General features: G+C 54.1%; 1 protein-coding gene across 1 annotated transcript; it reads left to right on the top strand.

Annotated features, from left to right (window-relative positions):
- The first annotated feature begins 42146 nt into the window (after window positions 1–42146).
- Window positions 42147–106952, top strand: WNT7A (Wnt family member 7A). The gene is made up of 4 exons (XM_055413304.2): window positions 42147–42436; window positions 46967–47193; window positions 63688–63959; window positions 104660–106952. Exons 1-4 carry the CDS (start codon window positions 42366–42368, stop codon window positions 105137–105139), a joined length of 1050 nt encoding a protein of 349 aa, XP_055269279.1. The 5' UTR covers window positions 42147–42365; the 3' UTR covers window positions 105140–106952.
- The last annotated feature ends 35291 nt before the right edge of the window (window positions 106953–142243 follow it).

Genomic DNA, 142243 nt, shown 5'->3' with positions numbered 1-142243 from the left:
AGAACATTTCCCCACTCCATTAAAGAGAAAACCATCCTCTGACCTGGGAGATGATTAGAGTAGAATGGCTCATCTGAAATAAACATCACTATTAGACCAAATTTGCCTCTTTCTCCAGCCTGCCTACAAGCCCATCCATGCACTGGTTCTAAGCGTGTGGAATAAAGAGGCACTTACCCAGATGCACGTGTGGGGTGATCTGTGTATGTGAGACGGACTGGAACAATTTCAAGGCAAGGACGTCATTAGCTCATCTCTCTGCAGGCCTGTAATTTTAGTGTCTAGAAAGGTGACAAGATCCAGCTGGGGACAAAAGAAGCATGCTGTCCCCAGTGGAACATTTTACTTGTCTATTAATTTTAATTCATTCTCTCCAGGAAAATAAACATCTGGGAAGATCTGTACTCAAAACTTCTGTAAATTCCCTTGCCACATCTGAGTGGAAGGATCAGAAGGGTAACAGTCATGGTAGAAAATACTCGTTCTCTCATTTTGATCCTGAGATCAAATTAAAAGAATCCCATTTCAACTCTGTAGCGTCCTTCTCTGGGGTGAGAGATTCCTGGCCCCTCCAGCGAGTTCCAGTGGCTCGACGTGTCCTCCACTAGAGTGTGTGGTGGACCCCCTCACCCTGAGGTCAGTCCTCAGGTGGAGATGTATTACCAGATTCGGAGTATTAGTACTCATGATTTCAAAACCTTCGTGTATGTCCCAAGCTGTGAGTCAATCTTAAAAGTGAACTGAAAGGAAATAAAAGAAAAAATAGAAAACAAGAGGCAGAGCTAGAGGTTGAGAGCTGAGGCGACGACAGGCATATTGAACACAATTAAAGCCGAGGCGTCGCCCACCTCAGCTCAGCTGCGTGAGGAGCCTGGGTGACCTGGCCCCCTCCTTCCAGAGGCAGCCGAGGCGTCGCCCACCTCAGCTCAGGCTGCGTGAGGAGCCTGGGTGACCTGGCCCCTCCTTCCAGAGGCAGCCGAGGCGTCGCCCACCTCAGCTCAGCTGCGTGAGGAGCCTGGGTGACCTGGCCCCTTCCTTCCAGAGGCAGCCGAGGCGTGGCCCACCTCAGCTCAGCTGTGTGAGGAGCCTGGGTGACCTGGCCCCTTCCTTCCAGAGGCAGCCGAGGCGTCGCCCACCTCAGCTCAGCCGTGTGAGGAGCCTGGGTGACCTGGCCCCTTCCTTCCAGAGGCAGCCGAGGCGTGGCCCACCTCAGCTCAGCTGCGTGAGGAGCCTGGATGACCTGGCCCCTCCTTCCAGAGGCAGCCGAGAGTCTGCACTTTCTCTGAAGGAAACAATCTCACATTATGCTTCAGTCTCAAATGTAGTTTACACAAAATTACGTAAACAACTATAAAACATGTGACAAAATGGGGCCCCATAACTTATAATCAAAAGAAAACATAGTCTCTGGAAGCAGACCCACCCTTGTTCCAGGTATTAGAATTAGGAGACAGTGCTTTAAAACAAGTGGGGCTTCCCAGGTGACGCAGTGGTAAAGAATTCGTCTGCCAGTGCAGGAGCCATAGGAGATGTGGGTTCAGTCCTTGGGTTGCGAAGATACCCTGGAGTAGGAAATGGCAACCCCCTCCAGTATTCTTGCCTGAAAAGTTCTGTGGACAGAGGAGCCTGGCAGGCTACAGTCCATGGGGTTGCAAAGAGTTGGATATGACCAAGCGACTGAGCACGAACACACACACACTTCAACACAACTACTATCAGTATTTTAAAGGTTAGAGCAGATATAACAGGTGAAAAGATTGTTTTTGTAGAGACATGAAAACCTAAAAGGAACTAAATAGAAATGTAAGAAATAAAATAGATAATGTCTACAATCTAGAATTTCTAATGGGAGGATTGGACACCACAGAGAAAAGCTTCAAGGAACTTCAGAACAAGTTAACAGACATCCAAACTCATTTAGGAAGGGAAAAGGTTTTTTTAATGAAATAAGCCTAAGCAGGGTAATGAGCATTTTATAATGTGTGTTATCAGGGTCTCTGAAAGAAAAGAAAATGAGAAGAAAACATTGGGAGAAAATTAAGGTCAAAGTTTTCCCAAATATGACATAGACCAAGAATCTGAACAAATGCTAAGAAAGACAGAAAGAAAACAAGACCTCACGGACTTCCCTGGTGGTCTAGAGGTTAAGAATCTGCCTTGCAATGCAGGGGGCATGGGTTTGACCCCTGCTTGGGGAGCCAGGATCCCACACGCTGCGGAGAAACAAAGCCCACGTGGGAAAACCACTGACTCCGAGCGCCCACAGCCTGCGCTGAGGATCCCGAACGCCGCGACCGAGACGCTGCACAGCCACGCAAACAGATAACGGACATTAAGGAAAGGAAGCAAGACCTCAGCACAGTGCAGTGAAACTTCAGAAACAAAGAGAAAAGAGGAGAATCTTAAAAGTAGCCAAAACGAGAGACGTTTAAAAACAGATGAAAAATGACAAAAATCAGAGACATCAGCCTATCAGAAATCATGCAATCAGAAGACGATGAAACATTATCTGAAAAGTTTAAATGTTTTCCTGCAGATTTCTATATCTAGTGACAATCACATCTGAAGACGAGAACAATATTGTTTAGAAATATAAATGTTGAGAGAGATAATCACTAGCATAAACAAATAAAATGACATATAAACACAAATAACAGAAGGTTCTTGAGGATGTATTAAGGAATAAATGATTGAAACATGGATCCACAGGAAGAAATAAAGAATAAAAGTGACAAATATGTAAAGAATACAAAAAGCTATGCCTTTTTTTCTCTTAATTTTTTAAAAAATCTAATGACTGTTTAAAGCAAAAGGAATAATACATTGTGGGATTGATAGCATTTGTAGAACTAAAATATAGGACAAAGGATAGAGAGGGTGTATAGATGCAAAAATCCTTAACAAAATATTAGCAAGTCAAATCCACCAACACATAAAAACACATAAACAGCAGGACTAAGTGAATTCATTCCCACCTAGGGTGGGTCAACATTTAAAATCAATGATCATAATCCATTATATCAACTGGGAAAAAGAAAACATCACATATAATAATTATATCAGTAGATGCAGAAGAAACATTTGACAAAATCCAACACCCACTCTTGATGAAAAAAAAAAAAAGAACAAACTAACATGAGAGGGTGACTTCCTTTTCCTGATAAAGAGCAACTACCGAACGTGTACCATTAACATCATACTTAAAGGTAAGATGTCTTCCCTCTAAGATCAGAAACAAGGTAAGATAATAATACTCTTGGACCCATTCAGTAGGATATATGAAATTATAGACCAAACACAAAAATGTGGCAAGGATGTTAATCAGCTAGAAGTCTCAGACATCGCTGGTGGGAATGTAAAATGATATGATGACTCTGAAAGGTTGCGGCAGTTTCTTATTGAGTCAAACATAAACCTACCCTTTTGCTCGGCAATTCCACATATTAATACTCATTTATCCCAGAAAAATGCAAACACATCCACACACACAAAAAAGGACTTGTACATTCACGGCAGCATTCACAGTAGACAACAGTTGGAAACAATCCAAGTGTCCTGGAAGAGCTGAGTTGTTATTTTACTTCAGCTGGATACTGCTCAACAATCCAAGTGACAGGACTACTTCCACAGGCATTGTTGTGCCAAACAAAAGAAGCCAGACTCACCGAGTAAACACTGCCTCATGTCGTATGTTCTAGTGAAGTCAGAGTTGACCTAAGGTGAAAAGAAAACCACCAGAGGATGTGGGATGTGGAGGGGCTGATTGTGCAGGCACCAGAGCAAGCCTTCTGGGAAAGTGGAAATACTCTATACTGTGATTGGCGTGGAGGTTTCACAAGTGCTTCCATTTGTCAGAATTGTATGGATAAGGTTTGCACATTTAAACAATAAATTGAAACCTCTAGTTCAGTTCAGTTCAGTCGCTCAGTTGTGTCCGACTCTCCGCGACCCCATGAATCCCAGCACGCCAGGCCTCCCTGTCCATCACCAACTCCCGGAGTTCACTCAAACTCATGTCCATCGAGTTGGCGATGCCATCCAGCCATCTCATTCTCTGTCGCCCCCGTCTCCTCCCGCCCCCAATCCCTCCCAGCATCAGAGTCTTTTCCAGTGATGAACCGTAAAGTGGTGATGAATGATGGGGCTGTGTGCAGTGGATGAAGGTGCAAATGACAGAGCGTAACTATCAAAGCTGTTAATAACCGTTCATTGAATTATTCCGCAGGTTTTACATTTTAAATCTTGTATAATAAACTGTTAAAATAACATCAACACTGGAATTCAAGAATAATACAGAAAAAACCAAGAATGACTTTTTTCATTTCTAGGTCAGATCTTTGGAATTGTCTTGGTCAATGTCAGAAAGTGAGACAAGTTTTTTTTTTTGCTCAAACTTTGGAAACTAAGCACAAAGGAGGCTTCTCATGATTTTAATTGCTCCCTTACAGACAGTGCACAAGGAACAGCCAAACGGAGCTGACTGACATGTCTGCTAGGCGGTGTCTGGCTGACACGGTTGGGGGAGAGTGTGCTCACCACTCCCGCCTCTCATGGCTTCCCCTTGTTGTCGGTGTGTCCTGATTAGCAACCACAGATAAAGCTTCCGCGCTTCTGAACAGAGACAGCAAGTGCAGACCTAAGGGTGGACCTCACATGTCATGGTCTGGGTTAGCCCACAGCACTGAAAGACGTGTGATGGTTTATGGTCCTTTTTTATGAAGACTCAGTTTATCAGTTATCAGTGGTATGTATTTAGTCTAGGTAAAGTGAAAGTGAAGTCACTCAGTCAAGTCCAACTCTTTGCAACCCCATGGACTGTAGCCTGCCAGGCTCCTCCATCCATGGGATTTTCCAGGCAAGGGTACTGGAGTGGGTTGCCATTTCCTTCTCCAGGGGATCTTCCCAACCCAGGGATAGAACCCGGGTATCCCACACTGCAGACTCTACTGTCTGTAGGTACATAGTAATTTTTCTCCTGAGCATTTTAATTTTCTTTTTTAATTGCTTTGAATGGGCAGAAACTGGTCTTTTTTTTTTTCCCTTCCTAATGAATTGAAAAAGAAAAGCTAAGAATCACTCAAAATCCAACTGTGTGGGATTTTTGCTTTTACAAACTATGTCACTGAATTCCGAGTTACTTCTACTGCCAGAATCTCTAGACAGCTCCACACTGGGCCATAACAATATAGTTCTCGCTTGTTGCCCCAGAAGAATCAGGAGCTGGGTTTCTCAGTGCCTCAGTCACAGAATACAGAAGGTTCCCGGATCTTTTCAGAATGTGTATTCCATCTCAGAAAGGGCCATTAACATACAGGGGATGGGTCTTTATATCACATTTTGGGGCTACTTTAGGAAATTGTGGAAAATGAAAAGAAATTGGTTCCAATGGGTTTCTGCTGTCTTCACCTATGGCCACAGGGATACTTTATTATCTTATTTAATCTGAAACTGGGCTTCCCTGGTGGCTCAGTTGGTAAAGAATTGCCTGCAATGCAGGAGACCCAAGTTTGATGCCTGGGTTGGGAAGATCCCCTGGAGAAGGAAAGAACTACCCACTCTATACTCTTGCCTGGAGAATTCTATGCACAGAGGACCTGGGGGACCAGAGTCCATGGGGTCACAAGAGTAGGACACAACTTAGCAACTAACTCAGTGTGAAACCGATAGGATAGGAATCACGGAATAAAAGGACAACGACACCCAGAAACCATGTGCTCTCCTGAGAATCACCCCAGGAAGAGGCTGCCCATCACACGCTGTGGGGACAGCACACACAGAGCCACCATGAACTCACGTGAGGCACCAGAAATCTCTCACCCCCGAGAGTGACGTGACAAAGTCCGGAGTAAGAGAACGCTAATTTGATCTCAGGATGAAAATGAGAGAACTTGGTACTGTGACCTTTGGCCCCTCCACACAGATGTGGCAAGGGAATGGGTGGAAAAGTTTTGCGCTCCAATCTTCCCAGCTTTTTATTTTCCAAGAGAAAATAAAGTCAAGGGACAAGTAAAACGTTCCACTGGGGACAGGATGGTTCTGTTGTCCCCAGCCAGATCCTGTCACATTTCTACAAACACTAAAATTACAGGCCTGCAGAGAGATGAGGTAATGACATCCTTGCTTAAAACTGTGTGGGTCCTTCTCACAGACACAGATCACCCCACACGTCCATCTGGGTAAGTGCCTCTTTATTCCAAATACTTAGAACCAGTGCATGGGTAGGATCTAGATAGGGCTTGGAAGGAGGAAATCAGGTCTACAGTGAGGCTTTTTGGTAGCCTCAGAATAGGCAATCAGCTAGGCATCTACCACAGCTCAGAGGACTGCTTTGTCCACAAGGCAATATGAACATTCTAAATATGCTTATCATTTAATTTCATGACTCATAAAAATTACTTGATTCTCAAATGAGTAGTCAATTAATTTTAGGTACCCATTCAATTTCTCTTAATGCAATGAGTTTCTTTTATTAACTGTATCAGTTCTCAAGCTACATATGATTCTATTATCTGCTCATTTTAGACTGAAAGTTTACTAATTCATATGTATACTCATCATGAAAGGGTAAATTTTAGCTCCGGTTTTTAATTAAATATACTCAATCTAATCCTCTCCACGAAGCAACTAAAACTATTATATTTATTATGTCTTCTGTAGTTGGTATAATTTTAAAAATTTAGATTCCTTATGAGGAAATTAGGTTCTTTGTTCAAAAAACTGTTTCATAAAGAGACTTTAACCTTGCATAACTATAAAATATCGACAGTATTTTTTCATGAAAACTTTTTTCTTGGTTTTAATACCACAGATTTTAATGGTGTCAGCACTTAAACCTACGTTTTAGCAGCTACAGAACCTCAAATCACAGAACAGTGAAAATGAGGCTGCAATTATATTAAAAATTAAGAAAATAAAGTGATGATGAGGATAGAGATTTCCTGTGCTTGTCTAAGGATGTTATCTCCCAGACATCTGTGAGGAGAAAGATTGTTTGGGTCCATTTGTTTGTCTTTAATCCACATATTATTTCACATTCATTAAACGATCTCCATTGGTATGGATGCCAGAACAAACTTCAGTAGGAAGAAGATGATAACCCTTATCTCTATGCTTGGGTTTGACATTTTCTTTTTCTCTTCTGAGTGATTTTTCAATTGAGGCATAATTGACACACATTATATTAGTAATTTCAGATGTACAACAGAATGACTTGGTATTTGTATATGTTGTAAAATGATCACCACAATAAGTCTAGTTAACATGCATCACAGTAAATATTTACAGAAAATTTTTTTTCCTGTGGTGAGAACCACATTTTACTTTTCAAACTGTATCTTATCATGCATTTATAATAATAAACAGATAAATGTGAACCAATCTCCCTTCTTGTTACTAAAATACCAAGACTGTGATGATAAATGAAAGTGAAAGCAGTTTAGCAAGAAAGCCTTTCTGCTCTTATTTTGCCATTGATTGATTAGGGAAACCAACTTTACACAGGACTCTTTGTATTCCTGAGGTTTGACAACTTAATCTTTGTGACATGTAGAGCCTCTGGGGTTTTCATGTTCCTTTAATTGGAGAAAATAATTACTCTTCTCATAATAGATAAATAATATTTACACTCTAAATACTGTGGTTCAAGTGAGCACCTGAGATTAGACTTCACAATGCTTTCACTCAGGAAAATCAATAGATCATTCTCACCCATGTTTTCTGGGAAGCAGCTGCCTTCCATCACCTCGCACACTCCCCAGGTTTTTCTTCCTCATTCTTCTGGGCTTTACACACGTCGCAGAGGCTCTGCACACCGCACTGACATCTAGCTGATGCTTGGGCTTTCCTGAGAGTGCTAGCTGGTTTTCTACAGTTCTCTGCGCAGTTTTCCAGCAACAGCTGTGCTTCAAGGTAGAGAATACACCCTCAAGGTAGAGAACATACCCAATATACCCGCAGCCCCAAACCCACTAGAGTGGTGCGCGATCAGCTGCATCTTATAAACGCCTCTGGGCCCTTTTAACTTGATTTGTGGATGACAAAGGTAACAACAAAGATGAAGCTGCCCTATGAGATGGTGACAAGCCAACACACGGGCTCTTTCCTATGTCTCAGGCCAATTCCCGGGTGCTGACATTAAACATATTATTTGCACATCACGTCCACCCTAACGAGTGTGCATTGTTGTGATCCTGTTACAGATGAAAAAGTGCACGTCCTTTCCCCTCTTCTTTTAGTGTCTATGAAAAAATGGCTACATAGCTTCATAATGCAGTCAGTTCTCTGTATGTGTGGGTTTCGTATCCACAGGTTCAACCAACCAGGGTGGAAAATATTTTTTGCAATTCTAGAAAATTCCAAAAAGCAACACTTGAATTTGCCACATGCTGGCAACTAGTTACACAGCATTTACATTGTTTTAAGTATTATAAGTAACCGAGAGATAATTTGGGGCTTCCCTGGTAGCTCTGCTGGTAAAGAATTTGCTTCCCATGCAGGAGACTCCAGTTCAATCCCTGAGTCAGGAAGATCCTCAGGGGAAGGGACAGGCTACCCACTCCAGTACTCATGGGCTTCCCTGGTGGCTCAGCTGGTGAAGAATCTGCCTGCAACATGGGATACCTGGGTTCGACCCCTGGGTCGGGAAGATCCCCTGGAGAAGGGAATGACAGCCCACTCCAGTACTCTTGCCTGGAGAATCCCACGGACAGTGGAGTCTAGTGGACTACAGTTCACGGGGTCGCAAAGAGTTGGACACGACTGAGCAACTAAACCCAGCACAGCATGTTCAGAGCAACTAAGCATAATAGAACTTCTTGCTAAGTACCTGTGAAAATATGATAGCCCTATACTCTTGATTTACAGATAACAGATCGTGAAAATGTCTAAAGCCATTTTGTGATGCTGTGTACCTCATATTTACAAGACTTGACTTAGAGTAAATATGTGCATCGCACAGATAAAATACCCCAGTAGGCTATCACCAAACTCTTGCGTATAAACTACATGCTTGGTCTTCCGGACTAGCGAGATAGCAGTGCTTGTTTGAAGGACACCTGCATGCTTGAACTCCTGTATTGAAGCCCTATGAAAGAAACCTCCTTCAGAGTGGGGTGAACACCAGATTTCTAACTAAAACCTGTAAAGAAAACAATCCAGAATCTTATTTAAACTGCTGTTATATTTACCACCCTTGTACCACATGTCAAAGGACGGAGAGAAAAGAAATCTGTTCCTGCTAACGACTGACAACTCAAAGAGTCGTAAAGTAGTGTTTTCGGGTTAGATAATGAAATATATGTAGGATGTGAAGTTACCTTGGAGGATTCCAAGAAAAGAGCAACACTCCATCAGAGCCCTATGAACAGAGATTTTTTTAAATGGTCCACAGTTTTGGTAGTGATTTCCGTTCTCCCCTGAGGCAGGAGCAGAGCTTAGGAATTATTAAGAGAACTCCACCAACTCTCCCAAGTCACATGTATGAGGAACTAGATAACATTAAAAACAGTATCTAACATTTCTACAGAGACTCTTACGCATCACACACTTTTCTTCATTTGGCACGCTTCATCTGTTTATTTTCATAATATCTTTAGCATAGAGGTAGGGGAAGACTCTTGACAGTCCTGTGGACTGCAAGGACATCCAACCAGTTCATTCTAAAGGAGATCAATCCTGGGTGTTCATTGGAAGGACTGATACTAAAGCTGAAACTCCAATACTTTGGCCACCTCATGCAAAGAGTTGACTCACTAGAAAAGACTCTGATGCTGGGAGGGATTGGGGGTGGGAGGAGAGGGGATGACAGAGAATGAGATGGCTGGATGGCATCACCAACTCGATGGACATGAGTTTGAGTGAACTCCAGGAATTGGTGATGGACAGGGAGGCCTGGCGTGCTGTGATTCATGGGGTCGCAAAGAGTCGGACACGACTGAGCGACTGAACTGAACTGAATGTGGTTTACCGTGTTCTACACAAGAGATAAATAATTGACGCTCTGACATAAAGTGGCTGCTTGGAGCCACACTGGTACTCAATGTCCAATCGCACATTTAATTTCAAGCTGCCTCTTTAGGGACCATGCCTCTCAACATTTAGTCTTTGTATATTTGGTCTGACCATCAATAAGCTAGAGGAAAGACAGAACCGAGATAAAACAACTCTGTGCATGGCGATCTAGTTGACACCCTTTGTTTAAGAGGACCTGAGGTCCACCTGTAGGCATTTCTCATTATAATTCAACAAAAATGATAGACCTCTTTTTATATGTGTAGCATTATATCACGTTTCTGCAGAGAAAAAGCAAACTGACTATTTTCTACTATAGAGGAAGTGTCAGGTACTATGCAAGTACAGCAATGAGATACACAAACCAGTGAAGCCGGGGAAGTAGTGAGACTAGAGAAACACTGGGGATGGCGTTCGGGCAGGGGGCTGGTAAAGCGGCCTCGTGCACTGAATAGTGGTAAAGTATCAGTTGGGATCAATCCACCCGTTTATTGTTAATATTCGTTCATTTATGTAGCTGTACCTGGTTTTAGTTGTGGCATGCAAACTCTTAATTGGGGCACGTGGGATCGAGTTCCCCGACCAGGGAGGGAACTCGGGCCCCCTGCATTGGGAGCTCAGAGTCTTAGCCAATGGACCACCAGGGGAGTCCAACCCACCTATTCAGATGGTGGCAATAGTGCCAGCTGAGCTTGTAGATATTGATCATATCTGTGATAAAGAGTTTTTCTTGAGTTTCTCCACAGGTATTTACTACATGCTTATTTTCCTCCACAAAGATGAATAAAAATAGACTTTCCAGTTTCATTGACATAAGAAATGCCTTTTTCTCCGAAGTTGCCATTGGAATCTTGGCCAACACCATCCTTCTCTTCCATGCCCACAGCTTCCTTCTTGAGCACAGACCCAAGTCCACTGACCTGACCATTGGTCACTTGGCCCTAATCCACACAGTCACACTACTAAGCATGGAATTTATGGCTCCAGACACCTTTGGGTCTCAGAAAACCTGGGATGACACCCAATGTAAATGGGCTGTCTGCCTGTACAGTCTGACGAGGGGCCTCTCCGTCTGCACCAGCTGCCTGCCGAGTGTCCCCCGGGCCATCGCCCTCAGCCCCAGAAACCCCTGTCTGGCAGAGCTCACACTTCGATCATCCCATCACAACCTGTATTGCGCTCTCTCCCTGTGGGTCTTCAGCGTGTTCAGCAGCGGTTACTTCTTAGTGTCCACTGTGGCCACCCCCAGTGTGACCTCAGCCCATCTTCTGCGTGTCACTGAGCCCTGCTCACTTTGCCCCATGGTTCACTTCCTTAGGTACGAACAGTCTGTACTGAGGACCTTCCAAGATGTCTGCTTGTTGGGGCTCATGGCCCTCCCAAGTGGACACACGGTGACTCTCTCATACAGGCGTAAGAGGCAGACCCAGCATCTTCACAGCATCAAGCTTTCTCCAAAAGCATCCCCAGAGGAAAGGGCCTCCCAGACCATTCTGTTGCTCATGAGTTTCTTTGTGGTCGTGTACTTTTTGGACATAACTGTCTCTTGGTTCTCAAGAAAGTTGTGGAATATCGATTCTGTGCATATGTGTGTCCAGAGGTTTGTGGGAAATGGCTATGCCAGCATCACTCCTTTGGTGCTAATCAGTCCTGAAAAACGAATAATCAAGGTCTTAAAATACATATGGGTGAAGTGGCATTAAATATGTAATTATTCTGCAACGGAAGTGAAAGTTGCTAAGTCATGTCCGACTCATTACGACCCCACGGACTGTAGCCCACCAGGCTCCTCTGTCCATGGGATTCTCCAGACAATAATACTGGAGTGGTACCCATTTCCATTGCCAGAGGATCTTCCTGACCGAGGGACTGAACATGGATCTCCTGCATTGAAGGCAGATTCTTTACCACTGGTGCCACCTGGGAAGCCCATTCTGCAATGAATGAGCCATTTTAAAGATGATTTAAGGTTCAGTTCAGTTCACTTGCTCACTCGTGTTCGACTCTTTGCGACCCCATGAATCACAGCATGCTAGGCCTCCCTGTCCATCACCAATTCCCGGAGTTCACTCAAACTCATGTCCATCAAGTCGGTGATGGCATCCAGCCATCTCATTCTCTGTCGTCCCCTTCTCCTCCTGCCCCCAATCCCTCCCAACATCAGGGTCTTTTCCAATGAGTCAACTTTTCACATGAGGTGGCCAAAGTATTGGAGTTTCAGCTTTAGCATCAGTCCTTCCAATGAACACCCAGGACTGATCTCCTTTAGGATGGACTGGTTGGACTTCCTTGCAGTCCAAGGGACTCTCAAGAGTCTTCTCCAACACCACACTTCAAAAGCATCAATTCTTCGGTAATCAGCTTTCTTCACAGTCCAACTCTCACATCCATACATGACCACTGGAAAAACCATAGCCTTGACTAGATGGACCTTTGTCAGCAAAGTAATATGTCTCTGCTTTTTAATATGCTATCTAGGTTAGTCATAACATTCCTTCCAAGGAGTAAGCATCTTTTGATTTCATGGCTGCAATCAGCATCTGCAGTGATTTTGGAGCCCAGAAAAATAAAGTCTGACACTGTTTCCACTGTTTCCGCATCTATTTCCTATGAAGTGATGGGACCAGATGCCATGATCTTAGTTTTCTGAATGATGAGCTTTAAGCCAACCTTTTCACCCTCCTGTTTCACTTTCATCAAGAGGCTTTTTAGTTCCTCTTCACTTTCTGCCATAAGGGTGGTGTCATCTGCATATCTGAGGTTATTGATATTTCTCCCGGCAATCTTGATTCCAGCTTGTGCTTCTTCCAGCCCAGCGTTCTCATGATGTACTCTGCATGTAAGTTAAACAAGCAGGGTGACAATATACAGCCTTGCATTTAGAACAGTCCTATTTGGAACCAGTCTGTTGTTCCATGTCCAGTAAGGTACTGACTTAATCATTATTACTTAATAATTAAAATTATTAGTCACAGTGTACAGCCTGTGTCTCTGGGTTAACTGAAATATGTGGACTCAGGCTTTCTCTGTTAAGTCTCTCCACTTTGGTCCGTGTAGCTCACAAATACATGGCAGGTCATTTAACAGCATATCTATTTGAGATAATTCATGAGTTTCACTCAAACCCCAGTGTTAAGAACTAAACCCCTCGCCCAGTAACGAACTGTGAAGGGACGGAGAGGATATCAGTGACTGTCTGGGAGTGCATGAGGGAAAGAGAAAAGCAGAGTGAGGTTTACAAACGGCATGAAGACAATTCGGGGGTCGCGACAGCTGTCTTACATGTCTGACGCGCATTGAGAAGAAGCCACTGGATGCTTCGAATTCGTACAGTTTACTACATATCAGACAAATCAAACAAGGTATTAAACAACAAGGTTAAAGAACAGAGACCAAAGACAGCGCAAGGAAAGAGGTCGTAAAGATCAGGCAGAGACAGAGAAAAAAGGAGAGAAAAGACCAACGAAACCAAAGCTTTTTTAAAAGATAAAATTGGTAAGCTTTTCAGTTCAGTTCAGTCTCTCAGTCATGTCTGACACTTTGCGACCCCATGGACTGCAGCACACCAGGCCTCCCTGTCCATCACCAGCTCCCGGAGCTTGCTCAAAATCAAGTCCATGGAGTCGGTGATGCCATCCAACCATCTCATCCTCTATCACCCGCTCCTCCTCCCGCCTTCAATCTTTCCCAGCATCAGGGTCTTTTCTAATGAATCAGTTCTTCACATCAGGTTGCCAAATATTGGAGTCTCAGCTTCAGCATCAGTCCTTCCAATGAATATTCAGGACTGATTTTCTTTAGGATGGACTGCTTGGATCTCCTTGTTGTCCAAGGGATTCTCGAGAGTCTTCTCCAACATCACAGCATCAATTCTTTGGCACTCAGCTTCCTTTATAGTCAAACTCTCACATCCATACATGACCACTGGAAAAACCACAGCCTTGACTAGATGGACTTTTGTTGGCAAAGTAACGCCTCTGCTTTTTAATATGTTGTCTAGGTTGGTCATAGCTCTTCTTACAAGGAGCAAAAGTCTTTAAATTTCATGGCTGCAGTCACAATCTGCAGTGATTTTGGAGCCCCCAAAATAAAGTCTGTCACTGTTTCCACTGTATCTCCATCTATTTGCCATGGAGTGATAGGACCGGATGCCATGATCTTTGTTTTTTGAATGTTGAGTTTTAAGGCAGCTTTTTCACTCCCCTCTTTCACTTTCATCAAGAGGCTCTTTAGTTCCTCTTCACTTTCTGCCATAAAGGTGGTGTCATCTGTGTATCTGAGGTTATTGGTATTTCTCCCGGGAACCTTGGTTCCAGCTTATGCTTCATCCAGCCCAGCGTTTCTCATGATGTACTCTGCATATAAGTTAAATAAGCAGGGTGACAACATACAGCCTTGATGTTCTCCTTTGCCGATTTGGAGCCAGTCTGTTGTTCCATGTCCAGTTCTAAGTGTTGCTTTCTGACCTGCATACAGATTTCTCAGGAGGCAGGTAAGGTGGGCTGGTACTACCATCTCTTTAAGAATTTTCCACAGTTTGTTGTGATCTACAGAGTCAAATGCTTTGGCATAATCAATAAAGCAAAAGCAGATGTTTTTCTGGAACTCTCTTGCTTTTTCGATGAAACAACAGATATTGGAAATTTTATCTCTGGTTCCTTTGCCTTTTCTAAATCAAGCTTAAACATCTGGAAGTCCATGGTTCACGTTTTGTTGAAGCCTGGCTTGGAAAATTTTGAGCATTACTTTACTAGCATGTGAGATGAGTGCAATTGTGCAGTAGTCTGAACATTCTTTGGCACTGCCGTTCTTTAGGATTGGTAAGTTTTTAGGCACCTTCATTTAAAAAAAAGAGGGAGGACCCAAATAAATGTAATAATACATGATAAAGGAAAAGTTACAACTAATATCACAGAAACACAAAGAGTCATAAAAGAACTCTATAAATAGTCACATGACAATAAGTTGGACAACCAAAAAGAAATAGATTCCTAGAAACAGATAATCTTCCAACACTGAATCAGGACAAATAGCAATCTGAAAAGACTGATTGCTATTATACAGTAATTATAGTAATAAAAAAACTAATAATGTCCCGAGACCAGGATGCTTCACACGGAACTTCCACCAAACTTTTAATGAGGAGCTACTACCTCTTCTTTTCAAATGATTTGAAACTATGTGGGAGGAGGGAACACTCCCAAATACATTCTATAAGGCCACGATTATTACCTTGTTACCAAAAGCAGACAAAAGGATTGCAAAAAAAGAAAATTATAGACCAATATCTCTGATAAATATAGATGTAGAAATCCTCAACAAAATATTAGCAAACCAAATTCAACATTACATTAAAAAAAAAAATCACGCACCATGATCAAGTAGGATTTTTTCCCCAGGGATGTAAGGATGGTTCGATATTCCAGAAATCAATTAATGTAGGACACCACATTAACAAAAGGACAGGAAAAAAAAATTACACAATCATCTGAATAGATGCAGAAAAATCATTAGACAAAATTCAACATCCATTCATAATAAACTCTCCTATCAAACTGGGTATAGAGGGAACAAACCTCAATAAAATAAAGGTTATGACAAACCCACACTTAACAGCGAACTCAATGGTGAAAAGCTGACATATTTTTCTCTAAAATTAGAAACAAGACAAGGATGCCCACACCTGCCACTTGTATTTAACATAGTATTAGAAGTCCTAGCCACAGCAATCAGACAAGAAATAAAAAGCAGTCGGATTAGAAGGGAAGAAGTAAAAAGCCACTATTTTCTGATGACATGGTACTATCTAGAGAACACTCGAGTTTCCATCAAAAAATTATTAGAACTAATGAATGAATTGGTAAAGTTGCAGGGTACAAGATTAACATACAGAAATCTGTTGTTTTTCTATACACAATAATGAACTAAAGGAAGAGAAAGCAAGAAAACAGTGCTGTTTAAAATTACATCAAAAGAAAACAACACCGAGGAATAAACTTAACCGAGCAGCTGAGACACCTCTGCTTTGGCAGCTGTGAAACTCTGGTGAAGGGGCCTGAAGATGGGACAAAGACGTGGAGAGACCTTCTGTCCCAACGAACTGGGAGAAAGGATATTGTCAAAATGCCCGTACCACCCGAAAGAGTCCACGGGTGTCATACTGGTCTTATCTAAACACTCATGATAGTCTTTGCAGAATTAAAACAAGTAAGCCTTCAGGATTTCAATGCATATTGAACCACAGAAGATGCTGCATACCAGACCAAACTTGGGGAAGAAAAGAACGCTGGAGGTATCACGCTCCCTGACTTCAGACTATACTACAAAGCTAGAGTCATCAAAACTGCCTGGTACAGCGACAAAAACAGACACACAGATCGTAGAGAGCTCAGAAATAAACCCACACACCTATAGTCAATTAGTCTAGACAAGGAGGCAAGAATACTCAATGGGGAAAAGACAGTCTCCTCAATAAATGGTGCTGGGGAAACTGGACAGCTACATGTAAAAGAATGAAATTGGAACATTTTCTCACAACATATATAAAAGTAAACTCAAAATGGATTATAGACTTAAATATAAGACCTGAAATCACAAAACTTCTGAAGAAAACACAAGCGGTATGCTCTTTGATATTGGTCTTAGCAAAAAAAAAAAACAAAACAAAAAAAAACAAATGTATATGTCTCCTCAGGTAAGGGAAACTGAAGCAAAAGTAAACAAACGGGACTATAAACTAAAAATATTCTGTGCAAAAAACCAAAAAGACCGCTTATTGAATAGGAGAAAATATTTGCCAGTGCCATATCAGATAAGAGGTTAATATCCAAAATATACAAATAACTCATACAACTCAACATCAAAAAATAAACAACCCAATTAAAAAATGGGCAGAGGAACTGAACAGAAATTTTCCCAAAGAAGACATACAGACGGCCAACAGGCACAATGAAAGATGCTCAACATCCTCATTTTCAAGCAAAGGCAAATCAAAACCATAAGATGCCATCTCACACCTGGCTATTGTCAAAAACACAAAAAATAACAAGTGTTGGTGATGATGTGCAGAAAAGAGAACCCTCATGGTGGGAATGTAAATTGCTGCAGCCACTGTGGAAAACAGTATAGAAGTTCCTCAAAAAAACTAAAGACAACTGCCATATGACCCAGCAATTCCACTCCGAGATATTCATCCAAAGAAGACACAAATACTAATTGGAAAAGATATATGCACTTTATGTTCATTGCAGCATTATTTTTATAATAACCAAGATATGGAAGTAACCTAAGTGTCCATGTGGTTTATATATGCACAATAGCGTTTTACTCAACCATAAAAAAAGAATGAAATCTTGCCGTTTATAAGGCATGGTTGTACCAAGACGGTATAGGTGAAATAAATCAGACAGAGAAAATCAAATACTGTATGATTTTAGTTATATGTGGAACCTAAAAAGCAAAACAGACGAACAAACGTAACAAAACAGAAGCAGAATCACAGATGCGAGGAACAAATGGGAGCTTGCCCGAGGGGAGGGGTGGGGAAGAGAGAGATAAGTGAGGGCAATAAGAGGCACAAGCCTGCAGTTACAAAACGAGCCAGTCGCAGCGCTGAAATGCACAGTGCGGAGATCATGGGCAATCATTACAGAGCATCTTGGTGTGTTGACAGATGGTGACTGGATTACTGTGGTGCTCATGTGGAGATGCATGGAAGCATCACGCCATTGAGCTGAGCATCTGGAACTAACAGTGCTGTCGGCCAGCTGTGCTTCAAAACTAAACAAACAGACTCATGGAACAAGAGACGAGATCTGTGGGTGCCAGAGGTGAGTGGGAGGGGAGGAAGTGTGGATGGGATGAAGGTGCTTAAAAGGCATAAAATTTCCATTGTAAGATAGGTAAGTACTTGAGACGTAATGCGCAACATGATAATATAATTAATGCTGCTGTGTGTTACATAGAAACGTTGTTCAGAGAATAAGAAGAGTTCCCATCACAAGGGAAATATTCTCTCCATTTATTTAACTTTGTACTGTATGAAATGATGGATGTTCACTAAACGTACTGTGGTCATCATTTCATGATGTATATCACTGAAATCATTTGCTGTATACCTTAAATTGTTACAGTGCTATGTGTCAATTATATCTCAAAACTGAAAGAAAAGATATTGGAAGACTTTCAAAATGTAAAGGGTAAATATAATAAATAACTTACTCTTCTGTTCTGTTCTGTTCAGTCGCTCAGTCGTGTCCGACTCTTTGCGAACCCGTGGACTGTAGCCTACCAGGCTTCTCCGTCCATGGGATTCTCCAGGCAGAAATACTGGAGTGGGTTACCATTTCCTTCTCCAGGGGATCTTCCTGACCCAGGGATCAAACCCGGGTCTCCTGCATTGGAGGCAGACGCTTTAACCTCTGAGCCACCAGGGAAGCCCTGTATTTTTAAAAATAAGTAGACAATCATCATAAAACCACCCAAATGAGAATACAAACATGGAATTTCAGCAGACTTCAAACAGGACAAATTAAAAGAAAACCATCCTTGGGCAGATCATGATTAAACTAAAGATAAAAATAATAGACACATATTGGGAAACAATGATTCAAATGACCATAGATTTCTCCTCAGCAATAACAGGCCTCAAAAGAATGGAGAAGATATTTTTAAGAGCCACAAGGGAAAAAAAGAAGACGAAAAACCCTCTTTTATACCCAGAAACAATGTATTGCAGGAAAAACAGTAAAATGAATTAATTCTCAAAGTACAGCTGAGAGGATTTGCCAACCAATCGGTTCCTGGAGGAATGCTGAAGAACTTCATGCCGAAGGGAAACATGGTACCTCAGAAATTAAAGGGGAGCACAGAAGTGGTAAACATCTGGGTGCCTAGGGAAAATTACTTTTATCTCTCCTCAGATTTTCATTCAAATACACAGAACAGTTTAAAGCAAAATGTGTAACACGGACTAGTGGGGGTTTCACTATATGTAATAAATGTAACAGCAATGGTGCTGTGATAAACCTATCGGGCACTGAGGTTCTGAGAAATTACATGGAGTGCCGCTATGTTAACTCTAAACTGACTGGAAACATTAAACATGCATATTGTAATACACTGGGCTACAGCAAATAAAAATGTTCCAAGACATATTGCCAAAAGGTCATTTGTTAACAGAATATTAATATTATTCAAATAGGGACTTCCCTGGCGATCCAGTGGTTAAGACTCTGTGCTTTCAATGCAGGGGGCAATGGTTTGGTTCCTGGTCAGGGAAATAAGATGCCACATGCACACGGTGCAGCCAAAAAAATTTTTTTAATTTTTAAAAAATTTAAAATTTTAAAAGCATATATTATTCAAATAATTCAAAAGAAAGCAAAGGGGAGAGAAAAATAAACAGGAGAAAAATAGAAAACACATGAACAATGATTAAAATGTTAAAATCATCTAAAGCATCCAAATAAATGCAAAGGTGGAGAATGATTTTTGGAAGTGCATTCTATCTGTGTCCTAAGATAGGAACCCTTTAACGCAGAGTGAGACAGACACCACATAAAGAGTGAGCAGAAGTGTCTTTTTAATGTCAGGTAAAATAAACATAGGGTCAGTGCATTTACTTTTTAAAACCTGGGATAAAATACACAAAACAAAAATGTAACATGTTCACCATGTGTAAATGTATAGAGCATTTAGGACAGACACACTGCAGAGGAAGCATACACACCACCCATCTCCAGAACTCTGCACTTCGAATAACTGAAGCTCTGTCCCCATTAAACACAACTTCCCACCCACTCCCCCACTCCTGGCACCCACCATCCTATCAGCACTTTCTGTCTCTATGACACCCACTCCTCCAGGTCCTCATGGAAGTGGAGTCCTTCAGTATTCGTCCTTTTGTGTCTGGCTTATGTCACTCAGCACAATGTCCTCAAGGCTCATCCTCACTGCAGCAGGAATCAGAATTTCCTTCCGACTCTCAGAGGCCCTCCTTCTGTTTGCTCTTTGTCAGAACAGCAAGGTTTCTGCTATCACTTCACGAGAGAAAAGAAACGGGGAACTCACCCTCACGCAGTGTGCACTCCAAAGCGCTCCTCCATAACTGGCCCACTTTCCTTTACTTCTCAGAGACCTTCAGAGTTGTCTTCTATATTTTGTCCAAAGATTTTTATCTGCAATTAGCAAGAGCAATGGGTTTCACCAAAGCACAACTGAAACTTCCACTGCATTTTCACTTCAGATTTTAACTTTTCATTTAATTTCTAGAATTATCATACGGATCTGGTAGTGATGAAAGTTTTCCTTCATGTTAGTTTTGACTTCCGATTAACAAACGTATGTGATAAAGAATATATATTCTCTAGTTGTTAGTCCTCCAGAGCAAGAAAGAAGCAAATTTCAATCACAAAACATTCTCCAAAGGAAGATGAGCTACATATGAGCAAAAAAACCTAAATTTTCAGTGCACTGAAAAATCAAGTGTCTCTTGAAATTAAAGAGGAAAGAACTATGTATCTCTAAAAGTACAGATCCTGTAACGATCACATATGTAACATAAGCACAAAAAACATTAAAAAAGTAAGTATGGGAATTAAAACATGAGCAGAGGTCAAGAGACTTTAAAAATACATAAAAATAAGTAAGGTTCCTATTTCTTCTCTCTCACAGATTTTTTTCAGCCATGAATCGGCCTGGCAGTAGTAACAGGAACCATATCCATCTGGCCAGAGGATACAGAAGAGATGCCTTTGAGGGCCAGAGAGTGTGGGAGGGGATCCCAGAGGGGAGAATCTACAGGGGAGTCCGGATTCCGTGTGTGTGCCTGCAGGCGTCTCAGCCCAGCCGCGAACACACACAGCTTACACCCACAACAAGAGTGAGTGCATCCAACACACAGAAGCTGAACTAGACACATAGGTGGAACCACAGCAGGCTAACTGCCTTCTACAGCACAACATCTCAAAAGGGAGAGAACAGGACTGAAACATAATACAACATTCAAAATGTCTAAATATAATTTAAAGTTATTCACTGTACAAATAATCAGGATAATGTGACCAATTTTAAGGGCTAAACGTGATCAGTGGATGCCAAACCTTCACCACACAGATGCTGAAAATGTCAGACATTTGTTACATCAGAAGATCAGACTTCAAAAGTGGATTTAATGGAAAGTACAACATTACAGAGAGTCCAATTCATATATCAGTACTATTTCAGATTTTTGGTAGAATGAAAGACTTCCTCTTGTGAATTAGGGCTCAGGTCCAGTGTTCTTTCTGTCTACATGTAAGGAAATATTACTGAATTGCCATGTAGATAAGCGGCTCTACAACTCACTTAACGACCCACATCTCAACATCTCTGATTCACGCTGGGTCTTATAATCATTGAACTGACACAGCTTGATGGGGAAATTAAAAAAAAAATCTTACTGATACATAAAATAATGTTACTTCTTAAAATATGTAGCAATTCTAGTTTGATAATATGTGGTACATGACCCTCATAAAAATACATCTTTTTAAATTTGTTCTTTAAAAGATACTGAAAGTTATAACTTCCAGTTATAACTGAAAAATATAACTGAAGTTATATCCTATTATATTCCTATTCCATTCGAATATATGGAATTTTTACTCTGTTACCTGAATTATTTAACATGGAAAAAATTATAAACTTTATCCTGAAGGCTCATGGTCTTATAAGTTTTTCTCTTTAGTTTGGTATCAAACAATATCAACTTTTTTTTTTTTTTCTAAAAAAGAATTTTATTAAAAAAGCACAAATGCAAAGAAATGAACAGAGGAAAATTTATGCGTCGAACCTGGACTGGTCACTTATGATAACATACCTGCCACAACTCCATTGTCTCCAATCATTCCACCTTCACCCTCTCCCACAGAGTCCCAAAGACTGTTCTAAATGCCTATGTCTCTTTTGCAGTCTCTTATACAGGGTTCAGGTTACCATCTTTCTAAATTCCATATATATGCGTTAATATACTGTATTGATGTTCTTCTTTCTGGCTTACTTCACTCTGTATAATTGGCTCCAATTTCATCCACCTCATTAAAACTGATTCAAATGCATTCTTTTTGATGGCTGAGAAATACTCCATTGTGTATATGTACCAAAGCTTTCTTATCCATTCATCTGCAGATGGACATCTAGGTTGCTTCCATGTCCTGGCTATTATAAACAGTGCTGCAATGAACATTGGAGTACATGTGTCTCTTTCAATTCTGGTTTCCTCGGTGTGTATGCCCAGGAGTGCGATCGCTGGATCATATGGCAGTTCTATTTCCAGTTTTCTGAGGAATCTCCACACTGTTCTCCATAGTGGCTGTACTAGTTTGCATTCCCACCAACAGTGCAAGAGGGTTCCCTTCTCTCCACACCCTCTCCAGCACTTATTGCATGTAGACTTTTGGATAGCAGCCATTCTGACTGGTGTGAAATGGTATCTCATTGTGGTTTTGATTTGCATTTCTCTGATGATGAGGGATGTTGAGCATTTTTTCATGTGTTTATTAGCCATCTTTATGTCTTCTTTGGAGAAATGTCTGTTTAGTTCTTTGGCCCATTTTTTGATTGGGTCACTTAGTTTTCTGGAATTAAGCTGCAGGAGCTGCTTGTATAATTTGGAGATTAATCCTTTATCAGTTGCTTCATTTGCTATTATTGTCTCCCATTCTGAAGGCTGTCTTCTCACCTTGCTTAGAGTTTCCTTTGCTGTGCAGAAGCTTTTGATTTTAATTAGGTCCCATTTGTTTATTTTTGCTTTTATTTCCAATATTCTGGGAGGTGGGTCTTGGAGGATCCTGCTGTGATTTATGTCGGAGAGTGTTTTGCCTACGTTCTCCTCTAGGAGTTTTATAGTTTCTGGTCTTACATTTAGATCTTTAATCCATTTTGAGTTTATTTTGGTGTGTGGTGTTAGGAAGTATTCTAGTTTCATTCTTTTACAAGTGGCTGACCAGTTTTCCCAGCACCACTTGTTAAAGAGACTGTCTTTTCTCCATTTTATATTCTTGCCTCCTTTGTCGAAGATAAGGTGTCCATAAGAGCGTGGGTTTATCTCTGGGCTTTCTATTTTGTTCCATTGATCTATATTTCTGTCTTTATGCCAGTACCATACTGTCTTGATGACTGTGGCTTTGTAATAGAGCCTGAAGTCCGGCAGGTTAATTCCCCCAGTTCCATTCTTCTTCCTCAAGATTGCTTTGGCTATTCGAGGTTTTTTGTATTTCCATACAAATTGTGAGATTATTTGTTCTAGTTCTGTGAAAAATATTGTTGGTAGCTTGATAGGGATTGCATTGAATGTATAAATTACTTTGGGTAGTATACTCATTTTTACAATATTTATTCTTCCAATCCACGAACACGGTATATTTCTCCATCTATTCATGTCCTCTTTGATTACTTTCACTAGTGTTTTATAGTTTTCTATGTACAAGTCTTTTGTTTCCTTAGGTAGATATATTCCTAAGTATTTAATTGTTTTCATTGCAACAGTGAATGGAATAGTTTCCTTAATTTCTCTTTCTATTTTCTCATTATTAGTGTATAGGAATGCAAGGGATTTCTGTGTGTTGATTTTATATCCTGCAACGTTGCTGTAATCATTGATTAGCTCTAGTAGTTTTCTGGTAGAGTCTTTAGGGTTTTCTGTGTAGAGGATCATGTCATCAGCGAACAGTGAAAGCTTTACTTCTTCTTTTCCAATTTGTATTCCTTTTATGTCTTTTTCTGCTCTGATTGCTGTGGCCAAAACTTCCAGAACTATGTTGAATAGTAGTGGTGAGAGTGGGCACCCTTGTCTTGTTCCTGACTTTAGGGGAAATGCTTTCAGTTTTTCACCATTGAGGATAATGTTTGCTGTGGGTTTCTCATATATAGCTTTTATTATGTTGAGGTATGTCCCTTCAATTCCCACTTTCTGGAGAGTTTTTATCAAAAATGGATGTTGAATTTTGTCGAAGGCTTTCTCTGCATCTATTGAGATAATCATATGATTTTTATTTTTCAGTTTGTTAATGTGGTGTATTACGTTGATTGATTTGCGTATATTGAAGAATCCTTGCATTCCTGGGATAAAGCCCACTTGGTCATGATGTATGATCTTCTTAATGTGTTGTTGGATTCTGATTGCTAGAATTTTGTTAAGGATTTTTGCATCTATGTTCATCAGTGATATTGGCCTGTAGTTTTCTTTTTTTGTGGGGTCTTTACCAGGTTTTGGGATTAGGGTGATGGTGGCCTCATAGAATGAGTTTGGAAGTTTCCCTTCCTCAGCTATTTTCTGGAAGAGTTTGAGTAGAATAGGTGTTAGCTCTTTTCTAAATTTTTGGTAGAATTCAGCTGTGAAGCCGTCTGGACCTGGGCTTTTGTTTGCTGGGAGATTTTTGATTACAGTTTCAATTTCCGTGCTTGTGATGGGTTTGTTCAGATTTTCTATTTCTTCCTGGTTCAGTTTTAGAAAGTTGTACTTTTCTAGGAATTTGTCCATTTCTTCCAGGTTATTCATTTTATTGCCATATAATTGCTGATTGTATTCTCTAATAATCCTTTGTATTTCTGTGTTGTCAGTTGTGATCTCTCCATTTTCATTTCTAATTTTATTGATTTGGTTCTTCTCCCTTTGTTTCTTGATGAGTCTGGCTAGTGGTTTGTCAATTTTATTCACCTTCTCAAAGAACCAGCTTTTGGCTTTGTTGATTTTTGCTATGGTCTCTTTTGTTTCTTTTGCATTTATCTCTGCCCTAATTTTTATGATTTCTTTCCTTCTACTGACCCTGGGGTTCTTCATTTCTTCCTTTTCTAGTTGCTTTAGATGTAGAGTTAGGTTATTTAGTTGACTTTTTTCTTGTTTCTTGAGGTGTGCCTGTATTGCTATGAACTTCCCCCTTAGCACTGCTTTTACAGTGTCCCAGAGGTTTTGGGTTGTTTTCATTTTCATTCATTTCTATGCATATTTTGATTTCTCTTTTGATTTCTTCTATGATTAGTTCATTATTCAGCAGCGTGTTGTTCAGTCTCCATATGTTGGCACTTTTAACAGTTATTCTCCTGTAATTGAGATCTAATCTTACTGCATTGTGGTCAGAAAAGATGCTTGGAATGATTTCAATTTTTTTGAATTTACCAAGGCTAGATTTATGTCCCAGGATGTGATCTATCCTGGAAAAGGTTCCGTGTGCGCTTGAGAAAAAGGTGAAATTCATTGTTTTGGGGTGAAATGTCCTATAGATATCTATTAGGTCTAACTCTTCTATTATATCATTTAAAGATTGTGTTTCCTTGTTAATTTTCTGTTTAGTTGATCTATCCATAGATGTAAGTGGGGTGTTAAAATCTCCCACTATTATTGTGTTATTGTTAATTTCCCCTTTCATACTTGTTAGTAATTGTCTTACATATTGCGGTGCTCCTATGTTAGGTGCATAAATATTTATAATTGTTATATCTTCTTCTTTGATTGATCCTTTGATCATTATGTAGTTTCCTTCTTTGTCTCGTTTCACAGCCTTTGTTTTAAAGTCTATTTTATCTGATATGAGTATTGCTACTCCTGCTTTCTTTTGGTCTCTATTTGCATGGACTATCTTTTTCCAGCCCTTCACTTTCAGTCTGTATGCGTCTCTCATTTTGAGGTGGGTCTCTTGTAGACAACATATATGGGGGTTTTGTTTTTGTATCCATTCAGCCAGCCTTTGTCTTTTGGTTGGGGCATTCAACCCATTTACATTTAAGGTAATTATTGAAAAGTAGGATCCCGTAGCCATTTTCTTTATTGCTTTGGGTTCAAGTTTATACACTCTTTCTGTGATTCCTGTCTATAGAAGATCCTTTAGCATTTGTTGGAGAGCTGGTTTGGTGATGCTGAATTCCCTCAGCTTTTGCTTGTCTGTAAAGCTTTTTGATTTCTCCTTCATATTTGAATGAGATCCTTGCTGGGTATAGTAATCTGGGCTGTAGGTTATTTTCTTTCATCACTTTAAGTATATCTTGCCACTCCCTTCTGGCCTGAAGAGTCTCTGTTGAAAGATCAGCTGTTATCCTTATGGGAATCCCCTTGAGTGTTATTTGCTGCTTTTCCCTTGCTGCTTTTAATATTTGTTCTTTGTGTTTGATCTTTGTTAATTTGATTAATATGTGTCTTGGAGTATTTCGCCTTGGGTTTATCCTGTTGGGGACTCTCTGGATTTCTTGGACTTGGGTGATTATTTCTTTCCCTATTTTAGGGAAGTTTTCAACTATTATCTCCTCAAGTATTCTCTCATGGTCTTTCTTTTTGTCTTCTTCTTCTGGGACTCCTATGATTCGAATGTTGGAGCGTTTAACATTGTCCCAGAGGTCTCTAATATTGTCCTCATTTCTTTTAATTAGTTTTTCTTTTTTCCTCTCTGTTTCATTTATTTCTACAATTCTATCTTCTAGTTCGCTTATCCTGTCTTCTGCCTCTGTTATTCTACTGTTTGTTCCCTCCAGAGTGTTTCTGATCTCATCTATTGCATTATTCATTGTATATTGACTCTTTTTTATTTCCTCTAAGTCCTTATTAAATCTTTCTTCCATCTTCTCAATCCTTTTCTCCAGGTTATTTATCTGTAACTCCATTTTACTTTCAAGATTTTGAATCATTTTCACCATCAAAATTCGAAATTCTTTATCAGGTAGATTCCCTATATCTTCTTCTTTTGTTTGTGTTGGTGGGCAATTATCTTGTTCCTTTACTTGCTGGGTATTTCTCTGCCTCTTCATCTTGCTTATATTGCTTTGCTTGGGGTGTCCTTTCCCTCTTCTTGCAGTTTGTGGAGTTCTCTTTATTATGTAGTTTCTTCGCTGTGTGTGGGGTTGGACAGGTGACTTGTCCGGGTTCCCTGGTTAGGGAAGCATGTGTCAGTGTTCTGGTGGGTGGAGCTGGATTTCTTCTCTTTCCTTTAGAAGACAATGGGCTACTTTTCTGGGAGCCTGATGTCCTCTGCCAGTATTCAGAAGTTGTTTTGTGGACTTTACTCCACGTTCAAATGTTCTTCTGATGAATTTGTAGGGAAGAAAGTGGTCTCGCCGTCTTGTTCCTTCCTCCCCAGAACACTGGATTCTTATATTCCACTTGGTCGTGGAGTATCTCTTCCCAGCTGCTCCAGCAAGGCGCAGCCGCTGCAGCTTACCTTGGACGAGGGGTATCTCCTCAAGGCCGCCCCTCCTGCTTTGAATGTGGATCAGCTCCTCTCGGCCCTCCGGGGCCCAAGCAGCCACCGCCTCCTGGACGTGGTACAGCTCCTCTCGGCCACCGCCCTAACCCTGGGCGCGGGGCAGCTCCTCTCAGCCACGATTCTGCACGTGGCCGGTTGCGCCGGGAGCCGGGCGTCTCTCGCGTCTGCGCCGCCGGGAGCCGGGCGTCTCTCGCGTCTGCGCCGCCGGGAGCCGGGCGTCTCTCGCGTCTGCGCCGCCGGGAGCCGGGCGTCTCTCGCGTCTGCGCCGCCGGGAGCCGGGCGTCTCTCGCGTCTGCGCCGCCGGGAGCCGGGCGTCTCTCGCGTCTGCGCCGCCGGGAGCCGGGCGTCTCTCGCGTCTGCGCCGCCGGGAGCCGGGCGTCTCTCGCGTCTGCGCCGCCGGGAGCCGGGCGTCTCTCGCGTCTGCGCCGCCGGGAGCCGGGCGTCTCTCGCGTCTGCGGCGCCGGGAGCCGGGCGTCTCTCGCCCAATATCAACTTTTGAATATGTTTATATGAGTTTTACATTTTCCAAATTAATAAAATAATCAGGTTTGTACACAACAGAAATTTAGCGATGCACAAAGAGGGCTCCTCTCCAGATGATCTTCCAAGACTGGCGTTTCCACCTACGTGTGTCTCAGCTACTTTGTCTTCACATGCGTGAGTTCTTGCATGGTAAGGAACTTAGGGGCTTGCACACATTCTGACGAATGCAGTACATTAGTAAGGGTAGTGTGGCTTCCCAGGTGGCTCAAGTGGTAAAAAAAATTCAGCCATTATGGAAAACAGTAAGGAGGTTCCTCAAAAATTTAAAAATAGAACTACCATATGATCCAGCAATTCCACTTCTGGGTATTCACTCAAAGAAAACAAAAACACTAATTTGAAAAGATATCTGTACCTCCATGTCCACTGCAGCATTATTTGCAATAACCAGGATATGCGGAAAAAACCTGTATCCATCTGTGGATGAACAGATTTTTAAAATGTGATATATATACGAAATATATATAATGAAATACTATCCAGTCATAATAAGGAATGAAATCTTGTCTTTGTGACATAGATGGACACTGATGACATTGTGCTAAGTAAAATAAGTCAGAGAAGGATGGTACAAATACTATGTAGTTTCACTTATATGTGGAATCTTAAAAAAAAAAAGAAAGAAAAAAACCCCAACACCTCAGCTCTCTACAGAGAACAGACGTGATTACTAGAAGTGAGGGTTGGGGGACAAAATGGGTCAAAGGGCATAAACTTCCAGCTATAAAATAAATAAGTGCTGGAGATATAATCTAGAGCATGGTGACTATAGTTAATAATGCTATATTGCAATTTGACTGCTGTTAAGAGAGTAAATCTTTTTTTTTTCTTTTTAATTGTTTTTGTTTTCTTTTTTTTTCAGTTTTATTTATTTACTTTACAATATTGTATTGGTTTTGCCATACATTGACATGAAGCCGCCCCGGGTGTACATGTGTTCCCCATCTTGAACCCCCCTCCTACCTCCCTCCCCATCCATCCCTCTGGTTCATCCCAGTACACCAGCCCCGAGCATCCTGTATCATGCATCGAACCTAGACTGGTGATTCATTTCACATGTGATAATATACACGTCTCAATGCCATTCTCCCAGATCATCTCACCCTCGCCCTCTCCCACAGAGTCCAAAATACTGTTCTATACATCTGTGTCTCTTTTGCTGTCTCGCATACAGGGTTATCGTTACCATCTTTTTAAATTCCATATATATGCACTAGTATACTGTACTGGTGTTTTCCTTTCTGGCTTACTTCACTCTGTATAATAGGGTCCAGTTTCATCCACCTCATTAGAACTCATTCAAATGTATTCTTTTTAATTGCTGAGTAATACTCCATTGTGTAAATGTACCACAGCTTTCTTATCCATTCGTCTGCAGATGGACATCTAGGTTGCTTCCATGTCCTGGCTATTATAAACAGTGCTGCGATGAACATTGGGGTACACGTGTCTCTTTCAACTCTGGTTTCCTCGGTGTGTATGCCCAGCAGTGGGATTTCTGGGTCGTATGGCAGTTCTATTTCCAGTTTTTTAAGGAATCTCCACACTGTTCTCCACGGTGGCTGTACTAGTTTGCATTCCCACCAACAGCGTAAGAGGGTTCCCTTTTCTCCACACCCTCTCCAGCATTTATTGCTTGTAGACTTTTGGATAGCAGCCATTCTGACTGGCGTGAAATGGTACCTCATTGTGGTTTTGATTTGCATTTAGAGAGTAAATCTTAAAAGTCCTTATAACACAAGAAAACAAAGCATTTGTAACTATGTATGGTAACAGATGTTACCTAAATGTATTTTGCAATATATACCGATAACAGATCATTATGTTGTACGCCTGAAAGGAATATAATGTTATTTGTCAATTTTACCTCAGTATAAACATAAAAATATATTAATAAGGATGAAATCTTTAGGGTAAATGAGCTCCACTTTCCAGCTGAAGTTTTGTTGACATTGTCCTCTTGGGATTTCTGTCCAGTGTGCAGTTTCTGTGGTTAACGAGGCATCTGAAAGCTTTCAAATATTGACTACATTCAGAAGATTTATATACATTATGAATTTTTCTTATTGAATAAGAGAGAAGTTATTTTGAAAAGTTTTCCCCCATTAATCTCAGTTATAGATGACTTCTCTCCAGGATGAATTCTCCAATTCCTAATGAGGATCATTTAGAGTTGAAGACTTTCCTACACTGTCTGCACCCAACAAGAGTGTTTACAACTGCTGAAAGAGTTGAGCTATAGCTGAAGGATTTCCCACATTTACTACATTCATAGAGTTTAATGGATTGAATGGTCTCCCCTTCAAATTTAGAAGTTTTATAATTGGTTAAACAGTAACCTCCAAAATTCACCCAGAACTTCAGAAGGTTATCCTATTTAGAAATGAAGTCTTTGAAGATATAATTATTTAAGACAAGGTCGTACTAGACCAGGGTGGGTCCTAACTCCACTGACTGGTTTCCTTCTAAGAAGCAAGAGGACACACAGACACATTAAGGAAGAACAGCACCAAGGAAGGACGCTGACGGTTATCGGTGATCCGGGGGCTGGGAAGGAGGCATGGGACAGACCCCGCAGAGCCTTCACGAGGAGCTAACTGCAACTACACCTGTTTTTCAGCTACAGGTTTATTTGCTGAACTGTGAGAGAATAAACTAATATGTGTTCAAGCCTGGGTGTGCATGAACGCTATGTCCACTCATTCGTGTCTGACTCTTTGTGACCTCATAGACTGTAGCCCTTCGGGCTCCTCTGTCCATGGGATTCTCCAAGTAAGAATACTGGAATGGGTTGCCATTTCCTCCTCCAGGGGACCTTCCTGACCCAGGAATCGAACCCTTATCGCTTAAGTCTTCTGCATTGGCAGGCAGGTTCTTGACCACTAGCGCCATCTGGGAAGTCCATTTATGTTCATATCTGGAAAATTAATTAGGTACATAAAATTCATTGAGAGGTGTGCTGAAAAGATACAAGCTGCTAATAAAACAAGTTTTAAGTGACTTTCTAAAAGGCCCAACAACCGAGCCAGTTCCCATGTTCAGCGGGTGCTGGAGAAAGCCTTGCGCACCGTTCTGGCGCCATCTCGTGTCAACACTGAGCCGAGCACCTCTAAATATTCTAAACAAGAGGGGTGGTGGGGGGGGGGGGCGGAAGCAAAGAGCAGAGGGATGTAGCCAAGCTGAAAATCCGGGGAGGGAAAGGAGATGCACCTGGAAAGGTAGGCTGGGGCCAGCTCTGAGGGAGCCCTTTACCTCACTGGCACTGAAGGGCTCTTAGCATCTAAGCGACACTATCAAATGTGTATTTTAGAACAAACCATCCTAGGAATACAGGCTGGGACTGTGCGAGGGGATCAGACGGCCATGGGGACAGCTGTCTAAGCTGAGCCTCTGCCCGAAATTGGGGCCAGATCACAGAACACAAGCAGGGAGTACTGGGTTATACGTTCATGTCTGTGCGCCTCCTCCCCACCCACCCCGGCTTAAACAGTGCCTGGCACATAACACTGTTTATCAGGAATTAAAAGGGGTGACATCTTGCCACAGGGAAATCCTGCAGAAGTCCTTACCCCGAGCATCCCCCAAGTCCCTTTCTGAACTTCGAGGGGCGGGCGTGTCCCCCCAGCTCACAAGCGACAGCCGGGCTCAGTGAGGTCGCCCCGCGCCCGGGCCAAGGCCGCCCGGAGCCCCGGGAGCGCCTCCGCCTCGGGCCCAAACGCCGGCGCAGCCGGGCCCGGCTGGGGTCGTCTGTCCGTCCCACCCCCGCCCCGGACCGGGGACACACCCACCAGACGGCGTGGCGGCGGCGCGCTTCTCCGCGCAACCTGGCGGGCAGCCTCAGCCCCGGGAGCGCTGGCCCCAGAAGCCCTCCCGGGTACCCGGACCCGAGGGCCCAACCCAGGGCGGGGACACCGGTCCCGGCAGACAGGGCACAAGGTCTCCACCACCCGCAGCCCGAGCTGTGCAAACGGGGAAACCGAAGCCGCCACGGGAACCACTCCTCTGACGCTGCCGCAAGGGCCCGGCGAACGAGGCGCCCCCGCTTCCCCTGGTTAGCCTGGGAAGGTGGGGTCTAAACGCGAAGGACCACAGGACTTCCAGAGCAGCTCCACCCCTACCAAGTCCCGCCACCGCCTCCACTAGGCGGGACCCGCTCAGTCCCGCTGCGGTCACCCGCTCCGCTGCCGGGGACTAGCTCGGCCCCGCTCGGCCCCGCTCGGCTCTCCTCGGCTCCGCTCGGCTCCGCTCGGCCCCGCTCGGCCCCGCTCGGCTCTACCCGATAGGCTCTGTCCACCTGCTCGGCTCCGCTCGGCTCTCCTTGGCTCCTCTCGGCTCAGCTCGGCCCCACTCGGCTCCGCTCGGCCCCGCTCGGCTCTACCCGACAGGCTCTGTCCACCTGCTCGGCTCCGCTCGGCTCTTCTCAGCCCCGCTCGGCTCCGCTCGGCCCCGCTCGGCTCTACCCGACAGGCTCTGTCCACCTGCTCGGCTCCGCTCGGCTCCGCTCGGCTCCGCTCGGCCCAGCTGCCCTGCAGCTATCGCCCCGTGGAGCAATCGCTATTCGCGCGCTTCCCTGGCTGGGCGCTACGGTCCTTGCAGGGTCCGGCTCGGCCCTATTCGGCCCCGCTTCGGCTTGTGTCCCGCACAGCCGTCTCCACCGGCAGCCTCGTCGCCTTCTCCGGTCACCCGAGGAGCCCCGTGCCCCTGCCCACCCGCCGGCGGCCGGGCCCTCCGAGGGAGCCGGTCGTACACCACCCCGCAGAGGCCACGCGGCTGAGGGGCAGCCCCTGGGTTTCGGGCCGTCGCGGCCTCGGCTCGCGTCCAGGCCCCCACATCGCGACCGGAGGACCTTGGCCCCGGCCCCTCCCCGCCGAGCCTCGGTCTCTGCATCTGCGGACTGGAGCTGCTGCAAACCCCGTGGTCCCGGGGCTCGCGGCGGGGCCGAGGAGCCGGGGAGCGTGTCGCTCTGTGAGCTAGACGGAGGGTGGACGCAGGGAGAGCCGGGGAAAGAACAGCCAGAGCCCGGGCCCTGAGTGCGGAGACATGCGCGGAGACCCGGCCCGCTGCCTGTGCGTCCAGAGCTGTGTGTCTTCCAGCAAGTCCAGCCCAGTTTCCTCAGTAAAGGACCAGTTCCTTTCCAAGCAAGAACTCTCTGTGGGCGCCCCTGCCCAGGACCTGGAAGAATGAGGTTGCACAGGTGTCAGTCCCATTCCGTGTCCAGAAGGTTGGGTTGAGGGAAGGATAGTCCATAGCCCCCACTGAGATTCATCCACAAACCTTTCCTAGCCTGGAACTCAAAGCTGGGGAGGCAGGGCAATGGGTGGGTACTTGAATTGCAAGCTGCAGAAACTGGATTTGGGAATTTAAATGAAAACAACTGTTTGAAGGGATATACTGAAAGGTTGGGGAATTAAGGGAGGCCTGAAGACAAAAAACTGTGGTGTTGGAGAAGACTCTTGAGAGTCCCTTGTACTGCAAGGAGATCCAACCAGTCCATTCTAAAGGAGATCAGTCCTGGGTGTTCATTGGAAGGACTGATGCTAAAGCTGAAACTGCAACACTTTGGCCACCTCATGCGACGAGTTGACTCACTGGAAAAGACCCTGATGCTAGGAAAGATTGGGGGCGGGAGGAGACGGGGACGGCAGAGAATGAGATGGCTGGATGGCATCACCAACTCTGTGGACATGAGTTTGAGTGAACTCCGGGAGTTGGTGATGGACAGGGAGGCCTGGCGTGCTGGGATTCATGGGGTCGCGGAGAGTCGGACACAACTGAGCAACTGAACTGAAGACAAAAAAACAATAGAAGTCAGTACCCAAGACTTCTGAACATTCACCCCAGGACGCTGAGCTGTCACTGCTTGGACTGTGTCCAGAAGAGAGGCTCTGATTAATGGGACGTCCGTGTCAGGCAATTCTTCACGTTAGAGTCGGCTTTGAAGGATGAATAGAAGTTTGCCAAAGGGAGAAGAATGGGGCTTCCGCGTAGGAGGAGCAGGGACAGGGCATGATATGACAGGGCAGGGATCTGGGGGCCACACTATGCCAGGTGCTTTCCTGGGCATCTTATTCAGTGCTCACAAACTCTACAAACTAAGTGCTGTTAATTTGGGGGGGAAATGATTTTATCTTCTTCATAAAATTGCTAAATGCGTTTCTAAAGAATTCAAGCTAGATAGCAAAATGCTGCAAAAACTGGGGGTGGGGGTAGGGGTAATCATAGCAAATTCTAGTACCCCAAATGTCCAAGATTAATATTAGCAACATCACCACAGATATCTTTGTAGGCCTATATATGGCAGGAGGCAAGAAGGAGAAAAAACTGGAGGGAGATTGGATGGAAGGGAGGGAGGGAGGGAGGGCAAAAGGAATCAAAGAATTCTGTGAAGGGAGATCACACTATTTGCTCAATGTTAATATATGAAGCTTATTATACTTGAATTTAACAAAATAAATTTAAATGAAATAAAAGCAGTTGCTAATTTGATTTATTGTTTGCTACCATGACAGATATTTCCTACAAGACTCCCCACCCAAGATTATGAAGAAAATTGAGAAGTTGGGGGTCATTGGTTCTAAGTTACACATTTTGCTCTTGGTTCAATTTTTCCCTACTATGAAAGTGAAGGTGCTCAGTTGTGTACGACTTTGTGATTCCATTGACTGTACTCTGCCAGGCTCCTCTGTCCATGGCATTCTCCAGGCAAAAGTACTAGAGTGGGTTGCCATTTCCTTCTCCAGGGGATCTTTCTGACCCAGGGATAGAACCCAGGTCTCCTGCATCGCAGGCAGACGCTTTCCCCTCTGAGCCACCAGGGAAGCCCTTTTCTCTACTATGAAGGATGAAAAAAGTAAGTTCCTCACACTTTCTTCATGCCCACACCCAACAGTCTGCTGTTGGGCTATTGTTTTCATAATGCCAAGGTCTTCAGTGTTACATTTACCCTGCCACCTCCCTTCCTTTGGATATTTGGTGCTAGTTCTGGGTTTATTTGGGAGCATTACTCACCTCTAGCCCTATTACCTTGGCTTTTCCCCCTCTGAGCTCCATGTTTAGTTTTATCTCTTGGTGGGCATAGTCTCAACTGATGAACGTGAACCTCGAGCTTTGTTCAAAGACACATTGCCCATGGCAGATCAGTGGAGAAGTCAAGATTCCGAGTTAGATTTTCCTGACTGCAGACTACCCAGTAGACAGGAGATTTTGGTACGGGGTTGGCATCTGGGGAAGGGGAGAGTAACTCTCTCTCCTTGAAGCTTCTGGGGAGGCCAGAGGAGGTTGGACAAGACAACGTGGCTGATTCTGCCCCAGGGCTCAGTTCAGAGCTGGGCATATTCCCTGTGGTGCCTCTAACCCAGCCCCGGAGCTCTGAGGAGGGAATGAATGACGCAGGCTGCTAGTCTTCTCCTAGACTTACCTGGAGGCTGAGAACTGTGCACAGAAAGTAGGACAGTGAGGAAAGCATCTCCTTTCCTGTTGTAGGAACAAAAATTTCCAACCAGGGTCTAAACCATAACAAGTTTCTTTCACTTGGGGGAAAATAATAAAGCCCAGCATTGGGCAGCCTGAGCTGCAATGGCAGCTCGACCGTATCCCCCGATTCTTCTTGTTTTCCAGTCTGCCATCCTTCTCAAGATGGTGGCCAGAGGTCAGCAAAGAAGGGGGAACCCAAGGGACCAGGAGCCCGGAGACTTGCACCTGAGTCTCTCTGGCCAGAACAGAGTTCTGCGGACGATGCTGGGAAGTGTGACTTTTTCAGTCAAAAGACAGAAGCTCCATCTTCAGTGGTAACTTGTGTCTCTCTGTCACCTTTTAATCTACAGTCACAACAGCCTCATCATCCACTCACAGATGTTTGAGGTGCCAGCTGAGGGTCAGGCACAGACTTGTTGGATGTTCACTGGTGACTGGATAAGGGTCCATCCTCACAGGGTCACTTGAGTGCTTCCTAAGTGCCAAGCAGCTGGTAGCAATCACTCCCTTTAATTCTCCTACCAGCACTGGGAAATGAGTACTGTTTTCCCTTCTGATGGACAAGTCAACGGAGGCTCTGAGAGGCTAATGATCTAGTCAAGGCGCCGTCATTATATAACAGAGCCAGAATTCAAACCCACATTGGTCTGCTTCAAAGCCCCAGCTAGTCACCATTTTTGCCATCCTTCACTGAGCTCAGTGTCTGGGACCTACCCCTCAGAAATGCTGATTTACTGCTTGGAGGTAGAACCTGGGCATCAGTGTACCTGTATCACCTTCTTTAGTCTCACAGCAACTGGAGATGGTATTTTCTATCTAAAATTGGGGAAGCTAAGATCCGGAGAGGTAGACTTGCTTGCCCAAAGTCACAGAGCAAGTTCTCCGTGGAGCTGGGACGTGTGGGCCCATCTCCTGACCTTCTCCAAAGAGCTGTCCTTGGCTCCAGAAAAAGATTGCTTCCACAAACTTGGGGGGAAGCTTCCACACTGGCCAATCCTCTGCCCCAGCCAGGCCGGAAGCCTCCCGGGAGATGTGTGTGCCCGAGGGGCAGGGCACCATGTGGCAGCCGGGTGATAAAGGGCCGGGCTGGGCCAGGATGTGCGGCGGAAGCCCAGCCCGCTGAAGGCAGAGGCGCGGCTGGACCAGGGTGGGGGCCGGTCATAGGAATGCACTTTTTCCCCAGCACAACAGGCTGTGGGTTTCCTCCAACCTGAGTCCTGCCTGATATGTCAGGCCCAAAGTGGGTCCGCAGCCAGGGACTGGAGGACTGGCTGGCGGGCAGGGGCCCACAGCCAGTCCCCGGAGGAAGTCACATGGGGGGGGGTCACAGGCCTGACCCAGGAATGGTGGAGGGAGGGAGATATTTCAGGCCTGAGAGGAAGGGCCCAGCCCACGAGATGAATCACCAGGGACAGATTATCCTGAGGAAGACCTTGGGGGTGGAATTGTGATAAGCACCTTCCTCCCAAGGTGACCAGAAGCCCACGTGAGCTGCCAGTAGTCCATGAGGCCTGCGCGGCTGGAGCACTCAGTTGTAAGAATAGCTCCAGGTGCTTTCCAGAAGGGGCTTCTCAGGGACCTTACGGCAGAAGGATGAGTGCCTGTGGCAGGAAGAGGAGAAAACAGAGCCTTGGGATGAGTCGCTCGTTCAAGGTCATGCGGGCAGAAATGGGCTCTGAAGGGGGCCTTGACCTCTTCATCTGTTGCCACCAGCTCCTCCTGTTCCTGGCACTCTGGCCTGGATGTGAAGTCTCACAGACAAAACCACTGGCTGCAGACTCCTCATGGCAAACCAGGTCTTATACGTGCCTCTGGAAGATGCTCTGGACTTGCCAAACTGCTCGGCGTACAGACAGGAAGGATGAGTCCAGGAGGGACAAACGGGATTCTGGTGCCACCGAGCTCCAAGCTCCCCATCCCCTCCCACACGCTATAGTTGTGTAAAATGGCCTTGTGATGACTTTAACCCCGAGGTCAGTGGAAAATCCCATCTGAGGATTCGCCTATGGGCTCCCAAACCATGCCAGTCCTCGGAGGCAAACATGGATGGTATGTCTTGAGCTGGAGAAGGCTGCCTGTGTGTTCCTCCCCTGCAGCGAATGTCCATTTGGCCACTTTTTCTACAGGCATACCTCGCTGTAGTGTGGTTCAAAGGTTTTTCTATTTTTATTTTTTTACAAATTGAAGGTTTGTGGCAACCCTGTGCTCAGTAGATCTGTCAACGCCCATTTTCCAATGGCATGTGCTCGCTTTGGGTGTCTGTGCCACATCCTGGTAATTCTTGAAATATTTCAACCTTTTCAACATTATTCTATTTGTTAAGGTGATCTCTGATGGGTGGGTGTTACCTTACTGTTGCAAAAAGGCCACAGCTCACTCAAGGGTCAGATGATGGTTAGCATTTTTTAGCAACAGAGTATTTTTAAAGTGTGTACTTTTTTTGGACATAATGCTGTTGTACACGTAACAGACTATCGTATAGTACAGTATAAACATAGCTTTATATGCACTGGGAAGCCAAAAAATTCTTGTGACTTGCTTTATTGAGATATTTGCATTACTGTCTGGATCATTGGTGGTCTGGAACCAAACCCACGATAACTCAGAGGTCTGCCTGTATTACATTGTTTAGTATATACTATCATAAAACTAAGCATAGGCTCTTCTAAAGTCAGCAAGTTACAGATTAAATATAGTCAATGGCAGTCAACACAGAGGTACACTCAAGCAGGGCAGTCAGCAGAGGGTGGCCTTCAGTCAGAAAGCTGTCATCCCCAATTGGCCAAGATCCGTGGATGTTTTATTCACGTTGCACTGAAATAAGACAATTTAAAAATTCTCACTCTTGGACCCTTGAGCTTGTCTCTGGAAAATTAAGGGTCTGAAGAAGTTCCTTTGGGGGAGATGCAGACATAGGGCAGCCGTGTCTGAGCTGGAGACATCAAGGCCCAGAGACGGTGGAGACCCGCTCTTCCTCTACCTGAATCGAAGTGAGCTGTCTCCTGGTGAGACCTCTGGGCACAGTGGCCACCACTCAGCCAGGACAGGTCCAAAGGGGGATGGGCTCTGCGTGAGGCCTGGGCTCCAATGAAGCCAGACTTGGCTGGTACCTTGGGTGCTGGTTATAAGCAGAGAAGCAATGGCCACCCCCACCAGGAAATCCAAGAGAGGACCTGGGAACTTTGTTTTTGTTTTTTTTTTTGTAACCAAGTCATTCTGTTGCACCTGGAAGTTTGAAAAACACTGATCTAGATGACCTTTAAGATTCCTGAAGGCCCTAAAGGGCTGGATCCCAATACACAATATTATCACCGAAATCATCTTCATCAGCATCAGATAGCTATCACATGCTGAGTGCATGATATCTACCAGGTGCTCTGCTAAATGCTCACATATATGACTGCATATAATTCGTGAGGGGCGTTATCATCCTCACCCCAGTTTACAGAGGAGGTGACAACATGCAGTGACTTCCTCGGAGCCACGCAGAGTAGTGACCAAGGAGAATGGCACTCTCCTGACTCCCACACAAGCGCTCTGCCCTATGCCCCACGGCTCTGTGCTCCTCGTGCTGGAAAGGCCCTGACTTTCCCCACAGGCTGCCCCAGGCAGCAGGTCACTGAGAGCCTGGCTCTTGGGAATCTCCACGCCCTCCAAATACTTTAGTGATGAAAGCTTCGCCTCTGGTTGGCGTTGCTGACATTTTTTCTCGTAAGCACAAATGCAGACAGAGACCGTCTTACACACAATATTCTTTCCTGATTAGTGGTGTCACCGAGTGGCATCTGTGGCCACCCCCATTGATTTAACATCCCAAATGCGTCCGCGGCCCTTACTGTGCTCCAGCCCGCTTTCTGAGCACTTTACGTGAGCGTCTCAAACCTCACGATGCTTGGAGGTAGAACCTGTTACCACCCCCAGTTTACAGGCGCGCCAAGGAGAGATGTGAGGACCTGCCCCAAGGTCACAGAGACAAACGTGGAGCCAGGCTTGTGCCCCTCTAAGAGCCCACACTTTAGAGTCGGTCTGGCAACCACCCACCAGTGTGTTAGGGCCCAGTGCTGCAAGCCTTGGGAACCAAGCAGCCCCTCTCTGACTCCAGCAGGGGGCGCCCCAGGCCCGCTGGAGGGGGCTCAAGAAGGGGTCTCTAAATGCCAAATGCCCTCACCTCCCTTGCAGGGTCTGACCCTGCAAGTTCTCTTCCCAGCTCTCTCAGTGACTTCCAAGCCGCTCCTGTTGCTCCCGCCCCCAGCTGGTTCTTTCCATCATACTCAGCCTCTCTCTGGGGGCTTCCCCTGTGGCTTAGACAGTAAGGAATCTGCCTGCAATGCAGGAGACCCGAGTTCAACCCCTGGGTTGGGACCCTGGAGCAGGGCATGGCAACCCACTCCAGTATTCTTGCCTGGAGAATCCCATGGACAGAGAATGCTGGCGGGCTGCAGTCCACCAGGTGGCAAAGAGTCAGACTAACACTTTCACTTTCACACTTTCGGCCTCTCTGCCTCCCAAGGCAGCTTCCCATCCCTGCCTTGGCTTCACCAACAGCTGGCTGCAGAGACCTCAGTCACCCTCGGAAGCTGCACCCTTTCTCCCGGCACACACGCTCACCTGTCCAATCAGTGACCTACAGGCACATCAAACTCGGTGCCTCCAAAACCAAGTTCATGGGCCTCAGACCACCTTCTCCTGCCCAGCTCCGTGCTGTCCTCAGCAACCACCCTGCCTCCCAGGGTAGAAGCCCGTCCTGGGGCCTCTCCACTCCGTCTCCCTGCCTTCAGACTGTCTGCATCCACTGGTCTCCTTGAGTCTTGTCCAACCTGAGCCCTCCGTCCCAATAACCTCCCACCACTGGTCCCATAATAGCCACCACGTGCCTTCTGAAGCACATACCAGAACCTGTCATACCCCCGCTTCTCTTTCGGAGAAGGCCCATACTTATTCACTTGGCTTGTTGTGCAATCGCTGAGCCGTTCTGACTCTTTCAAACCCCACGGACTGCAGCACCCCAGGCTTCCCTGTCCCTCTCCATCTCCCGGAGCTTGTACCCTGAATTTATCCCCAGACCTCCTCTTGGGCCTCACCTCCGCAGCCCTCCCCACCCCACTCCCTCCAGCACTCCGTTCATATTAGCGAGAAGAGGAACAGCAAACTCACAGTATCGTGAGAGGACTCAATGAGTTAATATGCTGACGTTCTTGATGACAGCACCTGGCACGCAACTGCTACCTGAGTGATGATTAAACTGGTCCTCAAACCACTCGCCTCTGGAGGGCAGACACTGAATTCGTTATTTGATCCACCGGCCCCAATGTGCTGGTTGTGAACCCGTCCCTGGCTCTGAATGTCCCCTAATATTTGTGACCTGAGTGTGTCTTTGGTCTAAGAATGACGGTGAGTGTAGAGAAGAAAGAGCACATTTGAGGGACCTTCTGGAGGCAGGCTGTTCAGGGCTGTGAGAAACACAGGAGGAGGATGGCTGCTCGCCTGCCCACGAGCTCCACGGGGTCCGCACGCCATCTCCCGGCTCCGGCCTCGCTGACCTTACTTCTCTCTGGAGCACGGCCCTCATCCCCTCCTGGGGCTCCTGCCCACCTGTGAGCCTCTGTCCTGTCTTCCTGCGTCCGGCACTGCTGGACCCTCTGTCCCTGCTCTTCAGGTCTCACGTCTAAAATCAACCCTGCAGCCCCAGTGCTGTCTCTGCCCATCACTGACTTATCATCTGCACCTGCCCCTCTGACCTCTCCAATTATTTATGCGTTTGTTTACTTCGGGTCTGCCTCCCCCAGCAGCTGGGAGAGATGGATGTTGTACTTATTCCATAAAATATCCGCGGCACCCACCCTGGGGCGTGGCACAGACATCCGGGCGACGGGAATGGACGCTAGAACAGTGGTTCTCACTGACCTTCTGTGATTTCGAAAAGCCTTTCCTAAGTGATAACCCTAGGGAGCCGCGAGGTGTTCGCTGGAGTCACGCACGCCTTGTTTGCAATCTGGCTCGGCCATTCCTCCAGCTGGTGTCTTTGGGAAAACACCTTCGCTGCCCTGAGCCTCGATTTCTTTCGTTGCAATCTGAGTCCCAAAGCTCACTGGACTGGGCTGTGTATCACGGGAAGGGGTCAGGCCCTCTGGTCAGCTCGGACGCCGGCCCCGCGAGCGAGCCAGGCCTACCTGCACCGCCCGCCAGGTGTCGCCGCGAGCGCGCGCTGAGCCGCCGGCTGCGCCCGGAGCCCTCGGGCGGCTCGGGCGCCCCGCGTCGGGGCTGCGAGCGGGAGTCCAGGCCTCCGCCCGGCTCCGCCTGTCCTCCAGGAGCGGGCTTCCAGCGGACGCTTCTCACCTGGGCCCCCACCTGCCGCCCCGCCTGGACCAGACGGGGGCGAGGAGGAGGTCGCGGAGCCAAGGCACCCGCCCCCGCCACTCGCCCTGCGAAAGGGGGCGCCCTTCCGCGAAGCTGGGGAGCGGGGCGCGCTCTCCCCGACGCCCGGCTCCGGCTCCCGGCACTCGGCGGGACCGCGAGGCAGGCCCGGGCGCGGGCCAGGGTTCTCGGCCGCGCCCCGATCCCCCCAGCCGGAGGGCCGTCCCTGCGCGTCCGTCCGCCCCGCCGTTGGCCAGTTGGCGCCGGAGGGGCGGCTCGTGCGCCCTCCCGTTGCCCCCCACCCGGCCGGGCGCCCAGGGGCCGGGAGGCGGCGCCGCGGGCGCGCGTGGGGCGAGCGAGAGCGCGCTAGGAGCCGGCGGCCCCGTCCCGCGGGCGCGGGGGCCGGGGCGGGCGCTCCGGGGAGGCGGGCGCGGAGGGGGCGGGGGCCGGTGGGAGGGGCGGGCGCGGGCGGCTGCAGCGCCCCCGCACGCCCCGCGCCTCGCACACTCGCCCCGGCCGCCCGCGCGCAGCCCGGCGTCGGCCCGCGCCGCGCTCGCTCCTCTCTCCTCCCCGGGGCTCGGTGGCTCCCGCGCTCCCGGCGAGGCTCCGGCGCCGAGCGCGCGGACGGGCGCACGACCGACGGCCTCGGGAAGCCTCGGCCCGCGCCTCCAGGGCGGGCTATGTGGATTGCCCCGCCAGGGCCGGCCCGCGGGATCAGCCCGGCCCGGCCCGCGGCCCCGGCGGCCAGCGGGGACTATGAACCGGAAAGCGCGGCGCTGCCTGGGCCACCTCTTTCTCAGCCTGGGCATGGTCTACCTCCGGATCGGGTAAGGGCCGCTCGCACCCCCTGCACGCGCGTCCAGGCAAAGTTGGCGTGTTTCGGGGAGGGGTTGAGCCACCCGCGAGCGGCCGCCGGCCGCCAACTTCCTTGGCTCCGCAGAAAGGCCGAGGGGGTGAGGTGCGGGAGCGGTGGGCGCACAAAGGGCCCCTGCAGGCGCGAGCCCCAGGGGCGCGCACAGCTCCAGAGACACCGCCGTCCTGGGAATGCCCAAGGAAGGAAGCCCCCCCACCCCAAGCCAAGGACAACCCGCAGGGACGCTCCAGCGTGGAGGACTCTGAAGAGGGTCCCCCACTGCAAAGGGTCAGCGCCTCCCAGGGACACTCGGACCGGGGCATGGGACCACCAGCCAGGACCACAGCCGCTCCCGGGGAGCTCAGCCCCCAGAGCCCGAGAGAAAGTGTCCACAGAGGGGCGGGCACAGCCGCTCCTAGTGCTGGGCAGTCCCCGGGTGGCAGGCGGGGCGGGTCTGCAAGCAGGGAACAGGTACCCGCAGGGAGGGACGTTCGCTGGACCAAAGCACAGAAGCCTGGGCACCACGCGTTTCCAGGGACCCTCAGACCCCCGGGCCGAGAGGACAGCGCCAGCCTCCCGAGCAGACGCACACAAGGGTAGAGCTGGAGATGGCCCGAGACACCCAGGGACGCAGGCTCGCGAGCCAGCGCCGGCGAGAGGCGGGACAGCCCGCCTCCTGAAGCTGGGCACCCGAGGCGGCCGGCGAGTCCGCCGAGCGGCCCTCCCCTCCTCACCCCGGCGTTTCTAGGAGGTGGGCCGGGGGCGGCGCTCCGACTGGAAGGTGGGAGGGGGCGGCCCGGGACGCGTCTTGGAGCTGCGTTTGCAGGGCCAGTCACTCTTTGTACTTCGGAGACAGTGCGCGTGAAGCGTGGGGGCGGGGGCTCCAGGGATGGATGGGGGGTTCCGACGCGCCGGGGCCACCTTGGCAGGTTTCACGCGAGCGGCGCCCCCAGCTCCGCCTGGGGAGGGGGCGGACTGCAGGGTCTGCGGCGGGGCGTGTGTGTGTGTGTGAGATGGGTCCTTTGTGTTTTGCCACTCGCTTCCCCCGCCTCCCCGCCCCGCGGCTCCGGCGATCTCGCAAGTTGACCGGCCGCGGCGGCCCGCAGGTGCGCGCCAAGCGGACCAGGCGGCTGCCAGCCGTGACCGCGGGCCGGGAGGCGGCTGCGGGGCTCGCGCGCTGCCTGCCTGCGGCTGCTTTAAGTGTTATTGATTCGCCCGCGTCTGGGTGGCTTTGCTTTGCTTTTTTTTTCTCCCCGGCTTTAATCTTCATCTTGGCCTGCGCCCCGCCGCCCCGCGCGCATCCAGGAAGCCGGTGGGGCTGATTGGCGTTGGCCGCGTGCGGCTTTATCTCCTTTTTAATTAGAAACGGGGCGGAGGGACCCGGGAGCGGAGAGAGAAAGGGAAAACAACAGAAAATAACCTCCCCTGGCCGCCCCGCCCGCCCGACCTCCCGCCGCCGGCGCCTAGATCTTACCGTCCCCGCAGGGATCCAGCTGCCCGGAGGGACAGAGGGAGGGAACACTGGAGCCACTGAGGGCGCCCGCCTTCCGTCCCGTGGCCGCCCTTTACGGTGGGGAGAGAGGGCCGGGTCAGGCGGGGAGTGGCAGGGTGCTTTGGGGCCAGACCCTGCTGCTCTCAGCACCTCGGCTTATCCATCTGTAAAATGGGCATGAAGGGTGAAGTTTCACGGCCCTCGCCAGAGGCCTTCCGATGGCAAGGCACCTGTGTATTCTTACTTGGATAGTTCCTGTGACTCAGGCCCAGGCCTTTTGGAAAAATCAGACCCAATAACAGTAACCACTACAGCAGCTCATTTATTGAGTGCTCGCTGTGTGCCTGACACCTTTGGAGCACTTCCCATGTTTAAATTTTCAGCCGCCCTATGAGATGAGGTCGAGTAAATACCCTCATTTTAGCGACTGGGAAACCGAAGCAGGGACAGATGTAACTTGCCCGAGGTCACGCGGCTTCCAGCTGAAGGAAGCTTTGGTGGCACCCTAGGCCTGAATGCTTAGCTTTGAGACTATTGGTGCCTACAGACTTTTTACCCAAATACGCGATTTCAGTCTGCAGTGGAGGCCTGTGGTCAGCCCGGGGTTCTCGGGGCCAGAGCGTCTCGCTTGACTTACTCGTCTTATGAAGCCTCTTCCTCAAATAGTGCAGGCCTTCCGGCTCCGCGTTTCAGTCTCTGAGACGAATGACCGAGAGCATTTGCCAGGCTCCTGTTTTGGGTCTGTCACCTGCCAGTCTCTGGGTCTCACCCTCTGTAAGCCTCGGCTTTCAGCTGTGCAGAGTGGACACGTGAAATGAAGCTGAAGGTCCCTGCCCAGGAGGGCTGTTCAGAGAGACCTCATGGTCCAGTGTGCATGGCGGCGCGGCCGCGCTGCCTTTGCGTATAGCAGACATCCTGCAAAGCTCACGGGTGCATCCAAGGCATAGCTGGGGGTGCCTGTGCGTGGCAGGCACGCTCGCAGCCTGAGAGATGTTTCTGAGGCTCAGGATTGGAATGGAAAGTTAGAGGGATGGAGTGGGGAGGCAGGTTCCCTGAGGCGGGATGGTCAGGGAGGGGACCCTCAAGGTCACATAGCTGATGGCAAGAGGCCAAACACATGAAGCTCAGGGTGTGAGAGCTTCCCGGGAGAGGGACCGGCGAGGATCAAGGACCCGAGGCAGGAGGAGGAGGGCTGGTGTGTGGCAGGGGTGGTCTGTTGCACGCTTGGAGAGCAGCGGGGGCCCCTCCCCTTGGCGAATCCCAATCCCAGATCGACTTCTCACAGCCGAGGCTGGGCGGGAAGGATGAGGCACTTGGGTTGGCGGGGGCACTGACCTTGGCCGTGTCAACAGGAGCTCATTACTACAACCCAGGTGAGGTCTTCTCGTTCAGAGGATGCTTGATGGCATTTCAAGGATTACACACAACGGGAGCTCCAGACAAGTGGGTCATCTTTGTGTAAGGAGAGGGCTGGCTCCATGGTTAGGGCTGCCATCGGAGCCTCTCTGGGCTTACCTTGATCTAGGAAGTGGCCCCATGCTCAGGCCAGATGCCCGCGACGCACACGCTCACCTCTCCCTGTGCCCTTGCCCGAGCCCTCCGGCAACGCTGGGTCACTCCATCCGCAGCCACCCCGTGCCACTGCCACCAAGGCCAAGCCACCGCCACCTCTGGCCTGCCCACGCTCCCTGCCTCGTCCTGGAGTCCCGCAGTGCCCCCTCGCCTGGGGCTGGAGCTGGGGGGGACCCTGCCGGTGACCGGCTTCCAGCCCTCCTGTGCCCCGTGACGCATGGAGAAAGTTCCCACCGCCAGCCGTCACCTCTCCACGCTCTCCCCTCCCTGAGCTCTGGTTCCCAGCTGGCTTCTGTGGCTTCTTTCTGTTCCTTGGCGATCCCAAGCTTGTCCCCCTCCTAGGACTTTGCATCTTCTGTTCCGGCCACTGCCCCCTGCCCGGCCCCGCCCAGAATACTCTGCCTCAGACCTTCCCGTGGCTGGTTCCCAACCCTTCAGGGCTCTGCTGCACTGTCACCTCCTCAGGGAGGCCCTCCTTGACCACTCCAGCTGCAGCGGCCCCTCCCCGCCCCTCCCCTACTTGCTGTCACAGCGTCTTCACTGTTTTCTCAGTAGCGGGCATCGCTGAATGGCCTGTTGTGTTTGTCTGGTGCGTGCGTTGTGGCCTTTGGTGGCCCCTTGGGGGCAGGGCCTCGCCTGTCCGAGCCTGTTGCCCTGACAGGTGTCTGGTATGGGCCCGTGCAGTGAGTGAGCGAGCAAGACAGGAACCTCGCTGCCCTGCTCGTGAGCAAGCTCTCGGCCACTCGTGTCTGGAGTGGGATCCATGTACTCCATGGGCCTGCAGGAAGGAAAGACTGCAGCTTTTATTCACAATTGCTTTTAAGTTTTGCTTTTTTTTTTAAATCTATTTGTTCCCATTAAAAAGATTTTTTTTCCTGTTTTTTTCTTGTTTGTTTTTCTGACTTTTTTGTTTTCTCTTTAGAGTTGCTTTTGAAAGACATGTTTATAACGAAATGCATACATCATAATACATATATAACACATCTAAATGTTTCTTTAACGAATATCTGTGCACCTGCTGCCCTATTAGAGGCAACTGCTCCGTGGAACTGAGGGGTTACCTTGGCAGTTTCATCACACCGAGGTGACCCCTCAGCAGTTATCAGTTCCATTTTGCATGGTTCTAAACTTCGTCCCGGTTGAATCCTCCCAAAGATGCAAAGGCAACTGGCTGAGTTCGTGTGGCAGTATGTTTGTGACCGGCGTCGTCTTTCTTTGTGTCTAAAAAGGAAATGACGCCTAATATTGAATATACACAAGTGCTGATGGGAATGACAAACCGCGAATGTGGGCTGGACGTGCAGTGTTAGGAGCTGAGAGGCCTGTGATGGGAGCGGTCCTGGGAGGCAGGGCTGGACACCCCGGCAGGGTCTGCAGGCTGTGCCCCGCCCCTCCACCTTGCTGGCCTAACGCTCTGTCTCTCTGTGTCCCCTGCTCCAGCGGCTTCTCCTCGGTGGTAGCTCTGGGCGCAAGCATCATCTGTAACAAGATCCCAGGCCTGGCTCCCAGACAGCGGGCGATCTGCCAAAGCCGGCCCGACGCCATCATCGTCATAGGAGAAGGCTCGCAAATGGGCCTGGACGAGTGTCAGTTTCAGTTCCGCAACGGCCGCTGGAACTGCTCGGCGCTGGGGGAGCGCACCGTCTTCGGCAAGGAGCTCAAAGTGGGTATGTGCTGCCCGGGCGCCCCGAGCGGGCCTGACAGGCCGGGGGGAGACCAGGAGGCCGCGGGACTGCTCCGGGACCCCCTTCCCCTGCCCCAGGGTGGAACGCCGCAGCTATGGGATCCCGCAGGTGCAGAATTCAGGTCCGGTGAGGGGGTCAGCTCTCTGGTTTGCATCCACGCGACCATCTGTTCACGGCGGAGCTGCAGACCAGGGGCCCAAAGGCGAACTGGCTGATACAGCACTGATACTGGTCTGCAACTTGTCACCCAAATTTTAACTTGTCGCCAAGTTATCCGTTTCAACTGAAAACATGCACTTCTGGCTGCTTTTGCAAAACTCGGAAGAGCTACTGATAGCTTATACGTGTGTCCGCTGAGCTACTGATGGGCTGCAGCCGAGAACGCAGTGCCCTGTCGATGGAGCCTGGGCAGCCCAGTCACTGCCACAGGGCCCGCCCCTAAGCAGGTCCACCCGCTGCCCTGATACAAGCTGCCTGGCCCTTGTGGGCATTTGGGTCTCCAGCCCGTCTTACGGGAATGGTGCCTTGTGCGGTTAAACACACACAGACACACACACAGTGCCGGGCTGCACATCTGGTCTCCAAGGCGATGGTGAGGGAAGCCTCGTGGAAAGGGCATCGGAGCTGTGTTGGTGGCGGGAGGCCCGCGCTGGGTGGGAAGGCCGTGTTGTGTGTGTCTGGAGCTGGCAGGGGGTGGGGGTGGGAACCCTGCAAGCCCACTGCTGAGCTGAGAAGCGCGGTGCTTCTCTGAAAGTGAGGTCAGCTGGGGGTCCCTGGGCCACAGTGGTTCACCGCAGCCTGCTTGACTCCTCCAGGGACACCCCGGGTTCTCTATCTCCTGCGGCCCTGACAGCAGCAAATCGAGTTCATGTTGGAAAGATCCAACCGGCTCTGCCCACTGCTCCGTGCCCTCACCCCAGCCTTCGGGAACACCTCAGGGCTCCCCGGGCACCCCCAGCCCCCTACCTGCCCCCAGCCGCTCTGAAGACCTCATGTGGGCAGGACCGTCCCTTGTAAATGGAAACTGGAATCTGTCGTCTCCCGCTTAACCTCCTTGGGAGGCTCTCCTGGCCTCAGGATGAACTCCCACTTGCTTATCCGTCTACCGCGGCCCCCGATCCTCGTCTGTCTCCACCTTCTCATCCTCCCGCCCACCCAGCCTCACCCTGCTCCCCGAGCATGCGACACTGAGGTATCGTGCATCCCTGTGCCTCGTCTCCCCTCCCACCGTATTCTGAGCCCCTGGTCACGGTCCCTCATGCTTTTCTCGCCTTGTTCTGCCCACGCCCCTACCCCCGTTTCTGGGACCCAGGCCTGGGCATTTTAGCTGGATCTTTGATAACAAGTGAGCCGTTACGTATGGGGAAACTGAGGCTTGGGGGGACTTGCCCAAGGTTAGCGACAGCAAGTGGCACGGCCTCCTGGGGCTGGGCTGACCCCAGCCTCACGGGCATCGTGGGATAGCTGGCCCGTTGGTGGCGTTGTGATAGCGCCAGGCGTGGTGCAATAGTGGGCTCCAGCGTAGGGAGCCCCAGGATGAAGGAGGCCTTGCCGGCCAGCGGCTCCCCAGCTGCCCAGAGCTGCGAAATCGAGGGGTCTGTTGCAGGCTGAGGCTGGGGGCGGGGCAGATACCGCCAGTCTTCACTTCCCGGTTATACTACCAGTATATTCCCAGCAGGAGCAGAGGCCTGGGGCAAGGAGCATTCTTGCAGAGGAGGCTCCAGTAGGAGAGATGGCCTCGGGGGTTTTAAACAAACAGAGGCTCCAAGAAACCCCTGGGATTGCAGTTTTAGAGCGACAGGCCTGCGAGCAACCTGGGGCTCACTCTGATCGAATCTGGGGCCAAACCATCAGAGGGGCCACGGGCAGCAGGGCTGATGTTGTGCGGGCCTGGGAGCCGCACTCCGACCATCTTCCGGGGAGGGGGCAGCTCGGGCGGCCGTGCAAGGGCTGCAGGCTGGGCAGCTCTGACGCACAGTCCTGGGGTGGGGTCTGTGATCAGGGCCCAGGCAGGCTCCGTTTCTTCTGAGGCCCTGAGCTTGGTGTGTAGATGGTCTCCTGTGTGCTCACGCGGTCTTGGCAGCTGCCCTGACGTCTCTGTCCTAATCTCCTCTCCTGAGGACACCGGTCAGGTTGGAAGACGGCTCAGCCTAGTGGCCTCGTTGTAACTTAACCCGCTCTTTATAGGCCATGCCTCCAAATACAGACACGTTCTGAGGTCCTGGAGGTTAGGGCTGAGTGTATGAAGTCTGGGGGACACAGCTGAGCCCTTAACAAGCACCCAGACAGCAGCATGGTCTGCACTTTAGGGAAAAGCACATGAGGAGTGCTGGGTGCTCAGAGGCGAGACGTCCAGGTGGAAAGAGCGGACTGGACAGTGGAGATGGCCTTGCTCTGGGTCTTGAAGGGTGGGAGGAATTTCACTGGCCAGTGAATGGGATCCCAGGCAGAGGGAACCGTGGGGAAAAGACATGGATGTGTGATTGCTAAGGGGAGGGGCAGCGGGGGTCTGCGGCCTCAGGAGGCAGGGGGTCCGGAGCCTCAGGTGAGACCACAGGCCAGCTGTCAGGGGCCTTACACGCCAGGCATTATGTGCCCCGGGGGACCCAGGAAAGCATTCAGCCCCAGCTCCAGGCTTTTCCTCTGCTTAAATAAAACGATGAACTCCCCCTCGAATCCACCTGACAAGGAGAGCAAGTTCGGTTTATACCCCTTGTGAGCATTTCTCAGGCGACTTCTGTCTCCGCCTCCCGTCACACTTTGTCTCTCCTGAATCTTGAAGTCTGATTTATCCTACTGATAGATTCCCCGGAAGCACATTGTTTTGAGTTGTGTTTAACTTTACAGAGGAAAGGCATCGCACAGTATGCAGTCTTTTAGAATTTACTTTTTTTTCCCGTTGCCACTAACAGAGCTCGTCTGTGTCGTTCCTTGTAACTGTTTTTTAAAAGCATATTTTTTATTTAGCTGCGTCGGGTCTCAGGTGCGGCATGTGGGGTTTTCGTGCGGCATCGGGATCTTTTGTTGCCATACGTGGCCTTCTACTTGTGGTGCTCGGGCTGCAGAGTGCTAGGGCCCAGTAGCTGTGGTGCGCAGCCTTAGCTGCTCCGTAGCATGTGGGATCTTAGTTCCTCCCACCAGGGTTCGAACCTGCGTCCCCTGCATTGCAAGGTGGATTCTTAACCACTGGGCCACCGGGGAAGTCCCCTTTGTGGCCGTGGTTGATTCATGTCAGCCATGGTGGATAGACCCCATCTGTGCACCCACACACTGGCTGAGGGGCGTCTGGGTGGTTACTAACAGGGCCCCCGCAGGCCTCCCTGTGCGCGTGTCCCGGGGCCCCCGTGTGTATCTCCGGCGTCTGTAGTGAGCCGCGGAATTGCTGGCGGCAGCGGGTGAGGACAGACCTGCTTGCCCCAGTGACTGCGCACGTGCCGCTCCCCCAGCCCGCAGCGTTGACCTGCGGCCTCTCCAGCACTAGCGACTGCCCAGAGGTCTTCCTTGCTGCCTGCGGGCGCGATGTGAAATGCTTTCTCACCGTCATCCTGGTTTGCATGTCCTTGAAGTCACGGGGTTGCAGTCTCTTCCTGTACTTGCTGGCCGAGCAGGTTTAGTCTTGGGTGAGTTGTCCATTCATTCTTGTCGCCCATTTTCCATTGGGTTGTATGCGGTCGTGTCGTGTCATGGGTAGGGGGTGAGGGCTGCATCCCCGTCCCTGGGATGGCAGGGCCCCAAGGAGGGTGGGTCACCTGGAGCTTCACCCCCGTCTTTCATCTTCTCATTGAGCCTTGATGGGGGAGTGGGGGCAGTGGGCAGAGTCAAGGCAGCACTTCCTCACCCATCACCTCGTTGGTTTCTTCCACCTGCGTCTCAGCTCGGCCCCAGGCGGAGGCTGACCCTGCCATGTGCGGTTTTGTAAGACTGAGATGGGTGGCGAGCTTCCTGTAGTTGCAGAGATTCTTGTCTGTGTGGTCCTAACAGACTGTACGACTCTTGAGGCCGCCATGTATCCAACATGCTGGTGGTGCCAGTGGGCCGTGGGGCGTCCAAGCGAGCGCTGGTGTCCACCTCCCGCAGCCCACCTTGCCAGGAGGCAGGCAGCAGCACCCCCGGACGTAAGGCCCTTGGCATCCGGAGGGTGTGGGCCATCGGGGGCGCCCCTTCACCCTCCCAGGGGGCCCCCGTGCCTCTCTGCTATGAAGACAGACTCAAGGAACTGGGGGTGCTCTGGAGTTTATTCCTGGTCATTCCAGGACAAGAAGATGTGGAATAGAAAGGGGAGAGGCTGTTGCTCCCGTTTCTACCTGAGCTCCTCATTTTGATTCTACGGAGCACATCGCCCAGTCTGTCCGCTTCTCCTCCCCTCCACCATCACCTCCATCTTCAGAGAACTGTTGCCCAACTCCGTAAGCCCCTGAGACACTGCCCCCAGCCCCGCCAGCCACACGGCCCCAGTAAAGCCTCTCCTCTCTGTTGCTTGGGCCACGGCGTCTCCCTTTGTAAAACCCTCCCTGTTGCTCTGAAAACAAGATGCTGACTGTCCCCCGGTCCTTTGCTGACGTCCGTAACCTGCATCCCGACCCCATCTCCCCCGCTACCCTCATGCGTGACAAGTCCTCCCGACCTTGGAGCCTTTGCCCCGGCTGGTCCCCAACCTGGACGCCCTCTGCTCCTTCCACCCGCGGCTGGTGTGCCCGCTGCTCACCAGGGCCTGCTGCGTAGTGCAGACTGCCCGTCCCTCGTTGCCCCTCCCCTCCTGTGGTTTTCTTCGTGTCACTTGCTACTCCAGGGCAACTCAGTGGACGTGGGGGCCCCCTGGGGTACTGGTGCAGACCCCCACCCCAGTTCCTCCTGGAGCAGGGGTCAGAGCGGAAGGGCGACAGGGCCAAGCTGCTGAGCAATGGCGGGGACCTCGCATAGCCCGGCGTTGTGCAGGCCTCCACCCAGATGCCACCTCCTCCAGGAGGCCTTCCTTGACCACCCGGCCGTGACAGCCTCCCCCGCAGGTCATTCCGTGCTGTTGTCTTTACAGCAGTTAGTGCTTTCAGAAGTGACTGTGTGCTCTGGGAAGGCTGGGTGTGTCTGCCCTCAGTCCCCGGCCATGGCGAAGTTCACGGAGCCTGACCCTGTCAGCTGTCTTCTCTGCGTGACCCCAGGGCCCGGCACCCAGTAGACGCTCAGGGGACACCGGAGACAGGCTTGCTCCCTGGGCAGGCCCGCTCCACGCCACCCTCCACGTCCAGCCGCTCTGCGCCCTCCAGAGTCTTGCTCGTCTTCCGGCCCCAGGTCTGAGTGCACTGCAAACGGGGGGGTGCTCCGTCCTCTCTGAGCGAATGCTTTCCGCTTCTGACCCGCAATGCAGCCCTCATCGTTCAGTCCTGCCTGTGGTCATTCTGACCTGTCTTAGCTTAGCTCTGTTAGCTCTCGTCCCACGTCTGCATTGCTTCAGGTAGAATGAGTGTTGTCTAGGTCACTGCCTCGGGGAGACCGACCCCCACCAGGGCTCAGGAGGACCTGTTACTCCTTCTGTTCTGGGGAACACAGGTCTCTAACCGCTCCCCCCCCACCCGCCGTTCTCGGGTGGAAAGGAGGGCTCCCCGGATGGCCAGTTTGGGGCCTCAGCCTGCTGCGCTCCCTGGATTAGCGGCTCTGAGACGCCCTGCAGACAGGACAGCACCTGGAGCGGGCGTCCCTGGGGTCCCGCCTCCCCAGACCTCGGGCCCACTGACAGTCTGCTAGGACTGCTCTTCCAAGGCACCCACCCCAAGAAACATTGCTCTGGGGACCCTCATAGATGGGCCATGCTCATCCCAGGGCTTTCGGACTAACCAGGAATCCACCGAAAGTGTGTGCATCCCCCTCCAAGTCCAGCATCCTTCCCCAAGGGCACAGCAGGGCCATGCTCCAGTGTCTGATGTGGATGTGGACTGTGAGATCCATTCCAGCCAGCGTCACTCTCCAAAGTCCCTTAAATCAGCCATAGCGTTCGGAATACCTGGCTCTCTATACAAGTGCAGGAAGACATTCCTGTGCGTGTAACATGTACAGCAGATAGAATAAAGATGCATTGTATGCAAAGTTGGAGTAGGCAATGGCAAGCCACTCTAGTACTCTTGCCTAGAAAATCCCATGGATGGAGGAGCCTGGAAAGCTGCAGTCCGTGGGGTCGCTGAGAGTCGGACATGACTGAGCGACTTCACTTTCACTTTTCACTTTCACGCATTGGAGAAGGAAATGGCAACCCACTCCAGTGTTCCTGCCCGAGAATCCCAGGGACGGGGGAGCCTGGTGGGCTTCCGTCTATGGGGTCGCACAGAGTCGGACACGACTGAAGTGACTTAGCAGCGTAGCAGTGTGCAAAATAGTCACACGGTATTTTTTTTCACATTTTTTTAAGGTTCCACATATAAGTGAGATCATATAGTATTTGTCTTTCTCTGCCCTCATGGTCCATCCAGAATGTTGCAGATGGCAGGAGTTCTTTCTTTCTTTGTGGCTGAATAATATTCTGTTGTATGTATACACGTGTGTGTGTGTATGTGTTTATATATGTATATGTATGGGCTTCCCTGGTGGCTCAGATAGTAAAGAATCTGCCTGCAGTGCAGGAGACTTGGGTTTGATCCCTGGGTTGGAAGATCCCATAGAGAAGAGATGGCAAACCACTGCAGTTTTCTTTCCTGAATTCCATGGAGAGGAGCCTGGTGGGCTAGGTCATAGGGTCGCAAAAGAGTCAGACACAACTGTGACTCACACCTTCCCTTCTTTTCGTGTACACATACGCCCCTAAATGTACGTGTGTATCACTTCCCTATCCGTTCGTCTGTCAGTAGATCCTCCGGACATTTGCGTGTCTTGGCTAGTGTAAATAATGCTGTGATGAACTTGAGGGTGCAAATATTTTTGAGTCAGCACTTTCCTTTTCTTTGGCTACATAGCCAGAAGTAGAATCGCTATATGCTGGTTCTATTTTTAATTTTTTAAAAACACATTTATCTGTTTGGCTATGCCGGGTCTTGGTTGCGGCCTGATGCAGGGTCTCTAGTTGTGGCGTGTGAACGCTTGGTTGCGTCCCGTGGATCTGCTTGCCAGACCGGGGATGGGACCCAGGCCCTCTGTCGCGGGAGCACCAGGAAGTCCCTACTTTTACTTTTCCGAGGCCTCTCCACTCTCTCCATAGTGGCTGCAGCAGGTTACAGCCCCGCCCGTACAGTGTGTGACCTTTACTTCTGCTTTAGGTGCATTTGGTTGAATTCACGTGACTTCAGTGCTCGTGGGGCTCCCCCGCCTCGTGTGTCCACCCACCCGTTCATTCATTGGCCCCACACATATTTACTGGAATCTTCCGTGTGATAAGCAGCTGATGAATCAGCCACCGGGCCTGCCCTCGGGGTGCCCACCATCTGCTCGGGACAGACTGCGAAGTTGGGGCTGAAGTGTGCTCTGGGAGTCTGCTAGAAGAGCTGGGCACTGGGCGGATGGCACTGGGCTGGAGCGTGGAAGGCTGCCCGCTGGGTCACCTAAAGTGGGAGAGGAAGGGCGTGGCGCGGAGGGGCAGTCACAGGAGGCCTGCAGGTGTGACCCCGGCCAGAGCGGAGGGCGGGGGGTGGGCAGAGTGACCTGGGCACCGGCTGGACGCTGGGGGACGGGGGTGGGGGCAGAAAGGGGCTGGAGACGGGTGGGGAGGGATCCTTCCCACAGGGTCTGCCAGGGGATGGGTGTGGGGAGAGCTTTCCAAAGACTCTCTCTCCCCTGTGTCCGGGGAAGAGACAGGATGTGGGAATGATCGGATTCTTAGCACATATAGAAATCTGCTAGGAGTCCAGCATTATCGTCAACAGAGAATCGGTGATTTCCTGACATGCGCTCCTGGGGATGGCTGCATTCTTTTTCAAATACTCACGACCTCCTGTTTGGTACGCCCCTGTGGAATTTTTCCAGGGAAGGGCACTGGTGACCTAGGACTCAGGCGCTGGGGGCCACCCTCCTCTGTCTACCAGCCAGGCAACATGGATCCGTTTCTGGGCTTCTCCTCCCGAGTGGTCTAGAGCAGCTTGCCCCTCTCCCCGGGGTGACCAGCTGGGCCCAGGATTCCAGGTCTGGGAATCCGCATGCCTTGCACAATGGCTCCGTCTTTCCCCCGTCTCGGGCTGGGCGGGTAGATGGAGCCCATGTCTGGTGAGCGGATGACCGCTTGGACGGGTGATTTGAAGACCTTTCCAGAGAGACACACAGAAGCAAGGGGCGGGCTAGCTCCACTTTCTCTCTGCCATTTCTTAACAATACGCCATCTTGCAGGAGCAAAAGACCTATTCTTTCCCTATTCTTGTTTAGAACGCAGCTAACAAAGGGCTTTTTGTCTCGTGTGCATTTTTTTTTTTTGCAAGCCTCAGTTCATCCTGGGTTTTAGCTCTCCTGACACTATTCTTTGAGATGACTCTTTTGTTAAAACGTTCTCTTGCCAGCTTTCCTCTGGTCGACGGATACACTCTCACACTCTTGCACGCCTTTACACGCACGTTCATTCATTCAGCTGCCGAGGCGTCGCAGATGAGTAATCTGGGTCCTCTGTGTTGAACTCATCTTTGAATTCAACACAGAATAAGGATGGTGAAGGCGCTGAGCCACAAACCACGGAGGGGACGTCAGGAAGGCCCTTGGAGGGGACCCCGAGCTGTGCCTTGAGGGAGACGGTAACCACAGACCCTCCTGGGAAGAGCCACTGCTTACCCACCCCTTCCGGGCGTGCTCTCGGCTTGGTGGCTGGTGCCTTGGCTAGTTCCTTCTTCCTAACACCCTTAGGAGGCAGGTGCTTTATTATTCCCATTTCACAGAGGAGGAAACTGGGGCCTTGAGAAGTCAGACAACTCACCCCAGGCCCCACCCCCGGGATGCCAACCCAGCTGGGTCGGCACTCCCCTGCCCCGGGCCTTGCTCTGAGACCACTGGGCAACATGGCCTGTCACCAGGTCGGTGGGAGAGGAAGGGTATTTGCAGACTGAAGGCAGAAAGGCTTGGAGGAAGGAAGGAATGCCATGAGCATTTCTTTTTTTTTTTTGTAAATGTATTTGTAATTAAACCATAGGAAGATACAGTACGCATGTGTGTGTTAACTGCTCTGTCATATCCGACTCTGTGTGACCCCGTGGACTATAGCCCGCCGGCTCCTCTGTCCGTGGGATTCTCCAGGCAAGAATACTGGAGTGGGTTGCCAATTCTTTCTCCAGATCTTCCCAACCCATGAATTCTTGGATTGCAGGCAGATTCTTTACCATCTGAGCCAGTATCAGTCAATCATATGGCTATTTTGAATTAGATTCTGATACACCTATGGGCCAACTTACTGCAGTATACGAGTATTTAAAAAAAACCCTCAGGTGTTTGAATAATCTTCTACAGGTTTGTTGTTGACCCTTGATGAGCGGCAGCAGTGCGCTCCAGCCTTGCTCACTGGGAGGAGATGCTTGGTTGCAGTGGAGGCAGGAGAGAAGGGCGGAGGCTGGGGACCAGAGATCAGCTCTGTGGGCCTGTCCCGTCAGCTGGGCTCAGCCAAGACGTGTGCCCCTGAAGCCCCCACTCTTCCGTTCATCCAGAGGCCCCCCAGTTCCTCGGCTCGGAGACAGCCAGGTGTGGCATTCTGAGCCCAGAGAGGGCTGTGAGCACCAAGCCACGGGGCTAGCAGAGGCCACCCTTTTCCATCTGTCTGTTTTCCAAATCATCATATATTTCGGCTGGTGTCACTGCAGATTGCTCACTCTCTGACCCGTCGGCTTTAAATAGCAAAAGAGAAAAAAAAATACAGTGCACTTTGTGGTTTCCAGTAAGATACCGTAAATACACCCAGATAATATTCCGGTGCAAACCATTTGCAGCGGCTGTACAGGGCGGTGGAATGGAATCTTTCGGGCAGGCTTGGACACCAGTTCATTTCCTCTGTCCCCGCCGGGATCATTACGGAGCTGGAATGCGGGGAGGGCGTCAGCTGGGCTCCCCGGGTTCATCTCTCTGATAACTCCAATCTTTACGAAGAACCTCCCAGGGAACTGGGCCTCTCTGAACAGAGGTTTCATTTCATCTTCAGGGCAGCTGGGTCGCGTCCTCCGGGTGGTTCCCACTTCCCAGGCGGGGAAGCTGAGGCTGGGGAGCTGGAGTCCTTGCTGAGGGTCACCCCGCTGAGTAGGGAGCAGGTAGGAGGGATGAAGAGGCTCCATCGTAGCCAAGTTTGGAGCTGAGGCCACCTGGGCTTCTGGCTGGAAAATTACCTGGAGATGCGGGTGGCCTAGTGGAGGAGCCAGAAGTGGAGGTGAGGGCAGGACTCCTGCTGGTAGCCAGGAGACCCTGGTCCTAACCCTCAGGTCTCGCTGAATTACTGGTGACCATGGGCACGTCTCCTGGCCTCTGTGAAGCTCTGGGTACAGGAGGAACCCTGGGCTTTATGTCTGTGGCGCTGGGTACTTTTCTCTGGTTCTGAAGACAGAGAGCCCTCTGCCCGGGCTGGGCAGTGGGGCTGGCAGGACCCCCTCCCATGCCTGCCCCCACCGCTGCCCACACCGGGGCAGAACTGCCTGACCCTGGTGGCCAGGAGCCCTCTCCCCTGTGCAGAAGCCCCGCCCCAGAGGTCCCTGCCCCTGTCACCTCCCTGCCCTTCACTCTGCAGGGTCCTGGGCTGCCTGAGTGGTGCGATCTTGCTGTCTGTCCCCCCAGAAGGCACGGCCACGCCTGGATCCCACCTCTCAAGTTCCTCAGCCCCCAGCATAGTAAACCCAGCCCCCCAGAAGGTGCTCAGAAAATAGCTGTGGAGTGAAGGAACAGGGCACTTGGCTTGGTCGGGGGACAAGGAGAGGTAGGGCGGATGGAGGCTCTTCCTCTGCTCAGGGACCAGAGGGAGAGGGGGGTGGTCAAGGCGAGAGGGGGCCGAGTCTGCCCCTGGAGGGGATGGTCAACGATGGCCAAGCCCACTGGCCCCACGAGGAAGAATCCGGAAAGAGCCTGGCTGGGGGTCGGTAGGACTGGAGTGGGTGTCCTGACATCAAGGCAGGAGAGAGGGTCAGACTCTGGGGCTAGGCTGACCGGGTTTGGGTTCTCACTAGAGCACACCACCTCTCCGGGCCTCAGTGTTCACATCTGTAAAATGGGGACAGCAACACTGCACACCTCACGGGGTTCCTGCCAGAATGAGGCGAGGCCATCTATACTGAGCGTTTAGGAAAGAGGCTGGCGGGTCGTGAGCACTTCATGACTTTGCTTTTCCTCTTACGAAGCAGGTGCCAGTGGGTCACCACCTCGGCCCGTCTCTGCAGCAGCAAAGCAGCCCCGAGGACACGTGTGGAGACACAGGCACACAGCTTCGGGGAGCCGCCCCACCGGAGGGCCTTCCCAGGCCACGGGAGGGCTGGCCCCGGGAGCACGCACGTGGGCGGGGGAGTCCTTCGAGGCAGCCCGTGACCTCCGGCTTGGCATCCTGCCTGACCCTGGGCAAGTCCGCTCCCCGAGCCCCCGTTTCCCCCAGACACAATCAGGCACTGCTCTTCACCTGGGGCGGGCGGCGTTTAAGGTGGCCTCTCACATGGAGAGTCTGAGAGTTTAAGATTTTGGGATCCTTGTCTACCTTCTTTCTGCTGTCAATCCTGTTCTCAGCAGCCCGTCCTGTCTGAATGGGTCTTCTAAGTGATTTATTGATGTTTTAACCAATAACCATTGAATGGCAGAAATTAAGTCATTTTGATCGGGGTCGATGCCAAAGGAACCTCTCTCAACTGTGGGCTTTCCCACGCGGTGAGGATCCCGGAAGGGAGGAGGGGGCCGGGGCTGATGAAGGACCCTGCCGGCCGACCAGGGCCCGGAACCCCAGTCCAGGCTGGTTTGCTTCTCAGGCCTCAGTCTCCTCCTCCTTGGTAACGCTGTGGAGAATGGTGGCCGCCTGCATAGCCATTGGGAAACAGACTCAAGTGTGGGTCTGGAACAGAGCAGGTGCTTCACCAAGGTCCCTTCTAGCCTCTCCCTGCATCCCCAAAAGCCTTGGGCAGACTCTGTGCCGACTCCCCGAGTTGGGGGATGGGGAGGTCGTGCCGAACAAGTGTGGCCCATCCCTGCCCTGCATGTGCCGGGTCAGAATCTCTCTGGACCCCGGTCAGCTGGGCTCCCCACCCACCGCTGAGCAGAGCTTTTCCCCAAAGCGCCGAGCTGGTAATAAGTACTCAGCGAAGCTCCCTTGGCTTTTGGCCACTGTTGGGAGCCTGCCTTCATTCGTTCACTAAACAGATGATGTACTGAGCATCTGCTCTGCGGCAGGCCCTCGGGACACGACATGGCGCTGCCTTGCATGGGGTGAAGCTCAGGCAGCGGGAGTGGTTGGTGTGGTGTGAGCAACAGCCAGCAGCCGAGTCTGACACGGCAGGAGGGTGATGGAGAACGCAGAGGCAGGGAAGTTTCTCTCCGTTCCCCCCAGGAGGCCTGGGATTCCATCTGTTACAATTATCATGATGCTCACTCCTGCTTGTTCATGCTCTGGCCATGGGCCAGGTGGGTGAGATTCACAGATAAGGAAATGGAGGTTCAGGAGCCTCAGCAAACGTGCCCAGGGTCACCCAGCTTTTGGCAGGTTGGAGTTGCTCCTTCCTTCAGCCCTCCCTCACATGCTGTCGTGGGGGCTGTCAACAGTGGGAGCCAAGCAGGCAGGGAACCCTGAGTCTGGCCGGGCAGCCGGACGCTGGGTCATTCCCACACACCGGCCTCCTCATGAGGCAGCCGTGTCCTTCAGCCCTGGTGGTCCAGCGGTTAAGACTCTGCCCTCCCAGTGCAGGAGGCCCAGGTTCGATCCCTGGTCAGAGAACTAAGATCCCACTGCAACTAAGAGTTCACATTGCCACAGCTAAAGTTTCCGCGTGCTTCAGCTGAAACCCAGCACAGCCAAATGCATATATTCTTTTAAGAAAGATCTTTAATAATAGTCACAGTGGCGGTATCAACTGTTTACAGAACAGTCAGTCAGCCTCCTGCCAGCCCGTGACTCACAGATGCTCTTACACCCATTGCACAGGTGAACAGGCTTGACAGGACTTACACAGCCAGCCCCTGTGCATGGCAGCTTCCCTGGTGGTCAGTGAGGAGGGGGAAGTAGGGGACTGGGCAGTCCTAGCCTCACACTGGTGGGCAAGGTCTAAGTCAAGGTCAATGGCAGGAGTCAGCAGCGGCCCTTCCGCATCCAGACCTGAGCAGCCGGGTCCTGGGTCCTGGGAGCTCGGAAGCTAAGAGTAATGGTCCCTTTGTTTCCTGGGGCCCGTGGGTGCAGAGGTGAGGGCCAGCTTGGGGCCGGTGGGGAGAGGGGAGGCCATGGCCCATGATAGACTTCACCCTGGTCAGGGTGTGACCTTGAACTCAGGGGAGCTGTGTGTGTGCAGGGGTAGCCGCCCTTCTCCCACCCATCCGGGATATGCCGGGGGGATCCCGGTGGGAACAGAAGCCGTCAGCATCGCTGTTGGGTTTGGGTAGGTGTCCTCCCTGAGCGTCTGGGTTGCCACGTGTTTCCCAGGTGCCTCAGAGGCCCGGGACCCTGAGTGGGAGAGCCCCGCCTCCTGTCCCAGCCCTGCACACTGTCCCCAGCCCTACCCCGCCCCAGGGATGAGCCTGCGGAGCAGGGCAAGTCTCAAGTGGCAGCCCAGGCCCCCACCCCTCCACAGTTTGCTGCTCTGCTCTGGGGCGGATAAAGGAGACACAGTGTCCGTTCACCTGCCGAGGCCACCAGCTGGGCCTCCGCACTTGGCGGTCATTTGATCACCGGGGACAGTACCTGGTCTGCACAGCTCAGCAAGCCGCCCTGCCAGTTGGGTGGCCTGAACGAGCCAGACTTTTCTCTCGGCCCGGTTTCTTCAACAAATGAAGACTCCTCCTCCTTCCCTCAGCGCCTTCTCCTAAGGGGCTGTTAACTACTCTCATCAGTAGGAATTGTAGTCAATCTGATAGCCCGGGGTCACTCTCACGCGGGGCTTCCCTGGTGGCTCAGACGGTAAAGGGTCTGCCAGCAATGCAGGAGAGCTGGGCTCAATCCCTGAGTTGGGAAGATCCCCTGGAGAAGGAAATGGCAACCCACTCCAGTATTCTCACCTGGAGAATCCCTTGGACAGAGGAGCCTGACAGGCTGCAGTCCATGGGGTCGCAAGGAGTCAAATGCAACTAACACACTCTTTCTCATGCCAGGCTCTTTGCTAAATTCTTTGTCAATTCTAACAAGTCCTCTCAACCTCCCTGACAAAGTGGGTGGCCATTCTCCTATTTTGTGTTGGAGGCACTGGAGCCCAGAGCAGTTGGGTGACCCGGCTGAGGTCGCACGGCCAGAAAGTGGCGGAGCGGGGCTTTCCTCCCCGTCTTACTGTGTTCCCTCCCCCTGGTGATTCTCTGCTGTCTGTGCGGCTCTGACCTCGCTGTCACCTGTCTGCTCCTGTGTGTCATTTCCTTGTGGGTCTGGTGCTCTGTAGTGTGAGCTGGAGCTTTAGGACAAGGAGGAACTTGCCTGCGTCACAGTCACTCCGTAGCTGGTTTGGACTCGGGCATTCGGGCTCCGGAGCCCCTGTGTGAGCAGGGCTGTTGTGGAATGCCAGGGTCCGGCCGTGGCATGGTGAAGAACTGGGTCCGACAGGTGGACAGGCCTGTGTGTCTGCAGGGTTGGAAAAGCAGGGCCAGTGGGGGAAGGCGGCTGGGGGGCAGGGTGCTCATGTCCTGGCAGCCTGGGTGGGGGGCTGTGCAGTGAAGGTGGGGTGGGTGAGAAAACATCTCCCTGAGTCAGGTGACAGTGACCCGGGGCTTGAAGCGTCTTGGGGGTCGCTGCCTCCTCTGCCTCCCTGGCCCCCGTTTCAGCCACTGTCACCACCACCCCCAGGGTTCCTGAAATGCTTCTCTGCCCCCAAGGCCCCCAAGCCTACTCCAGGGGGCTTCCCTGACCCCTACCCATCCTGGCTCTGAGCGCCCGTATCACACGTGGGGCCTGGGTTCCTCTCCTTCCCGGGCAGTTGGTGCTGTTCTCAGACCCAGAGGGGCCGGGAGGCTGAGTCACCAGACCAAGTGACTCCCCGCTGGGTTCTGTCTCCTGCCCCCCAGCTAGGCAGGACCCTTGCGCCCCACTGACCACCCCAGTGCCCTCCTGCTGAGCCCATGTACCTCCTTCCACGGGGCCTCCAGCTGCCCTCCTGGCCAGGCCCCGTCTCCACGTAGCTGGGAAAGCATGTGGGAAAGGGACCCCTCAGCGTTGGGTCTTGGCCTCCCCCCTTAAGGTGGGGACCCTGCCACAGTGCCTTTCTCGTGGGGACCCCAGGGCATAAGAGGTCAGAGTTTAGACCAGTGTCTGATCGTGGAGCTCACCTGCTGCACGATTGATTCCAGCCTGTGAAAGTGAACGGAGAGTGAGGACTCGATGTCACTCCGTGTGGGGTCCCCAGGACCCTGCTTCCCGACGCTGGCCTGTCCTCCCGTCCCTGCGGGCCGTCCCTCTCCTCTCCCCCAGCCCTGAAGTCCGTGTCAGACGGAGGCTGAAGGCGCAGGTCCCAGCCTTGTCTGCACATGCTCACAGTCTTGTGGGCTGGACCTCTGGGCCGCAGGTGACCCGGGCGCAGCAGGAGCAAGACCCCGTGCACAGGAGCTGCTGTTCAGGCAGGCGCCGGGGCCAGGTGGGCACCCAGAGCTGCGGACAGGCTCTAATCTCTCGCTGTCTCTTTTTAATCCTTACTTATTTATTGACTGAACATTTTTCTTTTATTATATTTGGTAGAGTTATTAAGTAGTTCTATTTAAACTTGTTCAAAAAATAACAATAAAATATATATTAAAGCGTAAGTATAAATTTGCACACCACATTTTGCAAAAGGCCCTTTTGTCAGTTGCCTGCGGGCTCAAAGTGGCATCGAGTCGTCATTCTCAGTACGCGTTTGCAGGCTTGAATCAGTTTCATAGTAGGTGTTCTCCACCATCAAACACTGAAAATAAACTCTGATCTCTTATTCCCTGGGGTCCCCATGAGAAAGGCACTGTGGCGGGGTCCCCACTTTATCGGGGGGGAGGCCGAGACCCAGGGAAGGGGTGGCGGTGGCTGAAAGTGACAGAGCAGAGACGGATGTTCTGGGGTTTCGGCCAAGGCCTGTGGCTCCAGAGCCTTTGAACACTGTGGGTGTTCACAGTGCTGCTTGATGGTCACCAGGTCCTGTGTGTGTGTGTGCACGCGTGCCACATCAGCGTGGAGAGTGGGTGGTCATCGGTATGGTGGGGGCCCCTCCTCTGACGTCACAGGGGCCAGGCAGCTAGGTGCCACCCTCCGCTGCCCCTGTCCACTCCCCAGGGTGTTCAGGGACTGGGGGTGCATATGATGGGGGCCCCCGGGGCCAGGGACGGGCGCTGGGTCGGTCTTGGTGGCCCCCAGCAGAGCTCAGCCTCCCTCCTCACCCCGGTCGCCTGGACCTGAGCCCAGTGTTTCCGCTCTTGTCCCCACAGGGAGCCGGGAGGCCGCCTTCACCTACGCCATCATCGCCGCGGGCGTGGCCCATGCCATCACGGCGGCCTGCACCCAGGGCAACCTGAGCGACTGCGGCTGCGACAAGGAGAAGCAGGGCCAGTACCACCGGGACGAGGGCTGGAAGTGGGGTGGCTGCTCTGCCGACATCCGCTACGGCATCGGCTTCGCCAAGGTCTTTGTGGATGCCCGGGAGATCAAGCAGAATGCCCGGACTCTCATGAACTTACACAATAACGAGGCAGGCCGAAAGGTAGGCAGCCAGGGAGGGGAGCCGGGCGGCTCTGGCGCAGACGCTGCGAAACGGCTTCTTCATTAACGGCTGGCGTTGGGGGTCTCGTGGTGGGGCACGGGGCTCTGCCCTTAGCCTGGTTCAGCTGGAGTCTGTGGTTGATTTGCTGCCGGTCGGGGGGTCCTGTGTGGTGTGATGCTTGTCAGTTACTGGCAAGGCTGAGTAATTGTGTCCCTGTTCGAACATTGTAACTCTGAAAATGGGACAAGGGGTGGATATGAACGCTCGCCCTGGGATCCACAAAATCAACTGTAAAAACTCAGACTGTGGGGTGGGGGGACTCGGGAGTTGAGGTGAGTTCAGTAGAAGTCATCCCCATGGGGTACATGCCAGGGCTGGTAACATCCTTGGTCCACTTAACCAAGATCTGGAGCTCAAAATGATGGAGGTGTCCACTGCCTCCTCACGTCCTCCGAGAGTCTAGGCTCAGCTTGGAGGATGGTCCGGGGTGGCCGTCTCTGGTCTTAGACCCAGATTTTCATGCACAAGCACTTCATTTTTTCGCTGTTGGTTTTTAAAACTGGTCGTCACCAGTGACTCTTGAAAAGTGTTCAAGAGGGAAAGGAGAAAAGGTTACTCCAGGGGCTCGAACACATGTCCTGGCGAGGGGGCCTGGCGCTGCCCGTTTGGCTGCCAGGGCGCCTTGCTTTGCTCGAGCGTGTCTGGGGGTCAGGGGTCTTCTCCCTTCGTCCTCGTGGCGTCCCTGTGAACGGCAGCGCTGTTACCCCATTTTGCAGGTGAAGAGATTGAGGCACAGACGGGTTGACTGACGTGCTAGTCGGGGTCGAAGGCGCAATGTGAAGCCCGGAGCCCGGCTGGTGGGCTGGCGTCCTCTGCACAGCGTGCGCTCTGATCGTGGCTCTTGCCGCTCTCTTCCTCCCAGGAAGAAAGCAGGGCTGGCGGGAGTGTCCTTGGTCCAGGGCGAGGAAGGACAGGAGGGGGCAGGGGAGCCCTTCCCGGGGCCTGGCCACACGGCTGGCCCTCAGCTCGGGGTGGGTGTGACCGCAGATGGTGCGTATGTGTGGCGTAGGAGGGAGCCGTCTGGTACCGACGTTGGGGCTGGCCCGCCCATCTCAGAGGGGAACCAGGCTCCCTGCAGGCGGACAAGGAAGAGGTACCAGCGGCCCTCCGTCCCTCCCGTTGTGTCAGAGGCTCCCGGCTGGCCATGGTGAGTCACCGGGCAGGCGCTCAGCTGGCCTGTCCCTGGTGATGATGGTAGGGTAGGAGGTTGGACTGAAGGCCCTGCCAGTCTAGCCCTGTGCCGGGAGCACCTGCCCAGGGCAGTCTGTCCCTCCCACTTGCTACGGTCGGAGCACTTCTTAGCTGGGGTCACAGGTCACGGGCTCCCTCCTAACCTTGAAGCTCCCACCCCTGGGGGTGGACAGGAGAAGGCAAAGTGGGCTTCCCTCCACCGCCGTTTCCTCCTGTGGGGCTCCCTGGTCCGGCCATGGTGAGGGCGAAAGGAGAGAGTGCCTTGCCTGGTGGAAGGCCGGGGGAGACGGTTCCCTGAGCCGCCAGCTCCAGCAGGCGAGATGGCCATGCGTGCTCTCCAGAGCGGCTCTGGGGTGAGGCAGCGGACGGGAGCTGTCCGACATTGTGAGATCAACCTCAGGGGGCTTCCTGGAGTAGGACCCCAGGAAGCGAGTGAGGTTGGGCTCAGCAGAGAAGAGAGATGGAGGCAAGCCAGGCCTCCTGTGGAGAGGTCACGGTCAAAGGCCCAGAGGAGGGGGCTTGGGGTCAGCTCAGGGGCCAGTCTGGCTGGTTGGGGGGTCCCTGAGGGGGTAGCAGCGGCCGGGAGGGTGCGTGGTCGCCTTGCAGGCCGGGGAGGTGAGATTGGTGGGTTTCCTCCCGGAGCTGCTCCGCCCTTCCTGGACAGCTCCGCTGTGCCCCCTTTCAGCGCCTTCCTAGCTGTCTCCCGCACGGTGCCTTGTTCTGGGGCCTTCTCCCCTCCCAGACCCCAGGCTTGATGAGGGCAGAGACCTCGTGTGTCACGTTCGCAGCTGCACCCCAGGTGGACAGAGGCGCTCTGTGTCCATGTGGCATGAAGGGGTGGGTCCCCGATGGCCCCTGGGGAGCCCCTGGTGGTTCTGGAGCAGGGGAGGGCAGAATCACAGACTAGGGCTGGCTAGGGTCAGGAGTGGGATCTGCGCGTCTTGGCAGAGTGCTTTTTGGGCCTGACTTGATGCTTCTGAGCAGGAATGGTTGTCCCAGCTCAGGGGTGTCCCCTGCACCCCTCCATCCCCCCCGACTCTGCCGCCACCCAGCTCCACTCTGGTTTGAGAGGACACTTGAGAGTGGCTTCCTGGGTGGCCGTTCAGCCAGAAGCTGTATTTTTCAGAGCCAAGAGGTAGAATCTGGGATCCCCCCAGCGTACCCTGATTAACCACCAGTGCAGCCGCTTTGTGGCTCGGGGGGTGCAAGCAGAGGCCCGGAGCGGGTCCTGACTAGCCTTCAGCTACCCGGGGCAATGGCCACGCCACTCGGTCAGAGCACAGCAGGAAGGGTGTCTCCCTGCCCGGCACCTCACCCCCAGAACTGAGGCACCCCCAGTGCCCGGACCCAGATCCCAGTGGCCAGGAGCAGGGCCTAGCCCCGGGCAGCCGAGGCTCAGCCTGGAGTCCACCCCTCTGGGGGCCTCGGTTTCCTCATCTGTCACACAGCACAATGAGCCTCCGTTTGTTCCGGGGCCTGGCGGGGGCGCAGTTGGGGGACCCCCAGGACCCTGCAGCCTGCAGGCATGGGACTGCGCACCAGAAACTGCCCACCCCAGGCTTCCGTGGGCCCCAGGTGCAGTGGAGCTGGAGGTCCTGGTGAGCTGGAAGTCCTGCTGAGCGTCTTGGAAGGAGGCACAGATGTGTTTATCACCGGCTCCCTCCCCCTGCTGAGAGGAGACAAGACTCAACCTGACCACGGGGCTCTGGGCTTGCTGGCAGCCGGTGAGAGAAAAGGGGGAAGGGGCTGGGGCGGCGGCAGACCCCGCTGACTGATGACGAAGAATAACATGTGGGAGCACCCTGTCTCCCGTTTGCTCTGGGGGCGCTGAGCCAGGCTTTCACCTGCAGGTGTGTCCAGGGGGCTGCTCCGGGGTGGGCGGGCACCCCTGCAGCCCGTGGCCCGCTGTCTCGAGCAATCGTGCGGTCAGCAGTGTTGAGTCAGAGGAGGCAGGTGAGAAGACCAAGCCAGCAGGCCCTCTGGGGATGTGATGTTCCGATCAGAGTCACTATTGGAATTTTGTTGTTGTTTTTTAGTCGCCAAGCCGTGTCCAAATCTCTGTGACCCCATGGACTGCGCGCCAGGCCTCCCTGTCCATCACCATCTCCCGGAGTTCACTCAAACTCCTGTCCATTGAGTCGGTGATGCCATCCAGCCATCTCATCCTCTGTCATCCCCTTCTCCTCTTGCCTTAAGTTTTTCCCAGTACCAGGACACGTATTTTGGAATTTTAGGGTCACCGTGTTTTGGGGTTGAAATCACAGACACTTTGGGTTTGAAATCAAGGTCTTTGGGAGGCAGAGAGGCATCCGAGGTGGTGGGATGGAATCTCTGGGTGGTGTTGGGGTCTGTGTGGCTTTGCGCCATCTCTCTCCCACCTTTCGGGTGGTGAGGGGATAAGCTCACCACTGTTTTGCCCTCAAGGTGGTCAGTCTGGTGAGAGGTGGGTAGAGGAGCAGAAATGATGATTCGGGACTGAACGTGCAGGAGACACGCAGCTGCTCAGGAGGCTCATAAGGGCTCAGAGGCGGGAGCACCTTCTTCTCAGAGAAGTCCGGACACCTCAGGGGCAAAAAGGAGGGACCCCTGAGCAGGACTTTGAAAGATACGTAGGAGTCCTCCACGTGGACAAGCGGGCGGGAGGGCGGGAGTTCAGGGAGAAGTCACGGCCGCCGTAAAAGCATGGTGTTGGTAACTCAGTCGTGTCCAACCGTTGCGACCCCGTGGACTATAGCCTCCCAGGCTCTTCTGTCCGTGGGATTCTCCAGGCAAGGATACTGGAGTGGGTTGCCATGCCCTCCTCCAGGGGATCTTCCTGATCCAGGGATTGAACCCAGGTCTGCTGAGTTGCAGGCAGATTCTTTACCGTCCGAGCTGCCAGGAAAGCTCTACAGGGGCATGAAGTCCTACAAAAGCATGGGCCCATGGGGGCAGACTGCGTACGCGTGGGGAGAGGGGCCCGTGGGTGACGGGGCTGCAGAGAGGGCCTGGGGTCAAGTGCAGGCCCAGGAGAAAGCGTCCCCCTTGGGCTGGCGGTTCTTGCAGAGGCTTTGCAGGAGGGGTGCTGGGGGCAGGTCTCTGGGACCAGGTGGGGAACGGAGTGCGGGGGGTGGGGTGGCGGCGGGTGTCCCAGCCCCGCAGGGCCCGTGGATGGGCGGGAGGAGTTGCCGCTTAGGGGGCCAGAATGGGCGGGAACCCACCTCCCGGCAGTCAGGCACTGGGGCGGGGGGAGACTGGACACGAGGGGTGATGGTTATGAGGGTGCTCTTGGGCTTGGGAGTGGGCGGCCCCACGAGCAGCAGGTGGGGAAGCCCAGGGACCACGCGTGCCTGGAGGGGGGGGTCTTGGTTGGAGCCACTTCTGGGAGCCACCAACGGAAGGTGAGAGCTGATGCCCTGGGGTTTCAGCAGGACAGGCTGATGTGAAGCTTGTACTGGGGAGGCCCAGAGCCGGGCTCGGCCTGGAGAAGCGGGCACTGGGGCAGGAACGTATGGGCTGCAGAAGACGGGGAGGGTGGGCCTGTGGATGGTCCCTGATCGCTGTGCTTGGAGCCGGCTTTCTGCTGGGGGGCTAGGGGTCAGTTTGTGCCTCCGTTATGTTCCTGCACCAGGCTGGGCATGCCTTCGAGGCCTCGCTGGACACTAAGGGCCACGCGTGCAGAGGAGCTCTGGGGGCCCTTCCTGGGCACGCGGTGCCTGAGCCCCGCGGAGGCAGCCCTGGGGATGGGGGCCCAGCTGGGACGGGGCTGGCCCCACTGGAATGTGCTGCTTGCTCCAAGGGAGGTGAGCTCAGGGAGATGGAATTCCACCCGAACGGGAGTCACCTCCCAGTCCCTGCCCAGCCCTTGCCCGCCGAGGGTGCTGGTCTTGTCCCTTCCTGCCCTGCCCGTCTGGTCTGGGTGCTCCCGGGAGCGGGCTTCCCACCCTGTCCTGAGGCCCGGGAGTCCGGGGACGGCAGGGTGCTGGCCTCGGGTGGCTGGGGCGGGGCCCAGATAAGGCTGCTCAGCTATGCTCCCCTCTGCTATCCTGAGGGCCACTTGCATATTTGGTCAGATGGAGTGCTTAGGTGGCACGCTGAGGGCCTGAGCCCAGCCTGGTCCTGCCTGCCCCAGAGCCGGCCGCCCGCCCGCCCAGGCTGGGCTCCGGGGAGGCCTCCGAGGGCCTCCGTGCCCTTCCCGGCTCCCGGCCTGGTGCCCATGTGTGTGCTTCCCTTTCCAGATGCGATGGCTTCCAGCTGGAACTTGAGGGAGGTGGACCGAGGGTGGCTGTGGGCAAACCCCGACCCTCCAGGGCTTCCGTGTCCTCCATGGCAGAACCTTGAGTGTCAGAAGGGTCTTCTAGTTGTGACGTGAGGGGGTAGGGGGAGTACCCGGTGCTTAGGACGGACTGGACACTGGCCATGTACCCGGCCGTATGCTCTGGGAGTCCACCAAGCTTGTGTTCCTGCCACAGGGTCTTTGCACGTGCTGTTTCCCCGATCTGGAATGCCCTTCCCTCAAACGTCTGCGTAGCTAATTCCTGCTGGTCTCTGCTCAGAGGTCCCCTTCCCAGGGAATCCCTCCCTGACTTTCTACCCATCTGTCCACCTCGGCTCTGTACACTGTCCTGCTTTATTTTCTTTGTCACACTTACTGCCGTGTGAAGTCATCGTATTCACACAGCTCTTTACGTCTCTGTTCGGGGCTTCCCTGAATGGCTCAGTGTGTAAAGAATCTGCCTGCAACGCAGGAGACACAGCAGACGTGGGTTTGATCCCCTGGGTCAGGAAGACCCCCTGGAGGAGGAAATGGCAACCCACGCCAGTATTCTGGCCTGAAAAATCCTGTGGACAGAGGAGCCTGGCGGGCTATGGTCCAGAGGCGGGCAAAGAGTCGGACACGACTGAGTGCCTAAGCACACACTGCGTGTCTCTGTTCCCCGTCTCCTCCCACTACAGCATCAGCACTGCGAGGGCCGGGGTGGCTGCGTTGGCAGCTGTGTCCTCCGTGCCTAGAACGGGGCCTGGCACTTAGTAAATGCTCAAGCAGGACGTGTGGACCGCTGAGTGACGCGCCAGGCGTCTCCTCTTACCTGGGGGATTTCCCAGGCGTAGGGTTGCCAGATAAAGAACAGGCCTCCCGGTCCAATTCGAGATAACGAATTTTTTTTTAGTACAAATGTTGTGTGGGGCATACTCAGAGCAAACATGTATTCACTGCGTGTCTCACATTAAAACTTCAATGGCTTTCTCGCGTTTTTACATTAAAATGTTTATGTTGAGATGTCACCCATGTGCGGTTGTAAGAATTCAGAAGGCTCCTGCGTGCCCTGTGCTCGGTGTTCCCCGGCAGCTTGTAAAATTACCTAACACGGCACGCCAGCCGGGCGAGGGTCAGCACGGTTGGGACCCGGGGCGCTCCGTGGCGAGGACTCCTGCGCGCCCCTTGGGCAGCGGGGCTGCTCCCCTTCCTCCTTATGCCCGCCTCAGCCCTTGTGGTTCTGGTTCAGTCACTCAGCCGTGTCCCTGTCTTTGCCATGGACCAGGAGTGGACGGCACACACCAGCCTTCCCTGTCCTCCTCTGTCTCCCAGAGTTGGCCCAAGCTCGTGTCCGTGGAGTCGGTGACGCCACCCGACCATCTCATCCTCTGCTGCCCCCTTCTCCTCCCCTCAGTCTTTCCCAGCATCAGGGTCTTCTCCGGTGAGTCAGCTCTTCGCATCAGGTGGCCAAAGTATTGGAGTTTCAGCTTCAGCATCAGTCCCTCCAGTGAATATTCAGGACTGATCTCCTTCAGGATGGACTGGTTGGATCTCCTTGCAGTCCAAGGGATTCCCAAGACTCTTCTCCAGCACCGCAGTTTGAAAGCATCAATTCTTTGGTGCTCAGCCTTCTTTTATGGCCTTCCTAGAAGGAAATGGCAAACCACTCCAGTGTTCTTGCCTGGAGAATCCCAGAGACGGCGGAGCCTGGTGGGCTACCATCTATGGGGTCGCACAGAGTTGGACACGACTGAAGTGACTTAGCAGCAGCAGCAGGCCCTGGCAGCCACTGATCTCTTGTCCATTTCCACATTCTATCATTTCAAGGTTGTTATATAAATGGAATTGCACAGTAGGTAACCAGTTGGGATCGGCTTTTTTCGCTCAGCATAATCACCTCATGATTCATTCACCTCGTTGCGTCGATGGGGAGTTTGTTCCTTTTTATGACGGCGTGTGGTTTCACGGTGTGGAACCCTTCCCCTGGTTAAAGGCTGTCTGGGTGGTTTCCGGGTGGGGGCTGTGACACACGGGCAGCTGTGAACGTTGGTGGACAGGTTTTGGTGTGAGCGCAAGGTTCCAGGTCTCTGGGGTCAGCGCCGTAGTTGTGTGTTGAGCTGTGTGAGGAAGGGCAGAACTTGGGCAGAACGGCTGCGTCTTAGGTGACGGCCAGCGGTGTAGCAGGGACCCTGCTTGGCTGCAGCCTCTCCAGCGTCGGGAGTTGTCACTGTCTTTGGCTTTGCCATCCTGGGAGGTGTGTGCAGTTCCTCACCGTGGTTTTAGCGACTGTTTCCCTCGTAGCTCGTGACGTGGACCAAAAAACGAAGCTCCTACTCTGGTCCTCAGCTTCTACTGCTCTGCTCTCCAGACGGCGCTGGGAATTGTGCCCATTTAATAGATGGGAGACGGCTCCCATCACAGAGACGGTGCCGAGGCCACAGGCAGCGGGGGTGGGGGCAGGATGTGCGCCCAGGCCCAGCTCCCAGCTCAGCGCCCCCTTGCTGTGCCGACCCTCCCCACCCTGTGACTGGCCGAAGCAGGGGCTGGGAGGTCCCCGGGGACAGCCCGCTGGGATGGCCAGGCCGGGATGTGCCGGCCCAGAGGAAGGAGTCAGGCAGGTCTGGAGCGGAAGCGCGAGGAGGGGCTGGAGCGGAGACTGCGGGGGCCCGGGGGGAGGATGCCTGGGAGGCCTGAGGGCTTTTTCCAGCTCTCCGTGGTGACACAGCGCGGGCAGGGCAGGTCCGGTGGGTGACGCTGCCCAGTAATAGCAGTGGGAGGGGCAGGGAGGCGACGGGGCGGGGGGCAGCCCCAGCCCTACCCCGGAGGAGGGAGACGTGGGGCCTGGTCCTCAGCACCCCGCTTAGCTCCGGGTTGCAGAGAGCCCCTCCCAGCCCAGTCCGGGTGGGCACAGGGAGGCCCAGAGGCCCCTGCTTGGGGGGAGCTTAGGACCTCAGCCTCAGGCGGGTGACCTGGGGGAGGCTGTCACTGTCCCCTGGCCAGCGAGGGGCCCAGGGTGGGGGCGTGGGGAGCCAGGGGGCAGGCCCACCGGGCAGAGGAGGCTGCTGGTCGCCGCTCTGACAATGGGACGAGCCGGAGGGCAGGTGCCAGGTTGCTGGGAGAAGGTGGGGGCCGGGTTCCACGTTCTCGCTGACTTCATCCCCATGGGTCCCAGGAGGCTGCCATTCTCCGTTGCCATCTCTGTCTTCCAAATGGGGAAACAGGGGCCCAGAGAGGGCAAGACACGACCCAGGCCACATGGCAGGCAGGCGCTGCCTTGGCTCTGGACTCGGCTCTTAACCTCTGACAGCTTCTCCCTCCCCAGGACCTCCTGGACCCAGACATGTTTCTCCCCAGTTCTTCCATCCTGTGGTTCCAAGACGTTGTCCTGAGATTCTCCAGTCCCCTGTTTGGGGCGCCTCGGATGCTCTGGGGTCCCCTGCCCCCCGAAGGCCCCAGTGTCTGTGGTTTGGGGATCGTAGGTTATCCGGGCACCCCCTGTCCTCTCCTGTCCTGGCCACTGCAGCGCTGGGGCAGCCCTGCCTTCATCCTGGAAGAAGACTCTCCTGGGTCAGGAGGGAGCAGGGCCATGTGGAGAGGAAGCTGCGCCCACTGTCCATCGCCAGCAGGAGAGGGGTCTGGGCCATCCCGGGGGTGCAGGAGCTCAACGAGGAGGTGCCAGGGGTACCCAGGCCCATGCCGGGACTCGGCACACCTTCTGCCGTCGTGGGACCTCTGGGCTGGCTCAGCCTAGGGAAGGTGGCCGGGGATCCCCATTCTGTCCCCCTGCCAACTCCTCTCGTCCCTCTGGGTGGGCGTGAGAACCACCTCAGCACCTCCCGGGGCCCACCCTGGAGGCTGGCACCCAGTGGGTGCGCTCAGCGAGGTGGGGCAACCTCAGTGAGAGGCCCGCTGTCCAAAAGGGGTGATCCTGGGGGCCTCGGGAGTTGCAAGGGCCTGTCCCCTGCCTTCCTGTGCACAGCCATGTAGCGGAGGGGCTGGGCTGAGGCCGGCTGGGCCTGGCGTGGGGGTGGGCTCTGGAGACGGTGCCCAGCTTTCCTGTTTCTGGGCTGTGTGGCCTCTCTGTGCCACAGCGTCTCCCTCTGCAAAATGGTGACGATGGTCGCTTCATATTGTGAGGGCTGGAAGAACTAAGGCATTGAAAGTGCTCCTAGCCCTGCTGTCATGTGTGGTCACCATGGGCTCCGTGAGGCTGTTGAAGTTTGAATTCATTGCCAGTGAGTAAGACAAAGCATGCCCCTCAGTCTGCGTTTCCAGGGCTAGGCGGCCACGTGGCTTGTGACTCGGGCAGGAAGGCCCCGTGGACAGGCTGGCTTAGGGCGGCGGGCGCTGAGCTCACATCTCCGTGTCACTTCTCGGGGGACCTGGAAAGGTCTGGCAGTGAAGGGTGCAATCCTGCCTCCTCTCTGGGCCCTGGCCAGCCCAGGACAGGGCCTCGCAGAGGGGCCGTGGGTGGTGGTTCCCTTGGAAGGCGTCCCCAGCGTGGTTGCTGGCCCTCTGGGGGCAGGATGGGGGGGCCACACATTTGAAACCGGCCAAGGTGGGAGGGGGCGGCCTGGCGAGGCCCCGTGAGGCCTCCCAGGTGGAGCGCAGCAGAGGGGGCTTGGTTTCAGTGCGGCGAGACCAAGTCAAAAGGCGCCCACCGGGGACAATTGCCACCTTTGTGCTCTGTGGGGGGAGTGGGACTCCAGGTGTTATCAAATCTGCCCAGACCGGGGAGGGGAACGGAGTAGGGGGGCGGTGGAAGACTTGGCACCCGGGAGGCAGTGTCGCTTGCCCTGATCCTGACACTTGTGTGTCCCTTGAGGAGCAATCAAGGTGCTGTCGTGTCCCCCAAAAAGGCTCCCTGGCCTGACAAAGGGCTTCTTCGAGTCCTCACCCTGCAGCCTTTGAGACGTGAGTTCTGTGCTCTGTTGACGTGAGGGTGTCCGTTTCACCAGCCCGACCAGCTCTGGGGGGTCCTCGTGAGCTCCATTCCACACATGGGCAGCCGAGGCCCTGCCTCGAGGGCTGCCACAGGTCGGGGGCTCACCTGACCTCAGGGCCGCCCTGGGACGTTGTGGGGAGGGGGCGGGCCAGGCAGGGCCCGCTGGGGTGGACAGGGCCAGCCCAGCCTCCGCTGCTCAGCGCGCCCCTTGCGAGGTCTGTCGCACCGTGTGTTGCCCTGGTGCCACTGGTCTCCATAAGTGAGCCCCTGGCCCCCCGTGGAGGTGGTGCTGGTCCCATTTTACAGATGGGGAGAGTGGAGGCACAGGTGGTTAAGGGGTGGACTGCGCTTGCCCAGGCAGAAAACATGGAAGCAAGCCTCCCTCTCAGCCACCTGCCTCTGCAGCCCACACTCTGCCTGTCTTCTCTGGGTCTCTTAGTGTGTCTGTGTATTTTAGACCTGGAAGGATTGGTGGTATTTTGAAATAATAATGATTCTAACAATGTTTGTAAAACACTTTATCATTTGCACAGCCACCTGGTGACTCAGGCAGTAAAGAATCCCCCTGCAGTGCAGGAGACCCTGGTTGGATCTCTGGGTCGGGTAGATCCCCTGGAGAAGGAAATGGCAACCCACTCCAGTGTTCTTGCCTGGAGAATCCCAGGGACGGTGGAGCCTGGTGGGCTGCTGTCTATGGGGTTGCAGAGTTGGACATGACTGAAGCAACTTAGCAGCAGCAGCTCTGAAGCTTCATGTTTCCCATGGACCATTTGCGTGGCCCGCTGGGGACTTGGGGAGGAGGTGTGCAGGAAGTCACGGAGATTGGTCACTTCACTGGACAGAGGAGAGGGGGTCGCTAGGGGCAGAGCCCGCTGCACGGGTCCTCCCTGCTCTGTGACAGGTGAAGTCCCGCTGGGTCTCGGGGGTGTCAGAGCAGCGCCCCCAGGAGAGAGCTCTGCCCCGGCCCTCCCCAGCTCACCCAGAGGTACCCAGGCACCCGCCGCAATCCGGGACCAGCAGAGTTATCTGTGGAATCGGGTCTCCTGCCCAGACATCGGTCCAGACTCGAGCCTCCGCTGCCCCCTCCCTGCTCCAGGGGGTCTGCTGGCCCGGAGCTCACCCGCCCCAACCCTCACTGCTGCTCCCCCTCCCACAGACACGCCCCTGCCTCCATCCGCCCGCCCACTCGGGGAGGTGGGGGAACAGCCCTTCCTCCCCACCGTCCAGGCCCCAGGCCTGGGCTTGGTCCCGATCCCTGTCACTCCCTACATCCGGCACGTCGGGTTCTGCCTTCGTGTGTGGCAGTCACTGTCCACACCCCATCACCTCCTCCCTGGCGTAGTAGCCTCCTAACGCGTTTCCCTGCTGCCAGCATGCCCCGGCAGCCTTTTCAAATGGAAGGTTGTCTTTTAACATTTATTGATTTAATTGGGGCTGTGCTGGGTCTCTAGGTGCAGCGAGCGGGGGCCACTCTCAGTTGGGACCCGCAGGCTTCCACTGTGGTGGCTTCTCTTGCTGCCGAGCGTGGGCTCAGGCGCATGAGGGCCCCGTCCTCGGGGCTCGCGGGCTCCGGTGGGAGCGCTCAGCAGTTGGGGCAGGGGTTCGGTTGCCCCCTGGCATGTGCAGTCTTCTCGGACGAGGCATTGAACCAGTGTCCTTGGCACTGCGAGGTGTCCTCTTAAACCACCAGACCACCAGGGGAGCCCTTCAAATGTAAGTTACCGTATCCACTCTCCACTCCCAGCCTCACATCAGCCCCCAACTCGCTCAGAGCAGAAGCTGAAGTCTTCACAAACGCCAGTGAGGCTGTTCGCGACCCGGACCCCGGGGACCCTCTGACCCCATCTCCCCCTTCCCTTTGCTAACTCTGTTCCACCTGTGTGAGTGCCTGTGCCTGCTAAGTCGCTTCAGTCGTGTCCGACTCTCTGCGACCCTGTGGACTGTAGCCGCCAGGCTCCTCTGTCCATGGGAATCTCCAGGCAAGAATCCTGGAGCGGGTTGCCATGCCCTCCTCCAGGGGATCTTCCCGGCCCAGGGATCAAACTCTTGTCTCCTGCATCTCTGCCTCGGCAGGCGGGTTCTTTACCACTAGCGCCACCTGGGAAGCCCACCCTTATCTCACTCCAGGCTCTGTTCTAAGTATTTGATGTATATTAAGCCATAAAACGGAGAATGAAATGGCAGCCCTCTCCAGTGTTCTTGCCTGGAGAATCCCAGGGATGGGGGAGCCTGGTGGGCTGCCATCTATGGGGTTGCACAGAGTCGGACACGACTGAAGTGACTTAGCAGTAGCAGCAAGCCATAAAAATCTCATAAGAGCCTAGTGAAGCAGTCTTTTAAAAATACTGGAGTTGATTTACAACGCTGTGTTCATTTCTGCTGCAGAGCAGAGTCATTCGCTTGCATATACACGCAGTCTTTTTCGTATTCTTTCCACTGTGGTTTATCACAGGACATTGACATAGTTCCCTGGGCTACACAGTAGGGCCTTTTTGCCTCTCCAGCCCGTGTGTAACAGTCTGTGTCTGCTAATCCCAAGCTCCCAATCCTTCCCTCCCCGACGCTTGGCAGCCTCGGCCGCTCCCTGTCTGTGAGTCCGTCTCCGTTCCGTGGACCGGTCCGCGTGTGTCCTGTTTTAGGTCGCATGTGCAGGTGATGTCACGCGCTGTGCGTCTCTCGTCTGACTCAGGAGGGAAGTGCCGTGATCTCCCTTTTACAAATGAGGACACTGAGACACAGAGAGGCTCGTTACCGCACCCAAGGTCATAGCGCTTAGAGCGCGCCGGGGTCTGCCTCCAGGCGGCGGCTCCGGGGTCGCTGCGCTCGCCAGAGTTCTTCTCTCGTGTGCACTGACTGACTGGCTCACTCCGTGCGGATCACACACCTCCTCTGCGTCAGGCGCGAGAGTTTAGGAGCAGATGGCTAGAAAACGGTCTTGGCCATCAGGGAGCGCGTGGTCGAGTAGGAAGTGCAAAACAAATAAATATGGGGAAAAGAAAAATACGCTCACTCAGCAAATGTCCACTGGCATCTCCTACATGCCAGCCCTCTGTTAGTCACTGGAGACAGAAGACACAGCCTGTGCTTCCGAGGCGCTGGCGTTCTAACAGCAGAGGGAAAGCGCGAATTACCACGTGGGGTCACGGCAGCATGAGCTGAACTCGGTGAAGGAGGGTGGGAGACTGTGGGACCTGGCAGTAGGAGGGCCCAGCATCTGGGGGCTGGTTTGGGTGGGTGGGAGACTGAGTGGTAGGGCAGGTGGATATGTGGATCAGTTCAGTTCAGTTGCTCAGTCGTGTCTGACTCTTTGCCACCCCATGGACTGCAGCACGCCAGGCCTCCCTGTCCATGAGCAACTCCCAGAGCTCAAACTCAAGCTCACCAACTCAAACTCGTCCGTTGAGTCGGTGATGCCATCCAACCATCTCATCCTCTGTCGTCCCCGTCTCCTCCTGCCCTCAGTCTTTCCCAGCATCAGGGTCTTTTCCAGTGAGTCAGCTCTTTGCATCAGGTGGCCAAAGTGTTGGAGTTTCAGCTTCAGCATCAGTCCTTCCAGTGAACACCCAGGACTGATCTCCTTTAGGGTGGACTAGTTGGATCTCCTTGCGGTACAAGGGACTCTCAAGAGTCTTCTCCAACAGCACAGTTGAGAAGCATCCATTCTGTATGTGGAGAGTTGGATGGATAAATGGATGATCGGTTGTATTTGGAAGGATGGTCGGATGCATGGTCATACGGATGGACCGATGTGTGATTACATGGACAGACATTGAAAGATGGTTAGGTGGATGGCTGAACGGTTGGCTGGCTGGATGAATGATATAGGAACGGCATGGATGTAGACATGGATGAATAATAACCACGGTACCTCAGAGTGGTTCCCTTTCTCCCCAGTTCTACATTTATGACTGGATGGATAGGTGTTAGGAACTGCTTAGGTGAATGGATATGTGGATGGGTGGATAGGTGTCTGGAAGGGTAGGTGGTGATGGTTGCTTAGTCAGTCATGTCTGACTCTGCCACCCCATGTAGCCCGCCAGGCCCCTCTGTCCATGGGATTCTCCAGGCAAGAATACTGGAGTGGGTTGCCATTTCCTTCTCCAGGGGATCTTCCCGACCCAGGGATCGAACCGGGGTCTCCTGCACTGCAGGCGGATTCTTTACCACTGAGCCACCAGGGAAGGAAATATAGATAGGAAGTATTTGGAAGGATCTTTGGATGAACAGTTATATGGATAGACAGTTGGATAGATGGATAGATATTCAGAAGGAGACTGTGTTGAATGGACACATGAAAAGCTGAGCTCACCGCTGGCAAGTTGGACATTATCCCAGTGAGATCATGAGACCAGCTGAAAGAAAGGGATGGAAATCCATGCATTCACTCTTTCAACAAAGGTTTATCAAGCACCTATTTCTGTGTCTGGTACTGTGCTAAGCTCTGGGATTAAATGGTACTTGCCTTTATGGAGCTGACATTCCAGAGGGAAAGCAGGGGACAAACAAATAATCACATATTTATAGACTCTACTGTCAGAGTGTAATCAGTGCTGTGATGAGAAGGGAGAGCAGGGTCAGAGGGCAGAGATGACCGGAGGTGGGCGGGAGTGTTTTCTATTAGGGAGTCAGGGGAGGCCTCTGCTGAACGAGAGGTCAGGAAGCAAGCTGCGTGGGGAACAGCATCCCAGACAGAGGGAACGGCAAGTGTAAGAGCTTGAGGCCAAGAGGCCAGTGTCGCTTACTGACTGAGGGAGATAGGAGGTGAGGTCCTAGACGGTGTGTTTGGGGTCTGGGGTGGGGGCGACGGGCAGATCACCTCCTGGACCCTGGAAGGAGAGTGTGGGGCCCGGCTTATGCTTCGGAAAACCAAGGGCAGACTCTGAACCTGGGCTGCTTTGCGTGTAGAGCGGCCCCGCCCTGCCCACTCCCCCAGCAGGTCCCAGCCCTGCTCCCCCCGGCCTGCTCACTGTCGGAGGCCTGTCGGCATTTTGATTCCAGCGCCCAGCTTTCTGTGGTTTACAGCTCAACCGTGAAACAGCCCTGGGCCCCGGCACCTCCAGTGATTCACTTGCTCACCAGTTCTATATTTAGTGCCGCTGAACACCTCAGGGCCAAGTTTTCAGAGAGAAAAAGGAGGAGGAATTTAGGGAGAGTTGGTTACATGTTTGTTTTTTTTTAAACATGCGGATCCGTTTTTTCAGTTGTTTTCTGAGATTATTTCCTAGCCTTTACCAAGTTATAGGGCTTCCCTGGTAGCTCAGCTGGTAAAGAATCCGCCTGCAATGCAGGAGACCCCGGTTTGATTCCTGGGTCAGGAAGATCCGCTGGAGAAGGGAAAGGCTACCCACTCCAGTATTCCTGGGCTTCTCTTGTGATTCAGCTGGTAAAGAATCCTCCTGCAATGCAGGAGACCTGAGTTCGATCCCCGGGTTGGGAAGATCCCCTGGAGAAGGGAAAGGCTACCCACTCCAGTATTCCTGGGCTTCTCTTGTGATTCAGCTGGTAAAGAATCCTCCTGCAGTGCAGGAGACCTGAGTTCGATCCCCGGGTTGGGAAGGTCCCCTGGAGAAGGGAAAGGCTACCCACTTCAGTATTCCTGGGCTTCTCTTGTGATTCAGCTGGTAAAGAATCCTCCTGCAATGCAGGAGACCTGAGTTCGATCCCCGGGTTGGGAAGATCCCCTGGAGAAGGGAAAGGCTACCCACTCCAGTATTCCTGGGCTTCTCTTGTGATTCAGCTGGTAAAGAATCCTCCTGCAGTGCAGGAGACCTGAGTTCGATCCCCGGGTTGGGAAGGTCCCCTGGAGAAGGAAAAGGCTACCCACTCCAGTATCCTGACCTGGAGAACTGCATGGACTGTATACTCCATGGGCTCACAAAGAGTCGGACGTGACTGAGCGACTTTTTCACCAAGTTACTGGACGCCAGCGGATGGTGGGTTTGGGACGTGGCTCGTTTTTCACCAAGTTACTGGACGCCAGCGGATGGTGGGTTTGGGACATGGCTCGTTTCAAGGAGGGCCCAGTCCCCGCTAAACTACCCTTTCCTCTTGGAAGTTTGCGTTTGTTCTTGGTGAGAGCCGGTTGGTAGAAAGGACACTGCAGACCAAGCACGTGACTCAGGGGCTGAGGTGTCGATTATTTAGTATTCGACGGAACACGGCTGGACTTCAGGCTGTTCTCTCTGCCTCTAAGCCAAGTCCGCCAGACCCTGTGTCAAGGCATCTACAGGGCATCTCAGATTTTCATTCACACACACATCACCTGAGGGGTTTTCAATTTCAATTTTCTAGTAGCCCCATCAAAAAAGTAAGAGGGAATGACGTTAAACTTAATAATATCTTGAATATGTCCAAAATACTGTCATTTATTTAATATGCAATCAATATGAAAGTGGGCTTCCCAGGTGGCGCTAGGGGTAAAGAGCTCGCCTGCCAACGAATGCAGGAGACAGAAGAGATGACGCAGGTTCGATCCCTGGGTCGGGAAGATCCCCTGGAGGAGGAAATGGCAACCCACTCCAGTATTCTTGCCTGGAGAATGCCACGGACAGAGGAGCCTGGTGGGCTACAGTTCAGAGGGTCGCACAGAGTCGGACACGACTGAATTGACTGAGCACGCGTGCAATATGAAAACACTGGGAAGGTTTACTCATCTTTTCTTCTCGCCCCCCACCCGTAATGAGTCTTGGAAATCTGGCCATCACTTTACACTTAGAGCACATCTGTTCAGACACCGGTTCAGATGCGCATGTGGCAGGTGGCTCCCTCTTGGATGGCGCAGATCTCAGTCTGGCTTGAATACCTCTGGTGACAGGGTGCTCACTTCCTCCTGGACGTTCACTCCATCCCCACAGACTCTTAGTTGGGAGTTGCCCCCAGGCCAACCAGGAAGAACCCAGCATCACTGCCTGCATTCCCGGGCTGGTTGGCATCCTCTGCAGGGAGTAAACAGTCCTACAAACGTGCGGAGGTCCCCTCCTCCAGCTCCCCGCTGCGGGCGGGCCTCTTGGTGACCTACCCCAGCTGTGACCTCTGCTGTTGTTCCTTCTCACTGAACCAGGCTTGGGGATTTTACGTGTTGTCCCCCGATCACCCGGCCGGGACGCGGCAGAGCTGGGGCTCCAAATCGGGATGCTGACGCCGCTCCTCTCTGCCGTGAGAGCTCCGGGTCCTTGTGAGATGGTTTCAGTGGAGCTCCTGGTCCTCCGAGCTCCTGCAGGCACACGGGGCCACCCACCTGTGCTGACAGCCCTCCTGCACACGGGCACAAAGGGAGCTTCTGCTCTGGGGCGGGGGCGTTCGGGGGGCTTCCGTCGTGCCTGGTCACCCGGTGCCACAGAGCAGTAAGGAGCCAGCTCTCTCCGCACCACGCCCGACCCCTGCCCAGGGGGAGAGTCCCCCACTGCTGCTGGAAACTGCCCTGGGACAGAGATAACCTGGGGTGTTTTTCCCTCTTGTCAGCCTGGAAAAACCTGCCTCCAGCGGGGACAGGAAAGAGATGATCTCAGGGGAGGTGTCCCCGCACCGTGTCCCCTGGGCAGGCTGCCGGGCAGCAAGGGCTGCGGGCCGGACCCGCCCGCCTGCCTGGATGCCAACGCAGAGGGTGCTTCCGCTGTGGGATGGGGGCCTTCACAGGGCTTCAGCCGTGCCTGGTCACCTGCGCAGGACCTCGCAGGGGTCCAGGCACTTCATCTGGGGGTGACCAAGGGCACAGAGGGTGTCCAAGGGCACAGAGGGTGTCCAGGCAGTGCGGCCTGGGCCCTGTGTCAGTACTCTGCGGAGTCCGCTCCTCTGTCCTCTGCCCGAAAGCCGCTCCCCGGGGTTCAGCGTGGTCTTCTGTGGACTAAGTCAGGGGCCTGTCCCTCCCCGCCAGGAAGGAGAAGGCCATCCGCCCCCGAGCCAGGGCGCCGTCAGCCATTCATCACTCACTCATTAATTCATTAATTCACTCATGCATTCACTCACTCGGGCACTCATTCATCACTCACGCATTAATTCATTAATTCACTCATGCATTCACTCACTCAGGCACTCATTCATCACTCACGCATTAATTCATTAATTCACTCATGCATTAATTCACTCAGGCACTCATTCACTCACTCACGCATTAATTCACTCACCCATTTATTCATTTACTCTGAACACCTCAGCCCCTCTGGATGCCTCCTGAACAGGACACACGAGGAGCCGAGGAAGGGTGCCGCAGGCAGAGGGGACCTCAGGTGCTGAAGCCCCGAGGGTCGGAGCGGTTCAGAGCGGCCTGGCACGACGTGTGCACAGAGGGCTTCCCGGAGCCGCACAGCCATCATCACAGTCCATTCTGGAACGTTTTACTGCCGCGAAAGGAACCCCTGTGCCTGTCCACGGTGACTCCTGCTCCCCGTCCCCCAGCCCCAGGCAGCCAGCAATCTGCTTCCTGTCCCTTTGGATTCACCTATTCAGGACCTTTTGTGCAGATGCAATCGTTACAGTATATGATCTTAGGGGTCTGGCTTCTGTCACCGAGCATCACGTTGTCAAGGTCCATCCGTGCTGTAGCTGGTGCCGGCACTTCACCCCTTTAAAAACATTGTTCTTAAATTCTTTAGGCCGCGCTGGGTTTTAGGGGTGGCACGTGGATCTTCGATCTTCACTGTGGCGTGCGGGATCCTTTCAGTTGCAGCATGTGGAGTCTAGTTCCCTGACCAGGGATCGAAACCAGGCCCCCTGCATTGGGAGTACAGTCTCAGCCACTGGACCACCAGGGAGGTCTCCAGTCCATCCCTTTTTAGGGCTGCATAATACTCCCCTGCAGTCCAGACTGCGTCTTGTTTATCTGTTCATCCGATGGTGGCCGTGTGGGCTGTTTTACCTTCTACTGCTGGAATACTGCTGCTGTGAGCACGCGTGGACAGGTTTCGTGAGGATGCGTGTTTCTGGTTTGAGTGTTGCCCCATCCTTGTGGCCAGGTACCACATGTCCTTGAAGTCCATCCTCTTTGGAGCCATCCCTGAAAGAGCCCAGGTCTCTGGGCCAAGACAGAAGGAGGGTCTGGACGGATGCAGGCTGGACCTGTGCCCTTGGTGCGCCAGCCCTGCCTCTTTGCAGGGCTGGCCGGGGCCACGCAGCCCAGCAGGTGCCATGGGCGCAGGCTCGGTCTGTGGGGGCCGCCCCTGGGAGGGAGGCGAGCGGTTCTCCAGCACTTCTGCTCCCTGGCTTCCCTCTGCAGTTGCCCCTGGCTGAGCCGCGTCCTCCTCCTCCCCGCATCTGCTCGGGTCTGTCCTCCACGCGGTGGCCGCAGGAGCCACTGCAACGCCAAGGCCCCGTCCCACGGGAGGCGGGTGGCCGCGCAGCTAGACCACCGGCGTCCTCCCCACTCCGGGGCTCCCCGGCTGCCTCCCCGTGGGCCTTCGCCCGGCCTGGGCCTCCTCGTCCCACGTCAGCTCTGGGGCCGTTTCCTCACCCCCCACTCCAGCCGGACCTGCTCTGGACACCAGTCTGGGTGCCGGGGCCGTGGCAGGAGCGGACAGACTGAGCCCCTGCCCTCGGGCAGGTGGCGTTCCCGTGGTAAACAAGAGAAGCCAAGAACAGCAATGCGTGCTGTGTCAGATACCGATGTCCGCGGTGAGCAAGATGGACCAGGGCAGGGGTCAGGGAGAGTCCTGGCAAAGGTGAGATCTAAGCCGTGGAGAGAGCGGGCGTGCAAAGGCCCTGAGGCAGGAGCATGCCTGGGGTGCAGGAGGAGCTGCAAGGAACCTAGGGCGACTGGGGTGAGCAGAGGAGGTGCAGCTGAGGCCAAAGAGGCGGCGGCGACCGCGGGGGTGGATGGGGACGGGGAACCCACGGGGCCAGCGCTTGCCCAGCAGCCGTCGTCACTGTTCCAGGGTCCTCCCCAAGCACCCCCAAACCTGGAGCAGCCGGAAAAGCCCCTGCATACCGCGTGACACCCCACCTGACTCAGCTGCTCCCGCTGTCTTAGAAGCACTTTCCGGTTGGGCTGTGGGGAGGCTGGGGCCGCTGCTGGGGGTCCGTGAGCACAGGAGGGGCCAGCAAGCACTCTTCTTCAGAGCTGCCAGCGGGGGAGGGCAGCGTCAGCCTCGTGCCTGTGTGACAGTCGGGTGCACGGCCACCTCCCCACCCAGGACATCAGCTTCTGCTGAGAGGGGCCTGGCCTCTTTCTGCCACCCGGTCACCGACCTCAGGCCTGCCTCGGGCAATGATTCAATGAACATGTGCTAGAAAGTTGAAATTAGCGAGTGAGTGAACGGATGGGCCTCCCTGGTGGCTCAGCGGTAAAGAGTCTGCCTGCAATGCAGGAGACGCGGGTTCCATCCCTGGGTCAGGAAGATCCCCTGGAGGAGGGCACGGCAACACATTCCAGCCTTCTTGCCTGGAAAATCCCATGGACAGAGGAGCCTGGCGGGGTGCAGTCCATGGGGTCGCAGAGTTGGACAACGACTCAGCAACTAAACAGTGGGTGAGTGAATGAATGCCAAGGCCGATCCAGTGATGTCAGAAGTCGGGAGGGACGTGTTTCTCTGGCTCCACTCGCTCCCATCAGCCTCCTTGCCCCTCACCCTGTAGTTGCGGGTACCTGACTGCCTCACTTGGGGCCACAGTCCACGCCCCAGGGCACTGAGCTTGTGTGGGAGGTGGTGACACGTGTGTTTTGAGTGTCCGAGAGTCAAGTCAAGAAGAGACGAGTCTGGGGTGAGGGCCATCTGTCCCCGAGAAGCAGTTCCTCCCAGACCCCTCTGTGGGCAGAGGCTGGCAGGCCCCAGACCCCAGGCTTCAGCCCCAGGATGACAGGGAGCCAGGAATGGCATCTGAGTGGCTGTCACTTGGCCAACACTCACTTCGGCAGGTCCCAGTCCAGACCCAGGAGCGTCTCCCTCGGGGACAGGGCTGACGCTGCTCGTTCCGGAGGCCCCGGCCGGAGTCCGCGCCCCTCCCGGGGCCAACCCGGCCGCATTCCAGCAGCCCTGCTCTGTGGAACGCGGCCTCCCGGGCCATCCCCACCAGAGGCAGGCAGGAATCCTTGCTTGGAGTCAGTGCCTCCAGAGTGACTCAAAGAATGTGAGCAAGGAGAAAATACTCCACATGTTTACCAAAAAAAAAAGCTGTCTTTCCCCCCCTTTCATCTGAGTCGCCCAGAGGAACACAGCTGCAGCTGAGAGAAGTGAAGCTTTGCTGCTCATGATGGATCGACATGCAGGAGGAGGGCAGGGCAGACAGGAGTGGGAGTTGGGGGCGGGGGCCGGGGGGCCGGCAGCCCCCTGCTTGGGCGGCACTCACACCTGTGGCTCCGCCTGTGTCTGCCCACGGGTTCCACGGTGCCCTGGATCGGGGTCCTCGGAAAGGGCCCCCGATGTGGACACTCACCTGTCGGGCATTTCCCGGGAAGCGGGAGAGAAGCCAGGCGAGGATGCCGCGGCTGCAGAGGTGCTGGGAGCGGCTCTGGGCTCCAAACACCCCTTTAGTGTCATCCCCGGGGGAGGCAGGGGACCCAGTGTCAACCAGGCAGTGGCCACAGCTGCCCTGACGAGGGGCCATGAGTGCGGGTGCGGGGGCTCCTACGCGTGCTGAGTCCCGTTAGTCATGTTGGACCCTTCGCGACCGCGTGGACCGTAGCCCACCAGGCTTGTCTGTCCAGGGGATTCTCCAGGCACGAATACTGGAGTGGGTGGCCATGCCCTCCTCCAGGGGATTTCCCGGAGGATGATTCCAGGTGGCTGTGGGCCGCAGCCTGGGTGGGCGCCGTGGCATCCACTGCACCGTCCAGCCCTGTGACCGTGGCCTGGAGGGACAAGGCCGAGCTGGCAGGCGTGCCTTCCTTCCTTCTGCTCAGCTGTGTCCTACAGCCCGACTGTCCGGGTTCACACCAGCCCAGCGCTGCCCTATGACGGCCCTGGTGCCTCCGCTCCCCACCCCGGAAGGTGGGGGTAATGAGGACGAAGGTGCCTGGCGGGGTCGCCGGGCGGCTTCAGTGAGTTGCTGTCTGTAGAGCGCTCGGGACGCTGGCCAATGCTGTCAGCGGCCTGGACTGGAGTCGGGCATGGTGGTGCCTGCCCTCAAGGGGGGCGCTCACAGTCTGGCGGGAGGGAGGGGTGTGCAGGCAGGAAGTTGTGACCCCAGACAGCTTGGCGTGAAGTGGGCATGGGGCCTGGATGTGGGCAGTTGTCCCTATGCTCACCATCGGGCAACGCAGGGACTTCGTGTCTAAGTGCCCGGCAACACGGCTGCCCTTCTGAGGGCTCCTTGGACCCGGCATCTCACCGTGGGTCACTGGACCTGATGCGGCCACCACGGGCCGTGTCCCCTCGAACACGGAGACAGAACCGAAGCCTGTGGCGGGGGCGGCTCACCCCAGGTCCCAGGCGGGACCTGGTGGACGGCACAGTTGGGGTCACACAGGGGAGTTGAACAAAGGGGTGACTTACAGGCGTGGGTGGCATCAAGGCGATTTGGCACCCAGGCTGGTGACTGGGGGCAGCTCGTGCTGGTGACTGGGGCTCCCCTGACTGGGCCTGGCCGGAGGCTGGGCACAGGGTATCTGTGAGTGCAGCATACACAGGTCAGCCTCGGGGGACAGAGAAGGGGGCACGGAGGTGCCCGGCACACCCAGGCCCTTGGCCTCGACTCCAGCGGGGCCCCCACCTTGTCAGGCTCCTTAGGAAGTAGGAATGGGGTGCCCGGCACAGGGCATGGCCCTAGCAGGCACAGTGAGGGACATGTTGGATCACACGCAGAGGCAGAGGGGCCCGTGCTGGCTTCCCTGCAGCAGGCCGTATGGGTCAAATGCTGCCTGGAGACGGGCAGCCGGGGTCCAGGAACCATCCCCCTGCCCACGCCCCCTCCCTTGGTCCAGCCCGGCCCTGGGAGAGGCGGCCTCTGCGCCCAGCAGCTCTGCCCCCTGCTCTCTGCTTCCCCCGACCGGTGTGGCCTCTCCCAGGTGGTCAGCCGCCTGGTGGGAGCTTGGAGAAGGTTCTGGAGCCAGGTCTCCTGCTGGGAGGGAGTGGCTGGGATCTGAGCATGGGAGGAGGCAGTGTCCACACAGACGAGCAAGGATGTGGCAGAGGCCAGACGGCGCGCGGGGAGCAGGTGGCGATCGTGGGGGTGCACCCAGGCCGGCGGCAGGAGCTGGGCGTGGGGTTCCGACAGGAGAGGTGTCCGGGCATGGGAGGAGGCTGGAGGGAGGGGACCAGGCCGCAGTGGGCTCTCACAGTGCCCCCCATCCTGGGGGGAATGGTCACTCCCCCACTTCTGTCTCTGCTCCTGCACCAGCCAGAGCTTGCCTCCTGCCCCAGCGACACCTGGGAGAACGTGCCCATCTCGTCCCTCTGGGTCCCTGTCTTCTCTCTTGGGAAGTCACCTCTGGGGCCCAGAGAAGAAAAGGGACTTGCCAGCAGCCACAGCAACGTAGGGGCAGAACCAGGACTTGGGCCTGCCTGCTCCCTCCGCCCCACGACCCTGCCCCCCACCTCTCCTGCCCTGTGCCGGCTCACCCCAGCATTCATTGTGCGGAACGAGGAAAACTCAAAGAGATCTTTTAAAACACATATTTATTTGGCTGCACTCGGGATCTCTGACCTTCCCTGTGCTGTGAGGGGTCTGTAGTGTGGCATGTGAACTCTTGGTTGCCGCCTGTGGGATCTACTCCCCCACCAGGGATTGAACCCGGGGCCCCTGCACTGGGAGCTTGGCGTCTTAGCCAGCGGGCCACCAGGGAAGCCCCGCCCTTCTCTCCTTAATCTCCACCTTTTCCTCTGAGGAAAGACTCACTCCTGCTTGACGACAAGGAGACCTCTGAAGCTGTAAGGTGCCAAGTACCAGAATACCTTATTGGGTGTGGCTTCAGTGATAGGAGTTGGCTTCTTCCTGCAAAATGAAAGTCTGGATACAGTTTCTTCAGAGGCTCTGCAGACTCTGTGAGGCTCAAGCTGTTTCCATCCTTCTGTCTGCCCTTGTCACCTTGTTGGCCTTTGGGTCACAAGGCGGCTGCCTAAGCTCCCGCAATCACGCTTTCACACCACGGCATCCAAAGATAGAAAACGGAAGTTGCGTTCTCGGGTTTCTCTTTATTGGGTAGGGTCCAGTGTTTTCCCTTCTGTGGTCAGAGGCAGCCAGCTGTGGTCAGGTTGTGGAGGGCTGGACAGGCAGGCAGTGTGCGCTGTTTCCTTTGGCCATTTCACCACCACCAGCATGTGGTGATTGAGTCTCATTGCCTGGACCGAAGCTGGAGATGCCCAGCAAGCCAGAGGCTCTCAGCTCTGCTTCCTGCTGTGACTTCAAACCCACCAACTAGGGACTGGCTTTAGGGTTTACATGAAGCATCGCGTTGCGCCGGCAAAAGGACCTCTCGGCCAGGTACAGCATTTTAATACACAAGGACAGAAACCCAACTCAAGCCAGCTTAAAAACAAAAAGGGAATTCATTAGTTCACGGAAGCAACTGGTCCCAGGGTAGCAGATTCAGGGCCAGCTTGATCCAGGGCATGAATGATACTCCCAGGAACCACGTCCACACACCCCTCCTCCTCTCTCTGTTTCTTGTATCTGCCTTACCGGTTTGACCACGTGGCTGCGAGATGCCCGTCTGTGGCTCTGCCCTCTGTAGCCCCTACTGCTCCTCTGGTGGGAAATTACAGTTCTTGTTCTGAAAGTCACACGGCCAAGCCGTCTCCTCCTGTATTACAGACGTTAGACCACTGTTACTATGGCTTCAGATGGTTGCCTTTGTAGCAGCCTCTTAATTCACAGTGAGCTGGTGGTCGTCTGAAGCGGTCGATCTTTCTCAGTCTCTCGTCGAACCCCGAGGACTCCCTCTGATTGGTCCCTTCTTGCCTGAGTCACCAGCCCAGACTTAGCGGTGGCCAGTGGGAACTAGAGAGATGACTGGTGGCCAGTGGCAGTGAAGACTGGCTGGGGCCCCTTTAGTCTCCGCGGCTGGAGAAAGCCTCACCAAGGAGTTCCCGTTTGCAGAGCTTGGAGGCCATGCAGGCTGGCGGTAAACAGGGGCACGAAGAGAAGGGCGTCGGGTGGGGGAGAGGGCCACGCGGAGGAGTCCTCCTGGGCTGGGTGGGGCAGGGGCAGGGCGCTCCAGGAGGAGGAGGAGGAGGCATTTGCAGAGGCCCCAGGAGGGCCGGGCTGGGCCGGCCCATGTGGGTATGAATGGAGGTGCATTCCTGGGGAAGGGCTGGTCACCGTGAGGTAGGGAAACGTCCTGGGCTGCGTATTTCCCCGGGGGGGGGGGACTGCAATGTGGAGGGGGGCAGTGGAGCGCAACACTGGCCAGGAGCTTTTGGTTTCACTACTCAGCTGCCTCTCACAACGCTCTGGAGGGGAACAGAGGCCCTCGGTCACTGCCTGCCCTCCCTCCCCAGAGGACCCCTTCCTCCTCCAGGAAGTCCACCCCCAGATCATCCAGGCGGCCCCAAAGTCTGCGGCGGCCCAGGAGGCCAACCTCGATAGTATCTGTTGGGTGTCATGAATCAGGAATTTTTTCTGGAGCCGAGTTTCTCCCGAGGCCCCTCCCAGGCCTGGGAGCCCCGCCCTGGTAACTCCGGGCTCTGGGCAGCACCTGGCACATTGTTGGCACTTCCCGGGGGACCTGTCAGGGAGAGATTGATTTTTCTCCCTCCAGCGGTGCAGAAAATCCTTCCTACTCCTCCAGACAGGTTTGGTTGCCAGGCTGGGGGACAGAGGAGCAGGTTGAGAGCGGCCCCACCCCACCTGGTTCAGGAATGCCCCCTGCAGACCCCAGCTGCTGCCCCCCACACCTCCTAGGACAAGAGGTCCCCACCTCTCGCGATCCCTCCAGTGATGGCCAGCATGGTGGGGTTGCCTGGCTTCGCATGGAGCTGGGATCTGCTGCCCGTGACTCCCCTGCAGCTGGGGTCCTGGTTCTGACCCCTGGACACACAGCTTCTCCCATTCACCCCGCCCCAGGACAGCCCAGCAGAGTGTAGGGGGTGGTGCCCAGGACCCCAAAATCTGCCTTCTCTGGGGGGGGGGCAGTTCCGGCTTTGTCAGCCTGGGCTCTCCAGTCCTCCTGTGTCCATGTGCTCTCTGGATCTGTCCATCGGTGGGGGCGTCGCCCAGTTCTGAAAGCCACACAGCCAGACTGTCTCCTCCTATGCTATACATTAGACCTCTGTTCACATGGCCTCAGATGGTTGCCTTAGCAGCCTCTTGAGTCATAGTTAGCTGGCAGTCATGTTTCTCAGCCTCTTGTTTCTTGTGTGTTTGTAATCTGCTTTTAATGCCCAAATGACAGAGGTGGGTGTCCTACATCTGGCTGGCTTCATCCACGTTTCATCGAGTCTTTGGAAGTGACTGGATCCTGACCAGGATCATCCCCTGCGGTCACTCAGGCTGACCAGGGCCAGATTTCAGATTTCTGCTCCCCCAGAGGCCCCGCTTCCCGACCACTCACTGAGCCTGAAGCGTCCTCATCACGCCCTCGACACGTGCCCTTCCCCGAGCCTGGCTTCTGACCTGGTCCCAGGCCTCCGTGTCCATCAGAGGCCTGTGAGTCACCCCGGGGCCCCGCGCTCCTCTCCACCAGCTGTCACCTCCCCTTCCCCTGACGGCCACCACCTCCATCACGGCCTCCAGCGTCTCCGGCCTGGGGGATGGGGACGGCCTCCCCACCCTCCACTCTGCCTCTCTGACCTCATTTCCACCCTCTCTGGAGTCGTCTCTCAGGGGGGTCAGCCAGACCTCATCCCTTCCTGCAGGAAGGCCCCTTTCCGGAACCCCTGGGCCCACAGGTCATCGGGAGCGCCCCTGCACTGAGTGTCCAGCCCCGCCGGCCCCGCATGCAGCCCAGCCCTGTCTCCTCCCGCTCCTCCTGGGGGGCTGTCCACATGCCGCCCACCTCCGGGCCTTGGCACGTGCTGTTCCCTGGCTTTAACTGCCGTTCCTCCATCTCCCCTAAGTTCAACTTTTTAAACTTTTTATTGAAGAATTGTTGCTTCACAGTGTTGTATTACTTTCAGGTACACAGCAGAATGACCCACCTAAACATACACGTGTTTCTATTTTTCAAATTCTTTTCCCATTTATTACAGAATACTGAGCAGAGTTCCCTGCTCTGTACAGGAGGTCCTTGATAATTTTATTTTTTTAATGTCAGGGCTTCTCTTATGGCTCTGGTGGTAAGAATCCACCTGCAGTGGGGGGCGTCCTGGGTTTGTTCCCTGGGTCGGGAAGATCCCTTGGAGGAGGGCATGGCAACCCGCTCCAGTAGTCTTGCCTGGAGAGTCCCGTGGACAGAGGAGCCTGGCGGGCTACAGTCCATGGGGTCGCAGAGAGTCGGTATGTCTGCGCGACTGACACACACTTATTTAGAGACGATTTTAGTTTCTTTTCCTTTACATTTTTGCATTTCTTCGCTTCTCTCAGGTTCCACAGAAACTTTATAATATTATTCCAAGCTTGAATTTTCTGTAAACATTTTTAAGTTTATATCGGAGTACAGCTGATCAACGGTGTTGCTGTCAGTTTCACATGTACAGCAGAGTGAGTCAGTTACATAGACATTCACTCTTTTTCAGATTCTTTCCCCGTTTGGGTTATTACAGAATATCGAGCAGAGTTCCCTGTGCTATACAGTAGGTCCTTGCTGGTTACCGGTTTTAAATACAGCAGTGTGTCCGTGGCCATCCCAGACTCCCCGTCTGCCCCTCCCCGACCCTTCCTCATTGGCCGTCCATCAGTTTCTCGTTTCTGTTTTGTAAATAAGTTCATTTGTGTCATATTTTAGATGCCACATATAAGCAGTATCATTATGTATCTTTCTCTGTCTTCACTAAGTATGATAATCTCCAGGTCCATCCATGTTTCTGCAAATAGCATTATTTCATTTTTTATGGCTGAGTAGTATTCCTAAAGGAGATCAGTCCTGAATATTCACTGGAAGGACTGATGGTGAAGCTGAAACTCCAATACTTTGGCCACCTGATGCAAAGATCTGACTCACTGGAAAAGACCCTTTTGCTGGGAAAGATTGAGGGCAGGAGGAGAAGGGGACGACAGAGGATGAGCTGGTTGGGTGGAGTCACCGACTCAATGGACAGAGTTTGAGTAGACTCAGACTGTTGGTGATGGACAGGTAGGCCTGGCGTGCTGCGGTTCATGGGGTTGCAGAGTCGGGCGTGACTGAGCGCCTGAGCTGCAGTACCCCACTGTGTGTGCACCGCGTCTTTCTATCCGTTCACCGGTCGGTGGGCATCTAGGCTGCTTCCGTGTCCTGGCTTTGCTAAGGAGTGCTGCAGTGAACGTGGGGTGCGTGTGTGTTTTGGAATTACGGTTTGCTCCACATATACCCCCAGTCATGGATGCTGTGTCACAGGGTAGTTCTGTTTTTCATTTCTCAAGGAACCCCTGTGTTTTTTCCACAGCGGATGCACCAGTTTACACGCCCACCGGCAGTGTGGGAGGCTTCCCCTCACTCCATACCCTCTCCAGCATTTACTGTCTGCAGACTTTCTGATGATGGTCACTCTGACTGGTGTGAGTGACGTCACACTGTGGTTTTGATCGGCGCTTCTCCTAATAACCATCTGTGCTGAGCATCTTTTCATGTGCCTCTTGGCCACCTATGTGTTTTCCTCGGAGAAATGTCTTTGTTTAGGTTTCTCTGCCCAATTTTGGATGGGACCGTTGGCTGTTTAACATTGAACCCCATGAGCTGTTAGTGAATTCTGGAAATAGATCCCTTGTCAGTTGCATCGTTTGCAAGTATTTTCTCCCATTATTTTCTTGGAGTATAGTTGCTTTCCAGTGTTGTGTTAATTTCTACCGTACACCAAGGTGAATCAGTTGCACGGATACACAGATCCTTTCTGCTATGGACTTCTTCCCGTTCAGGTCACCACAGAGCAGAGATCCCTGTGCTGCTCGGCGGGTTCTTATTAGTCATCTACGGTGGTGTCTGTTGTCAGCTCCAGCCTCCCAGTTCATCCTGCCCATCTTACCCGCCTGGTGTCCGTTCATCTGTCCTGCATCCGTGTCTTTATCTCTGCTTTGCAGACAAGTTCACAGGAGCCATTTTTCTACCTTCCACCTGTAGATGATACTATAGGATGTCTTTCTTCACTCTGTACCACGGTCCCTGGGTCCATCCATGTCTTTGCAGACGGCACGATTCTGTTCGTTTTTGTGGCTGAGGAGTATTCCATTGTCGATACGGCCGCATCTTCTCTATGCGTCCCTTTCTCGATGGATGTCTAGGTTGCTCCCGTGTCCTGCCTGCGGTCAGCAGTGCTGCAGTGAGTGCTGGGGTGCGTGTGTCTCTTGGGTTGATGGCTCTCTCTGGGCGTGTGCCCCGTGGTGGGATTGCTGGGTCATATGGTGAGTTCTATTAGTAGTTTGTCGAGGAACCCCCATCCTGCTCTCCACGGCGGACGTGCCCGTTTACACTCCCACCAACACTGTGGGAGGGCGCTCTGCCCCACACCCTCTCCAGCAGTTCCTGTGGGTTTTTGCTGATGGCCTTTCTGACCATGTGAGGCAACACTTCCTTGTAGTTTTACTTTGCGTTTCTCTGTGTCTTTTCACTTTGTTCATGATTTCCTTTGCTGTGCAGGAGCTTTCGAGTTTAACTTGGTCCATTTGTTTTATTTCTGTTACTCTAGGAGATGAAGCCATGACTGCAATTTATGTCAAAGCGTGTTCTACTTATGTTTTCCTCTGAGGCTTTTATGGTATCCCTCCTGCCATTTAGAGCTTTGCTCCATTTCGGGTTACTTTTGTGCATGGTGTTGCGGAGTGTTCCGCACGCGTCTTTCCCATGTTGCTGCCCCCAGGCCCTTTCGCCGAGGGCACTGTCTTCCCTGCTCTGTGTGGCCTTGAGTTTGGCGGATTGTCGCATGCCCCGCGTACTTTCTGGTCCTGGCTGCACACAGAGCAGCTCCTCCTGGGGCGAGCTTGGTTTGCTCTCCGTCCTGCTTCTTCACAGCACTCTCTGACTTCGATCTGGGGGCGGTATTCATTCCAGGGCTGCTCCGGCTGGGTCCGCAGGCTCAGGGAAGGCAGGACGGCCCGTGTCTGTCTCACGGTCCCCCCCGGGGCCTCCGCAGCAGAGGTGAGCAGGTGCCCGGTGCACGACGAGTGAGGCCTGAGGAATGCACACGGGAGCAGACGCGCAGCGAGTCCTCCTCTCCCCTCGTGGCTGGCCGACCCCGACCCCGCGCCAGGCTCCCTGCCCGAGGCTGGGGGTGGAGGGGAGCATCCTGGCCCCAGCCCTCCAGGAGTGTCACAGCTGGGGGGGAGGGGGTGGTGGTCTCATTCTCTCAGCCCCAGGAGCAGAGGCTGAGACGGAGTTCAGCCCAAGCTGTTCATGAGCAATCAGTGAAGGGGGTTCCCAGGTGGCTCAGTGGTAAAGAATCTGCCTGTCAATGCAGGAGACGCGGGTTTGATCCCTGGGAAGATCCCCTGGAGGAGGGCATGGCAACCCACTCCAGTATCCTTGCCTGGAGAATCCCATGGACAGAGGAGCCTGGCGGGCTACAGTCCATGGAGTCATGAAAAGTTGGACACAACTGAGCATGCACACGGCGGGTGGTGGAGAGGAACAGGGTGGGGCAGAAGTGTACCTGCAGCGCTGGCCCAGCAGAGCCTCAGTGGGCGCGCCAGAGTGGGTACTGCCCGTCAGAGCAGCCGGACCTTGGGACCCCTGACTTCCTCTGTGCCCGGTGGCAGGGAAGGCGGCATGTGTGTGGGCCTGGGACGGACCCTGCAGGATCTCACAGCTGGAGGCTGCCCGATCCCGTGGTGTGCTGGAGCTGGCTCCTAGCACTCACAAGACCCCATATTAAATACTGGAGATGTGCAAGCTGCTTGCTAAACCCCTGGTAGCTTCCAACTGGCCGTGGTGGGAGCATTTATCCCACACAGGGCTTTTTCTTCTCTTGGGAGCCAGTTTACCAGCACACCACTACAGGCAGGGGGTCTGGGTGGCACGGCTCCATATCCACCGCAGGGAGCTGCTGGCCTGATGCCAGAGGCGATTAAAACTGGCACAGAGTCACCAGAGGGACAAAGTGAGAATTACCCAACAGCCCAGGACAGGGACGGAAACCATGGGGGAGTCCGCGACTGCCCTGGCAATCAGGGCAGGCTCTGTGGAGGAGGTGACTTTTTCCGGCCTGGTAGAATGTTCAGATGGCGCCAAGAACAATCCCATGACAAGGGAGGCACCAGGTGTCCTCCCCAGAGGCAGCGACTCCCCCCAGTGTCTCCCTGCTCCTCAGGGCATGTGCTGTGCCCGCAAGCGCACACACGCGCGCGCGCACACACACACAGGTCTTTCTCGCACAAGCAGCTCGTGCTCCGTGTACTTTGTGCGCCTCTGTTGTCTCCACCGTTGCATCTCACCGGAAAGCACCGGGCCGCCCCGTCCTCTCTGGCAGCTCAGGACATTCCAGTTCATCGGTGCCCCGTGATTTGCAGAACCGGTCCCATTGGTGGATCCCGAGAGCCTTTCGGCCTTTTGATATTGCAGATAACGCCTCTCCGAGGCTGTCATTTTACACATGCATGCGCCGACCCCGGAGGGTGTATATTCTGTGGTGGAATTGTTGGTCGAGCCTCCGTAATGGCAGTAAAGATTGGCCTCCCAGATAAGGGCCAGCAGGTGCAGGGCCCAGAGGTGGAGGGAGGGGAGAGTGCGCGGGCTGGGAGTCGAGGGCAGCTCGTGCCCGGGCCTGCCACGAGGAACCAGGGTGTAGTGCCGGGCGGCCGACGCGCTCCGACTAGGAAATCCAGGACAGTTTTAACCAGAGAGCCTGCAGGTCACGGACTGGTGACTGGGCGGATAGAGTGCCGCATGGCCCTACAGTGGAATATTATTCAGCCATGAAAAGGAACAGGGTGCTGACAGCTGCTGCACTGTGGGTGAACTTTGAAAGCATGGTGCTGAGTGCAGGGGACTGGACACGCAAAAGGCCACACGCTGTATGAGTCCGTTTATCCGAAATGTCCGGAACAGGCGAAAAACATCTATATAGAGAGTGGATGAGCAGCTGCCAGGGCCCGAGAGGAGGGAGAAACTGGAGTGACTCCTGCTGGGCCGCGTGGGCTCTGTCTCGGGTGATGGAGGGCTCTGCACTTAGCAGTGACGGCTGAAGCTGGTGACGGGCACACACTCAGGAGGGTGGCTTGTGTGGCTTGTGCATCACACTGCAGGAGGACTGTTTTATAAAAGAGAGAGGCTAACAGAACAGAGGACGCAGGTAAGGGAACCCAGAGGGAGGATGCAGCCCCCTGGGGCTGGCGGCAGGGGTCCGTGACTCCTCAGGCCGGATGGGCCAGGGGCTCGGGCTGCTGGAACCCAGTGGGCACACAGAGCATGTGGGAGCAGGAGCTGTGACCTTGCCAAGGGGGACATGGCCACCCTGTGGGGCCGGCGGGGAGAAGCGGGAGGGATGAGAAGCAGGACTGAGCTCCGCCCCCGGGGCTCCTTCCGGGCCAGTCTCCTGGGGCGGGGGGAAGGAGGTGGGGAGTGCCCCAGACAGACGTGTGGAGGAGGCGCAGCCTGCGCTGTGGTCCTGAGTCCCCTTCCTTCTCCGAGCCTCAGTTTCCTCACCTGTGAAATGGGGTGGAAGTGCCCACCCCTCAGCAGGTGTCAGACCCCCGAAAACACTTCAGGTTGAAGAGCAGTGTTGGTGTGAGGTCAGGATTCTTAGAGTCAGAAGCTGCCTTTGGAATCATTTAGTTCAAACCCTTGACTCTGAAATGGGAAGACCCAGGTCCAGGGAGGCCCCCCAGCCCATCAGCAGCAGAATCAACCAAGTCGGACTCCAGGGACTCGCCTGGGATTTTTTAAACACTGTTCCAGACAAGTTTTCGGTTCACGGTGAAATTGAGCAGAAGGTGCAGAACTTTCCCAAATAGCCCTGGACTCTGTCTCACACACACACAGTCTCCCGGCACCGGAGTGAGTGGTGTCTTTGTTACAGCCAATGAGAGGACTTTTAAAAACCATAAATCCTGCTCCTGGCCGCCACTGGCTGTCCTGTCCTCACACAATAAAACCCCATCTCCCAGCCCAGGGAGACAGGCGGACTGAATATCATGGGGTGGCCTGGATGGGCTCCTGGAACAGGAAGGGGACAGAAGGTACAAACCCAGGGGATCCGAATGAAGTGTGGACTTCACTTAATAAGCGAACATTATAAGAAGAAAGTGGTTCAGTCGTGTCCGACTCTGCGACCCCATGGACTAATATAGTCCATGGGATTCTCCAGGCCAGAATACTGGAGAGGGTAACCTTTCCCTTCTCCAGGGGACCTTCCCAACCCGGGGATGGAACCCAGGGCTCCCTCACTGCAGGTGGACTCTGTACCAGCTGAGCCCCCAGGGGAGCCCTTAGCTCACTCATTAGTTTACGTGCTGATAAGTTTACATTGTACCCAGGTGGGATGTTAGCCGCAGGCCAGACGGGGTAAAGGCGGCACTGGGGCCCTCTGTACTATTCCCGCGCTTCCCCAGTTAACACGGAGCTGTCTGAGCTTCTCTCCCTCCCTCCCATCCACCCTGCCTCCCAGGGCGCTGAGCTGAGCCCCCGTGCTGGCGGCCGTTCCCCGCTGGGCGCCTGCTCTGCACGTGGCTGTGTGTCCACGTTGGTGCTGCATCCCACCCCGCCTCTGCCCCACCGTGTGTGCGAGTCTGTCCCCTCCAGCTGCGCCTCTATTCCTGCCCTGCCGTGGGGTTCATCGGCACCGTTTTTCTAGATTCCATGTGTGTGCGTAAACATGCGTGTGTGTTTCGGACTGACTTCACCCTGTGCGACAGGCTCCAGGTTCACCCCCATCACTTGGTATGCAAGGCTGACGGACGATGCTGTGCACCAGGAACACACATCTTATTCCACTAAAAACAGAAAAGCCAAGCCACAGCCCCTGATCGTGGTCAGCAGAGGCTGTGGATGCCCTGCTCCTGGGCTCCACACGGCCCTGGCCCTGTTCAGGAAGCCTCAGGCCCTCTGCTCTCCGGCCACTGGCCCCAGCGTCCATCCTTCAAGCGAGAACGAAACGAGGGAGCGGGCCTGTGCTGCCCCGCCCCGGCCTGCCCTGGGCCTCAGCTTCTGCTAGAGCGTCCCTCCTCCAGAGAGGATGTCCCTGCCCGGTGGTGTCACATGGCTGCCTGCATCCACCCCCACGCTCCGCACCCCTGACCCAAGCGCCACCATCTTCATCTCGCTTATTCTCTTATTTGAGGCCGGTGCCTGCGCCCTGCTTCCCCAACGTGCTCTTTGCAAGGGCGCAGCTTCTGCGGCTCAACGTCACTCACCAGGTGAGTCCCCGGTCCTCACCCGGAGCCACTTCCATGAAGGCCAGTCCCTGCCCTGCCTGACCGGCGGTGACAGGTGCAGTGAGGGGCAGGAGGAGAAATCGGAGGGCTTCGTGATCTGCTTTCTCGGTGGCCCTTCCTTCGGTCCTGAGAGGTCTCTGCATCAAGGATGCTAACGTGGCATCGCCCAGGCAGCCTCAGGGGCCCGGTTATTAAGCCAGCAAGAACCCAGAAGTGCGGCCAGGGGCAGAAATACAGAAAGCGGTGCACTCGGGCAGCTCTAGGCCCCCCGCTGCCCCCCGGGGCCCCCGACTTCCCCTCCATCTGGCAATGCGGGGCCACCAGGACCCCGGACTTTCGGGCTGGGTGCTTGAGCCCGGGGTACCAGCTGTGCCAGGGTGTGAAGGCACCTGTTGTTGACTTCTCTTTGGCCATCTGAGAGCACCGGCCGTGGGCCAGGCCACGGGGAAGGTGTGCGGAGCCCTGTCCTCCCAGAACCTGCGGACCCGTGACTGCCTGACCCAGAACTGCAGCCCAGGCCCCAAGTGGGAGGGGCCCCGGAAGGCCCCCCCAGCCTCCGGCCCCAGCGACTCGGACGCTGGCAGCCCGCCTGGCCTGGCCTCGGGGGTGGGAGCCGAGCGTGGCTTTGTCCCGGATGCACTTCCTCTGCTCGCACCCCCTTGCCTGGGGGAGAGGGCTCGGTGCCCATCCGAGTGACCAGTCCTGGCCAGCGCGGCTGTGATTCCGCCCAGCTTAATGCGGCCTTAATGCGATCACCGAGCTCTCAAAATGCAGACTCTGCAGGGTTAATTAAGGGGCTGCGTGTCATGCGGTCGGGGCCCATACAAGCGCTGCCAGGGCCGCAGGCCACAGTGGCCCCAGAGGAGGAGGGAGGCGGCGAGCTGGAGGCGGTCGCCCAGGCGCCTGGCGCTGGGGCTCACCTCCCGGGGGGCCACCACCAGGCACACACTCGGTGTCACCCAGTGCTTCCTCACAACCGCCCAAGAACTTTTTGTGGTTTTAAAGCCAACTTACTTACGGTCTACTGTGCGCACCACGGCGTGGCCCTCACTCACAGGGCACAGTTCAACACCGTTTGATATAGTCACATGGGTGCACAGCCATCCCCAGTCAGCTTACCTCCAGAAGAGCCCTGCACCCTTGGGCGCTCACACCCCACTTCCCTGGCCTGCCTTCTGTCTGCACAGCGCTGCCTCTCCTGGACGCCGCCGGTGAACGCGATCAGGCCCGACCTGGTCCTGTGGGTCTGGCTTCGGTCACTGAACACCGCGGTGTCAGGGTCCATCGTGGAGCGGCAGGGGTCGGCACCTCGTCCCTTTTTATGGATGTTATTCTGCTGCACGGATGGCCCACATTTTCTCTCTTCACCCATCAGTGGTCATTTGGGCTGCTTCCACTTTGGGGCTACTGTAAAGGATGCTGCTGTAAACATTGTTTTAATCAGTTTCTCTTTATGTGGGTGTATGTGTGGGCTTCCCTTCTGTTGAGTATATTGACTCGCCGGGGTCAGCTCCTCCTGGAGGCTGAGTATCTGCAGTCAAGAGGACCCTGGACCCGGGCCCATCCCTGGAGATGGGGATCTATCTGGTCACCTCTCTGGCCCCAGCACCCACAGAGGCCCAGCCCAGAGACAGAACTAATGGCGACTTTGGGAGTATCTGATTCTCTCCCAGCCCCCTCGAGTTCTGCCACAAAAGATCGAATTTCCGTCCCTCCATGTTTACGGAAGGCACCTGAGGTCCAGAGATGGGAGTGACCGCCCCAGGGTCACACAGCAACTAGGCAGCCACCAACCACTCGACTCGCACCCTCGGCAATAGGACCCCGGCCTCCGAACACCGCCCAGACCCGCTCTGGGAGTCAGCTGGCCCTTAGACTTTGCCTCGTTAAGTGCAATCGTGGAGTCGAGGAAGACGCCACCTATAAAAGCATGGCCCAGTGTGCATGGGTGACGGATGTCTCGTCATCCTTCCCTAACAGCTTACGGGAAGCTGCAATGAAGTCTGTGGCCAACCCAGCACCCAGGGGAGGAGTTCCTGGTGTCTCAGGGTGCCCGGGCAGCTCCAGCAGAGTGCCCCAGGCGGGGTGGCACGTGAGCGAAACAACACCGGTGTGCTTCTCCCAGTTCTGGGAGCGGGGAGCCCGAGGTGCGGCTTGTGCCCTGGTGAGGCCCCACTTCCCGGCTCACGGCCGGGACCTTCTCTCTGTCCTCCTGGCATGGAAGGGGCTTGCTGGAGCTTCCTTCACGAGGCACCAATAGCATTCATGAGGGCTTCACTTGTGACTGAAGACCCTCCCAAAGGACCCGCACTACCCTCCCTTTGGGGGCTAGGATTTCAGCCTGTGAGATGAGGGGTGGGGAGGGGGGACGCAGATGCCGGGAGCACGGTCCTGGGTCATTCGGTAGGCGTGTGTTTAACACGGAGGAGCTTCCAGGCTGCCTCCAGGGGCTCGCCCGCTCACACCCCCCAGCAGCACACGAGGGCTCCACTTCTCCACACCCCACTACAACAGCAGCCTTCTCTGTCCTCTTGCGGCTGGCACGTGCTGTCTCACCGCGGTGCCAATCCGTGTTTTCCCGAAGCTACTGACGTGCATTCTCCCTCCAGGTGCTTACGGGCTCCTGCGCCCGTTGCGTTTTTATAAACTGCAGGCACAGCTCACGTACAAACAAAGCTCTCAGATCGTCCACGAGGACTTAAAGGAATAAAGAGAAAGCACCCATATCAAGGAACAGAAAGCCACCAGGACCCCAGGAGCCCCCTGGGTGACCCTAGCCAGCCCCAGTCCCTCGCCTCCTACCCCAGGGACAACCAGTGTGTTTGTATTTCTGTGACCCTCCTTTTTCTCCAGTCCAGCTCTGCCGCCTTTGGACCTGATACATACACAGTCATTCCGTGCAGAGCTCCCATGACTGCCCCTTTTCCTCCCCACTGTGTTCCGAGGTTGACCTCTGCCGCTGTGGCTGTTCAAGGTCCCTGCCCTCGAGGGCTCTGTTGAGCCCACCCTCCTCCGTTTATCCATCTTACGGTAGACAGACATCAGATTGTGCCCACAAAGCCGTCATGAACGCTGCTGGCAGGAACATCCCTGAACCTGTTTGCGAGCATGTGATTTCCAGGGCAAACACCTCGGAAGGGACCACTTCCAAGCCAGGCGCTCCGCGTCCTCACCCCTGCTCAGTGTCAGAACCTGTTCTGAATGCCCCTCACCCCAGGCATCCGTGTGGGAGGCTCTGATGCTCTAAGATCCTCAGGCCAGGGTATCAGGCCCCAGAAACACCTGCTGAACTCTGCCCCCAACACACACAACACCTCTGCTTTTTAGGGCAACACGGAAAGGTGACATCTGGGGGCTGTCTGCTCACTGATGACCTCAAGGGACATCTGTGTGACGTGGGGGCTGCTCCCCCGCCACCAGCTGCCCCACGTGGAGGTCACACGACAGTACGTGCTCTGTCTGTCGCACCAGGTGTCCTGGAAGCAGGCCAGCTGAACAGCTGAGTCCCAGAACACTCTGGTGCCCCGGCCTCGCTGGCATGTTTGAGTGCAGACACTGTGGGCTTCCCTTCTGTTGAGTATCATGACCAATCACCTCTTGGACTCGGAGCGTCTGGGGCCAGAAGACCCTGGACACAGGCCTGTCCTTAGAGACAGGGATCTGACCTGGTCACCTCTGTGTCCCCAGCACCCACACAGGCCCAGCCCAGAGGCAGAACTAATGTCTACTTTTGGAACATCAGATTCTATCCCAGCCCCCTTAACTTTTGTCAGAGAAGATGGTCCCGTCACTCAATGTTCAGTGAAGGCAGCTGAGGCTCAGAGAGGGACAGTGACAACCCTAAGGTCACACAGCAGGTGCGCAGACACCAAGCACGTGACTCACCCCTCGACAACAAGACCCCGGCCTCCGAATACCTCACAGACCCACTCTGGGAGTCAGCCGGGCCTTGGTTTTTGCCTTCTTAAATGGAATCCTACTACTCCCACAGAGTTAGATAAGACGCCAGTGCACGGGCTCCCCTGATGGCTCAGTGGTAAAGAATCTGCCTGCCAGTGCAGGAGACATAGGTTTGACCCCTGGGCCGGGAAGATCCCCTGGAGAAGGGAATGGCAACCCACTCCAGTCTTCTGGAGAATCGCATGGACAGAGGAGCCTGGTGGGCTGCAGTCTGTGGGGTTGCAAAGAGTCAGATACAACTTAGCAACGAAACAACAACATAAACGCGTGGACACAGAGCGTGCCCAGGTCATTTACTCCCTCATTCACTTAGTCTGTCACTGGAACAGGCAAAGGCAACATGACAGGGTGGATGAAGGACCACGCACATGCTCACACACGGTGACCCAGAAGCGACGCTCGCGAGCACTGCCCATCCCAGTGCCTGGCACACGGCAACAAGGGTCCGTTAGGAGGACATCAGGCTGAAGATGACCTGGCAGTAGGAGACACTTCACCTCCAAAGATGCCTCTTCACACACAGAGTTTAAACCAATGAACAGGAAGAAAGGAGGGAGGGAAGGAGACAAAATCTGGGGGGGAAAAACCCAACCTAGAGAGCAATATAAATATCCTGTCCTGTGGGGGGGTTGGTAAATATTGTCTTTAATTGTTGGGCTATTCCAAGAGCTGCCTCATTGGAAGAGGCCCTGATGCTGGGAAAGATTGAGAGCAGGAGGGGAAGGAGGCAGCGGAGGATGAGATGGTGGGATGGCATCACCAACTCAATGGACGTGAGTTTGAACAAACTCCGGGAGATAGGGAAGGACAGGGAGGCCTGGTGTTCTGCAGTCCACGGGGTCACAGAGTCCCTCAGTCATGTCCGCAGCAGGGGCCAGCACAATCCAGGCCATGGGCCCCCTCAGCCTGTATCTGAAAATAAAGACGGCGTGGAACCCCGTCGTTAGCTTTGCCTTTCCTAGAGCTCCTGTCACTGCCATCACATAGTAGGTTCCCTTTTGCACCCAGCTTCTTCCGTGTCACATTGTATCTTAGATAGCTGAGCTTCCTGTGTGTCTCACAAGTCCACCCTCTCTCCTTTCTGACCAGCATCTCACAGGAGGGTTATAATGAAGTACAGCCATCACCCTGGTTCTGCATATGGGGAAACAAGTAAGCTGCCTGAGGGCGCTCACCAGGTTCATGTTAGATCTGGGACTTAAACCAGTCCTTATGGCTCCAGGGGACAGTAAGGACTGGGGTGAGCTGAGGGCTGCCGGCCCGGGAGGGAGGCGGAGGCTGGCACAGCTCCGGGTGTCACTGCCCGGGTGGCCAAGCTGGCCGAGGTGAGCCAGATGCCGCTGGACCGCCGTGCTGGCCTCTGTGGCCAGCTCCCACGCCAGCAGGCCAGCAGCTACGCTGGTTATGAAATAATTTTGAGCATCACTCCGGAGTTGCCGGGTACCTCTTCTGTTGGCCTGGCAGAACACCTGGCAGCCTGTCTTTGAAAGTCTCCTCCTGGCTTTCAAACATTGGTCCTGAAGTGATTTTAAGCCGGCACAGCCCTGAGAGAACCCACGTGTGGTCAAGTCGGGCCTGCATGGATCTAAGCAGTGGCGTGAGGCCCCCTCGGGGTTGGGAGCAGAGAGGGCAGGGGAGTCCCGGGGAGGCTTTGCATCCAGGTCTGAGCTTCTGGCACCAGAAAGACAGCCAGTGAAAGTGAAAGTGGCTCAGTCGTGTCCGCCTCTTTGCGACCACATGGACTATACAGTATGGAGTTCTCCAGGCCAGAACACTGGAGTGGGGAGCCTTTCCCTTCTCCAGGGGATCTTCCCAACCCCAGGATCGAACCCAGGTCTCCTGCATTGCGGGTGGATTCTTTACCAGCTGAGCCAGCAGGGAAGCCCCCCAGAAAGAAAAGCACAGGCCAAACCAGCCAGGCGGGGCAGCGGGGTGGGTGGGGGCGGCCCCGAGGGTGCCCTGCCCGGCCCTGCAGTGACACACTGTGCTCTCCCCGCCGCCCCGCAGATCCTGGAGGAGAACATGAAGCTGGAGTGCAAGTGCCACGGCGTGTCTGGCTCCTGCACCACCAAGACCTGCTGGACGACGCTGCCGCAGTTCCGCGAGCTGGGCTACGTGCTCAAGGACAAGTACAACGAGGCGGTCCACGTGGAGCCCGTGCGCGCCAGCCGCAACAAGCGGCCCACCTTCCTCAAGATCAAGAAGCCGCTGTCCTACCGCAAGCCCATGGACACCGACCTGGTGTACATCGAGAAGTCGCCCAACTACTGCGAGGAGGACCCGGTGACGGGCAGCGTGGGCACGCAGGGGCGCGCCTGCAACAAGACGGCGCCCCAGGCCAGCGGCTGCGACCTCATGTGCTGCGGCCGCGGCTACAACACCCACCAGTACGCGCGCGTGTGGCAGTGCAACTGCAAGTTCCACTGGTGCTGCTACGTCAAGTGCAACACGTGCAGCGAGCGCACCGAGGTCTACACGTGCAAGTGAGCGGCGGCGGCCCCGGGCTGCGCATGCGCGGGGGCTCAGGGGCGGCGCATGCGCAGGGGCTCAGGGGCGGTGCAGGCCCGGCCGCGCATGCGCGGGGGCTCCGGCCAGGCCCCGACCCCGGAGCCGCTGCTGAGCTTGTCTTGTCTGCCGATGGTTGGGGGACCGGGGCGGGGGACCCACGCCGAACCCAGACGCCGCCCTCGGCCGGAGCAGAGCCTGAAACCTCGGACCCCGGGGGCCTCAACAGTAATAGCAATATTTAACAATTTATTCTGATATAAAAAAATAATATTAATTTATTTAATTAAACAAGAACCCTTCCATTTCGTCGGGATCCGTTTTCTGCAATCAACGTGGACCGTTGGCTTTCCCTGTGGGATGGCTCTGCCGCTAGGACAAGGAGTGGAGTAGAACTGTACGTAGTGATGCTTCAGGCAGATCTTTCTCCTAGCTGATTTCGCGAGGACTCCCTTGCTGCCCTAGATGTTCGAGTGCAAGGGCAGACATCCTTCCTACGTATATAGACACACACACACACACACACACACACATATTTTTTGCTGTTTGCTGCTAATTCTCCAGAGATTTAAGCTGGTCCGGAATTGGGAGACGTTTTCTAGAATACGGTTCCCAGCCTGAAGTCCTCCCCAGCTCAAACCTCCCCATTAGAAGTCCAGTTTGGAACAGAGAGAGGAAAGGTAATACTAAACCCCTCAGCAGTTCCCACCTTCTGGAAAGTGAGCCACTGGATGAGAGAGAATATTTTGTAAGAGACTATTTTTATATGAATATTTTATTTATATTGAGTCTGCCTGTATCACTCCACGGCCTGGGCTTCTTCCTAATCCCAGTACTCCCTTTGGGGTAAGGAGGGGCCGGGCCTGGGTGTGGGGTCAGGCCCCACAGAGACCCTGATTTACATGGCTGGGTTCTCCAGCCCTGTCGGCCAAGTGGGCAGGAATGGCCCCAGACGCCTGGGCCGTGCTCTCATCAGTTTCCCTGCGAAGGAGGCAGGTCCCCAGCCCTGGCCTGTTGAGCTCCGGCCTTTTGAGCAGGGCCCCCGAGCGGAGCTGTGTGGAGGGCAGGCTCGTGTCCTGGGCCCCATGTGACTGTCACAGGGACATGTCATAACCGCCTGGCAGAAGCCAGCCAAAGGAGCCCGCTCCTCCTCAGGACGCCCTGCTGCTGCTGGGCGTCCTCAGTTACAGGGCAGCAGAGCTGGGTGAGGGGCTCCCTCAAGCAGCAGGGTGTGGATGAGGCCTCTACACTGGGTCCACCGACGTCCAGTGCCTCTCAACCTGGAAGTCTCTCCTCCAGGAGGGTGTGGGTGTTCTAATACGTGTCTGTTTGCATTTCCCTGTGTGTGTGTGTGTGTGTGTGAGAGAGAGAGAGAGAGACACTTTAGGGATCCTCAGCACTGTCGTGTGGCCACCCCCTCGAGCGCCTTCCAGGTGCCGACATGTGCGTCTTCTGTGCCCCTGCATGTACATGGCTTTCTATGTATCTCTCTCCACGTGCTTGGGAGATTCAGGGTGCTGTGTGCCTGTTGATCTGCTGGTCCCGGGGGTGTCTGCTTGCGGGTGAGGGCTTGTGGTGTGATGCAGGTTGCTTGGACCTTTGGCAATTGTGTTGAGCCACCAAGAAGAGATGGCACCTCTGAACTCTGTGCCCACAGACATGGATGAAACTCAGATACCTCTGAGACAACAGTCCCCTGGCCCCACACACTGGGAGCCCCTCAGTGTCTATAGGCAGTGTCAGACTCCCCAGTGTTCGCACCGGGCCTGGATCACAGCATGGACAAATAAAATGACTGGACAGCTGCTTGACGTCTTGGACCTCTTTTGTCTTCTTTACATGGGTCTCTGGATGTGTAGGCACGGAAAGCGATGAGTGGATGGACGGATGGATGAGTGGATGGAAGGATGGATGGATAAGGGACGGGTGGGTAAGTGGATGGGGAGATGGATGGGTGCGCGGGTGGATGATGGATGGATAGGTAAGTGGGTGGGTAGGTGGATGGATGGATTAGTAGCTGGATGGATGGATGGATCAGTGGATGCACAGATGGACAGATGGGTAATGAGTGAAGGCAGATGGATAAGTGGGTGGGGGGATGTGTAGATGGATGGACGGATGAGTAAACTGGATTGGTGGGTGGATGATGGCTGGGTGGGTCAGTGAGTGGGTGGATGGATGGGTGGGTAGGTGGATGGATGGATGAGTGAGTGAGTGGGTGAACAGATAGATTGCTAATAGATGGGCAGATAAAGGGGTCAGTAGATGGGGGATGGATAAGTAAATAGCTTCTGCTGCTGCTAGTCACTAAGTCATGTCCAACTTTGTGTCCATGGACTGTAGCCCGCCAGGCTCCTCTGTGCATGGAATTTTCCAGCCAAGAATCCTGGAGTGGGTTGCCATTTCCTTCTCCAGGGGATCTTCTGGACCCAGGGATTGAACCCATGCCTCCGGCTTGGCAGGTGGATTCTTTACCACTGAGCCACCTGGGAAGCCCAACTGGATCAGTTCAGTTCAGTTCAGTCGCTCAGTCGTGTCCGACTCTCCGCGACCCCATGAATCACAGCACGCCAGGCCTCCCTGTCCATCACCAACTCCCGGAGTACACTCAAACCCACGTCCACAGAGTCGGTGATGCCATCCAGCCATCTCATTCTCCGTCGTCCCCTTCTCCTCCCGCCCCCAACCTTTCCCAGCATCAGAGTCTTTTCCAGTGAGTCAACTCGTCGCATGAGGTGGCCAAAGTATTGCAGTTTCAGCTTTAGCATCAGTCCCTCCAATGAACATCCAGGATTGATCTCCTTTAGAATGGACTGGTTGGATCTCCTTGCAGTATAAGGGACTCTCAAGAGTCTCCTCCAACACCACAGTTCAAAAGCATCGATTCTTCGGCGATCAGCTTTCTTCACAGTCCAACTCTCACATCCATACATGACCACGGGAAAAACCATTGCCTTGACTAGACGGACCTTGGTTGGCAAAGTAATGTCTCTGCTTTTTAATATACTATCAAGGTTGGTCATAACTTTCCTTCCAAGGAGCAAGCGTCTTTTAATTTCATGGCTGCAATCAGCATCTGCAGTGATTTTGGAGCCCCCCAAAATAAAGTCTGACACTGTTTCCACTGTTTTTCCATCTATTTCCCATGAAGTGATGGGACCAGATGCCATGATCTTTGCTTTCTGAATGTTGAGCTTCAAGCCAACCTTTTCACTCTCCTCTTTCACTTTCATCAAGAGGCTTTTGAGTTCCTCTTCACTTTCTTCCATAAGGGTAGTGTCATCTGCATATCTGAGGTTATTGATATTTCTCCCAGCAGTCTTGATTCCAGCTTGTGCTTCTTCCAGCCCAGCGTTCCTCATGATGTACTCTGCATATAAGCAGGGTGACAACATACAACCTTGACGTACTCCTTTTCCTATTTGGAACCAGTCTGTTGTTCCATGTCCAGTTCTAACTGTTGCTTCCTGACCTGCATACAGGTTTCTCAAGAGGCAGGTCAGGTGGTCTGGGATTCCCATCTCTTTCAGAATGTTCCACAGTTTATTGTGATCCACACTGTCAAAGGTGAACATAGACAAGAGTGAACATAGACAAGAGTGAACATAGACATTCTAGGAATCAGTGAACTAAAATGGACTGGAATGGGTGAATTTAACTCGGATGACCATTATATCTACTACTGTGGGCAGGAATCCCTTAGAAGAAATGGAGTAGCCATCATGGTCAACAAAAGAGTCCGAAATGCAGTACTTGGATGCAATCTTAAAAATGACAGAATGATTTCTGTTCGTTTCCAAGGCAAACCATTCAATATTACAGTAATCCAGGCCTATGCCCCAACCAGTAATGCTGAAGAAGCCGAAGTTAATCGGTTCTATGAAGACCTACAAGACCTTTTAGAAGTAACACCCAAAAAAGATGTCCTTTTCATTATAGGGGACTGGAATGCAAAAGTAGGAAGTCAAGAAACACCTGGAGTAACTGGCCCAACTGGATGGACAGATGTTAATGGACGGGTGGGTAAGTGGGTGGGTGAGTTTATGGGTAGACGGACGGGTGGGTAAGTGGATAGACAGATGGTTGGATAATGGATGGAGGGGTAAGAGGCTGGGTTGGTAGATGGATGTGTGGAGGGATGGAGGGATGGATTGGTAGATGGTTGGGTGAATGAGTCTGGGTGGATGAATGAGCTGATGGGTGGGAGGGTAAGTGGATGGATGGATGAATGGGTGGATAGGTGGGTGGATAGATGGGATTATGGAGAGGAAACATAGGAAGTTCCTCGCCCCTCACCCCAGGTCACAGTTTTATCTCTACCTGGGAAAACCTACAGCGTCTACCATGAGTAGGGCTCCCCAGTCCTGTGGTTCTTCTGCTCCTGGTCTTCTAGCACCTGAGAAAGGGGGAGGTTCTGACCAGACTCCTCAGATCATTTAATGTTAATCACATAACATGATATCAGAAGTCACCCCAGGACTTCCCTTCTCTCCAGGTAAGGAATGGGCCTGGCATGAGGGCAGCCATGCCTTTGAAAAGAATGCCAGCCTTCATGTGGCAGCTTCAGTTCAGTTTAGTTCACTCGCTAGTCATGTCTGACTTTTTGCGACCCCATGGACTGTGGCACACCAGGCCTCCCTGTCCGTCACCAACTCCCGGAGTTCACTCAAACTCATGGCCATTGAGTTGGTGACGCCAACCAACCATCTCATCCTCTGTCGTCCCCTTCTCCTCCTGCCTTCAGTCTTTCCCAGCATCAGGGTCTTTTCTAGTGAGTTAGCTCTTCACATCAGGTGGCCAAAGTGTTGGAGTTTCAGCTTCAGCATCAGTCCTTCCAATGAACACCCAGGACTGATCTCCTTTAGGATGGACTGGTTGGATCTCCTTGCAGTCCAAGGGACTCTCAAGAGTCTTCTCCAGCACCACAGTTGTGGCACCTTAGAATAATGTTAATTCCCAAGCATGGGGCCTGCCTTCTCTCCAAGATGCCCAGCTCAGCTGTGCTCTGAGCCCCAGCTTCTTCACCTGAAAAGTGGGGAATAATCCCTACTTCACAGGGCTGTTGTGAAGGTCCTCCCTCCAAGTAACAACTGCATGGCCCTTTCAGCGGCAGAGCAATGGATCAGTGCTAAATATTAGTATTATGAATTATTGCTGTTATTACTATTCTGCCCATAAGGGTGAGATTCTTCAAATACAGTGTAGAGCAATAAATATTTGGCTCTGTATTGGGCAAGGGTATTTTCTCCCTCTTGAGTTTATTTCTAAAGTGGCTTTTGAATAAAACTGACTCTAAAAAGGCCAAAATCATAAGAAGCTGAATCAAAACTTTGAAAATCCAGGACCATGGTGTCGAATGCTCAGATGCCGGGGCCCAGGTGTAAGAAAACCGAGGGAAGTGAGTCACTCAGCACAGGCCCACCGCAGTCACCCAAGTCTGGGAAGCACAGAGAGTCCCACACAGGACAAACCCAGGGAGAAACTCGCCAAGTCACACATTAATCAAACTAACGAAAAATAAATTCAAAGCAAAAAATATTAAAAGCAGCAAGGGAAAAGCGACAAACAGTATACAAGGGAACCCCCAAAAGTTTGTCAGCTGATTTCTTCAGCACAAACTCTGCTGGGCCAGAAGGGAGTGGCTGGATATATTTAAAGTGATGAAAGGGGGAAACCTACAAACCAAGATTACTCTACCCAGCAAGGATATCATTCAGATCTGATGGAGAAAGCAAAAGCTTTACAGACAAGCGAAAGCTAAAAAAAAATTCATCACCACAAAACTAGCTTTACAACAAAGGAACTTCTCTAAGTGGGAAACACAAGTGCAGAAAAAGACCTACAAAAGCAAACCCAAAACAATTAAGAAGACAGTAATAGGAACGTACATATCAATAATTACCTTAAATGAAAATGGATTAAATGCTCCAACCAAAATACATGGAATGGATGAATGGATACAAAAATAAGACCCATACAACATACCTACTTCAGACCTATGGACACGCAGAGACTGAAAGTGAGGCCTGAAAAAAGACATTCCATGCAGACGGAGATCAAAGGAGACCTGGAGACCAATACTCGGGTCAGTTCAGTTCAGGCGCTCAGTCGAGTCCGACTCTTTGCGACCCCATGAACTGCAGCACGCCAGGCCTCCCTGTCCATTACCAATTCCCAGAACCTACCCAAACTCATTTCCATCGAGTCGGTGATGCCATCCAGCCATCTCATCCTCTGTCGTCCTCTTCTCCCGCCCTCAATCTTTCCCGGCATCAGGGTCTTTTCAAATGAGTCAGCTCTTTGCATCAGGTGGCCAAAGTATTGGAGTTTCAGCTTCAACATCAGTCCTTCCAATGAACACCCAGGACTGATCTCCTTTAGTTTGAACTGGTTGGATCTCCTTGCAGTCCAAGGGACTCTCAAGAGTCTTCTCCAACACCACAGTTCAAAAGCATCAACTCTTCAGCGATCAACTCTCACATCCATACATGACCACTGGGAAAAACATAGCCTTGACTAGATGGACCTTTGTCGGCAAAGTAATGTCTCTGCTTTTTAATATGCTGTCTAGGTTGGTCATAACTTTCCTCCCAAGGAGTAAGAGTCTTTTAATTTCATGTCTGCAATCACCGTCTGCAGTGATTTTGGAACCCCCAAAATATAAAGTCAGCCACTGTTTCCCCATCTATTTGCCATGAAGTGATGGGACCAGATGCCATGATCTTAGTTTTCTGAATGTTGAGCTTTAAGCCAACTTTTTCACTCTCCTCTTTCACTTTCATCAAGAGGCTCTTTAGTTCTTCACTTTCTGCCATAAGGGTGGTGTCATCTGCACATCTGAGGTTATTGATATTTCTCCCAGCAATCCTGATTCCAGCTTGTGCTTCATCCAGCCCAGCGTTTCTCATGATGGACTCTGCATATAAGTTAAATAAGCAGGGTGACAATATACAGCCTTGACGTACTCCTTTTCCTATTTGGAACCAGTCTGTTGTTCCACGTCCAGTTCTAACTGTTGCTTCCTGACCTGCATACAGGTTTCTCAAGAGGCAGGTCAGGTGGTCTGGGATTCCTGTCTCTTTCAGAATGTTCCACAGTTTATTGTGATCCACACAGTCAAAGGCTTTGGCATAGTCAATGAAGCAGAAATAGATGTTTTCCTGGAACTCTCTTGCTTTCTCAATGATCCAGCGGATATTGGCAATTTGATCTCTGGTTCCTCTGCCTTTTCTAAAACCTGCTTGAACATCTGGAAGTTCATGGTTCACGTATTGCTGAAGCCTGGCTTGGAGAATTTTGAGCATGACTTTACTAGAGTGTGAGATGAGTGCAATTGTGCGGTAGTTTGAGCATTCTTTAGCATTGCCTTTCTTTGGGATTGGAATGAAGACTGACCTTTTCCAGTCCTGTGGCCACTGCTGAGTTTTCCAAATTTGCTGGCATATTGAGTGCAGCACTTTCATAGCATCATCTTTCAGGATTTGAAATAGCTCAACTGGAATTCTATCACCTCCACTAGCCTTGTTCGTAGTGATGCTTTCTAAGGCCCACTTGACTTCATATTCCAGGATGTCTGGCTCTAGGTGAGTGATCATACCATCATGATTATCTGGGTCGTGAAGGTCTTTTTTGTACAGTTCTTCTGTGTATCTTCTTAATATCTTCTGCTTCTGTTTGGTCCATACCATTTCTGTCCTTTATTGAACCCATCTGTGCATGAAATGTTCCCTTGGTTTCTCGAATTTTCTTGAAGAGATCTCTAGTCTTTCCTATTCTGTTGTTTTCCTCTATTTCTTTGCATTGATCGCTGAGGAAGGCTTTCTTATCTCTCCTTGCTATTCTTTGGAACTCTGCATTCAGATGCTTATATCTTTCCTTTTCTCCTTTGCTTTTGCGTCTCCTCTTTTCACAGCTGTTTGTAAGGCCTCCTCAGACAGCCGTTTTGCTTTTTTGCATTTCTTTTTCTTGGGGATGGTCTTGGTCCCTGTCTCCTCTACCTCAACATAATAAAGCCCAAATACAACAAACCCACAGAAAACATCCTTCTCAATGGTGAAAAACTGAAAGCATCTCCTCTAAGATCAGGAACAGACAAGGGTGTCCACTCTCACCACTATTATTCACTATCGCTGTGGAAGTCCAGCCATGGCAATCAGAGAAGAAACAGAAATAAAGGAAATCCAAATTGGAAAAGAAAACTGTCGCTGTTTGCAGATGACGTGATCCTTTACATAGAAAATCCTAAAGATGCTACCAGAAAACTACCGGTGCTAATCAATGAATCTGGTAAATCCGCAGGATACAGAATTAATGCACAGAAATTTCTTGCTTTCCTATACACTGACAATGAAAGATCAGAAAGAGAAATTAAGGAAACAATTCCATTTACCATTGAAAAAAAATATACCTAGGAATAACCCTACCTAAGGATGCAAAAGACCTGTACTCGGAAAACTAGAAGATGCTGATGAAGACGCAAGCAGATGGCGAGATGCACCATGTTGCTGGGCTGGAAGAATCAGTGTCACGAAAATGACCATACTGCCCGAAGCAATCTACAGATTCAGTGTAATCCCTATCAAATTACTAATGGCGTTTTTCACACAATTAGATTTTAAAAATTTTACGCTTTGTATGGAAGCCCAAAAGATGCCAAATAGTCAAAGCAATCTTGAGAAAGAAAAACAGAGCTGGAGGAGCCAGGCTCCCTGACTTCAGACAATACTACAAAGCTACAGTCATCAAAAGTGTCTGGCACTGACACACACACACACACACACACACAGATCAATCGAACAGGACAGAAAGCCCAGAGATACACCCACATACCTCTAATCACCTAATCTGACAAAGGAGGCTAGAATATACAATGGACAAAAGACAGTCTCTTCAGTAAGTGTTGCTGGGAAAATTGGACAGCTACATGTAAAAGACTGAAATCCTCCTAACACCATACACAAAAATGAATTAAAGACCTAAATGTAAGACTGTACACTGTAAAACTCTTAGAGGAAAACATAGGCAGAACACTTTTTGACATAAAGCACAGCAAAATCTTCCTGACCCACCTCCTAGAGTAATGTAAATAAAAACAAAATAAACAAATGGGACTTAAAAGCTTTTTCACAGCAAAGAAAGCCATAAAGATGAAAGATCATATTCTCCTCTGAATAGGAGAAAATATTTGCAAATGAAGCAACAGACAGGAATTAATCTCCAAAATAGATAAACGGTTCATGCAGCTCAATATCAAAAACAAAACCAACAACCCAATCAAAAAATGGGTGGAACACCTAAACTTCTTCTCTAAAGAGGACATACAGATGGCCATATGAAAAGAGGCTCAACATCCCAAATTATTAGAGAAACACAAAACTACAGTGCGGCATATTACCTCACACTGGTCAGAATGGCCATCACCCGAAAATCCACAAACAATAAATGCTGGAGAGGATTTATTGGAGAAAAAGAGCACCCTCCTTCACTGCTGGCGGGAATGTAAACTTTTACAAGCTCTTCGGAGAACAGTATGGAGGTTCCTGAAAAACTAAACATAAAACCACCGCATGACCCAGCAATCCCACTCCTAGGCATTTGTATAGAAACACAGAAGACCCCAAGTAGCCAAAACGATTTGAGAAAGAAGAACAGAACTGGAGGAATCACGCTTCGTGACTTCAGACAAGACTACAAAGCTACAGTAATCAAAGCTGTCTGGTACTGGCACAAAAACAGATGCATAGATCAACACAACAGAATACACAGCCCAGAAATAAACCCACACACTTATGGCCAATTATTCTACAACAAAGGAGGCAAGAACACACAACAGAGGAAAGACAGTCTCTTCAATAAGTGGTGCCAGGAAAACTGGACAGCTACATGTAAAAGAATGAAATGAGGACATTTTTTCCCACCATATACAAAAATGAACTCAAAATGGATTAAAAGACTTAAATATAAGACCAAAACCCATAAAACTACTAGAAGAAAACATAGGCAGGACACTGTGATATAAATGGTAGCAACAGTTTTTTTGGATCTGTCTCCTAAAGCAAAAAACAGACAGACAAATGGGGCCTAGTTAAATGTAAAAACTTTTGTATGGCAAAGAAAACCATCAGCAACATGAAAATACAATGGACTGAATGGGAGAAAAGATTTGCAAATATGACTGATAAAGGGTTAATATCAAAGTATATACACAGCTTATACTGGAAACAAACAAAAACACTGATCTAATTAAAAACAAAAACAGACAGAAGACCTGAATAGAGATTTTTCCAAATAAAATATACAGATGGCCATCAGGCCCACGAAAAGATGCGCGACATCATTAATCACCAGAGAAATGCAAATTAAAACCATAATGAGCTTTCACCTCATATCTGTCAGAATGGCTATCATCAAAAAGTCTGCAAATAACAAATGTTGGTGAGGATGCAGGAAAACGGGACCCTTGTATACTCTTGGTGGGAATGTAAATTGGTGCAGACACTGCAAAATAATACAGTGGTTTCTCAAAAAACTAAAAACAGAACTACCATATGACCTAGCAATTCCACTTCTGGGTATACATCTAAAAAAATGAAAACAGTAATTGAAAAGATACATGCACCCCACTGTTCATAGCAACACTATTTACAATTGCCAAGATATGGAGCAACCTAAGTGGGGTCACACAGAGTCAGACATGACTGAAGTGACTTAGCAGCAGCAGCAGCAAGTGTCCATGAACGGATGAATGGACACAGGAGACATGGCACATGTACGTGTGTACACACACGCACACACACACACACACCCACACCCACACACACACAGGAACACTACTCAGCCTTAGAAAGGAATGGAAGTTTGCCATTTGGAGCCACACGGATGGACTCGGAGGGCATTGCGCTAAGTGAAACGAGTCAGAGAGAGACAAAGCGTGTGCGCTGTCACTTATGCGTGGAATCTAAACAGTACAACTAGTGAGTGTGACAAACAGGAAACAGACTCGCACACACAGAGAACAAGCGACTGGCTCCTCATGGGAGGGGGACGTGGGGAAGGGCAAGGTGGGCTGCGGATAAAATCCATGAGCCAGAGGCCGTGCGCGGCACAGGGAACATCCCAGAATTTCATAACAGCTCTAAGCGGAGTGCGACCTGTCCAGACTCTGAGCCATTATGCTGCACACGTGAAGCACGCATGACACTGTACACCAACTCTGTCCCAACAAAGACTTTCTTAACAAAAATAAAACAGGCCTAATGAAGAATGGGTGAAGACGCGCAGGCCCCCACCCAGGCCGAGGCTGGGGGACAGCGGTCCCAGCTGGGCTTCTGCGGCCCAGACCTGGGGGACAAGAGGTGGCCTCTCCTGGGGGCTGCTCAGGGGGGGTGGCAGGGACAGCTGCAGCCCCCGGACGTGGTCACAGGCCCATCTGCTCCATTGACAAGGTGGCCACTGGTTGCCACGACGACGCTCCTGGCCCCAGAAGAATGTGCTGGAGACAGGGGAGAGGCTGCCGTCACCCCCGGCTCAGCCCCCGGGACGGCAAGCTGCCTCTGACGAGAAGGAAGTGCCACACACGTGCTCGTGGGCAGGCACGCACAGACCCGCGGCCACACGGGGGATGAGCCAGACGCCCACAGGGACCTGCACACACCGGAGGGGCTCGCGCCCAGGGGCAGACCAGACACCCACACGGCGAGGGCACGCACGCCCCCGCCCAGACCAGACCCCAGACAGACCCCCACGGGAGGCCCCCGCCCCAGGGCCACTCACGAGATGCGCACCCACCCGGAGAGCCGCCCCTCGCCCCCAGCGCCGCGGCGGAGGGCCCAGGCCCGGGGCAGCCCCACCGCCCTCACGCCCGGTGAGGCTCGGGGGGGTCGGCGGGGCGGGGGCGTCCTCCCCAACGGAGTCCCAGACCGTGGTTCTCAAAGGGCGGTCCCGGAGCCGCCGGGGGATCCGGGGAACACACGCTCAGACTACTTCCATAGTGGGAGGTTTGCATTCTTCACTCCCGCCTTCGCGCAGGCAGGCGTTCCGCGGAGATTTCCAGGGGCGACCTGAGGCGTGATCTTGCCAGAGGCTCAAAGCCGAGGCAGGTGTGAGAACCCAGTCGGCCTCGTGTTACTCTCGCGCTCAAGAGACCTGCAAAGTGAAACACAGGGCTGCTCTTTGGGCTGCTTTGCTGGGTTTAAAACAGAGCTATTTTTCATTAAAAAAAAAAAGTGCATCATTTCTGTAAGCACAGTGGGCTCGTTGTCGTTTAGAAACGAGTGCATAAAGACCTCTGTTTTTCCTCAGCTTTAGTTTCCATCGCTGTACATGCTGGTACTCATACACAACAGCTCTGGGTCTGCAATGACTCTTTTAAATGCTAAGGGGTCCTGAGACCCCAGTATTTGAGACCTGCTGCCTGAGACACAATGGCAAGCCACTCCAGTACTCTTGCCTAGAAAATCCCATGGATGGAGGAGCCTGGTGGGCTGCAGTCCGTGGGGTCGCACAGAGTCGGACACGACTGAAGTGACTCAGCAGCAGCAGCAGCAGCAGCCTGAGACACGTGGCTAATGGTTGATCACAGTCCCTCTGCGCACCCAAACGCAGTGAATAACACACAGGGAGCACGTGTTGCGTTCTTCCTGTGCCCAGGCCCCAACTGAAGGCTTTAGAAGGTCATCTCAGGGAATCCTCACACCAGCCTTATGTGGGCAGTAATGTCCAGGCCAAGGAGGAAACCCAGGCTGAGCCTTGAGTAACCCAACAGGGTTGTGGGACCAGGGAGTGGCAGTCAGGACTGAAACGCAGGCCTTCTGGCCTGAGAGACCCCAAGTGGAAACCCCAACCATCTCCCACCCCTCCCTGTCCCAAATAAGATACGAGGTGCCCAGGTAACTCTCAATTTCAGATAAGCAAAACATTTAGTACAAGCATGTAGCCAGCATTACATGGGACATACTTATACTAATTCATCGTTTGTCTGAAATTCAGATTTAACTGGTGTCCTACAAGCTAATTTGCTAAATCTGGTGCCTCTAGCTGTGCCAGGCCTGCGCCGGGTGCCCAGGGTCCCCCCCGGGCAACATGGCCTGGCCACTTTCTGACTGTGCACCCTGAGGGCAGTCCCTCCCTCTCTCTGATCTGTCTTATGATCCCCTCCCCAGGGCCGAGATGGAGGGGTGGTGGGAGCAGAGTTGTAGTGATCGCAGGCGCTTTTCATTCTAGTAAACTTTCCCCTAAAATTCAGTGTCCACAGCATCCACTCACCCACCCTATACACCTGCCCTGGTCCCCCCCGCCAAAGCCAGTCAGGGCTACTTGGAGGGGTCGCCCCAGAGCTGTTGCAAAATGCACCCCCCTGCCCCCACCCTGGGTGCCCCGGAAGGACTGTGTGCTCTGCAGCCTCGCCCTGACCCTCTCTGACCTCCCAAGGGGCGTGGCTGGGGAGGGGCCACCCGGCGACAGGTTCTTGAAAGGCCACAGGTCCTGGAGCTTCCTCATCAGAGAGATACCCATTTTACAGACAGGGAAACTGAGGGCCTGTGATTTAGCGCTTGATGAGGTGCCAGGCCACTGCATCCTGAAATGCCAGGCCCTCTCCCCAGGGGACGGTCTTCTGTCTGGAGCAGCCTTCAGTCCACCTGCCTCTGGCCCCTCCCCACCAGCACACCTGGGTGGTGGCAGAGAGGTGACCACTGGTGGACATGCTGACGCATTGCTTGCCAATGGAAGGCAGCCAGGGCTGCACATCCATCAGGGACTTGGCGATGCTGAGTCACTAAACACACCGGTGGACTTTTCCACTTAATACATAATTACTTCCTTGAGTAAGAACCTTCCTCCGCCAGCCTGGCCTCCTTCTCTGCTGTTTCGCTTTTTCCCCTTGACCTCTGAAAGGATGATCGATTGGTGTGCTTAAGCCCCAGCTACGGGCAAAGAAGGCCCAGGGTGGCAGGAACCCAGCAAAGCGCCCTTGGAAGGGGACTTCAGACTGGAGCTCAGCAGGGTCACCAAGAGATCAGGCACCCAGGGGCTGTGTGATCTGGGCAAGTTGCTTAACTTCTCTGGGCCTCAGCTGCCTCACTCGAGGCCCTTAAGCACTGTGCACGCCTTCTCTGATGGACTTCTCTCCACATGAGACAGGACTCTTATCAGCTTTGGTATGAGTACCATAGGCTCAGTGGCTTAAATAACAGAGATTTATCACCTGTCCGTTCTGGAGGCTGGAAATCCCAAATCAGGGCATCAGCAGGCAGATTCCTTCTGTGGCTCTGACAGACTGTCTGCCCAGGCCTCTCTCCCCAGCTTGTACATGACCCTGTCCACACTGTCTGCCCTCAATGCACGTCTGTGTCCAAATTTCCTCTTTTTATAAGGACTCCAGTCATACTGCCAACAGTCCTTTGCCAACAAAGGTCCATCTAGTCAAAGCCATGGGTTTTCCAGTGGTCATGTATGGATGTGAGAGTTGGACTGTGAAGAAAGCTGAGTGCCGAAGAATTGATGCTTTTGAACTGTGGTGTTGGAGAAGACTCGTGAGAGTCCCTTGGACTGCAAGGAGATCCAACCAGTCCATCCTAAAGGAGATCAGTCCTGAATGTTCACTGGAAGGACTGATGCTGAAGCTGAAGCTCCAATACTTTGGCCACCTGATGCAAAGAAATGACTCACTGGAAAAGACCGTGATGCTGGGAAAGATTGAGGGCAGGAGGAGAAGGGGACGACAGAGGATGAGATGGTTGGATGGTATCACCGACTCAGTGGACATGAATTTGAGCAAGCTCCTGGAGATAGTGGAGGACAGAGGAGCCTGGTGTGCTGCAGTCCATGGGGTCGCAAAGAGTCGGATGGAACTGAGCCACCGAACAATAATAAAGGAGGTCGGGTGGGCAGGCAGGAAGTCACTGGCACTGCTCACACATAAGCTGCCTCTCGACCCCTCAGGAGCATCCAGGGCCAAGCTCCTGCCTTGCAGCTGGCCGTGTGAACTGCACTGGCCAGTTTGCAGGGGAAGTCATGCGTCTTGTGTCCAGGCGGACACCCTGGGAGCCGGCAGCAGCCCCTGCTTCCTTCTCTCTGCCACAGCGACTGGCAGCATTCCCGACTCGGGCTGCCCCGTCAGCCTGACTCGACTGCACACAGCAAAGCCACAGCTGGCCCATTTGGGGCATGTTGAATGGGTGAAAAGGAAACTTTTGTTGCACTAAAGCCGCTGGGGATTTGGGGCTTTTGTTACCGCAGCAAAACTTGGGCTCTCCTGACTTGACGGTCCTGACGAATGGGATTCCACGACCCACACGCTCCCCAGAGGCTCTGCAGGAATAACAATGCCAGGGGCTTATCCGTGTTGTGTGTCTAATGCCCCAACCGGCTCACTGCACGGTCGCAGCAATCCGGTGACCAGGCACCGCTGCTGCCCTGCTGGTGGAACAGACGGGCGGGACACTTGCCCAGGGAGCCCCAGGTAGTAGGCAGGCTGTGAGCTGGGCCCCACTGGTTCCTGGTCCCTGCCTCTGAGGGTTGGAAGGCTCTAGCCGCCCCGGCCCAGCGGCCAGCTTGACCCCGAGGAAGGCTGGTGGCTCAGTGCCAGGCCTCTCTGCTCGGTTTGGGCCCAGGCCGAGCTAGGGTGCCAGGCTCAAGGGTCTTTGCTCAGGCAGTTATGTGGGTATGGCTCTGCTGCTCAGAAAAGGGCTGGGGCCCCTGGGTGCTGTGAGCCCCTCAACATGCCCCCAGGTCCGGGTGCAGGTTTGTCCACACCACCCTGGGGAGTCTGCCTCTCCCCTACCTCGGCTCTTCTATCCAGAGCACCCAGGACTCCTGGCCCCCGACAGGCAGTATTGCTCAGGTAGAGTCTGTGGCCCTGCTGGACTATCTGCCTAACGGAGGGATGGCGGCCGGAGTGAAGGCCTGGATTCAGCTTCTGCAAAACCGGTTTCTATGACCCCCGCCCCTCTGAGAAGCCTTCTTTATTGAATTTCCAGTGGTGATAGGAGAGTTCTCCCATGTGCCTGGGGAGTGGGGAGAAGGAGAAGAAAGAGTTGTGTCAGGGGTTGGCCCAGGAAACCTCACTAAGGCCTCTGAGGTGGGTGCCCTGTGCCCATCTCACAGATGGGAGGCTGGAGGATGCCGAGCAAAGGGGCGACCGGTCTGAAGTCCCACAGCTGCTGGGTGGCAGAGCCAGGACTCAAACCAGGATCCTGTTCACTCACTCAGTCGTGGCCGACTCTTTGCGACCCCGTGGACTGCAGCACGCCGGGCCTCCCTGTCCACCACCAACTCCCGGAGCTTGCTCAAACTCAGGTCCATTGCGTTGGCGATGCCATCCAACCATCTCAGCCTCTGCTGGCCCCTTCTCCTGATGATGGACAGAGCGCAGCCCGCACGCCCACCTCCTGCCCGCTTCTCGGCCACCGTCCATGCAGAAGCCGCCCCGTGATGGGATCCGGGTCAGGAGCTGAAGACACAGGGTCAGCTGAAGACAACTGCCTCAGGGTCAGACCTTAGCTCCTGACACTCAGTGCCCTGGGCACCAGGGCTCCTACCTCCTACCTCAGCTGAGCCTCAGTCTTCTCGGCAGTGCAGTGGGCACAAGAGAGATCCTTTCTGCAAGGGAATCAGGAGCCACGGGCAGCCAGGTGCCTGTGAGCTCACTGCCCCAGAGAGCACTGCAGCCCGGCGGGCTTCACAGGGGACCAGTTCCAGAAGCAGAACTGCTGAGTCCTGGGGAGGGGGCACTTCATTTACATGAGCCCCAGGGGTGGCCCCACCAGCTACTGTTCCCACGCAAGGCACCAGGGGGCCCGCACGCCCACATCCGCACCTGGCACTGCCCAGCCCTGCCGTCCCCGGTCCAGGGGATGCAGGCGAGACCTGGCTTCCCTGGTCACCGGTGAGTTTGCCCATCTGGGCCTTTTCCGTCTCTGCTGTGAATGGCTTGCTTACACCCATGGCTCCGTTTCTACTGTGGCTACTACCTGGGAAAGCCCTCCCGAGCCCCCGCCTGACCAACCTCCCTGCTCCAAGGCATCGTCTCCTTAGGCAGCAGGCAGGGCGCCCACGCTGGCGGGTGTCTGGGCTCGGGGGGTTGGCTGCGCTTGGCTCTCCTTGCTGGGACGGGCCGCACTGCATTCTCACCCCTGCCTGCTCCCCTGCTTCCTTCAGTCAGCCACTGTGACGGTTTGTCATCAAACTGGAATAAATTCAAACTCCTTACTGTGGCCAGAGGGGCCCCAGGACCGGGCTCCTGCTGCAGCCCACCTTTCCTGACAGGCCTGCAGCCTGCCTAAGCTGGGGCTTCCAGGCTGGTTTGACCTGCCACGCTCATCCCCACACTGAGGACTCAGCCTGTCACTCCCTTTGGGCCAATTCATGCCCACAGAGGCTGCCCCCGCCTGCCCCACCATGAGGCTTCTGCAGACTCAGGAAAAGCAAGGAGCTGGCCTCGGTTGCATGAAGCAGGGGGCAGCCTCTGTGGAAAGAGAAGTGATCTCCTTGCAGTCCAAGGGACTCACTAGAGTCTTCTCCAGCACCAGAGTTCCAAAGCATCATTCATCGGCACTCAGCCTTCTTTATGGTCCAACTCTCACATTTCAGCACGTGACTACTGGAAAAACCACAGCTTTGACTAGATGGACTTTTGCCGGCAAAGTGATGTCTCTGCTTTTCTAATACTCTGTCTAGGTTGGTTATAGCTTTCCTGCCTCCTAAAAGTGGGCGTTCTCGATCAAATGGTGGTGGCTTTTACATTCTGATGGGACCACCGGAATGGGGGTGGTCTTCCCCCAGGATGACTCTGGCTCAGCCCTGGAGAGCCCCTGAGGGAGTGAGCTTTCCTTTGTTGGAGGAATTCAAGGGATTTTTAAGCCACCCCCATCCCCAGGGTGAGACCTGCGTGAGGTCCCTTCACAGCCACGGTGTGACGGTGCGGAGGGGGCTGTCTGCTGAGGGAACTAGAGCTGTCTCAGCCTGGGGCTGACACTCCTCCGCCCTCCCCGGAAAGGCCCTGTGAAATCCCCAGGAGAACTGCGCTGTGCCACTGTTTGTCACCAGATGCTCTGAGGCAGGGGTGCTAATTTATGCAGACAAGAGGGAAGGGGGGCTTCGAGGAGGCTGCGTGGGCTAGGGAGGTGAGGGAGCCTCATTCTGGGGCCGCGCAAGGAAATGCATCCGTGTTGTTGCTGTTCAGTCGCTCAGTCGTGTCCGACTCTGGGACCCCATGGACTGCAGCACGCTGGGCTTCCCTGTCCATCACCAACTCCCGGAGCTTGCTCAAACTCATGTCCCTTGCATCAGTGATGCCACCTAAACATCTCTGGCTCCGCTGCCCCCTTCTCTGTTTGCCTTCAGTCTTTCCCAGCCTCCTAGGAAGGACTGAACAGGTGGGGGACCCCAGGACATTCAGGGGCTCCTGGCCGTGAGACGTAAGGAGCCTGACAGAAAAGGATCTCTGATTTCACTCTAAGATCTCGTAGCGGCATTGAGAATTTCTGTCCTCAGTTTCCTGTATCCAACTCTGCTCTAAAATGCTCCATCACGTGATTCTGAGCCCCTGATTCTATGTGACAGCTTCAGAGGGGGCCATACAGAGCAGGCGGCTTTGGGCTGAGGTTCCTGGAGATCAGATCTAACTCCCAGGAAAGGTGAGAACTTGGGGCTCCACCTGGTGGCTCCGTGCCTCGGTTTCCTGGCTGGTCGATGGGGAGAGAAGGTACCAGCTCAAAGTGTCCCAGGGAAGGTTTGAGGAACCGACTTCCATGGGCTGCAGCGAAGGGGGCCAGGCACACAGTGGGTGCTAGGCAACGCTGGCTTTGGCCGCTCCTTAATGACTCTCAGAGGCCAGGGGGACAAGAGATGAGTCTGGGAGCTGAGCTCGAGGACTGAGCTTCAGGGCCCGGGTCCACCGGGTGGCCAGCCCTCCATAGCCGACAGCTGCCAGGAAGCTCAGCAAAGACGCAGAGGGAAGGGAGCTCCAGGGGCTGCGAGAGAGCAAACAAGGGCCGCTTCCTCCAGCCACATGCTGCAGATACCAGCCTTTCCCAGGGCTGCTGCTTAGGGGTCCTCCTGGGGTGCCCGGCTTGTGTTTGGACAGCTTGAGGGGCGTGGGCGCAGAGCAAGCGGAGATGCAGAGAGCCAGGCCCGGCCAGCCAGCGCGGCCCCGCCCTGCCCGCCCCGCAGCCTGGGCACCGTGGGCAGTCTTCCTGGCTACATGCTCAGCCGGGCCTGCGGGGCTCCCAGGATGGGGTGCTGGGGCCAGGTATCCAATGACATCAATAATAATTATTATTATTTCCTTCTCCATTTCCTTCTCCGGGGGATCTTCCTGACCCAGGAATTGAACCTGAGTCTCCTGCATTGCTGCATTCCAGTACTCTTGCCTGGAAGATCCCATGGATGGAGGAGCCTGGTAGGCTGCAGTCCGTGGGGTCGCTAAGGGTCGAACACGACTGAGCGACTTCACTTTCACTTTTCACTTTCACACATTTGAGAAGGAAATGGCAACCCACTCCAGTGTTCTTGCCTGGAGAATCCCAGGGACGGGGGAGCCTGGTGGGCTTCTGTCTATGGGGTCACACAGAGTCGGACACGACTGAAGTGACACAGCAGCAGCAGCAGCAGCTCCTGCATTGCAGGCAGATTCTTTACCAACTAAGCTACAAGGGAAACCCATATAATAATAATTAATATTGGTTAAATGCTTACCACTGAACACCTTCTGACCTGGGCTGGGGGTGGGGGTGCTTCAACTTCCAGTGTCATATCTTTTTGCTTTTTCCTACTGTTCATGGGCTTCTCCAGTCAAGGATACTGGAGCGGGTTGTCACTTCCTCCTGCAGTGGACAATGTTGTGTCAGAACTCCTCACTATGACCTGTTCCTCTCGGGTGGTCCCGCACGGCACGGCTCCTAGCTTCACTGAGTTACACTGGCCCCTTCACCACGACATGGCTGTGATCCATGAAGGGGATCGTTTCACCAACTCAATGGACATGAATTTGAGCGGAGTCCGGGAGACGGTGGAAGACAGAGGGGTCTGGCGTGCTGCAGCCCATGGGGTTGCAAAGAGTCAGACATGGTTTGGAGGCTGAACGACAAAATGCTTACCAGGGGCCGGGCACGATGCTAGTGAGGTATGCAGAGTGTCTCGTTTAATCTTCGCAGTATCCCGTCACCACTGCTATTTCACAGGCAGACACACTGAGGAGAAGGCAGTGGCACCCCACTCCAGCACTCTTGCCTGGAAAATCCCATGGACAGAGGAGCCTGGTGGGCTGCGGTCCGTGGGGTCGCTAAGAGTCGGACACGACTGAGCGACGTCACTTTTACTGTTCACTTTCACGCATTGGAGAAGGAAATGGCAACCCACTCCAGTGTTCTTGCCTGGGGAATCCCAGGGACGGGGGAGCCTGGTGGGCTGCATCTATGGGGTCACACAGAGTCGGACACGACTGAAGTGACTTAGCAGCAGCAGCAGCCACACAGAGGCAGGACAGGGTACTGCTAGAGCCCACACAGAGGCAGGACAGGGTCCTGTTCTGAGTGCCACACCGTCACGAGCCACACCTGCCCGTCAAGAGATTCTGACAATGATGCCAACACGGAGAACACCACACCGTCACGAGCCACACGCCGCCCGTCAAGAGATTCTGACAATGATGCCAACAGGGAGAATCTTCTGAATAACCGGCTTACACTGAACCCTATTCAGTTCAGTTCAGTCGCTCAGTCGTGTCCGACTCTCCACGACCCCATGAACCACAGCACACCAGGCCTCCCTGTCCATCACCAACTCCCAGAGTTCACTCAAACTCATGTCCATCGAGTCGGTGATGCCATCCAGCCATCTCATTCTCTGTCGTCCCCGTCTCCTCCCACTCCCAACCCTTCCCAGCATCAGACTCTTTTCCAGTGAGTCAACTCTACGCATGAGGTGGCCAAAGTACTGGAGTTTCAGCTTCAGCATCAGTCCTTCCAATGAACACCCAGGACTGATCTTCTTTAGAATGGACTGGTTGGATCTCCTTGCAGTCCAAGGGACTCTCAAGATTCTTCTCCAACACCACAGTTCAAAAGCATCAATTCTTCGGCGATCACCTTTCTTCACAGTCCAACTCTCACATCCATACATGACCATGGGAAAAATCATAGCCTTTACTAGACAGACCTTGGTTGGCAAAGTAATGTCTCTGCTTTTTAATATGCTATCTAGGTTGGTCATAACTTTCCTTCCAAAGAGTAAGCGTCTTTTAATTTCATGGCTGCAATCAGCATCTGCAGTGATTTTGGAGCCCCAAAAAATAAAGTCTGACACTGTTTCCACTCTTTCCCCATCTATTTCCCAAGAAGTGATGGGACCAGATGCCATGATCTTCGTTTTCTGAATGTTGAGCTTCAAGCCAAACTTTTCACTCTCCTCTTTCACTTTCATCAAGAGGCTTTTGAGTTCCTCTTCACTTTCTGCCATAAGGGTGGTGTCATCTGCATATCTGAGGTTATTGATATTTCTCCCGGCAATCTTGATTCCAGCTTGTGCTTCTTCCAGTCCAGCATTCCTCATGATGTACTCTTCATATAAGTTAAATAAGCAGGGTGACAATATACAACCTTGACGTACTCCTTTTCCTATTTGGAACCAGTCTGTTGTTCCATGTCCAGTTCTAACTGTTGCTTCCTGACCTGTATACAGGTTTCTCAAGAGGCAGGTCAGGTGGTCTGGGATTCCCATCTCTTTCAGAATGTTCCACAGTTTATTGTGATCCACACAGTCAAAGGCTTTGGCATAGTCAATGAAGTAGAAATAGATGTTTTCCTGGAACTCTCTTGCTTTCTTCATGATCCAGCGGATGTTGGCAATTTGATCTCTGCTTCCTCTGCCTTTTCTAAAACCTGCTTGAACATCTGGAAGTTCACGGTTCACATATTGCTGAAGCCTGGCTTGGAGAATTTTGAGCATGACTTTACTAGCATGTGAGATGAGTGCAATTGTGTGGTAGTTTGAGAATTCTTTGGCATTGCCTTTCTTTGGGACTGGAATGAAGACTGACCTTTTCCAGTCCTGTGGCCACTGCTGAGTTTTCCAAATTTGCTGGCATATTGAGTGCAGCACTTTCACAGCATCATCTTTCAGGATTTGAAATAGCTCAACTGGAATTCCATCACCTCCATTAGCTTTGTTCGTAGTGATGCTCTCTAAGGCCCACTTGACTTCACATTCCAGGATGTCTGGTTCCAGGCAAGTGATCACACCATCATGATTATCTTTGTCGTGAAGATCTTTTTTGTACACTTCTTCTGTGTATTCTTGCCACCTCTTCTTAATATCTTCTGCTTCTGTTAGGTCCATACCATTTTTGTCCTTTATCAAGCCCATCTTTGCATGAAATGTTCCCTTGATATCTCTAATTTTCTTGAAAAGATCTTTTGCTTTTCCTATTCTATTGTTTTCCTCTATTTCTTTGCATTGATCACTGAGGAAGGCTTTCTTATCTCTCCTTGCTATTCTTTGGAACTCTGCATTCAGATGCTTATATCTTTCCTTTTCTCCTTTGCTTTTCGCTTCTCTTCTTTTCACAGCTATTTGTAAGGCCTCTTCAGACAGCCATTTCGCTCTTTTGCATTTCTTTTCCATGGGGATGGTCTTGGTCCCTGTCTCCTGTACAATGTCACCAAACTCCGTCCAGAGTTCATCAGGCAGTCTATCTATCAGATCTAGTCCCTTAAATCTATTTCTCACTTCCACTGTATAATCATAAGGTATTTGATTTAGGTCATATCTGAATGGTCTAATGGTTTTCCCTACTTTCTTCAATTTAAGTCTGAATTTGGCAATAAGGAGTTCATGATCTGAGCCACAGTCAGCTCTGGGTTTTTGCTATTTTTGCTGACTGTATAGAGCTTCTCCATCTTTGGCTGCAAAGAATATAATCAATCTGATTTCGGTGTTGACCATCTGGTGATGTCCATGTGTAGAGTCTTCTCTTGTGTTGTTGGAAGAGGGTGTTTGCTATGACCAGTGCGTTCTCCTGGCAAAACTCTATTAGCCTTTGCCCTGCTTCATTTCATGCTATTAGGCGGGCATAATTAGGAGACCCATTTTCCAGCTAAAGCAAACTGAGGCACAGAGAAATAGGGCCATTTGCCCAAGATTATGCACTTAGGAAAGGGAGCAGCTGGGACTCAAACCTCCTTCCATCCGGCACCAAAACCCGTGATGCTGACCACTATGCTCGTGTATCAGCCGCCTCTTGCTGCCGTAACAAATGACCGCAGACTGAGAGGCTTAAAACAGTGGGGACTTACTGCTTCCAGCTCTGGAGGTCAGAAGTCTGCCGTCACTTTCCCTGGGCTGGAGGCAGGTGTCGGCTGGGTTGGTCCCTTCTGGGGCCTCTGAGAGGAGGACCCGTGCCTTTGCCTTTTTCAGTGTCTGCCTGCACTCCTTGGCTTCTGGCTCCTTCCTCCGTCTTTGGAGCCCCTCACCCCCTGCCTTCCTCATGAAGCCATGATGATGACATCAGGGCCATCTGTGCAACTGTGACTTATCCCCCATCTTAAGACCCTGGATTTATCCGCATATTCAAAGCCCTTTTGCCACTCGAGGTTAACACACTCAGGCTCCAGGTACCAGGACACAGGTGATTTGGGGGGCCGTTATCCCGCCTGCCACAGCCATGAACAGGTTGGACTGGATGCATGGAGTACATCTCGGGTCCATGCAGAACACTGGTGGTGGGAGTCATGGGTACTCTCCTCAGACCTGAAACCCCGGCACTCACTGTCAGCCCAGCCTGCACATTTCGGGGCGGAAAAATGGAGCATCCCTTGCTCCAGTTTGGGGTGGGGGAACTCCTCCGCACCAGCTCCCAGAACCTGGCTTGCACCTTCCTCGGGGGTCATCACCCCCAGGGCTGTGTTACCCCACGTGCCTCTGCTGTGTGCTGTGAGCTTGGCCGGGGCCCTGCTCTCTCTGCTGCCAGCAGTGTGCACGCCACACACACACATGTGGGGAGAGCGAGCGGCGAGGCTCAGAGGGCACCTCTGACCTGTCGGTTTGCAGACAGCCAGGGTGGGGCCTGGCACACCGCAGGTGCCCAGCAGGTGTGTGTTAGTCCACTGCCCCCAGGCTCGACGGCCATGCCACCCAGGGACCATTCCATGTGAAACAGTGTGGTAGCCACAGCCACGCCCGGCCAGGAGCGTGTGAAGCACGGCCAGTGCAACAGAGGAAACACTAATTTCATCTTTCTCAGATGTGAGTTGCCACACGGGGCAAGTGGCTACTGCGTGGACAGTCCGGCTCGCCCAGCACCTGGCCCGCCCAGACCCACAGCCGGTTTTTTTGGGGGGACAGGCCACTGCATGGGCTGAATTCCCTCAAGAGCCCCAAGTCCTGGGACTTCCCTAGTGGCTCAGTGGCCGAGATTTCATGCTCCCCACGCAGGGGGGGTCTGGTTCAATCCCTGCTCACGGAACTAGATTCTGCATGCCACAACTAAGAGTTCACACGTCACAACTTAGAAGATAATGCAACCAAGACCCAAGACCTCACATGCTGCAATACAGACAAACAGATATTATAAAAAAGAGCCCCGAGTCTCGGCCTGCAACTGGGCGTCGTCAGGGTGCTTCCCCACGCCCCTGAAAGGTGTGGCTGGGAAGATCTCAGGGGAGCCTGGCCTCTGCGTGTCCCCGTGGGGACCCCCTCACACCTGCCTACAGTTCTGCCCGGCATGAGGTCACCAGTGCTGGCGTGCGCCGGGGCGAACCACAGCCTGCAGCAACAGGGCCAGCGGCTGCCATCAGCTCGGACCCGCAGGTGAAGAGCCAAGAGGGCTCCACGAGGGTCAGAGAGGCTCCCGGGTCCCCCAGGAAGGTCTGGCCCTGCCCTGCTGGACCACGAGTCCCGGCCTCCCATGTGCTGCTGCAGAGAAACTTCTAGAGCAAAGGAACCCGGCGTCCAGCGGGGCAGGAAAGAGACAAAATCAAGACCACCGAGGCAACAGCAGCCTCGCCCCGTCGCTCAGCGGTACCCCCACCCCTGACCCCGCCTGCCCCCTGGGCCTGGTGCCCCAGCCCGCCAGCCGTGGCCCGAGGGGCCTTGGGGGGCAGCGGGCCCCGTGGGCGGAGGCGGGGCAGCCCCTCGCCCGGCCGGGCCCAGTTTCGTCCAGGCCCGGGAACAAAGGGCTTTCACGGGGTGAAACCCAGGCCCGGGTGTGGGGGGCAGGTTCACACGGAGGGGAAGAGGCAGCCGCGCGGCCTGCCTGGCACAGGGGGCCGGTTCCGGCCGCTCCCGGGCGCTGGCAGCCGCTGAAGGCCCCGTTTGTGTGCCCTGTCGGCAGGGGAGGCCACCTCTCCGAGGGGCGAGATCGTGTGGCCCGATTGCTCGCCGGGGCCTCTCCCTGGGCGGGGTCCGGGCCCCCCGTGGGGACTGTCGGCCATTGTTAGCCGCCCTCGTGTGAAGGGAAATGGGACCCAGGCGGTGAGCTGATACCTGTGCGATCCGGCCCGGGCTGGGCTCCCTGCGCTGCGGCTCTTGTTACACGGCCGGGGTGGGGTGGGGGGCACCCGCCCCGGGAGGGGCCGTGATGCTGCTGGCCTGGCGGGAGGCCCCGTTTGTTCCCAAGGGCGGATGGGGTGACCCCACACACACCCCAGAAGGAAGGGCGCGTACCCTGAGGCCACAGAGACCCTGGACCCGACACCCCTCCATCCAAGAAGAGAGGACCCACACGCAGCCTCCGGGATCGCTGGGCCACGTCCACCCACCAGCCACGTGGCAGAGGACGTCGAGGTGGGGGACTGGAGAGGCGGACGAGGCCCCGCGTGCTGAGGTCATCAGCTTCCATTCAGAAATACAAGGGGTGGGGGTGCCTGCCGCTCTCTGCAGACCACGGGCGCTCAGCCTCTCCCCGCGCATGTGGGCATCCGTGGCCACTCGGGAAGGGCAGGGACAGCCCAGCTGGTGAGCGTGCACAGTCTTCATGTGTGAGGTGCTCTGGTAACTACCACTCCCAGTTTACAGGCGAGGCTCAGAGAGGCTGAGTCACTGGTCCAAGGTCACACAGCTGCCACACGGCCAAGATGCAATCGGGGAGTTCAGACCGTCTGGCTCCAGAGTCCAAGCTGCTGACCGCGGCGGAGCCCTCCCCGCCTGCCCCCTGCAGCCCCGTTAAACAAGAGCCGTCTGCCGGGCGCAGGCGATGGGCTGGCCACGCCGCTGGACGAATTCTCTGCCTTAACCTGTTCGGCAGGGTGCGGCGCCTGCGAGCACGCCCATTTCACAGAAACCGAGACTCAGCTATGCAGGAGGACTTGCCTGGTGTGTCGGACGGGGTCCTGGTGGGGAACGGGCAGCCCCGTGAGTGGGTGATTCACACGGTTTCAGAGGCGCCGGCCAGAAAAGCCAGAAGGATATGGGGGCACAGGTAGGGCGGGGGTGGGGGCCGGCAGAGGCCGGGAGATGTTCCCTCTGAGGCCCAAGGCTCAGAAAAGCTGGAACCAGTGCTCAGGGGAGCAGCGGGCAGCCAGGCAGGAGCCTCGGGCCCTGGTGGAGGCAGTGCCCCCCTGCCCTGCTGCCAGCCTGCGGGAGGGGCAGGGAGCTCCGCTCACCCTCCACCCAGCAGCTGGGAGGCTGTGGGAGCTGCCCCAGGGTCAGCCCCCAGGGCCTGGAGCAGGGCCGCCAAGAGGTCTGCAGGGGCTGATGTGGAAGGGCCAGCCCAGCCGTCTGCACAGAGGCCAAGCCAGGGCTCCAAGGGGCGCACGACCTGCCCGCACACACACGCCAGCCCACGAGCATGCTGCCAGGAGCTGGGCCCAGCGCTCAGGACTGGCACTGGCCACAGAGATGATGCAGAGTCCTGGGTGCAGGGCCCCGGTCTCGCAAGCGTGTTCATCCATTTACGGAACGTGTCTTCCTGCCCCGGGGGCTGCGGGCACTGTGATGGATGCCTGCTGGGCACAGAGTGACCTACGTAAGCCCTGGAGGTGACAGAAAGCGCTCCCCGCTCCGTCCATGTCAAGCCGCCTCACCTGGGCATCCAACTGGCATTTTCTAACAGTTTCTACAAACTGCAGATGCCCTGACCACACCAGTTTACATACATAGGTGCATACATGTGTATACGTGTCTGTGTGCCTACCGTGTGAATGCATACAGATGTGTGTGTGTATACAAGCCTGAATATACCAAGCTTGCAGATGAGGGAGCCACAGAGGCTGCTACGAGGCTGCACACGTGCGGGCTCAGGTCACAGCAGCGGGAGGGACCTGGGTGTTAGACCCACTCAGACAAGTGATGATGCCAGAGGTTTGGGGCGATGAGGCAGGCGAGGGGCTCCAGGCTGGGGAGGACCGTCTCAGCACTTACCACACCCTGACACCCCGGACGCAGGGCGGCCACTGGCCTTGCTCCCGACCTGAACACCCTGCAGCGCCCGCTCAGCCCCTCGGCTCTGAAGCCACCCGCTGTCTGCCTTAAAGCCCCGCATCTGTGGGCTTTAAGGACACACACCCCGCCCCACACCCACCAAGATGGGGTCCTAGCACAACCACCCAACAGGGTGCCGTCGGCCAGCAGCTTCCCCCTCCAAGCCTGCTTCTCCCTGGTGGTCAGACCGACAGTATGGACGTGGCGTCATGGGGTTCCGTCCATGTGAAATGAGCCCCACCTCCGTCCACAGCAGCTGCCACTGTTGCCGCTACTCTGTGGTTACACTTGTTAACTGAATGCCACTTGCAGCAGGAACACAAAGAAACCACACAGCTGGCTTAAAATTTTCTAAAAGGAAAAGAAACCGATGCAAGCGACGCTAGTAATATATGTGTTTAACCCAAGACACCGCCAGTGTTATCTTAAACACAGTGCCGGCCACATATTAAGGGCTCAGCAGCCACGTGTGGGCCGGTGGCTACTGCACAGAACAGCACAGGTTAAAGAACCCACATGTGAACACGAATGACTCAAGGAGGGTTTTGCTGCAGCCTGGAACCCTCCAGAGAGTCCCTGCAGGAGGAAGCACTGGCCCTGGAATTGCAGGGTGAGTTGATACGACCCTGTGAAGATGGGGTAGGCATCACCCAGGCACGTGCTCTTCCCATTCCACAGATGTAGAAACTGAGGCCCAGAGGATCTGAGAGCAAGAAGCCCTGAACTGCAGGGAGGAGGCACAGTGTGAGGGTGAGTGGGGAGCAGGTGTGAGCCCTCGTGGGAGTGCAGGGTCGGTGGGAGGGAGGCAGAGGGGAAGGAGGGGAGGGAACGGTGTTCAGGAGACCCGGAGCTGCAGGGGGAGGGGAGGGTGAGAGCTGGAGAAAGGACAGGTGGAGCCCTGAAGGGAGACCATCCACGGCTTTAGAAGACCCGGCTGCATCCCGCTGCTGCGTAAGAGGCTCAGCCTGCTGTCGCCCTGGTAACGGGAGAAAATCACAGCAATTTGTAATCAGTGGTGGTTCCCGCTGCTCCCTGGGAACACTATTCCCGGCTGGAGGCCCACATCTCTGAGCAGGAGGGGCCCTGTGGACCCCGGAGTCCCGCCCCCACTCAACACCAGAGCCCACTTTCACATCCATCAGCCTGCACGTGAGGCTCCCTGAACGTGGCACTCCCCTGCTATGCGTCAGCCAGCCCCATCCTGCCGAGCCTGCCTGGGAGGACACGCGCCCCCATGCCAAGCAGGAGCCCGACTCTGTGCTCTGGCCACCAGAGCCCCTCCTACTCCCTCCCGCCCCGGGGCAGCCGGCAGAGACTCAGACAGAGCTGGGCACCTCCCAGCCTCACTCGCTGAATGATGTGTGCAGTCGCCTCCAAAGCCTGGTTGGCTCCTCTCATCCAGCCCCAGGCACAGGACCCAGGAGGCGCTGGGCAGCCTAAGCACGTCACCTCCTTTCTCCTAGGTATAGACCTTGACTAATGGGACCCGGGCTCAAGTCAGTCCAGCTATGAGCCCATCCTCCCTGCTCTCTCCAAGTCTGTGTCCCCGTGATCTCACCCATCCTGGTGAGATCAGGCTCCCACTGCCTGCCTGTCCTGTCCTTGAAGGTCTCCCTGGACGAGACCAGCGTGGAACCCCTCACTGTCCCCCAGTTCTTTCTGCTCAGGCCAGGACCTAGGACACCCAGGGTCAAGGGTCAGACAAGCGTGTCCTGAAGGGCTGAGGCTCTAACAGTCTTCCTCACATGGTCCCCAACTGCTCCGCGCTGGTTTAGTTGCTAAGTCGTGTCCAACTCTTGCACTCCATGGACTGTAGCCCGCCAGGCTCCTCTGTCCATTGGATTTCCCAGGCAAGAACATTGGAGTGGGGGCTGCCATTCCCTTCTCCAGACACCAGCTGTAAAATTCACTCTCCATGTTACAGATGAGGAAACAGACTCAGTGGGAAGCGATTGGGTTAGCAGCACGGAGCACGTGACGGTGGAGCAATGTGCCCCGCCTCCTTCGGCAGGCAGAGCAAATCCAAGGCCAGGGGGAGGGCAGACTTGGGCACCTCGAGGCTGACCCTCCCAAGTGCTGGAGCAGGTGGGCGACAGTGTGTGGCTCAGGCTGCTAGGAGGGTCCCCAGGCACCTCCAGACCAGGAGAAACGGTCCCAGACTCTAGAGGTCACTTATTCTGTGACCCCGGACAAGACCCTTCCCTCCTCCAGGCCTCAGTCTCCAACTCCACATAATGGAGCTGCTTGGCCCATCTAAGTGGTGGCGGATGGGGGCTGGCGGGGAGGCTCAGAGGCTGGGGCGTCGGGGAGAAGAGGGGCAGGGAGGCGGAGGGCGGGGCGTCCCACACCTGCGTGTCCCAGCCCCCATCACCTCCTCCGGGCTCGTCTCCACCCTCTGTGTCTGGTGGCTGCATAACAGTCTGCGTTCCATTACCAGCCGTCCCCACTCCGGCCCTGGAAGATGTCCAGTCGCAAATGCACTGGCTGAGCAGGCGAGCCTGTGGTTCTGAGGATGGGAGCCTCCTGTGCTCAATGGGGTCTGGTGAGGGTAGCGATGGGGAAAGGAGAAGGGCGGTGTGTCCACACCCACCTGCTCTGCCCTCCCACCCCTGGCCTGGGAACCGCCCTTCAAAGTTTGCAAGTGTCCGCCTTCCCGCTGTGGGTGCAGAGACCCTGGACGTGCCCGCCAGAAACTGTATGAGGAGGGCAGTGATTTCCGTGCAGCTGCTCAGCACACACGTACCAGAGGCCGCCCCACCCAGCTGCCCCTCATCCCAGCTCCCTGCCACCCCCCACCCCGCGGTGGTAGTAGCACTTTCACTTTGTAAGTGAAGGAGCTTCACAGATCTTTGAACAGACTGCAGTGGGGAGGACTCTCCTAGCTGAGTGTCGACGAGGGACAGGTCAGAGAGTGGCTCAGCTGCGCCCTCCCTCCGCATCTCTGTGCCAATGGGCCTCTGTTTGCACATCTGCAAAACGGGTGCAGCGAGGGCAGGTCCAGCAAAGGGACTGCTGCCTGGCTTGGGAGATACCCATATAGTTCACCCCGACCTGCACTAACCCGGCGCCCCCACCCAGCCCCCCAGACAGGCAGGACAGGAGCTGCGGGGGCTCTGCTGGTGCCTGAAGAGAGGAGAGGCTGCCCCGGCCAGGGTCTGGGGAGGAGGCCCTGGGGTGGGTGGCGGCTGCAGAACGATCGAGGGGGTGGTGCAGGGAAGCCCTACTAGGGTGCCTACCCCTGAGGAGCCACCAGCCAGGGCCCCAGGGACCACCTTGCTCCTCTCCATCACCAGGCTGTGAAGGGATCTCCAGAAGGGAACTGACCCCCAGAGAGGTGGAGTGGCCCGCTGGAGTCACCGGGGAGGCTGGGCGTGCCCACTGGCCCCCTGCGGAGCTGAGCACCCAGCATGACAGTTGACAGCCACCAGCCACGTGTGGACCCTCAGCAGATACAAGAGGACTGAGTCGTGAGGTTGGGGAGCGGGGGTCTGACACTCACCAGATTTCAAAGGCCCAGTGTGCTCATAAATACAATGTCTCGTAAACAGTATTTCCAATAGAGGTTATGTGCTGAGATTGCGGGCAAGTCCCATGAACCGTACTCCTGAAATTCATTTCACCTTTCCCTTTCCTTTCTTTTACTGTGACTGCATGGAAGTCACACGCATCATGAGACACCTGGCCTGCACCCCGTTTCTGCTGGACAGCGCTGCCCTCCTGGCCCCCACAGCCCCCCACCATGCCTCCTGGGCCCCCCGAGGCCTGGTGACTTGGCCTGCGGTGTGACCGTCACAAGCTGGAGGCAGTGCCGGGTCTGGTCCAGGTCACCGTGGGGCTCAGAGCAGGGCCCACCTGGCAGGCGCTCCCGCGAACACTCGGAAATGCTCCTGTTGGGGGGCGAGTGCTGTCACCGAGCCCCTGAGGGGAGCACCCACCCTGGCGTCCAGCAGCAGCAGTGGCCTCTCCAGGGCGGCGGTCTGGGAGCCCCTCTACCCACTCCCGCACGTCCAGGCCTCCTGTCAGGAGAAGGGCGGGAGAGGGAAGCAGCTGGGGGGCCGTCTGAATTGTTCAAGTCCGAGCTCCTGGCACAATGGAAGTACTGACCGGACCAGGCCGGGTGGCCCCTGTCTGCTTAGCATACCAGGCGGAGGCCCTGGCCCGCCCCCGGAGGCCCTGGAAGCAGCCAAAGCGTCCAGGCTGTTGGACAATGCCATGATGGAGGGCCTGTCACACTGTTGCCCGGGTTACCGGGGTCCCCACTCACGGCCACTGTCACTGAGCTCAGAACAAGCCAGGCCTGGCAGCCTCCTTTGCATTAAAATGGGACGAGAAATAAGCCTTCTCCACTGTTCAGCTGGGCAGAAAATGGGATTAGGCTGAGGGACGGGGCTCAAGGCCCCCGATGGGGGCCCCCCACCCTGGGGAAAGGGAGTGTCAACTGCTGCCCCCAAACGTCCCGCCCCCCACACCCTGCTCCGGGCAGGGCCTTGCCCTCCAAGCCCCTCTGCCTGGACCTCAGGGTCCCTGGATCTAGAACATGGAGAGAGAAGGGCCTTCAGACGTGGTTCCGCAGCTGCGAAACTCCACATCTGCAGTAAAAGAAACCCATCGAAAACTAGACAGAGCGGCATTGCCCCAGCTGGCTGGCGCTGATCAGGGTGGAAGTGGCAGGAACAAGCCCATCTGTCCCTCTTCTCACCCTCGACGGCGTTTCCCATCATTGCCCTGAAGTGGGGCGGGAGCCACGGGATAGGTATTGCTTCTAGACTCTCTAGAGCAGAAAAGAACAACCGCTCAAAGAGCCATGGAAGAAGCGAAGGACTGAATGCAACGGAAAGGCCCAGCACTGCGGGGCAGGTCTGGCCAGTCGGAGGACCTCCCCGCTGCAGCAGACACGCATGCCGGGGGGCCGCACAGACATGCTCGAGCAGCCTGGCCCAGGGGAGTGAAAACCAGAAACCGCCCATCGTCTGTACGTGGCGGGGGTCGGGGGCAGCTAAATAAATCACGAGGCACCCGGATCTTGGAACACCACACGCCACGAAAACCAGTGGGGTGGTCTGTGAACTCCGAAGTGGCGGGATGGTCGAGAAACACGATCAAAGGAAGAGACGAGAAGCAGACAAGAGTGTCTCGAGGGTCGAGAGAAATATCTACTGTGTGCAGAAGCACAGAAAATGTGCACAGTGAAGAACCAGAGACTGTCAACAGGGGCTGCCTCCAGAGGGTTCAAGAGGTTGACACGGAAAGTGTTACCGTTACTCGATGTAATTATTTACTGCTTTATACACACACACACACATTTCCCCTTATGAATGTTTCCTTTTTTAAACAAAATGTCCAAAAGCATCTACCCTGGCATGGAGTCCCCCTTCTCCTTGCTCGCTAATTCAATCAGATCAGTTCAACCAACATTTAGGAAGTTCTTCTGAGCGGCCGTGCCCACTGCAGTTACGATGCCAGCCACCCATGTGCCCCCAAACACTCCCACTCAGAGACAGAAACGAGCCAATGGCCTCACGAACGTGATGCCACCAGAACAGGCAGCACCCGATGGACAATGTCCCTGCGGAGGAGGAGAGCAGCCAACACTGGGCCGAAGAGGGGAAAACCAGCTGGGTTTTGAAGGATGAATAAGAGTTTGCCAGGCAAATCAGCAGGGGAAAGTTATCCAGGAGAGGGAGGGGAGATGTGTGCGCCTGTGCAGGAACACAGGCTAGCCTGTCCCCCGCTTTACCCACAGCTCACTCCCAGCACACAGTGCAGACTCACAGCTGACTTTTCTTTTTATTGAAGCCCTTCCTATTCATGAACTCATCCCACAGACTCTCTGAGCTAGGCAGCAGTCCTTACAACCATCACCATTTTTACAGACAGAGAAATAAGGATTGTCCAAGGGGAAGCAAGTTCAGGAAGCTCACGGGTGCCAGGGCTGGGATGGGAAGCCAGGTGGCTGGCTGCAGAACCCACGCTCTTACCCACGACGCGAGGCCGCCCTTGCAGCTGGAGAACGTGCTGCCTGAGCCTGCAAGCTGAGCATTCTATACACACGCATAACCTCACACCCGAGGCCACTCAGCCGGCAAGGGGCAGCGGGCAGAGTTCAGCGGTTGAGTGTCCGGCCCCGAAGCCCACCGCCCTCTCAGCAGGGGCACAGCCTCTGGACTCGTGTAGGCGGGTCAGTACCACAGAGCCCCAGGGGTTAAAGCTGCAAGTGAACGTGGGGGGCAGGGCACTGCGGGGCGGCCACAGAGGCCGAGCTGGGTGCGGTTGCGAGCGCGTGGGTGCCTGGTCCAAGACAGCTCTGCCCCTTCAGAGCGCTGTGCGTGCGGAGTCACCTCAGTCGTGTCCGACTCTTAGCGACCCCGTGGACGGCACCCCGCCAGGCTCCTCTGTTCATGGGACTCTCCAGGCAAGAATACTGGAGAGGGTTGCCACGCCCTCCTCCAGGGAATCTTCCCCACCCAGGGATTGAACCCAGATCTCTTACATCTCCTGCATTGGCAGGCAGGTTCTTTACCACCAGTGCCACCTGGGAAGCAGCCCAAATAAAACACACCCACAGGCACTCCAGCCTCTAACTGGTCTATCCTGCAGGTACCAAGGAGGCCTGCACAGCCAAGCCCCTGTTTCGGGGCTCCCACCTGCCGAGACCAGCCAGCAGGCTGACCTTCCTGCTCACCCTCCGATCTTTTCTGGCTCAGTCTGGGATTGACCTCAGCCTCTCCTGTTGCAGTTTAAACTGGAGCCTGCGCGCAGGTCCCCCTTCATGGCCGGGGGCTGGGGGTGCAGGGCAGCTGGCCTTCACAGCCCAGCTCCACACTATTTGCTCCCCCAGCGGGGACATCACAAGCCAGACGGAGGACATTCCCAGCACCGTGCCCTGGTCCGCGCCCCGCAGACCCTGGCCGGGGCGCCCTCCGTTAGATTAAACGGCATTTACGGCAGCTGTAAGCACGTTTCGAGTTGATTACCCTATAATTTGTATGCAGTTGCAGGTCATTACCAAAATTACAATTAAACGCCAGCACCCTGTAATTAGATGTATTCATGAATTAGGTCCTGCGGTATTAATGTCAGATTTCCACGTTGTGCTCCTCCCCTGACTCCGCTGCCCTGGCCCCTGCCATCCGGCGGCCCAAGTGACCCCTGGGCTCTTCTGAGCCCTGGGCTGGCTTCGGCCAGAGGTTGTGCCACGTCCCGGATGGCCGTCACCAATGCCTGTGTCTGCGGCCCCCCTGAGGACAGACACGGCCTCCCACCTCCTTACTCCAAGCGGACGGCACGAGTTCATTCCGTGTGTCATTCCACTCCACCTTCTAGGGGCATGAGCGGTGGAAGTGATGGCAGTGAATGTATCAGATAAACAAACAAACGGATCCCCCAAACCCTGTCCAGCGGGAGCGGATATTGAACAGCAACCGCAAAACCTAGTGACGTGTCTGGGGTGCCTGGTGTATTGGAGCCACAGTGAAGCTGGAGAGGAAGATGAACGTGAGCTTCAGACATGGTACCCAGAGGCGGGCTCCCTGACGCCTGACCTGCAGGCTCTGCGTGTGGACATCTTGCAGGAGCGTCACCCGCCCGGGATGTCAGGCCACATGGGCCTGAAGCTGTCTCCTGGGAACTGGCTTCCCCGCACCCCTGAGGCACTCCCCCAAGTCCCCACCGCCCCACCAGGCAGGGAAAGGGCACTTCGGGTCTCCCCCACCGCCTGCACAGCTGTGCCCCTTCTCCACGGCACACCCTCCCTCATCCCCAAGAGACAGAGCATCTCTGGCAGCCCCGCCAGGCTACCGTCCCCTCACTCCAGGCCCAGAACTGGCCTGGCTTCCTGGACAGTACCCAGCAGGGGCTCAGGGGCAGAGGGGATGAAAGAGACCCAAGTGAGTCCTTGGAGACCCCAGCCTGCCTCCCCAGTCCCTGAGGCAGCTGCGCTCAAAGCTGGCACAGGTGGGGTCTGCGGGGCTGCTGCCTGACACACCCCCCACCCAGGGAAACGCCCCATCTTCCTCTCCCCCCGGGCCTTCACTGTCTGACTGGTTCTTGTCACTGGACTGAATGGGAAAGCAGCCTGGAATCCCTAAAACAGAGGTTCCGGGGTGCTGACAGCAGAACCGCAGGGTAGGCACCTCACACAGGACCATCTTCAGGTACATCCATGCCCCACAGTTAATAGGGAACCTCAGCAGCCCAGTGGGGGCTTCCCCGGTGGCTCGGAGGTAAAGAAGCCAATGCAGGAGACCCAGGTTCGATCCCCGGGTCGGGAAGATTCCCCGGAGAAGGAAGGGCAACCCCCTCCAGTGTTCCTGCCTGGGAGCCCCCATGGACAGGGGAGATGGCGGGCTACAGCCCACGGGGTGGCAGAGAGTCGGGCACAAGCGAGCAACTGAACAGCAACAAATGACAGCAGAGGTGGACGGGGACCCGGCCCCCGGGACACACCGGTGAGACGCCCAGAGACGCACTGTCTGGCGCACCCTGGCCCACAACGCCGCACCTTCTTCCAAAGGTTCATGCAGGAGGTCAGCCAACGGAGAAATTGACGGGCATGCTCTCAAAACAAAAAACCAATGACAAAAGACCCAAGACGAGTCCCAGGCTGGTGGAGGCAAACGACGCTCTAAGACATCCGAACCACCAGGGTTGGAACGGTTCTTCAGAAACCAGGACATTCAGAAGTTGTAAGTCAGCTCAGCGTTCTCCCCTCCTGCTAAGATCCCCCTAAAGTATCCGAGGAGAGGAGAGGAGATGGTTTTCCCAGCTTCGGGCCACCCTGGATGGGAGTGAGTCAGCTGCGATGGGACAAAGCTTCTGTCTGGCACCCGAGATGAACCGCTGGCTGGCTGACTTCCGGGCGCCCTCTCAGCGAGGATGCCAGGCCCTCCAGTCGGGCTCTGAGCAGAATCGGTGCAGCAGGCGCCACACCCTCCACGGCCACAGAGCCCTGGAACAGGCTGGGTGCCCTTGAGGGCCCCTGGGCCCCTGACAACCAGGCTCCCTCCAAGCCTTTGCTCAGCTGCCCTCAGGCCCCAGTCAGCCTCTGGGCCAGGAGGAAACGTTACTTCCTCCAGGAACCCTCTGCTCGAGCCAGGCTGAGGCCGCGGTCACCTCTGGAACCCCTCGGCCCCTCTCTGCCCACCCTTGGCCCCTGCCTCACTTCACTGGAATTCTCGAGACTCCTCTCAAGGGTAGGGACAAGGCCATGTCCACCCATGTGTCCCCCTGGCCCCTGCCTCCAGCCCAGAAGGTGTGCAGACCTCCTGCCCAAGTCACTGGCTCTTCCGGAGGAAGACAGAGTGAGCCAAGCAGGTAATAGAGCAGGAGACTTCCAGGCAGGAGAGGGGGCGGCAGAGGGTGAGATGGCTGGATGGCATTACCGACTCAATGGACGGGAGTCTGAGCAAGCTCCAGGAGTTGGTGATGGACAGGGAGGCCTGGCATGCTGCGGTCCATGGGGTCGCCAACAGTCAGACACGACTGAGCGACCAAACATCAATCCCAGGCAGCGGGGTCAGCAAGAGCAAAGGCCCTGAGGCAGCACATGCTTGTGGCCGCAGAGAGTGAGCGAGAGGCTGAAGTGACCCCTCTGAGGGCCTTGGCGGCCCCTCTGAGCCACGCAGAAAGCAGACAGCAGGCCCGCCCGCAGGGGCTTCCGCAGAGCACCCCCCA

The sequence above is a fragment of the Moschus berezovskii genome, chromosome 24 (assembly GCF_049115385.1).
Source record: "Moschus berezovskii isolate FMDL1 chromosome 24, NW_MosBer_1.0, whole genome shotgun sequence".
Classification (NCBI taxonomy): Eukaryota; Metazoa; Chordata; class Mammalia; order Artiodactyla; family Moschidae; genus Moschus; species Moschus berezovskii.
Note: the sequence above shows the minus strand (reverse complement) of the source record. Positions and strands in the feature narration are given on the sequence as shown.

Coding starts and splice junctions, on each gene's coding strand:
- WNT7A (XM_055413304.2), top strand. CDS start 42,366: ATGAACCGGAAAGCGCGGCGCTGCCTGGGCCACCTCTTTCTCAGCCTG. Junction 42,437..46,966: donor ATGGTCTACCTCCGGATCGG/GTAAGGGCCGCT, acceptor CCCCTGCTCCAG/CGGCTTCTCCTCGGTGGTAG. Junction 63,960..104,659: donor ATAACGAGGCAGGCCGAAAG/GTAGGCAGCCAG, acceptor GCCGCCCCGCAG/ATCCTGGAGGAGAACATGAA.